Source organism: Anolis carolinensis, chromosome 5 (genome assembly GCF_035594765.1).
Source record: "Anolis carolinensis isolate JA03-04 chromosome 5, rAnoCar3.1.pri, whole genome shotgun sequence".
Lineage (NCBI taxonomy): Eukaryota > Metazoa > Chordata > Lepidosauria > Squamata > Dactyloidae > Anolis > Anolis carolinensis.
The window spans coordinates 19,099,396-19,243,574 of NC_085845.1; the positions used below are offsets into that span (position 1 = coordinate 19,099,396).

A 144,179-nucleotide genomic window follows, 5' to 3' on the forward strand; every position below is an offset into this window, starting at 1 on the left:
AACAGTCCTTTTAATTTATTAGAAATAATATGAGGTAAAATCACTGAAATTATACAGAAATAAAACTATATTGATTGAGAATGAAAGCTATAGAGACTATAAAGGATAAACACACAAGCTATGAGGAAACTATAAGGTAAGGACTATAGGGTATGTACAAGGCTATGATAAGCACTATCTATAATGACTTTAGTGGTAAATACCAGCTATAGTGAACTATCTATAATAACTCTGAGGTAAACTATAAGGTGATAAGCTATAAGGTAAGTACATAAGGTAAGTACATGAGGTAAATATGAGACTATGAGGTGAACTATAAGTTCTAACTATGAAGAAACTATAAGCTCTATCTATAATGGTTATGAGGTAAACTACGAGGTGGTAAGTACACAAAGCTATGGTGGTAAGTACAAGGTGAACTATAAGCTTTGCTATCTTTGAGGTAAATACATAAGCTGTAAGGTAAGTACGTGGCTATGATGAGCTCTATCTGTAATGGTAAGTATGAGGCTATGAGGTAATTACATAAGCTAAGGTGGTAAGTACGAGGTGAACTATAAGCTTTGCTATCTTTGAGGTAAATACCTAAAGCTATGATGTGACTATAAGGTAAGTACGTGATTTATGTTGCCTGTTTGAATTTGCCAGGTCAAAGAACCCAGACCAAATTCCAAGACCTATCTCTAAGAGGTTTTTCTCTGGAATCCCAAAAGGAGGGGAAAAGCCTCTAGAGCCTAGCTCACAGGCTGAACCAACTCATAAAACCTAAAGGGGAGTCCCAAGCTCCACCCCCAAAACAGGAGCCAATGGAACATTTCTCCCAAGAACAGCAACCAGGAAATAAGCAAGGGAGGGAAAGCCAAGTAGGACAGCACATCTAGTTTGATCTGGTAGGTGATGATCATAGAGTCATGGTGGTTAAGCTGAGTATTCTTAAAGAAATTTCTCTCAGGTAAAAAAATAGCAATTTTATAATTTGCATTTTTTCAATTTTGTGGGGGTCCTGTGCCACTAACACCAATAAATATGGAAGACTAGCTGTAACTATGAAATACAAGAGACATTAAACAGGGCTTCCAAAGGTGATGCTGCTCTTTGTTGTGCTTTTTGCTCTGCATCGTTATTTTTCATCCTTCATAAACAATACAAATGTAAGGAAATATATTCAGAAGTAGCTGTCTTAGTCATTCACAGAAAACAAACACAAACCACAAAATAGTGATACTTTAATGGCCAACTAAAATGCACAAAATACATCACGAAAGCTTTCAAAGCTCTGCTGATTTCTTCATTAGACAAAAAATGTTGAAGAATCATAAAGGAAAAGAACAGTGCCGGTGGTGGCCTACATTTCATACCAGATATTGTTTCTGTTGTGCTTCAGTTGTTCTGGAGGGATCTCCATGCAGGCAAAGGGCACTCTCCTGCAATAAAAAGCAGGTAATAAAATTTCAGCTTCATTAGAAATAGAAAAACATTTTGCCTTGAAACCCAGGCTGTTTTTGTCCTGTGTCAAGCTAGCTGTTCCTTTCTTTCTTGCCTTTCATCTCCTTATGAAGAAGTCAGTGGCACTCAAAATATGGTATGATGTATTTTGTGCATAAAAAACTAAAGGTTTCCCCTTGACATTAAGTCTAGTCATGTCTGACTCTGGAGGTTGGTGCTCATCTCCAGAGCCGGTGTTGTCTGTAGACACCGTCAAAATCATGTGGCTGGCATGACTGCATGTAGCGTTGTTAACCTTCCTGCTGGAGTGGTACCTATTGATCTACTCACATTTGCATGTTTTCGAAGTTGGCAAAAGCTGGGGATAACAATGGGAGCTCACCCCATCCATGGATTCGAACCACCGACCTTCCGATCAGCAAGCTAAGCAGCTCAGAGGTTTAACCTGCTACGCTACTGCGGCCTCGGTATTTTGTGTATACTGTATGCCAAACATTTATGTATTTACTTATTTGATTTATATATCACTTTTCTCTCTATGTTGGGCTAAGTATGACTTATAGTATACATTTAAATGAAACAGCTAAAATATATGGAACAAAAGTTCAAAATGCATAAAACGAGCAATCCGATCAAAACATTTATATATGTGTGTATATATATATATATGTATACACACACACACACACACTACACATTCTCTGACCTCAAGCAATGGAAGGCCGAAGGCTTGTTCAAATAAGGTCTTTGCCTTCTGAAGAAAAGAAGGCAGAAGATTTGGTTTATAAAGATACCAAGATTTTAATTTGATGCAGAATTTTATCCACCACAATGAAATTATTTTAAGTGAATACTGATAAAGTAAAGACACTAGCTCTTGTTTGATATTGGAAGCTAAACAGGGTTCATTGGAAAACTGCCGATGGAGAATAGGTGCTATGGGATATATTTCAGAGGAATGAACTGGCAAAAGCATTTCAGATATTTCTTGCCTAAGAATGTATTATTTTTCAAATGCATGGAGTAACCATACGTTGACAGGTAAGTCAAAGATATTTACACACACTTCTCATGACTCTAAACAAGGGTGAATTTATATAGTCAACTGAAGTGCTTTTCTGTGAGTAGGGAGCAGTGGTGATGGCTAGTTTCCATATCAGTGAGGGAGTTAAATTATTTAAGGTTTCAGCCAGAACTTTAATGAGATACCCATGGGGTATCAAAAAGCAAATTCATGACCATGTGTAGCACTTTACAAAAAGCAAATTCATGATCATGGGTAGTACTTTCAATATTTTGTCTCAGATTCACTGGCCAACAGACATGGGAACCCCAACCACTTTGGTCCTCTGTTTTAAATTGAGCATACTCTGTGGCTGAAATACAATCAAATTTGGTTTCTTGTTGTTGTAAAGTTTCTCATCATTAGGCTTTCTTGTCAAAAGATATAAATAATATCTGACAGTGCCTAAGAAATAGACCCTATTAGTCATTCTTCAAGACAAGAAAAGAGATAAAATACAAATACTGACAGCTTTGTGATAGAATATAGAATTGACCACCCTAAAACAAAAAGTGAGAGGATAGAGGAAAAATGACTTCCAAAGTGTAGGAATGGTCCGACCCAATTCCCAAGGGGATAAAAGAAAAGAGACAAACCTTGCCTCACAGAAAAATGAGGTTTCTAATCTGAGTTATGAGAAAAATTAGCCCATAGAAATTAATCAAATCTGTAACTTGACATTTTTTACTGTAAGCAGTTTAATTGATTCAGAAATTCATTTATTGATCACAGTTGTTTAAATGCAATTTATAACACTAATCTGTCATGATGATACTGAATTAATAATACACTAGTTTGCAAGGTTTTAAAAATTAATCAAAATGAATAAAAATGCACTTCAGTCCCACCCATTTCAATTTTATCACAAAAATGGGAAATTTAGAATTTTTAGCAGTTTAAAATTCAATTTAAGTCTCACTTTTGTTTGCTAATATCTGAAAACCTTCCAGTCTGTTATAACCTGTAGAACATCTTCCCAGACATTTAAACCATTTTGGGTTTTTTGGTCAAAATAGTTATTAAAATGGGTTTTAATCACTAAATTTGTTTTAATGAAATTTGTCAGCCCCTTTTAGTGCTATTTTTTAACTGGAATTGTGAGATACAATTTAATAAAAATTAATGCTGCTTTCATTTAACAAATTAAAAATCACAGTTATAAACACTGTGCTTTTTTTTTTTAACAAATTAGGGACAAGAAATTAATTTTGAACAATTTTTCCCAAGCTCTGCAACAACAGCACAGAATGGAAATAAGTGGAGGTAGTCCACATGGATAATTAAAATTGCAAACCCTCCTGAGAACATTAGTCAACTCAGGCTAGGTCTATAGGCAAAATCTTTGCCCAAATCTTGACTGGAAGTGTTTCTTTTCCAATGTGGAACCTTTGAAATAAGTGGCTGAATTGCAAAATGTCACTGCATTGTAGAATGTAAAAGATCTTCCTCCAGGTACTATCTAAAATTAGATCACTGATGCCTGTGAGGCTCACCTTGTTCACCTCAGCTGAGAAGCTAGTCTGAGCTTTATTTTAATCATTTCTGATCACAATGAGACCCAAGACTTTCGATAGAATAACTATCCTGCAAAATAGGATGAAGATTTGGATTTGAAATTTTTGCTATGAGTATAGTAGACCCTCCACTTTCATGTAGGTTAGGGGATCAAGACCCCACACAAATTTTAAAAATCTCAAAAAGGCTATTTTTTTAACATCTAAGAGAATATCTCTCTGGAGTTACAACTATATAAAGCATGGGCAAACCTCGTCCTCCAGGTGTTTTGGATAGAGATCCCAGCCAATTTACCAGCTGTTAGGAATTGTGGCTAAACTTTTTCCATTCAATCCCCTTCTACGTGAGAAATATGCAACCTCTTCTGCCCAATACATTTTTATGTGATCCCACGTACACATATCTATACATATCAAACATTTACTGATAATAAATCAGCATTTGCAAGGCTGGCTAAAGAGGTTGATTTTTGATTTTGTGGAGTACAACTGAAGCATTTTTCTGCAGAGTCCAGTGTAAACACTGCATGGTGTTACTAACAGTGTAAATGTGTGGTGGTCAGAAACCTTTCACTGTTGCAAAAAAAATTGTGACCCTAACATTGGTCTAAGGGGTCCCATTTGGGATTGGGACACATGGTTTAAGAAACAGTGTTCTAGACAATGGTGCAGAAATCCAGGGTGGTTCTGGAGTAGATTTACACAGGACCAAAATACCCAGTGTAGGTGAGCCTTATGTCTACCTCCTGACATTCATACTAATATCCCAGACCAACACAGCTATGCCTTTGAATAGAGATACAATATATTTATACTGGACCCAGTTGTGTCTCTAGAATTTCAGGAGGTTGTATAATCACATGCTTGCCATCCAATAACAAACATCAAATGGATAAATGTGTCTGAAACTATATCCTTTAACACCTTTTTTCCTTTAAAGGAAATCCAGCTTTGTTCCTCAAAATCCTTCATGCAGTGAAGACTAAAACAAAACTCAAAGTTATGAAACTTTCTATGATATAAAAATACTGACTAGGGAGTTTCCTATATAGATCTTCTCATTTCAACAGCTATGACTAAGAGATACACTCCAGCGCTTCCCAGAAATGAATTCACCACCGGGACTCTTCAAGGGGATTACCAGCCCCTCAAAGCTTCCTTTGGGACATTTTAAAAGAAACTTATTTAAAGCTGGTATTGATTCTGTAAGAGATGCTATAGTAAAATACCTGATTTTAAGAACCTCCCAAATGCCAGGAGGATGAAAATCAAAGTGCTTTGATTACCTCCCCAACTCTCCCGTCCGCCTCATAGACCTTTCACTGTAAAGCCTCTAGCCTTTTATTGTTAAGTCTGAGCCATTAAGATTGTATGGTTAAAGGAAAAAACAAACGTGAAGCAGGAGATCGGTGTTTGGTTCTCCAGCCAGCATGTGTCTACTCTTTTCATCCTTCATGGAAGGCAACTTCCAAGCATTGGAACATACCTGCACAGCCATTTATTAGTTGGTAAGGATCATATTTGAGTAGATTTCTGCAGCTGGGAGAAGAAGAAAGGAGACATTGCATTCCAGATCTCCAGTGATATCTTGGATTCCTTACTGGATTTCCAAAGGGATGGTATCTCCTGTCTTTTTTCTTGTTGCTCCCTACTGCAGTGAAATGATTTCTGGGTGTCCTCCATTACTTGGACACTAAATAGCTGTATGTGTAGACTCCCACACTTGAAGAATGCCTTTCATGTGTGTGTGTGTGTGTGTGTGTGTGTGTGTGTGTGTGTGTGTATGTATGTAGTTTCATGAAGAGATATTGAATACATCCATCTACAATATTTCAAAATGATCTCCACCAGTAGGATTCCAGCCAATATGTTGCCCTGTTTCCCAGTATTCAATAACCAGCAAGAACTCAGCATCACATTGATTTTTTAGCGACCACATCACACTATGGTCCACTAAGACTCCTTCTACATTTCCATATACAATCCAGATTATTTGCTTTGTACTGGATTATATGGCAGTGTAGACTCATATAATCCAATTCAAAGTCGATAATGTGGATTATCTGCTTTGATCATCTGGATTATATGGTAGTGTAGAAGGGGCCTAAGACTTTTAAATTGCTTTCATGTGAATTGTTGTTAAGTCAGATGTCACTCATTATGTATCTGCATTTTTTGTAGTAGTATCCGGGAAGGTAATGGCGCTCCATGCAGTCATGCCGGTCACATGACCTTAGTGGTGTCTACGGACAATGCCGTCTCTTTGGCTTAGAAATGGAGATGAGCACCAACCCCCAGAGTCAATCAAGACTGGACTTAACATCAGGGGTAAACCTTTACTTTTTTTAAAAATCATCTTCTAATTCTTCCTGTTGAAATTCTTTTTGTAGTTTTGGCCCAGCTCTCCAATCTGTTAAAGTCATTTTGAATCCTAATCTCATCCCCGAGTATTAGCTACCCGTCCTAATTTGGTGTCACTTGCAATTTGATAAGCGTGTCCTCTATTCCATCATCCAAGTTGTTGATAAAGATGTTCAATAGCATTGAGCCTGGACAGAACCCTGTTGAACTCCCCTAGACACTTCTCTTTTGGATGAAGAGGAGCTGTTGCTGAATATCTTTTGGGTTCAGATGGTCAACTAATTATAAATTCACCTAACAGTACTGTTGTCTAGACCACAGTTTGTATGCACAGCTTCAAAGTGATAATGTGCAATGTGGGTGAGCTTAGCATTGTATAGCTATAGCTTCTGCAACTGAGTAAAGTGACCTACACACCTCTATGAAAACAACTGTTGTCTCCAATCGCCTCCAGTATCATGTTGCCTTTTTATGTTGAAATGCAAGCTGACAGGTCAGAATAAACATTCCAGATCTGGAAATCGGCCAGTGTGGCAGAAAAAGAAAACTGTTAAGAAGGCAGAGTAGTTAATTCTCCTTTTGATGCTAATGATGGTGGTCAGATAGTTATCTTCTACTCAGTACTCATAATCCTACAGTATGTTAACCATGCTTGGACCTCTTTATTTCGTTGGTCTTTAAAAGCATGTAATAGAGAAAGCTTATGTATGTGTTGTTCTTGTTGTTGTTTTTGTTAAAGTCATATCTGACTTACAGAAACCCTAAGGCAAACTTGGCTCAAAACTCCACTGAACGGAATGGGATATACAGCCAAGTTACTCTATATAGGGCTGTAGGCTTACCTGGAAATAAGTCACATTCGATGTTGTGGCTTCTTGCTGAGTAGACATGCACATTAACACATTCTGCTCCTTGGCTAAAATACATTTCTCTCAAAGGATTCAAGACAAAGGCCCCATTTACACTATCACATAATACAGTTTGAAATTATTATATGACCAGTGTAGACACATATCATGTCATTATATGGAATAGAATATGGATATAGTTTTTAAATCTTGATTTTATAGACACCGTGTAAATTGTTTTGATTGGTTTCAAGTGATTTGTTTTATTGTCTAATGTTTTTCATTGTTTATCTGAACTGTTTCATTTATTGTTGTATTTTTATGTCATTGAATATTTGCCATTTTGTGTTGTAAGCTGCCCTGAGTCCCCATGGGGAGATAGGGTGGGATAGAAATAAAGTTTATTATTATTAGTTCAATTAAATTAAAATGAAGTATATGAATATAAATTGATCATGTAATGCAATTCAGTGTAGATGGGGTCCAAAGTCATGGGGCAGAAACAAAGAGGAAGCCAGTCTACGAACTAATCAATTCTAAATGTGTCTTAGCTACAATCTGTTAATCTTCCTCCAAGTAGAAAACGATGTGCCATCCTAATGTGTATGTACTGTATCTACTTTTGATTTTTAGATTATATTTGCCTTATCTTTTTTCAAGGACATATTTATGTTTGCCTTACTCAGATAATTCAAACATTATTTTTTCTCTATTACTGTGTGGAAGGGAGACAGCACAAGTGGCCATACATTCATGATTTAGTAATCTCCCAGAATAGGAATTGAGGTTACAATCATACACCTACCTAGAGGTCATAATCCTGTTGAACTAAATATGACTTACTTTTGAGTATGGGTGGATCATTTTACAGCATATATTATATTACATGGGGATACAATTTCACTGTTGCAAAATATAATTTCATTTCATTGGCTTTCAATTTCATCCCTTTTCTCTCCCTTCTTGGTTTGCCGAGCCTCGAAAAGTTTCTTTTTGGGGCTACAGCACCAGGCAGCATGGACACTGGAGTCAGAATTACAAAATATACTTTTCCAAACCCTATAATAAATAATAATAATAAAACTTTATTTATACCCTGCCACCATCTCCCCGCGGGGACTTGAGGCGGCTTACATGGGGCAGAGGCCCAAACAACATAGGACAAAATATAGGCAACATAATACAAATCACACCATAAAAAGATAAAACAGTAATACAATATATCAATTAAAACAAAAATACAGGATAAAAAATTGCATTTAAAACACATAAATGGTAAAAACATAATAAATACAGGATAGATTATTAAAAACCCTCTGGGGCTGATTAATTAATGACTGTATCTCCAAAGGCCTGCTGGAACATTCAAGTTTTCAGTTGTTTCCTGAAGGAAGGTAGAGAGGGAGCCAACCTAATCTCCCTGGGGAGGGAGTTCCAGAATCGGGGGGCCACGACTGAGAAGGTCCTCTCTCTCGTCCCCACCAAATGCAGTTGTGAGGAGGGTGGAAGTGAGAGAAGGGCCTCCCCGGAAGATCTCAGCGATCGGGTGGGTTCATAGGGGACGACGCGGTCACGAAGATAGGCAGGTCCCGAACCGTTTAGTGCTTTATAGGTAATAACCTGCACCTTAAATTGGCAGCTAGTGGAGCTGCTTGAACAGGGGGGTTGACCGCTCCCTATAAGCAGCTATAGTTAGTAACCTGGCTGCCGACCGTTGTACCAACTGCAATTTCCAGACCGTCTTCAAGGGCAGCCCCACGTAGAGTATGTTACAGCAATCCATCCTTGAGGTAACCAGAGCATGGACCACCATGGTCAAGTCAGACTTCTCGAGGTACGGTTGCAGTTGGCGCACTAGCTTTAGCTGTGCAAAGGCCCTCCCGGCCACCGCCAACACCTGAGCATCAAGTGACAGCGATGAGTCTAGGAGGACCCCCCAAGCTGCGGAACTGCGTATTCAGGGGAGTGTGACCCCGTCAAGCACAGGTAGCCACCCTATGCCCCGATCGGCCTTGCAACTGACCTGGAGGACCTCTGTCTTGTCAGGATTGAGCTTCAGCTTGTTGGCCCTCATCCAACCCATTACAGCGGCCAGGCACTGGTCTAAGATCCGAGGGGCTTCCTTGGAAGTAGGTGGAAAGGAGTAGTGGAGTTGAGTGTCATCTGCATAGAGATGGCACGGAACTCCAAAACCATCTAGAATAGAATGGGGATAGAATGGAACCTTGCGGGACCCCACAGGTCAAAGGCCAGGGGTCCGAGCAGGTGTCCCCCAGCTTCACCATCTGGGATCGGCCCTCCAGGAAGGAGTGGAGCCACTGTAGTACAGTGCCCCCAAGGCCCATTCACGAGAGCCGCCCCAGAAGGATACCATGCTCGATGGTATCGAAAGCCGCTGAGATGTCCAGGAGAACCAACAGGACACACTCCCCCTGTCGAGCTCTCTGTGGAGGTCATCCACCAAGACGACCAAAGCCGTCTCAGTGCCATGACCAGGCCTGAAGCCAGACTGGAATGGGTCAAGATAATCGGTGGCATCCAAGAAACCCTAGTCCTTTGGTCTTTCTGGTGTGTCTGAAATTGCGTTTTGTTCTAGATTCATCAAACAATATCTTTTTTCCAAGTTTAAATCATCAGCAAAAACACGAATCCCTTTTGATTATGTGCCATAAAGCCAGCCTATTGATAGTGAGGCTCAGAGTTTTCAAACTATTGTAAAAAGTAATAACTCCTTTCTTTGAATTTATTGCTCATGCAGACTCATCCTGGCTCTGTTGGCTGCTGTAAATCATTCATTAATTCTAATGCTTTTTAGTTGATTAGATTTTTTATTATGCTGTAAGTCTGATTGATTTAGATCAGTGATTCCCAATCTTTGGGTCTCCAGGTGTTTTGGACTTCAGCTCCCACACTTCCTAACAGCTGGAGAAAGTCTACAGGATGACCTTGGCTGAGTCACACAGTCCCAGAAAATCCTTTGATAGCTTCACCTTATGGCACTCAAGAAGGACAAAAATATATGTTGTGCCATTCGGACTTTTTAATTAAAAATGCATATAACTGTATTGTAATTTTAAAATATTAGACAGGACTGGATGCCTAATATTTTCTTGTTTTGTACAATCTCAATCTTTCTAGGACTGTCACATACCCCCCCACCCACCCACACTTTGTTGTTTGTATCCTATTCATATTGCAGTTTAAAAGTCTAACTGTTGCATAACATCAACAACGGAGGCAAATCCGAAATTAGCGGTACCAGATGATGAGGAAAATGAAAATTCTCTCATTTCAGTTTACATAATGATGATATTTCTGTAATTCATCTTTCTGAGGAATTCGGATGGCTCGTGATTAATAATAATAATAACAACAATAATAACTGTATTTCTATACTGCCCTATCTGCCAAAAGGGACACAGTGCGGTGTACAACAAAAAGATCAGACAACATTTGATGCATATAAAACATAACATAAAAGACACTTCAAATAATAAACTATCACGTGCTGATGCCTCACTCCCAGGATTTCACAGGACTGACCCGCAGCAGTAAAAGTGGTGTCAAACTGCATTAATTCTGTAGTGTAGATGCACCCTATATGAACTAAACCCTGCCCTCATCTCAGATCTAGTGCTCTCTGTCTCCATGATGCACAGCGACTTCCAATGTATATTCCAGGCTTTCTGCTCTTTAGCCAAGTTTGCAATGTTTTAGGCAAAGTCAAGGGAATCTCCAGAGCTTCTGTAGGCTTCTGGGCAGGTGAATCAAGTTCCATTTGGCCTGATCCATTTATTCAGACAGACACCTCTACTATCACTGGTCAACACAGGGAAAAGAAATGGCTTGATCCTATTTCACCACTGCGGCTCCCCACTAGTCAAAGAGCTCACTGAGAGTGACTGGCCATCACAGTCACATTTGCCACCCACTTTTTACAGATTTTTAGTGTAGAGCCGAAATGAAAGGTGGGTAATAAATGATGATGATGATGATGATGATGATGATGATGATGATAATAATAATAATAATAATAATAATGTATGTGCATTTCCTGTCTGCTTTTGATTGCTGCCATTTCCTACATTGTGTGGGTGGGCTGGAAGAGTCATCATTTTTAAAACATGCAACATACACATTTCAAACTGCCTTTGGATACAGTTTGTGCTGCTGCAGACGAAGAAGTGTGATTGATTGGTTTATACAGACTGTTGGTTCTGTTCTGTGGTAATAAATTAGCTGATTGATTAAATTAAAAATAAAGCTATCAATTATCCAAGCAATCAGCTCAAGCTGTTTGATGGATGACCTAAAATCCTGTTTCCATGTCCTTTAAAAAGGTTTTAAGGCATGCATTTTACTCATGTGAAAAACAGTGTCTCCAAAATTTCTTTTTCCTCCTTTTGAGAAATTTACCACACTCCACAAGCATTTTGCAATGAAAAATGCTCTTTTATGTTCATGCAAAAATCTTTTTTCCAGGAAGACATAAATCATAATGGTGTACAGTGAGTACACAACTGGATAATTGATGCAGGCAACCCAATTCCTAATTGCTCCTCATTTGTAAAGTGTAGGCAAGAAACATAAGAGAAAACATCTTGAGATCTTAGAAGCAAGGAGAACAATTCCTGAATGTGACAAATAAGATTGTTCATCATCATTAAGGTAGAGGTAAAGGTTTTCTCCTGACATTAAGTCTAGTCATGTCCGACTCTGGGGGTTGGTGCTCATCTCAATTTCTAAGTCGAAGAGCCAGCGTTGTCCATAGACACCTCTAAGGTCATGTGGCTGGAATGACTGCATGGAGTGTGATTACCTTCCCGCTGTAGCAGTACCTACTGATCTACTCACATTTGCATGTTTTCAAACTGCTAGGTTGCAGAAGCTGGGGCTAACAGCGGGCGCTCACCCCTGCTCCCTGGATTTGAACCACCGACCCTTCGGTCAGCAAATTCAGCAGGTCAGTGGTTTAACCCACTGCACCATTGGGGATTCATCATTAGAATACACAAATATTAACTAATTTTTTTAAATAAAAGGAGTGGAAAGCATTGAATGAATCTGTAATCTATATATATAAAATGTAATGTTCGTTTTACTATGGAGTAAACAACAAAAACATTGAACCAGATCACACCAAATTTGGCCATAAAAGACATAGTCATCCAAAATATGTCTTTCAATAAAAAACCTAGAAAAATAGTCCAAATTACAGAGGATGAGGAAGAGCCAGAGCCTTTCTCCCCAATTGCCAGTTAGAAAGGTATGCTCTGCTGCCTTTAGCCCCCCCTCCCTGCTGCCTTTAGGCCCCACCCCTTTTGTATCCTAGCAATTCCCTCAGCCAAAATGGCGCTCAGGGTAGGGGCAGAGTGCACTTAGGCCTGATTCACACTACCTATAAAATACAGATTATCTGATTTGAACTGGGTTATATGGCAGTGTAGACTCAAGGTCCTTACACACAGCTATATTACCCATTTATAATCTTATATTATCCGCTTTGAACTGGATTATCTTGAGTCCACACTGCCATATAATCCACTTCAGTGTGGAATTTATACAGCTGTGTAGAAGGGGCCTCATATAATCCACTTCTAAGCAGATAATACAAGATTATAAATATAATATGAAATAATTACCGTGGTATAATAATACAGAACAATATAATCTCTAAAACCAGGACAGTAAATAAAGAGCAACACTCTGAAAGCAGGGAAATTGGGAATTCCAGAAAGGAAACAATCCGCCAGCTAAAATTTCCCAACAAAGGATTCCCCCAGGCAGGAAGCAGCCAAGCTTTGAAGCTGCAAGGCCATTAAATGCTAATCAAGGTGCCTAATTGCAGCATTCATACCTGCCACACCAAGACTATTAATTGCTATTCAAACTGGCCAACCAAGGATTCCGCAAGGTAGAAAGCGGCCAGCAAGGCTATTCAATGCTTTTCAACCTGGCCAACCAAAATTTCCCCTAGGTGAAAAATCCCCAGGCTTTGAAGCCATGAGGCTACTCTGTCCCATTCAACCTGGCCTAGCAAGGATGCCCTATGTAGAAAGCAGACAGGCTTTTAAGTTACAAGACTATTCAGTGCAATTCAATCTGGCCAAACAATGATTCCCCTACAAAGGAAGTAGCCAGGCTTCAAAGCAGCTCTTTGATTGAGGTGCTACTCCAGCTACTCCAGAAAACGGCCAGTCTTTGATGCTGCAAGGCTATTCACTGCTATTCCACCTGGCCAACAAATGATTCTCATAAGCCACAGCAACATGTGGCCGAGCAAAGCTAGTATTTTAATAATATTTATGTCTAAAATGGGTTCTTACTTTATAATGCATTTTTTACGGTAAATGCAGAGTATGTTTTTTACTATTAGTGAGTTACTTGATATCAGAGTTCCCCCAATCATTTAAATGAATGCAATTTCCTGCTTCCTGGCAGGGGATTGGACTGGATGGCCCATGAGATCTCTTCCAGCTCTATTATTTTATGATTCTATGAAATAGTGAGGTTTATCTGAAATATGTTGCATGTTCAAGTAGAAGCATGAAATGTGGGCATAACCAACATGGGCTTTTTGGATATGCAAAACATACTCATTGGAAAGTGAGATTGGCCACAATTTGATCAATATACCATAATTCTATTCAAATGTGACTTCCCCATTTTTGCAGTCCATTGGTTCCTTCCAGACCCCGCTTTCAGTTCCTTTCAGTTTCTTCCACTGTGGGAGGGACTTTTTGTTGGCTGGATAAGAAGTGTTCACTTCTGGAAGCCCCTGGAAGTAGTGAATCCCCTTAATAGAAATCAATTGCAGTCATTTTTGTTGGGGAGTTGGGGGGCTGAATGAGTGTTACTTCTCAAAGGTTACTGGGGTTTCCATGGCTCTGTGGATATTTGAACCTTGCTCTCCCAATTTCTCAGTGGTCTCCCAGAATCTTACTGCAGTATTCAAACCACTAAATGATACTGACTCTTAGGATAATCATAGCATGGGAAAAACCAAAATGGAAGAGCACCACTGTGATTCTGAGAAAGATAATTTCAGTTCTCTGTTTAATCTTGCTTTCATCTCAGATGACTTCCACAAACTATTAACACTTCCTGATTTCTTTCTCTCCTTAAGACTCAGGACAGCACATCTTGTAAACTGTTAGGAATATATTCTGTACACTCCGGTTACCATAACAACCTAATGCGGCACATTTCCACTCCTTGATCTCACTTATACTGTTTTTTCAAATCTGATTATCCAGTTTAACTAATAAATGACTAGATCTGAGCTGCTGGCTGCTTTCATGTCTACAACTTTATTCAGCTAGATTGTAAAACATCGTCTTTTCATGTTCTCCTAATTACACTGAAGGCAATACTCAAAGGAGCCAATCCAAATTGGATTGCTAGCCTGGCACAAGGGTATATTTGCAGCCAAGACCATGAACTAGGTTTCTGACGCTGAACAGAAAATAAGCCACATATGAAAGATAGTTTCCTGTGTTATCTGTTGAACCCTTACTAATGAATTAAATATTAAATAGTTTAGAAAATTAGTACTGTACTGTATAACTCATTTCTCCTGGTCCAGGTTGAGCAATTGTTCTAATTCTAAATTTACAGTAAGCACACTACTTTCACTGATTTGTATGGAAATATTTCTGGGTTTGTTTTTTTTTTTTTTTTTTTACAATATATGTTATCTGTTTTAACTTTGCTATTGATTTATTCCCTGTCCAATCATTTGTTATATAACAGATTTATTAACAGAGTTATGCACAGTTCCCAGGTTGTGTGTTGAAACACAGGGCTGGGTCAGGATTAGAGTTGCCAGATCTTAGATACTACCCTGGGACCTATTATGTTTATGAGTTACCTCCAGAAAACAAATGGGTTTGGATTCTCTAGTTCTTGTGTGGTCAGTTTTGAGTGAGACGCAAGGCTGCAGTCAAGCCTCCAATTCAGTTAGGGAGCCTTGTTTGTGCAATCTGCTGTGCTTTGAAAAGGCTAATTGATTTCAATCTACAGACACTTTATTTCTAGCTAGAAAATCTCTTTTTCTCTCCTCCTGCCCCCATTTGAATGACAAGCTGTGAACAAGTGGGTTTGTTGCTTAATTATATTATCAGACACCATCCTCATCACACTCCCAGGGGGTTGCCCCCAGGTCCCAGGGTCTGGCCCGGGATGACCCTGACCTAGAGACTCAAAGCAAAATCTCTCCTAGTCCGAGCAAAGAGACAAAGAGAATAGTAGGGAAACTACAATGTCTTTAAGAAGTGCATCATATTCCTTGGGCCTAAAAACAATCATTTGTGAAGCTCCACCAGGATCTCAATGATTTCTTGTTGTTATTTATATGTTCAATCACTTCCAACTCTTTGTGACCTCACGGACCAGCCCACACCTAAGCTCCCTATCGTCCATTGCCACCCTCAGCTTCTTCAAGGTCAAGCCAGTTACTTCAAGGATATCATCTCTCCTCCTTACCCTTGGTTGGCCCCTCTTCCTTTTCCCTTCCATTTTCCCCAGCATTATTATCTTCTCTAAGTAAGTCTTCTTTCCTGTCTACTCATTATGTGGCCAAAATACTTCAACTTTGGCTCTAATATACTTCCCTCCAATTAGTAGTTGGGCTTTATTTCCTGGAGTATGGACTGGTTGAATCTTCTTGCGGTCCAAGGCACTCTCAGAATTTTCCTCCAACACCATAGTTCAAAAGAGTCTATTTTCCTTCGCTCAGCCTTCCTTATGGTTCAGGTCTTGTATCCATAGGGTACTATAGGGAATACCATTGCTTTAACTATGTGAACCTTCATTGCCAGTGTGATGTCTGTACACTATTTTATCGAGATTGGTCATTGCTCTCCTTCCAAGAAGTAAATGTCTTCTTATTTCCTGGCTGCAGTCTGTGTCTGCAGTAATCTTCACACCTAGAAATACAAAGTCTGTCACTGCCTCCACATTTTCTCCCTCTATTTGCCAGTTATCAATCAGTCTGGTTGCTTTAATCCCGAGCTGGAATAATTTGCTTTCTTGTCACCTCTGCAACTGTAAACTGGACTTGTAAGCACCATACTCTATTAAAACCCACAAATTGCTACACACAATAAAATCTATTGTTTACATTCAAGCACCCCAATACATCCACTAAGTCCAACAAGACAGATACTAAAAATTTACAACAAGCATTTCTCAAACTGCAATATCCACCTAAGCATGTGAAGAACAAATTGTCAAGATTTATACCAAGGAACCATTTCCTACATTATGACAGATCAAAATCCCAAAATGACAGAATACCTCTATTAGTTACCTACAGCTGAGACCACATGAATGCATCATCAATGAGCTATGACCAGTTCTGGAGAATAACAGAGCCAACTCACAAATTCTGGGAGTTGGAACTTTATTGGCCTCAAAACAGCTTCCAAATCTTAAACAACTGCTCACAACAGGATACACATGGTAGTACAAGGACAAGACCCTGCCAAAAATCCAGATGCCAGCCTTGTCCCCATATCTACTCTGGCAATAACATTACAGAGATGAATAGCATCATTCACAACATCAGAAGTATGTTTACTTGCTCTTCCTTAAATGTGAGTTATGCCATCTGATGTCAGCAATGTCCCTCTACATTCGACAGACAGGACAGTCTCTCTGCAAGAGGATTAATGGATAGAAGTCTGTCAGAAATATCAAAATCCAAAAACCAATTGCAGAACATTTGAGCCTTCCTGGACATACAGTAATTGATTTGCAGGTTACAAAGGAATACTAGAAAGAGAAAGTACTGATTTTTTTTTTAAAAAAACAATTATGCAATAGCACAATACTTTTCTCCACTTTTTAACGAAGCCAGAACTGTGTAACGATAACGAATGGTAATTAAAGAAAGCAAAGCTGCACATTAAATCACAATCATAATGCATATTAATTATTGGAAAAATCATTAGTTATGTTGTAATTATTTACTTTTATGCTCTGGGTATATAATGCTGTGGAGCTTATTGATAATATCACTGTTGATGATTTCTTACAACTAAGAAGTTACTTCTAGCCAAGATCTGATTCATTGTAATTTTTTTTCTTACTGGTTCTTAGTCCTGTCATCTGTAGCAAACAAATACCCACAAATGCTCCTTCTTCACATAGTAGTCCTCCTATCCTTAATATCATATCCTCAAAGACAACTTCCACATGCAAAATTTGATTCAAGGAGATAGATAAAAATAGTAGAAATCCAGAAACAAGGAGTTGGCTCATTAAAATAAAATGTGCAGCTCTGATCATTTTCTGGGAAAGAAGGAGTTACCACTCACATATGGCAAACATACCATGTGCTGTGCCTTTGTCTCTAGATTTACTGCAAGAAGTTTAAAAATACCCTGCAAGAAAATCATTAAGATGCTGTTGTCATTAGTTTATCACAGCTCTGAACTTAATCAAGCTCAGGGTTTGTTTGGGGTCTCAGAATAAAATCGATGAAGAGCTTTGTCGGAAATGGAGAACAATTTATTGAGCAAAGGAGGCTGTTTTGCTTGTATTTCGCATTTGGCATTTCATTAAGTTATTTTATTGCAGCATCTCACTTGGCAAATACTAAAGTTTTATTGGACATTGTCCATTAATTTGGAGCATTACAGCTTCTGGCCTAGAGATGACACATGTAGTTCATTCAACAGCCTTTGCTCTTGGCTCCGTATTTTTCAAAAAATCAAATCCTCTTGAGACATAACTCTGGGTCGCTTGTCATGCTATGGTTGCCAAGGAGAGACCAAATGGAAACAACACAAGTCTTTTCTTTGTTCTGTTCACTGCAAAGTTCAGCTAATACCAGATCTTGATCCTAGGGTGTATCTACATTGTAGAATTAATGCATGTTGACACCATTTTCACTGCCTTGACTCATTGTTATGGAATCCTGCATTTTGTAAAGACTTCGTAAAACTACAACTTGGTAGCTTCTCCTAGAATTTAAGACTCTCATAGAAGAATAATATATTGTGTAGTCATTTCAATTTGGCAAGGATAGTCCCAATGTGTCCTTGGTTATTTCACTTTTTCAGCAGCTTTAAAAATGTCCCAGATTTCTCTCCTTCTCTCAGACCCCTTCCACACTGCCCCTATATCCCAGGATCTGATCCCGGATTATTTGTTTACCCCAGGTTATCTGGCAGTGGGGACTCATATAATCCAGTTTAAAACAGATAATCTGGGAAGAGATCTTGGCACATAGGGTAGGGTGGAAGGAGCCTCAGTTCCCTACCTTGTCTTCAGAATAGTTCAACTCCTGCAAACTAAATTCAGACTGAAAAAGTAGTTTGCATTCAATTAACTTAGCAAAGGGGAGATGAAAGGAGGGGGTGAAATCCTACCCATTCCAGTAGACTCGCACAATACAAACTCTTTATTCTTTCCTATCTTAGTGTTCTTCATCATTAGAATTTTTTCCCACCTTGACGACACTCTGGTGTTGCTTGGCTATGTGTCTCTTCATCTGTAAAATGCTGTAAATTATGTGTGCTGTATATGAAATACTTTTATCACAAGGCAAATATATATATATATATATATATATATATATATATATATATATATATAAAATGAGGTTTAGCAATTAATGATATGTTGAAGAATACTTGTAATGGGGTGCTATATTTTATTCTTAATATTATGTTTTGGATACCTTTGGACTATTTTGAATTGGCACTCTTCTTTAATAGGACAGCTGCCTTTAAACTGTTCTTTGTTGTTGTTGTTGTTGTTGTTGTTGTTGTTGTTGTTGTTGTTGAAAAGCTGTATTAATTTATGGGCCCCATACTGTGTGAAATGTCCTGAATTTCTTAGCCAGCATAGCTTTTTATCATAATTCCAAGAACATCCATGGCAGGGGTTGTAGTCTAACACAGGTCTCTTCTACACTTTGAACTGGATAATATGAGATTACACGGCCATATAATCCAGTTCAAAGAAGATAATCTGGATTTTATATGGCAGTGTAGAAGGGGTTTTTGACCAGAAGTCCCAGCCACCTAGGACAACAGGAACCAAAGTCCTAAACATCTAGAGAATTAATGACTGAGAATCATTAATTGTATACATCAGGAAGGTATTAAATTGGCATTTCTGTAATTTATCATGCAACAGGAAAAAGGCAACCTGCTTGATCAACAGCAGCTGTCTTTTCAAGAGAATCAAACTATGAATGCAATCTCATTTATTCTGATTTTCTAATGCCCATAAGGTCGTCCATGCCCTTGATGTAAAGAAATAGAATAGTATACATTGTTATGTACTGATACAATTGTGACTGGGAAGTGTCACAAAGATGAATCTTTGTACTAACATTATCATGACACTCACCAGACACATAAATCATGACCAAAGGGTATGCTGCATAGACTTTGCAAAGTGTCCTATATTACAGCCTTTGCACATCTCAGTATCAGTTGGGCAACGAGGCAATAAAATCAACATTTTTGTCTCCTATGGAACTGTAGTATTTTTTTAATTTTCAAGCTGTGTTGAATCTCACACATTTGAGAGGATGAGTGCCTATGAAGACATTACTGTGTAATGATGAATATCAAAACCAGCCTGAGAAATCTAAATGCTGTGCTTCTGAAAGTTCAAAATGATGAGAAGTAGCAAATTGCTTGTAAGAACATGCTTCCCAGTTCACAGACATTGCATCATTCATGTCTGAAGATTATTAGAAAAAGTTGCCGAGATGGTTTATTTTCTTTATAATTTTCACATTCTACTCTTCCTTTGGGAATCTTAGAACATCTACACTGTAGAATTAATGCAGTTTGACACCACTTTAACTGTCAAGGCTCAATGCTGTGAAATTGTGGAAGTTGTAGATGGGAGAGGTTCCAGTGCTATTTGGTAGAGAATTCTAAAGAACTTGCAAAACTACAGCTGCCGTGCTTTCATAGCCAGGGTGATCAAATTGCATAAATTTTATAATATAGATGGATGCACCCTTATACTGGACTCTCAGTGGTATCCCAGCTCTCACCTGCCTAGTTTCAATAAAGCCACAGTATTGGGTGCTTCTAGATCAGTATTTCTCAAACCAGGTGTTTTGGACTTTAGCTCCCAGAAATCCCATCAAGCTTACCAGCTGTTAGGAATTTTGGGAGCTGAAGTCCAAAACATCTAGAGGAGCACAATTTGAGAAACACTGTTCTAGATTATTCAAGGGATAATCCATAGAATCATAAAAAACATAGTTGGAAGGGCCTCATGAACCAATTAGCCATTGGTGCTAAATCACCAGGTGGTAGCTGTCCGGCCTCTTTCTGAAGCAATCCAGAGAAGGTGATCCCACCACCTCTCCAAACCACTGTCACTATCAAGAAGTTCCTTCTAATGTTTAATCAAAATCTACCCTCCCCTAACTTACAACTATTAGACCTGGTTCTGCCCTCTGGACCAGCAAAGAATAGACCATTTGAAGCCTGGACAATGCAGAATATAGTGAGACCATTGCTTCCATCTACTTAGAAACTATGTGTCTTTTAATGTGGGTTTAAATAGTGTTGATCTCCTTTGCAGCAGCATAACGCTGCTGACTCATGTTTAATAATAATAATCTCAACGTCCCTTGTGTTTGTACTACTGTATCATGTATTGCCCATCATATATTGTGCATGTGGTTTATGTGGCCTAAAAGTAGAATTTTAACATTTGTCTCTACCCTGTTTCCCCTAAAATAAGACATCCTCAGAAAATAAGACCTATTAGAGGTTTTGCTGAAATGCTAAATATAAGGCCTCCCCCAAAAGCAAAGTTTTTGTTTGGAAGCATGCCCGCCAAACAGAAAACCAGAGCATGCAGGATCAGTAAATGTACGTACCATAGTGTTGTACATGGAAATATCGGTAGTAACAAGAAATTCTTGATAGGATTCAGTTTGTCTGGTTATGCTGATTTGTGATGACAACTACTGTACAGTATATAATAAATGTTCATTTTTTTGTTCAACAATAAATGTGCATTTTTCTTCATGGAAAAATAAGACATCCCCTGAAAATAAGACCTAGTGCATCTTTAGGAGCAAAAATTAATATAAGACACTGTCTTATTTTTGGGGAAACACGGTATTATATTTCATTTTATTGATTTTTCTACCAATTTTCTAGTTTATCTAGGTTTTTTGTGTGTTCTGCTCCTATCTTCCAATATGCTAGACTCCCCTCCCATTTTTGTGTCATTTACAAACTTGACAAAGATTCTTTCTATCCCGTCATGATCAAAAGTCATTGAACAAAAGTCAATGTTAAAATTTTTAAAAACGTTGAAGAGCAATGGGCCGATGACAGTTGAGACTTCCTTCCAGCTTGAATTGTAGCCATTGATAACGACTATTTGGGCATGATTTTTCAACCAGTTATGGATTCATCTGAGAGTGTTCACACAGATTCCACATTTCATCTGCTCGCTTTAATGATGACACCCGCAGCATTCCCACCATTTATTAAAATAGTGACTTGTTTGAAAAAAGGATGTACTGAACAACAACAACAAAAACATAAGATAGGTGTTGGTCTAAATTGGTGCAGATGTCGCTAACAAGATACCAAATCATCATAGTATAATATATAGATCTCATGGATGAAGCATGACTAAAGAGATGAAAGAGGAGACCATTTGAAGAAGACATTCCTCTGTGTGGAGGAGTCCTCTCTTAGGTTTGTCCTGCCTGTACCAACAACAACACAGATACTTCAAAGTCCCATCACCTAGAAACCAAATGAATGGAAAACACAGATCATGTAGAATTCATGCAGTTTGACACTACTTTAACTTTGTGGCTTAATGCTATGGAATCATAGGAGCTGTAGTCTGCTGAGACCCCAGTACTATTTGGCAAAGAAGGCTAAAGGCCTTGTAAAACTACAGTTCCCATGATTCCATGGCATCAAGCCATGGCAGTTAAAGTGCATACATTATACAACATAGATGCACTCTGGATTGTCTTTATTACAGTGAAATGCATTGTACTCATATTTAAAATTATAGCAATATTTTCTAAATGTGCATTGTTCATGTAAATTTGCATGTATGAATTTTGTACTAAACTGTATCCTTTTTGTTTCATCTTTCGGTGATGCATTTCCTCTTTTCTAGTAATGCTGGACTAGCATTCGAAACTGGCAAAATATGGAAATCCAAGGAAGGACAAAGTATTGGAGAAAGTGTGAATTTCCTCTGAATGCATCTTAATAGCATAATCATAGTTGAAAAGAGAAGTGAGAAATGCTTCAGTTTGGTTCATGCGGCTGGGAAAATCGTGTATTGCTGAAATCATTGCAACACTCAAAAGATATGACATAGAATTTCTTAAGTCTGTCAAGTTACTGGTTGAGAGAAGTAAAGTTGTGATTTCCGGGATGAAATGGTGCAAGATCCTTAAGTAGATGAATTTTGCGAAATTGTATTTTTAGTCCTACACACAGTGAGGAAAAGAATGAAAAACAGCAATTTCTTCTTGTAGTACAAATTTGGAATAGGTATAAAAAGACACTTACCCACTGTGCATGTCTGTGTGAAAGAGCTCTGTTTCTAGGATGGTGATACACTGGACCTAGTCCAACCAAGTTGGCCCAAAGATCTGCAGTCAGGTTGTCAACTTCAACTGCTGGTCCATTTCCAGGCACAATTTCAAAAGCTGGTTGTGACCAAGGGTGCATCTATACCAGGCATGGGCAAACTTTGGTCCTCCATGTGTTTTGAACTTCAACTCCCACAATTCCCAACAGTCAATAAACTGGCTGGGATTTCTGGGATTTGAAGTCCAAAACACTTGGAGGGCCGAAGTTTGCCCATGCTTGATCTACACTGTAAACTTAATGCAATTTGACACAACTTCCAAAAAGAAACTACAGTACTTTGACTGCTATAGCTCACTGCTATGGAATCATGGGAATTGTAATCACTCATAGTCTTTAGCCTTTTCTGTTAAGTACAACTATGATTCCATAGCATCGAATCATGGCAGTTAAAGTGGTGTCAAACTACAACTCCCCAAAAGGAACTATCCTCTTCTCTGAGTGAACTGGTGAAAAGTGAAAGCTTAGTTATCCTGGGAAAACTTAAAAGATGCACAGATCCTTCTACTCTTCTCACCACAACACCCCTCTGAGGAAAAAAACCTGTGACTTGTTCAAAGACACCCACCCAATGGGTTTCCATAGCCAAGTAAGGATTCAAGCCTTGGTCTCCTAGAGTACTAATCCAACACTCAAACACAACTCTCACTGGGTCTCTGTAGGATATGAGCATTCATGTTATTATGTGCATAGGATGAATGAATGTGCCGCCCACTACCAAGATCAAGATAAACCATTCTTTGGTGCAGGGGCTTAGAAAGGTCAGCATCACGCCGGTGGGGTGGGATTGCAGAGTATCACATTTCCTAAGTATCCCTTCCATAACATCTCTGCCGGTGTGGCCCCAATCTTGACTTTTACTTCTCTCCGGATTGACCCAGATTTGCTGCTAAATCCTTGGTCTCTAAGAGAAGGAAGACTAAGCCTATGATATCTCCTCTCTTTTCTTGGGTAGCATCTTCCACTCTGCCATCTTTAATTAAATTCAGGCCACGATTATTTTCTAATCTTGTTGAAATGTGCCGGGAAAGAAAGGATAATTTATTCTGAACAGGACCATTGATCTACCATCCTAAAACATCAGCATATCTGTCTTAGGTTTTGACTCAGTGATTCTATTAAAGTGCTGAGAAACAGGGAGAGGTGACCTGCTTTTTATATTACCTTCATAGCAATTACCCTTTTGTGGAAGGGTTGTTCAGCCTTGAGAAACCAGAGTGCTTGGCTTTTGAAAGCACACGTAGCAATGTAAACAGGAGGGACCTGGTGTTACAGATGTATTTTAGCACAGCAGCTCCGGCTGGCTAATCTCAGTTGTTTATATCTTATACAGTACTTTTCCTGGTCCCACAGAGTGTTGTTAATGCCATGCTGTCTGCTGCATAGGCTGAGAGGAACATTTCTTCTCACAGCAGATAAATCAGGAGGCCACTTTAGCAGCTGCCCAAGCTGGCTCAGAGGAGATACTTGCCTTTGAGTTACATTTAGTCAATCTCTCCAATGTTTGGCATGTTGCTTGTGGGCATACATACGCAGATAAACCCTACTTTGCTTACATAAATATCTATGCTAGCTTCAGTTTTTTTTTAACATTTCCAATCCTAATCAGCTTCAGGGAATGTGGTGTCCAAAAAGGAAAATCTAAGTAGTGCCAATCTCCATGATGTTGACACACATGCTGGTTCTAAATTCAAATGCTTCTAAGGCCTCTTCCACACAAGCTGTATAAAATGCCATATTACCTGCTTTGAACTTGGTTATATGGCAGTGTGGATGCAGATAACTCAGTTCAAAGCACACATTGTGGATTATCTGCCTTGATATTCTGGGTTATTTGGCTGTGTAAAAGGGCCCTTAATCATAAGACTATTAGATGTTCTTTATTCTTATGTCCATTGGTGTATTAATATGTTAGGTAGTTTAACTTTTTATCACCAGACTTTTAGCTTTATCTTGTTTTAACCTTGCTGGGACCTTCCTCACAGCCATATAACCCAGAATATCAAGGCAGAAAATCCCAAAATATCTGTGGGATTTTATTCAGCTGTGTGGAAGTGGTCTTTGAGTTCCTTGTACCTAAATTGAACTAATTGATTTTACTTTCATATTGACTCACCATTCAACAATTAATTCAGTGTTTCTACTCTGGTTGGAAGTTATCAATGTGATTCAGACCAATGGCCAATTGGGAATTCAGCATTTATACACCATCCATAGATTCAAAGGATCTACTCTAACTGGGGCTAGCAATTGGAATGAGGACCGGATCTCACATCAATTATTGGAGCATGCAACAAATTTCTGTTGGATTTATTGTGACATTATTCATGATTAAACTGATGTATAGCTGTAATAAGTGAATTCATCTTTGGAACTGGTTAATATTCATTTCCAATAATAAGAAAAACCCACTTTGGAGGATGCAATATGTGCCACAATCCTGCTAGACATGATCTGATATGTATTGATTTGAAAACAACACTCTGATGATAATTTGGAATACTCAGAAAAGTCTGAAAGCGATACTCTTGAAACACCAACCAGTGTAGTCATGCTTTAATTTAATCTATAAGGAATGTTCACACATCTTAAAAAATCATGGGTTTTATTTGTTTAAAATCTAAATTGCAGGAAAAAAATAGAAAACATGGTTGGCCTTCTTGCTTCTGGTCAGTTTCTTCTCTGTCTTCAGAATGGCCAGTTGGGAGGGAAAGGCCAGTGAAAAACTGATATTGAGGATTCACATATCACTATAAGCCAGTGGATCTCAACCTGGGGTCCCCACCCAGATGTTTTGGCCTTCAATTCCCAGAAATCCTAACAGCTGGTAAACTGGCTGGGATTTCTGGGAGTTGTAGGCCAAAACACCTGGGGACCCACAGGTTGAGAATCACTGCTATAAGTCATAGTTTAAATTAGAATCCATTAGCCAACAATTGAGCATCTGGTCTGCAACTGGTTAACCAACCATAGCTTATTAGCAGAGTTGGATAGGCTCATAACTTGCAAGATTCAGCACACCATGGCTTCTCATGATGTATAACATGTCCCACACTGTCAAAGGATATAATAGGATGGAACAGTTGTTTCATACAGCACAGAGGAAACATTTCATCAACATGAATAGGACCAAATCAAAAGAAGACAGAAGTAGCAGAAGAGAAAGCAGAAACCCTGTGGCATGAAATAGCATAAGAAAAACGTGTAATGCTATGTAAGCAGGGCTGTAGCCAGATCACTGTGTGGTAGTGATAACAGACACATAACAACAAAAAGATGACACATTAATTGTACATAGTCCTCAGGCACATGGGATATGGGGATTTAAACTTTATGACATGATCCAATTTCAAATGGTACAGTTGAGGTCTCTCACGTTCTGTTGCTGGTTGATGTGAAAGGGAAGTTACTCAGCAATTCTTCTGCCCCACCCATCCCCTTTCAATTTTTTTTTTACTAACGGCTTGTTTCCATGTTCATATTGTGCTTTTATTCCTCATCCCATAGCTCCCACAAAGACAATCTTTGTAGTCTTTTCCTAAGGGTTGCTTGTTCCATAGCTCCAAGAGGTCACAGGTTACAGAGGAATCCAAAGAAACAGGAAATGGAGCTTCCCCGCTCCACTTTCAAATGCTAAAAACCTGTTTCCTTTCTGCACCACAAACAAAATTCCCCAGATGGGCCATTCTCTGCAGGTTCATTGTGAAAGCAACAACTTGAAGGGGAAGAGGCAGGAGAAGCCAGCTACAAAAACTTACTGAGGGACTCTGTGAAATTCAAACAAGCCGAGAGAATGAAGGAGGTATTCTTGATCTTGGTTTTATTGTGCCTAAAATGGAGCAGCACAGGGGCCAATTCAACTGGCATGGCCCTTATCACATCTGTGGATAGTGAAATGGAAACAAGTCGCCCTGACTTGACTTTGACCAAAATAAAGGAATTCGTATTGACAACACCCTTGCCTCCTGCCACAGAGAAGTCGACTGTTTTACAAAACACAACTCAGGTGGTGGATGAGAAACATGGTTCTCCTTTGCTCGTGGAAGAAATCCAAAGATTGCAAATGCCAGAAGCAACACTGCAGAAGACATCATTAAATCGTACAAATCCTAATGGAGGCAACATTAACAGTGATTCTTCAAATGGAAAATCATCAGTTTTATCTAATAGCACAAAAATTCAAGCACAAATCATCCCTAGAAAAGGTCCTCTTGAAAGGGACGTTTTGAAAGGAGCAACGGTGAGCAGATCTTCTAGACAATCAGGTTACAACAGCATCAGCAGCAAGTCCAATGCGGACTTGAAAAAACCTAGCTTTGAAACCACCCGAGGAAAGTAAGCAAAATATATATTGTTTTTCCCTTTTATCTGTTCAGCATTGCTAAACAAAGCATGGAAAAGCTAACTGTTGGGGACTTGCATCTAATTGCTAATCCTAGCTAGAGATGAGCCAATGAATCGTTTATTGCATGGTAAACCAACACTTGTGTAATCTCATTTATTCAGTGGTTCTCCTTTAGTTGAAAATGGTGATTGGATTTAGACCTTAGACTACTACTTGGGTTACAGTAGTTGTAGTAAACATGTAAAGCTGTGCAACTGTTTTACACTTCATAGAACAGTGGGTTTATTGGCAATTAAACCAAGAATGATGATGGTAGTATTATTGAAAAAAATCCTTTTGATTTTTTTTAGAAGGCAGGATTCACATGATAAATAGTAATTTAATGAGGAATGATCCATATGTTCACTGCAGTAGTAAGATAAGTGCACTGAATGGCTTGGCATGGTGGAAACAATTGCAATAGTGTTGCAAAAAGCTAGGCTGCAGAAATATTATAAGGCTTTAAACAGGTTCTACAGTGCAACATGTTCCGTTTTTATTTTCAATAGAAATTTAGAATAAGAGAAGGTGTATACAGCAATTGAATTGTATGTGCAAAACATCTTTGTGGATATCTTTATCATTGTTGACAAGGTGTTGTTGGTTTGTTTTTTGTTTTTGTTTTTGTCCCACTGGCAATAATAGAGAGAACACAGCAATTCAGTGTTCATAGAACAAAGCCATTATTTGAAATTTTAGACTGCAACTAGTGAAGCTTAACTGGCCAGGACATTTCCATTTTCAGTCATGGATTGCAGCCATATATTCAGAGATCATTACCATCATAAATAGATAGGGAGACCAAATACTAATTACTAATATAAGAATATTAGTAATTGTTTCCTGGCTATAGAGTACCTAAGAATTTTCTAAAAATTTCATAACAATGTAAGAGTCTTTCAGGTTAGATTTAAATGAGACCAGAATCATGATAGCCCTGGTCCCTCTCCCCTCTTCTGTATTTGTCTTCTGGACTGACCTTCTCTTCTGTTGGCCAGCAAGATTTCAGGTGTGTCACATGTGGGGTAGAGGAGACTATTGGACAGAACCTGGGAGGAGATTGGTACTAAAACTATACTCACTGCTTTGCTTTTTGTTGTAGTATCCTGAAATCTAAAGGACTGTGCTTGCTATCTAGGTTGTAAGTGGCAAGTTTGCGTCATATCCACCAGTTCTTCTGTTTGTCTTCCCTTCAGCGACCAAGCAATAGTCGAAATGGTGAAGGAGACACACAACCAGACTTACAACCAGTTGCAACTGTTGGTAGTCACTGTAGTGGTGAATCTTCTCCTGGCTAAACTTTAAATGAACTCTCTCATTTCAGCACTTTGGAGAGCCCTTTTCTAGTTCATATGAAGACCTGGAGTTGCTACACCATCCCATTGACATAGGAGCCACAAACTGCACCTGCTCCCAATGTTCAACATGTTTTCAATGTTTAAAGATGGCTGGGGGGAGAATTGAGTGGTAGTAATGCAGGTGAAGGTGTAATAATTTCCCCTGATGTAATTTACTTATAGGAAATTATTTGCATTGTGTCTGTCTTTTCCTGTTGTCTTGATCACTGGCAACTTCGGAGGAAGGGTTATACTCAGAGCTTTCAAAAGTTACTTTTTAGATTATGATCTCCAGAATCTCTCAGCCAGTTAGTGTGGTAAAATGTAGTGAAGTGTATTTTCCAATAAGAAAATACACATCACTACATTTTACCACACTAACCACTTTATCACATTGGCTGGCAGTAGTGCAAATTTGAGTTATCTAACTTTTCTCTCACCAGGGCTCTAATTTTATTTGCAATTTACCAGGAAGTAAGCCTGACTGGATACAGTGAAACCTATTTCAGAGTAAACATTCCTAGGACTGTGCTGTGTAGCACATACTCCACCCCCCAAAGATGTACACAACTCATTCAAATAACCCAGATTTTTATTTCTTATTTTTTGGATTTATTTCCTAGAATAATATAAATAAGGACTGTGACAGAATTAGGCTCTTTGTTCATATGGTGTTTGCAGGGACAAATTGTACAAATCACCAAAGTACTGAAATTCTGTTCCTCCGTCGTGCCTTTTTCATGCTGAAATAATAGCAATTGGCTAATGCTATATTGCAGAGATAAATTTAACATTGTGGACCAGAATGAGCTTTAGAGAACTTTTACAATACAGCCTAGAGATAAATCCAGCAATAAAAAGAGGTCTTAAAATGTTCCAAGAAGCAGCATAAACAAACTATATTTGGAATATAGCTACTCATGACATTGTCCATTTTGTAAATGTAGAATATAAAATAGGGAAAATGATGAAGTCCTTCAAAATGCCAGGCTATTAAGTGGGGGGTGGAGGGGGTGGGGTGTAGACTACCATCATCTAGGCAGAAATATCACATCTGGGAGAAATCATGGTTGGAACAGAATTATTGAAGTGCAGGAACATAACATGCTCAATAGACAGAATTTCAGAGCTGGGGAATGGCAACATTTCTCTCCAGAGCTGCCCAGACTCCCCAAGCCCCTTGCCCTGAGGGGGCTTCGGAACAAATCATTGTTGATTAGTTGTTTATGCCCCCACAATGCCATTAATTTCTCAGCATACTCGCCTCACCATGGCTGGCTCTGAAAAAGGATCCTTCAGAACTAGAAATTTGGAGCTGATCAGCTTTCTGGAGAAGAGATAGAAAAAGTGGCTAGTGGGGTGGGACCAGTAGCAGATGATCTCTGTAGGAGAAAAATTAATCTTATAATATTCATTGGTGAAGTCAGTTCATGTACATCTCCTAAGCTGGCCAGTGGGAAATCTTGAGCCACCATTGGCATGGAGGCAACTTCCTAATCCACTAAGCTCAGTCCCAATACACAACAAGAGCAGGCACTGCCAGCCCAGAGGATGCCACAATCAATGTACCTTTTGGGGGCTCTGCTCTCCTATCCTGTCCTCCTTACATAATCGCTGTTCTATCCCTTACTGATCCAACATAATCCTGCCTGCTAGCATCACAACTTACAGCATTTGCCTCCTCTTCTGGGGCTTGTCCTACATCTTAGGGCCTCAAAAACATAGGCCCTGAGTTTACACCCTCTGGTCCAGTCCTAGTAATGCCATTGGACCAGAGCAGTCCTTACAGGTGTCTGCCCAGCCGCTGCTGGAAGGCCTTCAGCTTAGATCCCATAGCAGCAAGTCTGGCAGAAGTGCATTAGAGGAGGCATGATGCATTACCCCAATGGCCTACTCAGTCCAGTATTCTGTTGACACCTAGTCAACAAGTTGCTTATTGAGAAGTTACAAGCAGGAAAATTAGCACAACTGAACCTTCTCTCTTGTGTTCTCTGGACAGAAACACAGAGGGAGAATGCCTTGAGTACAAGGGTTTATATCTATCTTGCCTAAAAGACACTGATAGTTCCATCTACCAGAACTATTAGTTTCTTTTTAAAGTTGTCCAAGGTGGTGACCATTATCTGTCTTGTAGCAAATCTCACAATTAAACTTTGATTTGTGTGAAGACATCCTTCTTCTTATCACTCCTGAATCTCCCAACATTCTGCTTCCATAGATTACCATTAGTTCTTCCATACTATGGTCAGTTTTATACATCCGGGCTGTGGCGCAGGCTGGTGAGCAGCCTGCTGCAATAAATCACTCTGACCATGAGGTCATGAGTTCGAGGCCAGCCCGTGGAGGGGTGAGCACCCGTCAATTAAAAAATTAAAAAATAGCCCTGCTCGTTGCTGACCTAGCAACCCGAAAGATAGTTGCATCTATCAAGTCGGAAATAAGGTACCACTTATAAAGTGGGGAGGCAAATTTAACTAATTTACGACATTGGAATGAGGAAGTGCTGTCACAGTAGAAGATGAAGCAGCTGCTCCCCCCTGTGGCCAGAATCGAACATCCCCTCAGGAGAAGGTTAAATTGCCTCTGCGTCTGTCTCTGTCTCGGTTCTATGTGTATATGGGCATTGAATGTTAGCCCTATATGTATATAATGTGATCCACCCTGAGTCCCCTTCGGGGTGAGAAGGGCGGAATATAAATACTGCAAATAAATAAATAAATAAATAAATAAAGCTTCTCCTTATGTACTATTTGAGAAGCTGAGCAGCTGCAAATGTATGCATAGGGGAGCTGACCCGAACCCATAATCTTTTTTACAGAGGAAATTTTGTTGAGTATTTGAGTATAGTTCAAAATATGTGTCCCTTCCATCATGAAATAACAGTAACAAAAATTAAGCATTCAAAGAGTGCCATAGGAACCCTTAAAGTGATTTGGTGAGAAGTAGTCTAGGTAATATAGTAAATCTCCTAGGATTTGCTTCCAAGACCCCCATGAATTCTATAATCTGTGAATGCTCAAGTCCCATTATGTACAATGACATAATTAAATGGCAAAATCAAGGTTTGGGTGGGGGGTTGGATTTTTTAGGGAATATTTTCAAATTGTGGATGCAGAACCTGTGGATACAGAGGGCTGACTGAATAACATTCAACCTACACTCTAGTTACCACCCTATGCCACTCAGTGAGCAGAAAGAAAGCACAGTTATATAACCTGCAGCTGTTAAGTCTGAGCTTTAAATAAAGATGTTAATTACTGAAAACATACACAGTAGCTTTCAACACCCCTCCTGTGACAACCAGATCTAAGTACAGGTTTTCCAAACCCCTCGTCCAAGGAAGATTATTGGGTTTCATCTGAGCATTATGTTCTTGTTCAACAGTGTGGGAAATGGCACCCAAGAATCTAATTTTTCTCAGGTCTCATTTGATTGCTCAGGTGAAGCTGTTATGAGATTATAATCATTGAGGGTGGAGGAACTGTGTTGCCCTTATTTGAGCCACTGGTAGAAAGCCTGGTTAGGATTTTTCCATTAGGCTTCAAAGTGTGTCTATTCTATATGATAATGTAAAATGCTCCTGTCTGAAGTGTAGGTCAAAAGTATGCATCAATTATTTTGTTATTATTGACAATTCTCTGCATTCTTTCAGTTTGTCTCACTTAACAGTGAAGCATGTGACTATCTCTGACTGTTTCTATTTGCAATGTTATGCATTTTCATTTGCGTTAATTAACTTGATCTAATAAAAGTGGGGCTATTCAGACCAGGGATGTGGCATAAGCCCTCTTAGCCCCCTCTCCCCTCAAAAAAAGTGGAACTCTGATTAATACTCCAAGAAATTATTGAAAAAAATCCATCTGGGATATAATGCAGTCAGTAAACCAGAAAATTCTGCAAGGTAGATCTTTGCATTTTTCAAGGTAGTTTCTTAGTTTGCCACCTTTGGAGAGTTGAGGGCATTCAAGATAGTCATTTTCATTCCAATCAACAGGTTGTGATAGCTCACTTCATCAAGAGTGGCAGGTGAGAGAGTGGAGATGAATGTTTCATTAAAGAAAATTATTGGCATAGAAGGGGATGGTGGGGAGAGGAAGCAATTTTTTTTCTCATAGGGTGCCCATTTCCTCTATTGTGGTCATGCTAAGTTATATTTGCTGCTAGAAGATATATTTAAAACATGCATTATGTATGAAAAACTATCAGGCAAGAAACACTGACTCGCTGACAACACTGACAAGCTGGAACAGGTTCAGAGAAGGGCAACAATAATGATAGGAGTTATGGAGAACAAAACATACAAGGAGTGGTTGAAGGACTTGGGCTTGTTTAGTTTATTTAGTTTAGAAATTATTAAGGATGACATGACTGAACTCTTTAAATACCTCAAGAGCTATCACTTCAAAGAAAGAGCAAGTATGTTCACTGTTGCCCCAGAAGGTAGGACCAGTTCTCATGGTTTTAAGCCATAGGATGGGAGATTTCAATTGAACATTAGAAGGAACTTCTTGATAATAAGAGCAGTTTAGCAATGGAAGCATTGCCTAGAGAGGTGATGGGATGTTCTTCTCTGGACAACTTTTAAAAGATGATGGATGGTTACCTGCTTTTGTGTGTGTGTGTCAGGAGTGACTTGAGAAACTGAAAGTCGCCTCTGGTTGCATCTGGTCTGAGAGAATTGGCCATCTGGGGATGCTTGAACTTTGGTCTCCTCAAGCAATATTTTCAAGCTGTGCCTTGTGATGGCACCTGAAGTCAAGTCACAATGGGGTAGTGTTTTCTGTTGTTAATCATGAGTCATGGTGAGGGGGGCTCAGAGTGAACCTTGCAACAGAAAGGGAGATAATGATACATACTAGGTAGTGTTACTAGCCTTCAAAACGGAGAGGAATTCAGTGCCTTTAATAATTATATAGAAGAGAGAATTTTAGAAGGTGTTGCTTATCATTTAATAACTAGCATGGAAGAGGATCTTCTTGCTAGCTCTTGAGGATATGGAATTTCCTTCCATCGTAGGCTAAGTTGTCTCTATCTCTCTTTCCTTCACTGGAAGGTAAACCCCCTTTTGTTTAAACAGGTATTTGATGATTAATTAGCTATGTGGTGAGATCAGTTGGCTGAAACCCAAGTTATTCCAGATCTGTGATAAAGGAAATGGACAATGACAGAGGGACAAATGTTTGCAGCTGTTGCAGAACAAAGTGTCAGGGCCTCAAATCCTGGTTAAAACAAGTATTAATTTCCCCTGTTAGTCATGTAGCACAATCTGTTTTGGAGAACATGCGTCTATGTTCTTGGCATGCATTCATCAGAAGTGGTACCTTAGTCAGAACTAAATTTTCAGGCTTTTAAAAAAAGGTATTTCCCATATGTGTGTGTGTTTTTTGTCTTTTCCAGAACAAAACATTTAAAACAAAGCTCATTTGAAACAAAGCTCATTGTGGGACCAGTGGTGAGTGAGAGGGCTCTCTTAACACACTAACACATATTTTGGAACAGAAATAGCTACAACTTTATGGATTATTAGCTGCAGAGGTATGGCATAAGACAGCCCAATTGTCAACTAATGAAAAGAGGCTGTTAGGAATTGTGGGAGTTGAAGACCAAAACACGTGGAGTGCCCAAGTTTGCTATAGACGATGGCTGGCTAATAGAAAGCACTGCAACTTAGAGAATAAGGGCCACCCTGCATTAGGGGGCTGCTGAGCCCAGAAAATGTAACAGTTGATGTTATTATAGACAAAGGACCTCCTATGGGAAAAAACAAGTGCCAACATAATCTTTTAAATATATGAGGCAAGAAACACCGATTGCTGACAACACAACACAAATATAGTTGTATTCAACACAAATATAGTTGAATACAAAGGGATTTATACCAAGGTCCATTTCACATCACACAGATATAGCACTATGATTGCACTTTGATTGCCATGGTTCCAGCCTACAGATACCTGGGATTTGTAGTTTAAATAGAGACATTTAGAATTCCTTGACTGTGAACTGTAGTGCTTCTTTAAACTATGAACCTCTGGATTCCATAACCTGAAGCTATGGCAATTAAAGTGGAATCAAACTGCTGGAACTGTGTAGTGTAACTGGGTATAAAACTTTCAGGAGTTAAATTCTTTTCATCTTAATCTTCAAGACATTTATGAATTTTGGAAAAAATCTTATTTCAGACCCAGCTAAAATGACATTTCCCCCCATCCCTACCAAGTGCATATTTTCATGTATATGAGGGTTTAGGATGTGTTTTAATACACAAACTGTCGGGATTATGTGGAATAGGTATGAAATGAGAAATTCTATATTGAGATGATCAAACTCTTTTTTAGGCTGGAGCAAATTTTTCGTTAGTTCGTTAAATTCGTTTAAAATTCGTTTCGTAATTAATTTTGAATTGATATTGAAACATCTGCTCACTGCCTTACAAATGTTACGAATTTGAATAATAAAAGTACCTTTTTTTCGTTTGTTTCTGATGTCTTCGGATCGCCCCCCCCCCCCCCCACCACACCGGCTCAGTAGAAGCCTTCCGCGAAGCAGGAAGAGAAGAGAGAAGAGCCATGCCTGCCTGCGCTTGGCCTCCCTGCCTCGCCCTGGAGCCGCGGTTTGGTTTTGCTTCTTCAGCCAGGCTTAAAGGGGAATACCAAAACCACTGGCTTGCCTTCCTAAACGGAATCCTTAGAGCCAGAGGATATCCCTTTAAGAGATATCTCCACTGAGGAGATCTCCCGGAAAGGATTCTGGCACCAGCTCAATTGCAACAGATTCAGTGCCATGTCATGTGAGCTGTAGTTTTACAAAGTCCCTAGCCTTCCCTGCAGAAGAGAGCCAGTACCATGCCAAACTACAACTCCCAGTTTTCTGTCAAATTGTTTTGGATTTCAACTCCTACAATTCCTAACTCCAGACATGGGCAAAGTTTGCCCTTGCCTGGTATAGAAGCATTCTATTCTTCTCCAGACATGCCAACAGTATTAAGTGATAAAATCTTGGGCATTTTTTCCTTTAATGCTAAAAGTTCATAGGTTGTTCAGCAACAGCCTACTGGCTGGGTTGCTATGAGTTTTCCGGGCTCTATGGCCATGTGCCAGAAGCATTCTCTCCTGACGTTTCACCCACATCTGTGGCAGACATACTCAGAGGTTTTGACGTCTGTGCGAAGCTAGGCAAGTGGGGTTTATATCTGTGGAAGGTCCAGGGTGGGAGAAAGAACTCTTGTCTGTGGGAGGCAAGTGTGAATGTTGCAATTGGTCACCTTGATTAGCATTGAATAGCCTTGCAGCTTCAAAGCCTGGCTGCTTCCTACCTGGGGGAATCCTTTGTTGGGAGGTATTAGCTGGCCCTGATTGTTTCCTGTCTGGAATTCCCATTTTCTGGGTGTTGTTCTTTTACTGTCCTGATTTTAGCTTTTCTGTAGCTAAAAAATGCATATAAAATTGATTCTATAGGGAGGATAAATGATTGGATTTCAACTCCTACAGCTTAGCTTTCTCTGCCAATAATGGTACCATACCAAACTAAAGCTCCCAAGATTCTGTAGCAGTGAGCCATCTTGGATATTGTAAGGGATTTATTATTATTATTATTATTATTATTATTATTATTATTATTATTATTATTAGACCTTGCTCCCAGGAAGGTGCCTTCGCTGTGGCTCCCAACTTATCTATCTACCTTTCCACATATTCTCCACATTGTGTGTATGTGTATGTATATTATATATACATGAGCCCCGATGGCGAAGTGTGTTAAAGCACTGAGCTGCTGAACTTGCAGACCGAAAGGTCCCAGGTTCAAATCCCGGGAGCAGAGTGAGTGCCCGCTGTTAGCTCCAGCTTCTGCCAACCTAGCAGCTTGAAAACATGCCAATGTGAGTAGATCAATAGGTACCGCTCTGGCGCGAAGGTAATGGCACTCCATGTAGTCATGCCGGCCACATGACCTTGGAGGTGTCTATGGACAACACTGGCTCTTGGGCTTAGAAAAGGAGATGAGCACCAACCCCCAGAGTCAGACATGACTGAACTTAACGTCAAGGGATACCTTTACCTTTACCTATATACACACACACACACACACACACACATATGCAGGGACTATATACAGTATATATCACACACACACCAATTTAACAAAGTTTCAGCCACAAAAACAAAGTTTCTGAAGTAGAACAATGACTTTCACAGTAAAGACAACCCAATTTAACAGGAAATAAGACTTTCAAACCAGGAACAGATTTCTGCAATTATTAAAAAATGGTTTATTATAAAAGCTATGAAAATTCGCCAAAAATCAGAGGATAAGGGAAACGTTCCAAATTTTGGTGAGCTATCAGTGTTAAATGTGTTCTACCACTGTACCAAGTTTGAAGAAGATCACTCAAAAAATGAGGGCGGGAGAGTCCTGTAAAATCTCCCCTCGTGCTATTTTTTTTGGCCACTGCGCATGCGCGTCCGCCATTAACGAATTAATTTTGAAACTAACGAATTTTCGTTAATTTTGATTTTTTTGGGGGGCAAAATTCGGAAATGACTTCAGAAACGAAACGCTGGCGCCCCCTACTTTTGAAACGAGTTTAGAATCAATTTTTTCATGGATCGCTCAAGCCTACTCTTTTTCAAGAGAATATAAAGTTGGAAACACTTGTGTTGGGCAAGGTTGCCATCTGCTGGTTCATAACAGAATCATGAACCTTCCTCGCACACATTCCCTACAGTGTGCCCTCTTACTATTGTTATTTGAATGCTTTTCTCTTATGCCTTTAATAGTAGTTCAACACATGGGAATTAAACTAGATAAAAAAAATTCTACCAATTACATTTAGAAAATGTGACAGCTTGAAAAATTTTGTGGCAGTTTTAAAGCTACTGGTGTATTGTAGCTGTTGTGTATTTATGTGTCTTAAAGGCATTTTAGGATTATGACAATCCTAAAATTAATTTGTTATGGGATTTCATTGGCAAGACTTGTTCAGAGGGGTTTTGCTTTAGCCATTCTCTGAGACTGAGAGAGTGTAAATTGTCCAAAGTCACCCAGTGGGTTTCCATGGTCACATGAGGGTCTAAAAGGCCTGTTCTACAAGACCATAGTCTAATAATAATAAACTTTATTTTTATATCCCGCCCCATCTCCCCGAAGGGACTCGGGGCGGCTTACAACAGGGACAAGCCTGAAAACAACAACACAAGACATTTGACCAAAAACATTCCAACGATTCACAAAATAAATAATAAGGGTGTTGTGTGGTTTCTGGGATGTATGGCTATGTTCTAGCAGCATTTTATCCTGAAGATCTGAAGCTACAGGTGCGGGCAAAACATCAGGAGAAAATGCTGCTAGAACACGGCCATACAGCCTAGAAACCACTCAACACCCCAGTGATTCCAGCCATGAAAGCCTTCAACAATTCATAGTCTAATACTCCATTGCACCATTCTGGCTCACATTTTAGATATACTTTCTTTTAATCTAGAGGTGCAGACCTTGATTATTTTATCTTCACAGCTCTCACTGTTAGCCCAAGCTTCTGCCAACCTAGCTGTTCGAAAACATGCAAATGTGAGTAGATCAATAGGTACTGGCAGGAAAGTAACGGTGCTCCATGCAGCATGCCGGCCACATGACCTTGGAGGTGTCTATGGACAATGCCGGCTTTTAGGCTTAGAAATGGAGATGAACACCAACCCCCCAGAGTCGGACACAACTAGACTTAATATCAGGGGAAAACCTTTACCTTTACCCTTGAATCTGAATTTTTGCATTTGTCAAAGCTCTAATTTTTTTTTTAAAAAAAGTATAACCCTGAACCCTGAAGTCTTCCAACTACTGTATGTATAGGCTTAGTATTTGTTTGGGGAAAGTAGTGTCATACTTGTGTATATCGGAGTCAGCTTGAAGGCACACAAAAACAGCAGCAACAATATGGAGACAAAGGAAAAGCAATAAACTAAGGAAAAATAGATATGTTATATAAAGAGCACATCTCACTTACGTATACATATACATATGCTTGTACCTATCTGCCTTTGAATGGAATTTTACCTTAGATTTTAAGGATTCATTTGTTTCACCATTCAAATTCTTTTGCTTGCTGAATTTTCTGAGCATAGCACCTCCATTCAGTTAACATTTTGCTGCAAAACCTGGGTTGCAGTGTTTTATTCCACCACACAAACAAAAAGAAAGCTGTGTGTTGAAGATAGTCCTTCTTTCCACCCTGCCTCGCAGATACAGAAGGGAACCTAGCCCAATCCAGAGCATTTGCTCTTGGCCAAAGAAAAACTGGCAAACGATGTCCTCATTTCATATGCATAAATCTTCACATGACTGGCACAGCGATGGGGAAAATGAACAGAAGGGAGGCGTCTTGCCAGGTTCAGCCAGGGTGGTCCAAAGAATGCCATGCTGAGAATGGCTGCTCCAAAACACATCAGTGTATAACCAATTAGTGCTTGGGCTGCCAACTGCACCATATGCACAGAAGATACAGAAGTCTAGCCAACCTCTTAAGCCAATAGATGACACTCCCTTTGGATTCCATTACCGTTGCCAAGGCACCTAATACTCTCTTGTTAATGAATGTTCAATGTATTTCATTTGTCTCCTTCTGCAAGGATGCTACTGTCTTTTATGGGCTGTAATTCTTCCATGCCTTGCTTGCTTCTCCACATTATCATTACTAACCATCAGGACAGGCTCTGGAGGATAATGAAATCAAGGCATTTGCCAAGATCACAAGACTGCTGCTCCAAAAAACATCAGTGTCATTGTATAACTGATGAGGGTTTGTGCTGCCAACTTTGACATATGTTTAGAAGTCTAGCCAACCTGAAGAACCTGCCATTGCATCAGAGCTACCATTTTTGTATATCACAGAGCTGAAAGATAGACAACGCAAGCTGCCTGCCCTCCTACTTCCAGGATAGAGTATCAGACTGGGGTGAAAAACATGGGTTGCTATCCATGCTCAGCCACTTAACTCATGGAGTCATCTTCTCCATAGGATTATTTTGAAGACACAATGGTGATGATGGGTCAATTGCAATACTAGATTTTGGAAATGTCCTCTTTTGAGGGACATGTTATGATGTGCAGAATAGGACACGGAAACAGGATAAAGTAGCCATATGGCAAAATGTGTGTAAAACTGCAGTGGAATGGAAATAAACAGTTATATCTCAATTACAGGAGGTCTATTGAAACCAATGGGACATATAAATAGTGACCAATAGCCCCATTTATTTAATATTGGGACTAATACCAGATTTAGTAGAGAGTAGATCTTTATCTAGAATAGTCTAGCAAAACTTTTAAATTTATTTGACTATGTGCTCTTTTTTGCTTCTTTCCCCCTAAAAATTCCAAAGGAGAGAATATTATTTCAAACAAAAGAAATAAGCTACTGTGTATGAGAAGAATTTGTCTACTTCAGTGAGGGAACTTTGTCTTAAATACAAATCCAATGGAGCCATCATTAAACATCATTATCATCTCATCTTCAGTTCAAAAGGGAGCTTGAATTGCTTCTTTTTAATATCTTTACACTGCAACGAAGACTAATATCTAATCAGGTCTGCAGCTTTATTGCAGGAAAAGAACCTTAAATAAAGTTTCATCTGAAATGTCACTATATTAAAAATGATTGTCCCTCTGTAAATTCCCCTGAGCTTTTGTTTCTATGTGTGTGTGTACGTGCGCGCACATTTATTCTCTCTATCACATGCACAGTTTGTAAAAATGTGCCTTCAAGTTGCTTTCATAGGATTTTGTGGACAAGGGATACTTGGAAATGATTCTGCTGGTTCCTTCCTCTGAAATGTAACCTATAGCACTTGGTATGCATTGGTGGTCTTCCATCCAAGTACTAACTAGGATTGGCCCTTCTTAGCTTTCAATATCAACAATCATCTGGTTATTTTAGGGTATTATCCTCAGAAAAAGGGTCGCAGAAGGAAGAAAGGACAGCAAAGAAATTCAGCAAGAAATATCTTGCATTTCAAATTCATTCTTCAATGGATAAGTAGCAAGATGTTCAGAAAGTAAAAGTCTTACAGAGGAATCTTTGCCTCCCAGAGGCAAATGAAAATGATAAATTGAATGGAAATACTCTGGAGCCCACTAGCACACACCTGATACCTATCACATGCAGTACCTGCTGTATATCAGGGTCATCACATGGTGATCCAGTATTTTCTTGACTAGACAGTCTCCTTCTCATTACTGCAAGAGAATAGAAAGGAAAATGGCTTCATTAGGGTGCAGTTACTGATATATGAATGGACCTGTCTTCCTTGGTCAGGCAATTACTTCTTTTTGTAGTTTTGGGGATCAGAAACAGCAAATCAGTGAATGCTAATCATTGCCCAGGTCACCAGAAGTCATGTAAAGAATATTTAGGAGATACAAACTAGATCTTTGCTATCCCCACATTTCTGCAACACTTTATGATTTTTTATAAAGGGATTGAAAGAACAGTTACAATTGTTTGTTTCCAGGGGTCTATTTACACTCCATAATTACATAACTATAATTCCACTTTAATCATTGTGGTTCTATCCTATGGATTCCTGAAACTGGTCATGTGGTGAGACATGAGGACACTCTTGCTGATAATCCTGAATCCACCTTCCTAAACTACAAATCACAGGAGAAGAAAAATCTCTCCAGATTATCTTAACTGACAAGTGACACCTGAAACAAAATGTATGCCTATGACTCTAGAATTGGATGGTTCTGTAACATCTGTATCCAGTGGTTGCATTATTATATAGAGAAGCCAGTGAAATGACATTGAGACCAGTGCACATGGGACCAATACAGAATGAGGTCAATGTGTATCAGTCCCATTGTGCCACCTAGGGAATGCCAATGGGCACTAGGACTCTGTTTCCAGAGTCTTGTAATGCATTTTCACAATACACTAGCAGGGTTTCTACATACTTCTGCTACATATTTAAGTGTTAAGCTGTATAGTGTATATCATGATGGATAATTCCAGCAAACATTTTTGGTGGCAAACCAATCAAGATAATTCTTCCTTTCTTTTATTCACACAGGAACTGGTGTGCCTATGTTCACACAAGACTCCAGCCCACCATCGTAGTTGACAATGTACAAAGCTATGCATCAGGCAGATCCAAGCAATGCAGTTGGATAACAGGACCTTGTGGATCAAGGTATGTAATGTACTTTAGATTGCATAGCTGTATGTTAATGATGACTGCTTAAATGAATGAAAAAGAGCATGTAGAAAGCCCTATAACATCCCAAAAAGTCTGAATCCTTCTCCAATATTCTTTCCTTGTTTTATAAATCACAATATCACTATTTAATTTACTGGGGGAGAGGAACTGTATAGAGATATCATTGTGAGTTCAAGCAGTTGGCAACTTCCCTGGCACCATTATTCTTACATAGCAGGATTCCTGAAAAAAAGGAAACAGAAATATATAGACGTACTTGTAGTCGTGGCCAAACAAAGAAGTCTTCTGACTGCTATGCAAGACAAGTGATGCCAATCAGTAAAACCTATAATGCTCAGATGCAATGTGGATCAGGTACCACTTCCTTGAAATATTTTTACTTGGCTTGAAATTGTAACTTTGCTTTGGGAATTGAAGCAATGGTTTCTTTTTTTTATGACAAGGGTATAACAAAGGTATATTTCTTTTTAAAATGCAACAAGTGGACATGCAGCTTTTAAAATGGCGTATTGAGCAACACAGACACTTTAAAAGTTACCTTTAAATGAAATTTTAATATTTATAATTTATAAATGAATTTTGAGAAATGGTTTTCAAGTTTAACACTTTTTTTCTATCAATCCTGAGGGTGTTTTTTATTTTTTGTTTTAAAGAAAGAAACAAGTAACTGAATGAATAATGCAGTGGGCCCTTGGTCTCCATTGGGGTTTTGGTTCGAGGACCTCTAATGGGTACCAGCTGGCCCTCTGTGTCCATGGACTCTGTATCCTAGAGTCAATCATTCTCAGTTTGAAAATACTTTTAAAAAAAGGCAAGTCTGTTTTTTGTTATTTGATATAACCATTTTACTAGGGCATTGTATATAATCAGTAGGCTTGTGCATAGAATCAGGTTGGTCAGTTCCCTTCAGCCAAACTGACTTGTTCGTCTTGTTCTGGTGGCCGTAATGACAAGGGCTCAGCCTCCATGTTTTTTCACCCAAAATGGCCACGTGGTTGCCGGGTGTGGCTTTTTCTCTCCCTTAACCCCATTGCTGAAACCCAGACTCCCTTTAACACAAGAAAGGAAAGGGTCCCAGGAAGGGTGCTTCTTTAACACTGTTGCTCAAACCCAGACTCCCTTGAAAGGAAGAAAGAAAAAGATCCCAAGAATTGAAAAGGGAGTCTTGTAAGTTCTCCATTGCCACCAATTGGCTGGATTTTCCTGGATCTTTCAGCTACCTAGCTGTAAACTGATATTTCCATTAGCCAATTTTCAGGAAGCCCCTGAAAACAAATCTGGGTGCCCAATGAAATTTGGATACCAAAAATGGATCACCCTCCAGCCGAATTGCACAAGCCTAATAATGAGTCTTGAGCATCACTGTGTGTGGTTGCCCCAAAACCAAACTCTAGTGAATACCAAGGGCCCACTGTACATCTATCTGTTTCCTCTTCTCTCTCTCTGTCCATATTTATACACATACAAACACTTTGTGAGAGAAAAAATGTTTTTGAGAAAGAAATGCATTTAAAAATACTTTTTAAACATACTTAGATGGGAATTTTCATACATGTCATGTGTGAGAATGACATGGCATGGGAATAAAAATATTTGTCCATCCCTACTAATGTGTTGGTGTGCAGTAACTTTATGTCTTCAAAAGTAGAGATTGTTTAATCATGTTTCACAATTATTTGAAGCACAGAAGCTTTGATCTAATACATAGCCAAATTTCAAGAGATAAACGCTGTTATCTTCACTTTAAATTCTATGGTAGCATGGTCAGATTTGTCAAAGACAGCCAAACCTGTCCATTCAGCTTACTATTTTCCACTAGGTGGCATGTTTGCATACCTATAAGACACAGCCCTTCTCCTCTTGTAAAACTCAAAACCTTTTCAATTTCCAAGTCTCTTTTGCTCTGGGTGAGATTAAGCGAAGAAATTTGATTCCAGAGCCAATTGGTATTTGAAATGTGCAAAGATTTGTTTCCTGGAACTTCTTCCTCTATAAGTCAGGCCAGGTTGGAGTATTAGGGTTAGCTACAATTTTAATTAAAAGAGAGCTTAGAGTACAATAGATCACCAAACTCGGCAGTGCTTTGTGCAATGTATTGTTACTGAACTGAATTTCTGTTAAAGGTTTTTAAATAGTGAGAAAGAAAGACCTGAAATACTTTTATGGTGAAGGACGTCACAGGTAGCATGCTATTTTTGCTCATTCAATAATATACTGCAGCAATTTTTTTTTCAGAACAAGAATAGTAATATCAAGGTAAACATTGAATTAATTGAGTTATTTTTTGCTCCAGAAGTATCTCAAAATAGGAAAACTATCATCCACATCATATTCTTATATAGTTGGCAGTCCACATTTGCAGCTTTAATTTTTCCTATTTGATTATTTGTGGATTTGATTAGTATGTTCCCTCCAGGTATCTTTAATCTTCCACTGTGACTCTATATTCAATTTCTGCAAGAGTCACACTAAAAGACCTATACATTCCTAGAGAGAATATGTAAAAAGGTGTTTTTTATTTTGTTTTCCAACTATGATAAACGTTGAGGGCTTACCATATATGTTGCATCATGATTTCACCTTACTTTAATGTGAATAATTTGAATTCTTTAAAAATTGTGTCAAATCCTCTATTATGCATTTACATATAGCTAGCTACATAGCAGAGGAATCAAGAAATTTGGTTTGTGAACTATGAAGCTGCAATGCACATTGGAGTTCCCTACTTGGTGATCTGGTGTACAGTTGGTTCTGTTGTGTATTGGTCCAAATGTATATCACTCACTTTGCTCTGTTCCCTATGTAGTAATGTTAAAGAAACATTTTACCAGATACCAACATTGTGGAACTGTTTAATTCTAATTCCCACAGATGTAAGTTTCCAGCAAAGTTTGGGACATTGGCCAGAATTCAGTCTCATGACCAAAGTTAAGAATGTGGCAACATTGCTTTTGCTTTTCTTTCTTACTGCAACTCCCAGATATGCCTAACTAGGTAGGCAATAAACAGGTTAGCTGAATGATTTGGGGAACTGTTGCCTAAAGGGTAATGTTTCAAGATTCTGTTCCTCTTAACCTCACATTATATACAGTTCTGATCCAATTGCACTCCAGAATCAGAACTTGGAAAGCCAATATATGCATTGTACATACTAACTAGTACCTGATTGTATAAACCGTTTTAAACACCTCTGTCAAACATGTAAATTTTGTACCAAATATGCATTCACTGTTATTGCTTCACTGTGGCTGCATCTACACTGTAGAATTGGTGCAGTTTGATACCACTTTCATTGACACAGCGCAATGCAGAGAAGTCTAAAAACCTTGCAAAACTTCAACTCCCAGGATTCCATAGCCTTGAGCCATCTGCACACAGCCTGTGACATCCAGAGTCATTTTGAACAGGCATCATTAATAAGAAGTAAGACTAGAAAGTTGCAAACTGTTGAAATCCATGTTGACAACTGAATGTCTTTCACTCTGCCAGTCGAAGAAAGTTTTTGGACAGGTTTGTGTAAAAGCTTTGAGTGGATGTGAATATTCTGAAATCAAGTTTCAAGCTCTTCATGACACATATTTACAGATATTCATAGTCATGCTGAATCTAGAGGCATGAGTCAAGCTACTTAGAAATAAATATTTACCCAGAGCAGTAAACTGTCATGTACTCTACTGCTGCTATGTTGAGAATAAAAATTCAACCAGAAACCTCAACTGCAAAGTCTCCAAATAATGATGTTTTACAAGATTTGTTTTTCAAGTTTAAGTATCATTTTCTCTTCGTGAGTTTTAATGAGATTTTTACCATAAGTCAGAAAGGATTTGAAAGCATGTGACAACAATATTTTGTAAAACATTGGCTTCTAGTATTTACAAATTCTGGATTTCAGTTTGGTTTCTATAGTTTTTGTCCTTTCCTATGTAAGTCTATTTAGGAACTAAGATCAGCCTCGCTTTGGATCATTCTATTCTTCCAAGTGAGGTGCATTTCTATTGTGGCATGGCATCCTATCTTTAAAATCCTCTCTGTAGAGAACTACTTTGTTTTATTCCAAGAACCAATTAAAATCAATTTTACTTGACCAGGTCCTTTAATATGCAGATAGCATTTTTGAAGTTTTCCACTCATATTTTATTTTACTTCTCTGTTTTGTATTGTCACCTCTTATAAATTGTAAAGTACAATAATCTGAGTGCATAAACTTTTGCTGGAGAGAAACCAATTACTATTTTAAACAAATAAATAATATGAATGTCCCCTCGACCACCATTTAATTTCTGCTGTGCACCTGAAGTCTTTATTTTCACTAGCTTTGACATGAGGGTATTCTGTAAAAAGCATTCGCTTGTGGTCTTTCACAGGATGCAATCAATAGACTTCAAAAATAATCCCTCTGTGGCCTATTACTGATGTATCATCCTGTATCATGTCCATTCATCTGAGACAGACCCCTGCTAACATTTGCTTTCCAAATCACCTTGCAGCTCCCAGTCAAGGACTCAACAAGCTTACCGGATCAAACATATGATAGTGACATCACTGGAATGGAAGTGCTGTCCTGGATATAGCGGTGGAACGTGCCAGCCCAAAGGTATGGAAAATGATGAAGAGATTAACCCCTTCTGATGAACAATCTAATCTGGCTCAAACTTCTGCAAGAAGAAAATGGTGTGTGTCTGTGCCGGAATGGGAGAAACCATCTGTGGCAGATAGGCATGGAAGTCTTTTCAAATGAGAGTTAGGCAGACATCAGGCTTATAAAATATACTTTACTCTAACTAGGTAGGGCCCCTAAGGTCCACCAACCAGTCATGCAAATATGTGTCTAAGGAAGACAAATAGAGAATGGAAGAACAAGGAAATTCTGAGCACATGCTACCATGTTCTCTTTTCCATGGTAATAGATTCCATGTTATTTTCAGGCAAGAGGTTAAACTCAGATGGAGTTTTATTGAGGAGCTAGAATAAAGCAGCAACAGTAGTATACGTGTGTTTTGACATGGGTAGAAGATTTCTCAGGCCCCATCTACAGTGCCATATAATTCCGTTTCAGAATGCAGATGAACTACATTATACTGAATTATATGGCAGTGTAGACTCATATAAGGATCCCCTGGTGGGGGAGCAGATTAAACTGCTGAGCTGCTCAATTTACTGACTGACAGGTCAGTGGTTCAAATCCAGAGAGCAGGGTGAGCTCCTGCTGTTAGCCCCAGCGTCTGCCAACCTAGCAGTTCGAAAACATATAAATGTGAGTAGATCAATAGGTACGGCTCTGGCGGGAAGGTAATGGCTCTCCATGCAGTCATGCCGGCCACATGACCTTGGAGGTGTCTACAATGTCGGCTCTTTGCATTATATGAATCTACAATGACTGTTATAATGCAGTAGAAACTGGATTATATGGCAGCGTGGAAGAGGCCTCAGAGACAATGGCAATCACATCAGAGATGACATTTATTAGTAGTTCACAAAGGGAGGCATGGTAAGCCCCAGCCCTTCAGATCTCAATTAAAAAACAGGACAAAGAAAACAACCTAAAATGGCTTCAAAACACTATCTCAATCCCTTGTTCAGACATACATACTCCAGAAATCCCACCTGCCCCCACTGTCCCTCAACCTAGGACACAACACAGGGAAATGAGCATAGAGGGTTGGTTTTGATTTGATTATCGGCTGAAAACCTGACAGTGCAGCCCACACAGGAGCAGAAAATTGTTTCAAAAACTGTCTCTCCTCAATTCCAAATTCCCTGTTGTCAAGGAGCAGCAGGGAGTAGAGAGTGAAAGCAGCTGACAATGTTAGGTAGCAAGTTAGGAGCTAAATATAAGCAGATAAATAAAATCTTTCTGAAGCAGATATTGGCCTGGTTGCTGAATATGCCAGCTTCCAAGTCAGTGGTTATTGAAGGCGTAATCTCCAGTTCTATGGTATCTGTCGTCTTTCCTCTCAAACTCCAACTGACCTCTTCTCTGGAGCCCTGGTGAATTGCAAAGCTTCAGTGAAGCAGTGAAGAAAGAGGTCCTTATCACCTCTAATATGCCTATGTTTTGGGAGCTGAAGTTGAAGTAATGCCAGTACAGTAGAGCCTCACTTATCCAAAATAAAAGGGTTGGCAGAATGTTGGATAAGCAAAAATGTTGGATAATAAGAAGAGATTAAAGAAAAGCCTATTAAACATCAAATTACGTTATGGTTTTATAAATTAAGCACCAAAACATCATGTTTTACAATAAATCGACAGAAAAAGCAGTCCAAAACATGGTAACGTTATGTAGTAATTACTGTATTTATGAATTTAGCACCAAAACATCGCAATATATTGAAAACATCGACTACAAAAACATTGGCTACTAACAAATTCACTACAAATAAAGATAGAATTAAATAAAGTGAACTTCCAGTAGCATCGTTGTCGGAAATTAAATCCATTAAAAGTTCAATCCTTGCTGCCTAGAGAAACAGCTGTGGATCGGTGTGGGAGGCAAACTGTGTTGGATAATCCAGAACACTGGAGAAGCGAATGTTGGATAAGTGAGACTACTGTATTTCATAAGATCTTCAGCAATTTAGTACCAGGCAACCAGTGCTTCTATGTCAGTGAGACGACATAGGGCTTTGGTATGAACTTTTATGGTGCTTTACCTGTGTTCAACACTTTTAATAACTCACTGAATAGTGCAAACTAAAACTGAAGTGGATTTGCTACATCGCTGATGTGGAAATTATCCACTATAGTCCAGATTAATCCTCTGCCATCCCACTTTTCAGCTATTTTTTAAAATGCTTCAGTTTTTCCCTCCTCCTCCTCCTCCTCCTCCTCCTCCTCCTCCTCCTCCTCCTCCTCGTTTGTCCTCAGGTTAATTTGGTTGCTGCAAACTGAGTTCAGAATCCAGAAGTAGTTTAGACTCAATTAACTGAATGGGATGAGAAGACAGAGCAGAATCTTGCCTTTCCCAATAGGCTCAGGAAAAAGCAAACCACCGCAGCCTCTCCTAGCTTGTGTTTTCTTCCTCATCAGTAACTTCTGTCATAATGACCATACTCTAATCTTGCTTGGCCACATAGGCTTCAGTTTTCATATTGGGTGGGATGGTGATGAGTAAAGGGATCCAAAGAAGTAATTTATAATTATTTATAGCAGGCGCCATGGGGACTTTACTGGAAATTGGACTGATATTGTTTCAGAATGAAAATCTTTGTCATATAATAAATATGGATTTGCTGCAAAAAAGGATAACAGAGAGCAGAGGACCGTGCCTGAAGCATTTCCCCATTTGTCTGCCAGTCTACAGCCCCAAGCAGCTTACATTTGGGACACTATTGTACAAAGTATGAAGCCTTTGGCTTGAATCCTGACTCATCCTGAAAATTATCCTCCGATAATTCAGCCACAGCAAGAGAATAAATCTGGTGGGGTCCTCATCTTCAGCATAGTCAGCATAGTGGTTAATTCAACCCTGACAGAGAAAACTGTCCGGTTCAAGGCATCATTTCATAAAGTAATTACTATGAGATATTAAATCATGGCCTCCTGAATGCCTCTTGTTTAAAAATTAATTCACCTATTGCTGCTTGACCTGCCCGACTTCTTGAAGTACGCTGTCTCTGAATATATTCCAGCCAGAGGGCATCCATTTAGACACTCAATCCTACTCCCATTGAAGTCAAAGGAAATTTATATCCCGGGCTTCATTTGGATTAAGATTGAGGCAGATGGCAAAATGCCACCCAGTGATTGTACTGACTTTGTGTAAAACATCGCTTCTTTGAGACAAGGAGTCCTGTCTTTTGACGATTGCCCGAGTGATCAAACGCATGGCAAAGGCATTGTAGTTTAACAGGCTGTATGACTGCTATCACTTGTTCTTGGCCTCACACAAGCTCCCCTTGAAAAATAAGATATGGCACCCGCATACATATTTTAAATGGATGAATATTACAAGAAATGCCATTAGCTGCGGTAGGGAACTCAATCACCAGCGGTAGGGAAGAGGCTGTGATTAAAAATTTATGTGAAGAAATGTTGAGAAGTCGCTGCTGTTCGCATCCAAGAGCGTAAAGTCTTAATACTGGCAGGGCTGGAATCCCCATGGATACAAAAGTCTTTCTTATAGCACTACTGACAGGAGGGAGATTTTTTGGATGAACCAGAATGTGCTCGATCATTCACTGAGTTTTTACATCTATATCCCAACCACTAGAGATCTGAAAAGTCTTTAATGTTTATTATTGCTGCTCTTTTACTGCAAAAGTAAAATTGGTGAGTGTTCCTTTTCAGGTCCTAAAGCAGAAGTGATATCATATTAGTTCCCGCTTCAATTTATATCTGTTTGGACCATAAAGGGAGGTTCTGAGCTTTGAGGGGCCATGAGAGCCAAACATATTGTAGGTAGTGTAGGTTTTTTCAATTGTAAGATGCTATTGATTGTAAAACACACCCAAATTTCAGTATCATCACCAACAAAGACACATAAAATACAAGTGCAGTTCTAAGATGCACCCCCTTTATATATATATATATATATATATATATATATATATATATATATATAATAAAGAAGTGTGTCTTAGAATTGAAGAAATAAAGAAATTGTATTTTAAAATTGTAGACAAACCACTTCATAAAGAAAGCAAAGTTTTTTAAAAATCTAGTCATATCAGGGTCAGCAGAGGGCCAATTCACAATCTCTCAGATTGTGGGGAGGCAGACTATAGTTTGAAAAAAAAATTCCTATGCACACTGTACATGTCTTATTTGTTGTGCAAAATAGCATAAAAGAACAATACGATATTTAAAACAAGGAGCAATTTTAGCCAACATAAACTTGCCAGTATTTCAATGGCAACTGTGGGACTGCTTTTGGCTAATGAGAGAGTCAGGTTAATTAGGATTGTTGTTGTTGTCTGCCTTCAAGTCATTTCATGCCTAAAGTTTAGGGTGGCACCACATCCTGCCCATGGGTCTTAGTTTGGGGACCCCTGTCATAGAGGGTAAAAATTTCAAGTTTCTGTAAAGAGAAACTTGCAGTGAATTTCATGAGCAGGAAACAAAGACTTCAAACAATACTAGCAACATTTCCCAGCAGGGTGAACGTTCACATTTTGAGTGGATTCCCTTAATGACATAACCCAAACTACAGATACTAAATTAATGGAAATTTCATACTCCCTTCTCATTCACAATCATCACAAGCTTTTCAACTGTGCTGGCAAAAGTTATTCTGGTAGAGGGAACGGAACTGACGTAAATGAGAGATGAAAGGTACATTATAGCAGTTTAATTTTTTGACAGCATGTTATAAAAACCTCAAACACTATGGCCAGAATTGTGTCAATATCACACTAATTCATACATTTCTTTACAAATGCAGAGGTACTTTCTTGGCTGTTGTGCAATGACTATATTCAATTCATGGTTGAATTAGCAGAATTCCACAATGCTATCCATTTCACATGGGTCAAAATCCCATTGTTTGTTCCTGACTATAGTAGAACTACTAAATCATTCAGATTTACCTGCATGTTGATTTAGCATTCAACAATGGATTCAACAGAAATGGTCTATTGTAGTCAGGACTAGCCAATGGGATTCCAACCAAACAGTTGTGTGTCTTTGGATAGTGTGTAATTATTCATAAGTGCCTTATTCAATGGAATTGCAGAAACAGCTTCTGTATATTCTCCATTGTGCAAAGCAGGCACATTGGTAGATACAGATTCATTCACCTAATGATGGTGTAGCACATCTGCCATGAAACTGTATGATTTATATGACACAAGCACAGTGCATGGTTTCAGCCTGCAATTAGGAAGAGTATGACGCTTTATTAAGCCCTGTTCACTCTTTAGGTGCATAAAAATCACATCCAGAGTGGAAGTGTGTTAGCTGTGCTCTCTCTATGCCTATTTCTTTGTTCTCCCATTTCTGTACTGTTTTGCTATGAGCCCTAGTGATATCCACTGTTTGGGGTATCTATGGGGGATAGGGTAATGGAACTTATCCCTTGTGGCTATGCGGGAGGGAGGATCATATTGCCTATAAGGGAGAGAGAGTGCTAATCCTGCCTGTTCATTTTTATTTCTCTCTTAAATTTGGAGAGAACAGGAGTTTATCGAACTGTATTAAAGTGAAAAAAGATAAAAAGGAATACTGTAGCATCTATGACACTAACTGGAAGGATTTGCTTTATGAATTCTGAATACACAATTAGGTGGCCCTACAATGTCTTCAGTTTTTGTGCCTGGATGACAAAGGCCCTTTCTATCCTGCCATATAATCCAGATAATCAAAGCAAATAATCCACACTATCGGCTTTGATATGGATTATAGGTGTCTACACTGCCATATAATCTGGTTCAAAGGAGATAATTTGGATTTTATATGGCAGTGTAGAAGGGGCCAAAGTATTCTCAAGGCTAACTGTAATGTCAGAGAGAAATCAGAGAAAATTGTCAGTGGATCTGCTGTAATTGAGAATCACATTGGATTTGGACCACAGTCTTTTTTGTTATTGTTGTGTGTGTGTGTATATTGTTACGTGTCATGTGCATGTGCATGCCTTTAGGCATGTGCCTTTGTCACCTGCTGACTTTTGGCAACACCATGATTTTCACATATTTATCTTAGGGAAAAACATCAAGAGGTAATTTTGCCAGTTCTTTCCTCTGAAACCTTTTGCACATGGTATTCATTGGTAGGATTCCATTCAAGTGCTAAACAGGGCTGATCCTGCTTAGCTTCCAGGATCAGAAGGGATCTGGTGCCTACAGGGTATTTAGGTATGCTGTTGATATGAAGTAGGGATAAAAAAGACTCTACAGTTATAGACTTTTCCCAGTAGATGGTGTGTAGTGTTCACAATAAAGGGATAACAACTACCATACAGAGAAGCAGACAAAGGAGTTAGACTAAGCACTTGTATTCATTTCAGCGGAGATGTATTACACTACTGTTAGGAATCAATATGCTGATGCCATTGAATAATATTTGTCTATTTTGGTGTCCATTCTCCATTATCAGTTACTGAATTGGTGATTTCTGTAACATTATTTTGATGCACAATCTAGATGGCGTGCTTTAAAAACTTATGGGTTTATATCCCGAAATTAATCGAACTCAGACATGCATAAATTTGGATTGTGACCAAGCTTGGCTGCAGTAGGCAGATGCTGAGGAAAGTCTTTCTGCTCCAGGGCAGTAAACAAGTATTAATAGTGTATTTTCATGGAGAAAAGTGATGTATGCTCTACATGGATTGTCTTTCACCCTCTAAAGTAGCCCATTATCATCAGGAATCATAGAATCATAGAGTTGGAAGAGACCTCATGAGCCATCCAGTCCAACCCCCTGCAAGAAGCAGGAAAATCTCATTCAAAGCACCCCTGGAAGATGGCCATCCAGCCTCTGCTTAAAAGTCTCCAGAGAAGGAGCTTCCACCACACTCTGGGGCAGAGAGTTCCACTGCTGAACAGCTCTCACAGTGAGCAAGTTTTTCCTAATGTTCAGGTGGAATCTCCTTTCCTGTAGTTTGAAGCCATTGTTCTGCGTCCTAGTCTCCAGGGCAGCAGAAAAAAAGCTTGCTCCCTCCTCGCTATGACTTCCCCTCACATATTTATACATGGCTATCATGAATCCTCTCAGCCTTCTCTTCTGCAGGCTAAACCTGCCCAGCTCTTTAAGCTGCTCCTCATAAGAATGATGAATAATGTTCTCCCATTGATAGTGATGAGGTGAGACCTAGCTTGGCGTCACAGAATAACAGAAAAAGTGCCGTCTTGTTATTTGTCTCAGGCAGCTAAATGTCTTCAGTTTTTGCAATACAGTTGTTTTTATTGCTTTTCACTTGCTAACACAAACCATTATGGAATTCACATTGAAGAGCAGAGTATGAAGGTATTAAATGAAATAATTGCTGATCTTTACATGCAATGTGCAGCCATGAAAAAAGATTGAATAGGTGTATCTTCTAGGAAATGCTTAATTGCATAAACAGAAATTAGAAATGCTATATATGTGTGTGTGTGTGTGTGTGTGTGACATTTGGCAGAGGAAAAGGCTCTACTGCTCTAAGCCATGCTGGGCAGCAGGAGGCTCTAGAGCTATGTGAGAATCTGTCTCCCAGGAGAGAAACATTTGATGTGAGGATGAAGTTTATTTCAGTGGTGCCCATAAATTCCCAAGATGCGCTCAATCTGGCACTGCATTATTCTGTTAGCATGTTGTCAGTTGGTTTTCTTCACATTGTTTTGTATTATTTGTTGATGCTGGCCATAAGACAAAAGTATGCTTATTGCTTGATTTGCATAGAAAATATTTAACCCACTTTTCAGGACATGCTGTCTTTGCAAGGGCATTTAGAAGAGTACCAAAACCTGAATATGTAATTACAGTAAAGAACACAGAATCAGAAGCAGAGCCAGCTAACTTTTACAGACTTTTAGCAGCAGTTTCCCTGCCAATGTTTCTAACTTTCCACCATTGTCTTGAGTAGTGCAGCCTTGTGAGATGCTTTCTCTGTTGTTGTGAAGGGCTCTGTAGTTCAGAAGGATACCCTGGCAATGTCTTACAGGAGAGATGGGCCACCACATTTGGTCCTGGAGCCAACTTTCTGCCCCTGGGATCCTTTTTGGGCTACACTGACTTCCAAAAAAATGACAAAACCCAGAAATAAACAAACTATAAAAAACTGAAGTAGTTGGAACTTTAATTCTGCCTTTGAAAATGGGAATTATTGATATCAAACAGTATAGTATCTTGAGTGGGACAGTGAACTGCCACCAACTCCTACAAGATTCCAGGAAAGTTCACTTTTGAGGGACATTCTGGGCCGTTTGAAGATATTAGCACTTGGCAATACATGTGATCCTAGAGCTACACTGTCTAGTCGTCATGTGCCTTGAAGTAATTTCCAGCTTATGAACCTGTTGCAGTGTTTTCTTGGCAAGATTTGTTCAGAAAAGTTTACCATTGCTGTTCTTTCAGCCTGTGGGAGTGTTACCAGCCCAATGTTCTCCATTGGCTTTTATGGTCAAACTGTGATTCAAACCCTAGTCTTCAGCATTGTAGTCCAACATTCAAACCATTGCATTGAACTGGCTCTCTGTCTTTATCCTATTTCTATATATGGTTGGGAAAGCTAGGCAGTAAGCAAGGCCAATAAGAAGAGGAACAATTAATTTAAAATGCAGTTCTGGAGGATAGTATTATAAGTACAATGGACCGTCAAAAAGACAGATAAATGAATTTGAAAGCTAATGAAGCCTGAATTCTCATCAGAAGGCAAACGGACTAAATTAAGGCTATCATACCTTGGGCATATTATGAAAAGATATGACTAATTGGATTATAAGGATTATAATGCTGGTGAAATAGATAGCAGTAAAAAATGAAGACTCAATTTATGAAGCCAAAGCCTTGAGTTTCTAGCTCTTGAGTTGGACTGTTAATAGCTAAATGTTGAAGGCTTTTTATTTATAGGATTACTCTAAATCAAAACTGACTTGATGGAATTAACAACATCCTTCACCACTGTAGATGATGCCAAAATTCAGTGAAGGAATTACAGTCATGGAAGAACATAGTCCTATGATCTTCTGCATGCAAAACATGGACTCCATCACATAAGAAACACGGGGCATGAAAGCAACAAACATGAGTTTATGATACATGTTTATCAAGGAGCGGTGATGGGCCACAAGTCTTGACCAGAGGTGAACTTAAGTTTCTCTCTGAATTTTGTGTGACATAGCACACGTTTAACTACTGAACGTAATTCCTGCAAAGACATATATATTGTTACATAAGAGTTGAAAGCAAGATTGGAGGATTATACAATCTGTAGCATACTTCAAAGAAGAGCAGCTAGCTGATTTAATAAAAGGAGGGTGTTGCCTGTGATTGACTGTTTGGAGAGGAAAATGCCATCACATTGGCAGCAAATATATTTGCGAACAAAAGAATAGTAAGTGAAAGGATAAAAGGACATCCATCAGGTTGCCCCTTATCACAGGAAAGGAACTGATCCCCCCCCCCCTCCTCATCAGAGATTATATCGTCAAACTTCCACCTGATAAATCCTATGTAATTAATTGGGATGAATGCAGGTATTTAACTCCTGTTGACAGCTACAGCCATGTGAAGATAACAGCAGCCATTGAGAATGTGAACAGAGATTTCAGCTTATATTGCAGTCTTGGCTGCTGCGAGGATAAGCTGCAAGGACAGCTAGACCTCACAGCCCCATGCAGAGCACTTAATTGTTGCTTTCCATAATTACAGCATGTACAATTTATTTGTGCCATCTTTCAGTACAACCTCTTGTTCATCATGATGTGGTTTAGATAGTGTCATCCCATCTGTCAGAAGGGAGGGATGTATGACCTAGAAGAAGAGCAGGCAAATTGTTGCCTCTCCCAGCTGCTTTTGTAGCCCAAATCATTCTGTTCCTGAACAATACAAAAATGAATTAAGGTACCTCTCCCAGCAAGAGAGGCATTCACCTTTTTGAAAGTCTGCAACCCCTCCCCAGCCTCCTGCATTGTTAATATTAACAAAGATTCCACAGTTTAAAAAACCAAAAATTTTGTCTGTTTTTCATTATTATTTTTTGTCAGTCCATGAAAACTACCACATCTGTCCACCTCCAGATTAGATGATTGGCTTGAGAAAAAACTCCACACTCACCTTCCCACACTTCCCCTCCTAATTATCCCTTCATATTGCAGAAATCCTTCAAATTCCCCAGTTCAGCCAGCCTTTGGTTAACCCAGGAAGATGAAGATAATCTTAAAAGAAGATACAGATTGACACTCAGCCATGTGGTGCATTTGTTGTTGTTGTATGCCTTCAAATTGTTTTCGGGGTGGGGCGTAGGTGCCCTGTCCCCATTAGATGAGTGAAGGGATGGCACCACGAGTTGCCCCATTGCCTTTCCCCCATCATATGGGGAAAAGGAGAAGCAACCCTATCACAGGATTTTCTGGGCAAGATTTATTCAAACCAATTTGCCATTGCCTTCCTCTGAGGCTGAAAGTGTGTGACTTGCTCAAGGTCATCCAGGGGGTTTCATGGCTGATCAGGGATTCAAACCCTCATCTCCAGAGTCCTTGTCCAATGCTCAAACCACATCATCATGCTGATTCCCCTTATGATGCATTGCTCACTAGCATTACGCATAAGGATTTTGTATCGCCTTTGATACTGAGAGGAAGAAACCCTTCACACACTGTTTTGTTTCACCAACAGTTGCTGGCAAAATGGCAAGGGTGCGGGGTGCCTCATGGAGCCCAGCACACAGGGCCATAGCCGGGGGGGGGGGGATTAAAAGTTTACCCCCTAAATGCGTCAGGTAAAAAAACTGGTTTTACTCATAAATTAGCTTACCAGTTAAATTCATGAATAAACCAGATTGTTTGGAAGAGGAGGGGAGTTGAACCCTTTTGGCGGGGGGGGGGGGGTTGAACCCTTAAACACCCCCCCCCCAGCTTTCCTCTCAGTCATGGCAAAGGAAGCAACTTTTGAAGCTTCCCCTGCATTTCAGGAGAAATATGGGTGGGGTCAAGGCAGCAGCGTCTCATGATGCTCTGCAGGCCTCATCCAAAAGATGAAAAAGCAGTCCAAAAACCTGCATGTGAAGAGGTCCAAAGAGGTTGGTAGCATAAACTTTCATAGACTTCTGTTGTGAATGAGTCTTCTGAGGCTGTGAGTGATAATGGTAGGATCAGGAGGGGAAGGAAGAATCCTCGTGAGGAGGGCTCACTGGAAGATTTACATAGGAAGAGAGTCAGGGAGATAGATGAGGAATCCTCAGGTGAGGAGTCATTTGGGGAGTTGGAAGGGAATCCTGAGGTGGAAATGACTGTTGAGAACCCGGTGGTGGCGGAAGGGGTTGGCATAGACTGGGCAGGGGCTTCGGAGGATCTTGGGGAGAAAACTGGGCCCATGGATGCTGAGGACACAGGAGAGGCTTGGGTTTCTTCAGAAGAAGACCACACATGGTCTGCCTGGAGGAATTAGGGTGATTCCGCAGGTGTGGACAGAGTTGGGCATAGGCAGAGTGATTTTGACTCTGAAGAGGAACTTGGGACGCCTGATCCTAAGGCGTTGGCTGTTTGGAGCTCGGATTCTGATGAGGAGCTTGGGACACCTGATCCTAATGTGATGCCTCATGGGCCTTGTAGTCCTGTTCCTAGTACTATCGTGGCAGATGAAGATGAAAACATGGGGTTTTCGCCGGTTCAACAAGAGCCGGAGTCCCTTCACCTGCCGGATGTTGATGTTTGCCCTCAAGAATTCAGTAAAACAGGCCTTGGGCATTACTCCCCTCCGTTTCCCAGGAAGGAATCTTACTCTAGAGACAGAGGAGTTAGAGAAGCAAATCGGAGGAGTTTACGGATCGCTGCCAAACAACAGCCTGATTAGGCCTGCTTCCCTTGGGAAATTCTAAGGAGTCATGCATCTGGACAGAGTTGGGTTTCACTTCTCGTTCTCTAGGGAAAGAGATTGTTGGCGGGAAAACGAGACCCAATATAGGTGTTTGGCGCGGGAGATTCTTTGCGGAGTCAACAGATTCAGCTTCAGGAGTGAGATCGTGTGTGGACTTCGTAACCCCAGTTCCTTGCCTCCCGGATCAAGAATCCAAGCGCTGCCTTGCCTTGCTGTTTAACCACGGACCTTGTTCTAAGATTCACTGTTTGCCTCGTTCCTAGTCTCGGATCCTGTTCCACGCTTCGCGTTTTGCCTTGTTTCTAGTCACGGACCTAGTCAAGAACCAAGTTTATTTCCAGCCTTGTTGTTAAGCTTCATTGGACTTCCAAGACTCTGACATTTCCCCACACTATTGCTTGGCAAAGTGTGTGTTTCGGTCAAGTGGATTAAAACTTTGAACTCTAATATCATTTATTGGACAATACATTTTTGGACTATATTTGACCTCATTTGAAAGGTCTGCTTCTGAACTATATTCTTCACTTGTTTTATTTGCTTTTATATATTTCCTTAATAAAGATATTAGATAGAGATTGGCCTCCGTGTAAGGTTATTGGTGCCCAGCAGCCAGGGGTCTGACACCTAAGGCGTTGGTTGTTTGGACGGCCAAGGAAACCTAAATAAATTGGGGGTTTTTTGGCCATTGTTCCTTGCGTATGGCAAGGTGTTGTTGGGCGCCATTAGGTTTCCTGTATTTGACTCCGAAGACTGGCTTGGGATTTTGCAACCAATCTGCTGCTCGCCTCCGTTGTCTTGGCTCTTTGTGTTATCCCGCGACATGGACCTTGCTGTGACGACTTCACCCTCTGGACCTTGGACTGGAACTCAACTTGGCATATCTCTTCGCTCTTAAACTCGGCTTGGCACCATTCCCGTGTTTGTGGCTGACTTCTGTTGCTGACCGCTGGCTTCACCTTAGACTCCGACGCTGTTCTCCAATCCTGACTCTGGACCGGTTTGACTTCGCTACGACGTTTTGTTCCCCTGACATCTGGCTTGGCTTTCAACTCCACAGCGGCTCGTCGCCATTGCCTCAGTGTTTTCCAACATTGTTTGCCTGCACCACTTTTGGCGAAGAACTTTAGCCCGGTTTGGGCTTTCTCTTTAGTTTTGGGCTTTTTGCTGTACTTTTGGGTTTTGGGAGGTTTTGAGCCTTTGGGAATTCTTGCCCTTGTTTGTTTTGCTGTTTTGACTTTGCCTTGCAATTTTGAGCTGTTTTCAAGCACTTTGGTTGTAATCTGGATTATATCCACGGATAATCCGGATTATATTCCGGTTTGTGTTTTTGAGGTTTCTTGCTCTGAACTGTTTAATCACACTGAAGTTAAAGTGTTGTGAGCTCTCTGGACTTTGTGCTGAGCTTTTTGAGTTATTTTTGAATAAACTATATTTATCTAACTGGCTGGCATCTGACCTTTGACAACTTCAGTCTACAACTATAGATCCCACTCCAGGGTTGGGGGAATAATATAACAATCATCTTACTTTCATTTTCTATTTGTTGAGCAGGGGAAGATGTGGCCTGTAAAATAGAGCTATTATAGAATTTGATCTTGGTCATGTGTCCTGGGATATAGGCAGGGGTCCTGAAAGTGCACCGGAGGGTGTGTGTGTGTCCTGTTTTTGGAACACATTTGGGGTCTTGGAGAAGTTTCAAACACAGAATAGCAGTCACCTAAATGTAGCCCCTGCTGAGAGAGATCTCTGCCTCAAGCTACTCGGCTAGATGGATCAAATGGTAAAAGCTTCATTTATTTGAAATAAGAGTTTGAGAAGAGGTGGAAATAAGCTGGTGTCTAATTCTTAGTGCCAGGTTGTGCAAAGGTTGCTGGATGGTGCAGATCCTCTAACTCCTGCCCACCTCCTCCCCATGAGGTCTACCTACTTCATTGAGTTGGCTGCCTTCATCATCTTTCTTCACTATTTTTTTTTTGCCTTTGACCTCCCAGTCTGTGATATAAATAAAGTACAACTTCTGTATCCAAAGAAGATACATTCCAAGACAGATAGACACACACATACACACACACACACACTGCCTGTGGATATCTGAAACCATGAATAATAGTGAACCCTATATTTTGGGTATACTTGGATCAGAAGCATACCATAGGATTGCACTGGAGGACCTAAGAGGCCCAAAAACACTTTGAAGAGGGCAATAGTTTGGAGAGCATGGGTAAATGAAACCATGGATTTAGAATCTGTGAATAAGGGGATTATACTGTACACTTGTGAAACTTTACATTCTACCAGAGTCCAAAAGGATTTTGACCAGAGAAAGCAAATCCAGGTTGAGCTGAGGACAATCAAATGCTAAGTCCACATTTACTCTAAATATACAAAGCCCGACTATTGAATGAAAGGTTTGTATATCATATTCAGTGCTGCTTGATCCTTCTGGATAGAGACTAGATTTTAGAACTGTGCTCAGATATTACTGCCTTCTCTATACAAAATTACTTTAGGAGTTAAAAATCATGTCAACTAAGCAACAAACCTCAGCTCCTGCTTTTCTTTCTTCTTGGCAACCCATCTGACCCTGGACGCATTTATCTGCAAATAGCAGCAAGCCCAGTGAATCTGCAGAAACTAAGATAAGCAGAAGGGAAATGGAGAGTCAAACTGTTTTTCTTAATCCTTTTGTACCCAAAGAAAGGTTTTTCATTTAAATTCAGTTTAAGGTCATAGCTGAGATCCACACTATTTTTTCCGATTCTCTCTCCAGACTCCAATAAACAGCTTCACTTGATTTTCATATTTAGTCATATTGAAAAGTGTTGCTATGTAAGCCGGGCTTTCACACATTCCTGTATGACTTGCCAGCCTGAACGCAGCTGCCTCAGTTTAAACATTATGGGAAACATTATGTTTCAACTGTTGCCCACGACTACAAAAAGAGTGAGGAAAAAACACCTAGCACATGTGATGGGAAATATTTGTCTTGGTCGTCACAAGTTGTGCAAACTGGCTACCATATGTACTTGCACATAAGTCACCCTCATGTATAAGTTGAGGGCCTGTTTTGGATTATGGATTTTGATATGATTTGTAGATAACTCAAGGGTCATTCTGTGCCACTTCAGAAGGCCAGCCACCCATGGCCACCATCATTGCCATTTTTCATTTCATCCCTTTATGCAGACAAAGTGATGGTTTCTTTTTAAAGAAAAGTTAAGATACAGTATTAAGTCTTATCATAAGAAGACCCACCCCCTTCTCTGGGTAGAGTGGCAAAAGGCAAAAGCTTAGTCCATCCCAGGAGAACCTAAAAGAGGCAGCAAGTTTCTCTACTCTCTCAGCACTCTTTTGAGAGGAAGCTCCAAAGAGGTATATGCTGAATTCAGTAAGACCAGATGTGGGGCTGTGGAATAAACAAGGGCTGGTACTTCTTTTAGGGACTTCCGAGACAGACAAACTCTTGCCTTTCTTCTATTTATTAGAAAAGGGGAGTTAATATATAGTATTTATAATAATTCATAGATCAGTTGACCCAGGTTTTTTTTGGATAAATGTTTTAACTAGAATTTCTTGACATATAAAGTAGTAAACAACAATATTCCTATGAAAGAGTGAAACTAGTAGAACTGCTGATGTGGTAGTTCCTCTGATGGTTGCTGATGGAACTTCTGCTTTGGTTATCTTGGAAGGCAAGACCATAGTAGCATGATTCTACTCATGGTGGCTGGCTGGTTCTTTTAATTCCCTTGAACTCAGAGAGATTGTTGCCTATCTGTGGTAAATGAGTGGTCTGATTTTCTTGCATCTGCCTTATGTATCATTAAAATGCCATTTCTGGCTGAAATCAATATAATAATAGTTTGGTCTTTGGAAGCCACCTTAGGATGTTTTGGTACTGTAGTGGGAGTTCTGGGAGTTGTAATCTACAAGCCCTTTAGCCTTTTCTGGCAAAGAAAGAGTGGCTCACCAAACTACCACTACCTACACAGTTCCCAACACTATATATAAGAACAAGAAGTGCTTTAAAATATTCAGCACACAAAATAGAAATATTAATTAAATATGATTTATTGTGGCATCCCTACACTCTTTGTAGTGAGCTTCAGTAGGGTACACAAGTACAGTGGGAATGTCTGGGAAACCATTTCTATGAATCAGAAAACGCACTCCAAATGGTAATTCACTGTCGAATTCCTGCTGCTCACACTTACTGGAAAGTGCTTCTCTTATCTGTTCAGAGTATTCTCAAGTATCTGGAGTGCAATTTTGTTCCTTCGTTATTAAAAATGATATGGTTCTCTTGTATGTCCCTTGGGTAACCTCTCAATATAGATTTAATTATTCCTCATTCTTATCCAGAGTACAGTGCGATATTATTAGTGATAGGCAACCCCCACCCCCTCCCCTGGCCGATTCAGAATGGGCTCGACTTAAGTGATATATTTTCAAGATTGTTGGGCAAATTATCTGACATATTAATCACTTTAATTTGATTTTATTCTGAATTCAGCCCATCCTGGTGGCATTGGCTTCCTACTTTCTTTCAGTACAGTGGGAGATTTTCACTGTGAGAGATGCATTGTAACTGATCTTCACCTAAGGTCAGCAGAGAGACATAAACTGGATGTTTTCAACTCCTTTTAGTGTATAACAAAGCAGGCACTCAATAGGAGCATAAGAGCTTGGAAATACTTTACAATGGACGATTCTCTATCTAGATCTCTACATTCACAATGTAGAGGGAATTGCCATGCATGGTCATATTCTTGGTGATATACAGTGATCCCTTTGCACTTGTGCATTAAGCTTTTGTGGATTTGATTATTTGCAGATTTGATCAATGTGGTCTCTAGGAATTTCCAGGTTCTCCAGTACAATTCTGTAATTAGCTTCTACTAGAGGACCGAGAAATTTCACGAAGGAATACTTTTGACAGAAGTTGCTGATAGATTCACACTGGAGGACCTTGAGATTCCTAGGGAGATGTTCTCTCAGATAAAAAAATTCTGTACTGAGAGATTTTAATAGTCTATTTTAATGTATTTAATGTATTATCCTGTGTGTTCAAGGATTTTTTTTTTCACATTAGACATTTCTTGTACTTTAACTGCCCCCGCTCTGCCTTCAAAATCCTGGTATCTGTAGTTTCACGAGATATTTTCAATCCTCAGCAATAGAGTTCAAATGTCTCACCGAACTACAAAGCCCAGGATTCCTTGGAATTAAGCCATAGCAGTTAAAGTGCCATAATTCTGTAATGTGAAGGGGCTCCAAGAAAAAGCACGCACCTGTATTATATGCAAACCTATTAGTCTCTCACTCCTCCTTCCTACAAAAAAATCTCAGCAAAGTTTTCCAAATGTTCTGCAGATTTTCAATAAGTTGCTCTGAATAACCCTTTGAGCTTTACAAAAGGGCAAAGTTGCAATTTAGATCAAAACCTTCCAGACTTCCCCAGCATCCCTAATACCAGCCCATTACCTGGATTACTATTCCCTATGATCACTGGAGTTGAGCAATGGGCATGATATCATTATTATGCCGGGCTTGCCTGATGCCCTTCTTTAAGCCTCCACTCCAGCATTAATCTTGTAGCTCTCCAAGTGTTCTTAATGATAAGGGAGGGTGAACCTTGCATTAGCACAAGCTTCTGCAAATCACCATCAATTGCAACCTGAAGGAGACACTTATAATCCTCTCTGGTTAAGAATTAAAGCCATTTGCTATCCCCTGCCAATATGGTGGCATAGCATGGGGTCCAGATGGGCAGAGTAGCTCAGGAATCTCCACGATGATTCAGATTTAGCAGAATAAGAGATGCAGAGGGCTCTGAAGGGCAAGGGCAGTGGGATGGCTATGCACTGGATGGATACGTTGTGCTGAATGTTTTGCTCATCCTTATTCTTTTTCCCTATTTAGCTCAACAGGATCAATTGCCTACGCATAACAACCAGGTGGAGAGCAACGCAGCTGTCAATGGAGGGGCACCAGGAAACCCACCGCAGCAACGGGAACAGCAGGATCCCAGCGACCCAGGTCAGCGGTTGTAATTACTACAGTCCCTTACACAATCATTGTCAACACTATTTATTAAAACCAGAACAAAATAAATCCCCCCGGCCATCCAACGTGATGTGATGAAGCATGGGAGTATCTTGCAATCTTGTTTCCTTTGTGGGGCCTGCTCAGAAAGGTTAAGGGGCAAAGCAGGATATTGGTCTAGAGCAGCGCAGTGTTAGATAGAGGAATTCAAGAGGAGGGAAGGTGGAAAGAATTGTATTGAAGGCAGTGGCCTCCTAAGGAACAACAAAACTCAGGAGAGTAATATACAGAGCTAATGCAGTCTTTAAGACCAGCCAATTTATTTTAACACGAGCTTTCATGGATTATAGCTCCCTAGTTTAGAAGCAGGTAGTAGCACATGAAAATGTATTTTGAAATACATTGAGTCATTAAAATAGCCTGAATGTGGAGTGGTCTGTGTGTTGTACTACAGCTCTGGAGACCAAGATTTGACATCCCCACTCAGCTGTGGAAACCCAGTGAGTAACCTGGGTTAAGTCACACACTCTTAGCCTTGGGTGAAGGCAAAAATAGTCTCTGAAATAATCTGTGACATGGATCACCACTGGTGTGTGTGAAACTATTATTCATGCCTGATATTACTCACAGTGGATTCTTTTCAGGAACATCTAGGAGTGAGCATATCACACCTATCCTAAAGTCACTCCACTGGCTGCCGATTAGTTTCTGGGCAAAGTACAAGGTGTTGATTTTGACATTTAAAGCCTTATATGGTTTGGATCCAGGTTACCTACAGGATTGCTTTCTCCTGTACAATGTGCCCCGAACACTGAGGTCCTCTGGGGGGCAGTTACTCCAATCAGCCAGAACTCGATTGACAACTGTCACCCACAGTACCTTTTCATCGGCTGCACCAAGTCTGTGGAACGACCTGCCAGAAGAGCTCTGACGGCTAAATGAGTTGTTGGAATTTTAAAACCCATTGAAGACCTATCTCTTCTAGCAGGCCTACCCAACCAGTTTTAAGCATGAATTTTAAATTCATGCCCTTTATTTAATCTCCATTTTGTATATTTTAACATGTATTTTATCGAAATGCATTTTAATATGTGTATTTGTGGTATTTTTACAATGTTTATGTGTTTCAATTATTCTTTAACCCTCCTTGAGCCACAAGAGAGATGAGTAAGAAATAAAATTATCATTATTATCATTATTGTTATAGTTTGCAGCAAATGAAGTGAGTTGAGCACAAAAGGAGAAATTGAAACATTTCAAAAGCAGCTGGAAAAGTGGAACAACAGAGTAGCAATCAGGACTGTTTGTGCCAAATTGGGACAGTTGGAGGGCATGAGGACAACTACTAATAATGAACATTTTAACTATTCACTCATAAGGCTTAATAGTCCTGCAAACTGTGGCAGTATCCCAGGTTACCATCCTTCTATTTCCTGCTGCCTTATTGGGGGAATAATGAAAGGACAGGCAATGAAAGAGTGGCAGCAGCAGTTCAAAGATTTTCTTCCAGCTCCTGTGTATTTTAAGAAAACTTGGAGGGAGAGAGTGTTTGTTTATCCATGTGCGTGACTATGAAAACTGAACAAGAAAATGTGCCCTTGAACTGAAAAAGAAAATGCGTGCTTGGGTGTATTTGTATTAAAGAGGAGAGGAAGTTGTCTGTGAGAAGAATATGTGTTGAGTGTGTGTGAGAGAGGGGATATTAAAGCCTGCTTTCTACAGAGCAAATAGTTCATTTGCATGCCCCTCTGGGTTCAGTATGGTTTGTTGTTGTGTGCCTTATGATGGTGCTAAGATGTACCTATCGCAGGGATTTCTTGGCAAGATCTGTTCAGAAGAGGTTTTTCATTGCTGAAGCTGAGAAGTTGTGACTTGCCCAGGGTCACCGAATGGGTTTCCATTGCTGAGCAGGGATTCAAAACTTGCTCTCCAGAATTCATACTACAACACCACATTGACTCTCTCTTCCAATAAAAATGTCTACAAGATTATAAACTGTATAGGTTCCTCAAAAGTAACTGGAATTGCATGAAATTCTTCATGATAACCACACCCCCCAACCCCCCCAATATATATCTGCTCCATTTATCTCCTTTAACTGAATGCAGGGCCGTAGCCAGAAAAAAAATTCGGGGGGGGGGGGGTTGGAGGGGTTTCACCCCTAGCACACACCCCTCCCCGCTACAAACCTGTCAATATCTGCTTGAGATAGTGCCTGGAGGGGCTCTTAATGTTTTGTGTCTCATAGACTTAGCATGGGGATTTGGCTAACCAGTTAAAATTCATGAGTAAACCAGGTTTTTTTTATAACCTGAAAAATTTCGGGGGGGGGGATTTGAACCCCTAAAACCGCCCCCTCGCTACAGGCCTGACTGAATGTGTTGTACATCATTTTCACCCACCTCCATTTTTATCCTAACAATCCTGTAAAGTAGGTTAGACTGAGAAGCTGTGATTATGTCAAGGTAACCCCATGAGCTTTATGAGGAAGCTGCAATATGAATCTGATATTTAAGGTGTGTCGAGCAGATGGGGTGGGTGGGAACAAAGAACTTGTACAGTGTTTGTAAGCCTGATAGAAAGCAATTGGATTTTTTTCATTAATGTATGGTATAATATTTATAATTCTACTATATCACCAATGTTATATTTACTGATTTAGGGACTTTATTTTTTCCCCTTAAGTTGATACATACATCTAGCAGTTTCTCTACATAAAATACTACTCTTTTGTGTTTTTTCTTATTAATAATTTTTGTGCTTGAGTACACTCTTTGGATCTCACCATCATGCCACTCAGCCACTTGTCTTACAAATTCACACAAGTGTCCTTATCTTCATCTGTGAAATGCTGCAGATTATGCTCATTGATCCTTGAGCAAGACATGTTTCTTGTACAAGGGGGGTTTCAAAAGGCAGGCAACATTGAATTGAAATACCAGCTAATAAATCTCACCCTAAAGAACGTTTGGAGATGAATTAGACAGTTTGTGTCCATGTGTATCATCCAATGAATTAGAGAAAGTAACACATGGCTTTCAGAAGGGTAATGGCATTTTTTGAGGAAAGGGGCTACATTTTTTACTTTTAGCAACACAAAGACAACTCTATCATGGAATCTCAGCAAAATTTGTTCAGAAGCCCAGAGAGTACACTTGCTAGAGGTGCGCAAAACAGCAGAAATCAATTTTGGATTTCGTTTCAAAATTCATAACCCCCCCTCCCCCCCAGTTTTGTTTCAGGAAGATTCCCCGGGGGGGGGGGGGCATTTCGAATTGTAATCTGAATTCCGAAGTTGCATTTTTGCTTTAGTAAGATTTGTTCCATTAGCAGCAATGGGAAAACTTTCGGGGCACATTTCTCTGTCATTTTTACAGCTATCAGGATGAGATTTGCAACACTTGTAGGCAACATGTTCAAGTACAACAGCATAAAATAGACTAACCTGGTGATTCATTGATATTTTTCATTACAAATCCTATAAACTATAGGCAGCATTGACAGTTATTAATGATGATAGGAGGAGGGGAAATAGTAATTTAAAACATCTGGAGAACAGAAGGAGGTTGGAAGAAGCTAGAATAGGGTACTGCTGAAGTAATGCTGTGGGTGAAGTGCTCCTGGTTTGCAACAGATGAACTTCCCCAAGCAAATTTCGAAATTAGGTCAGTGGTTATGAGCATTATTGGAAAATGCTTGTGCAAAAGAATGGCATTCTTTTTTTTCTTAGAGTGTTCTAATAATGTTAGGATTCACAATCTGGTGCCTTCCAGATGTTTTGAGCTATAACTCAGCTACCTGGGGAGATGCCATCCAAAAAAATCAGGTGACACACCCCTGAGTTAATTGGATCTTGTCATTTTTAACATTCCCTCACTTGTTTATCAGCAGGAAACTAGACCCTAGGCAAATTCCCAATCTGAACTAGGTAATTGTGATGTTTGGCAGTTTTATTAAATTGTACATCCTATTGCGAATTTGGAGCTAGGCAAGAAATCCTCCTTGCAGTGGGCACAGAGAGTTGATGTTGCTGAATTTCTTCTGAAGCAGAATTTGAGGCAGCCTCTGAGATTCTTGCTTGTAAAAAAAACCACATGAGGAATTCTGAGCAAAATTAGATACAGTTCATTTAGGTGGGCTACATATCTCTAAGGGAGAACAATTGATCTCTTTTTGTGCTTGTCAGCATTGAGATATAACTTAACTTTTGCATGAACTACACCTGTTTGCAGAATAGCAGCTAAACCAATTGTTAAAATCAATCTGTGGGAGTATAATTAATTTATTTGAGCAGTAAAACTGAATGCTGCACATGAAACCAGCATGATAGGAGAAGACTCTACTTATGCTCATTAAATCTCTGATAACTATTCAATATACTATCCTGGAATTATAACTACTCCATAATGAATATGGATTATTCAGCAATTATTTGCTGCTGTTCCTGTATGAATGTCACTCATAACTCAAGATACATGACAAAAATCAAAATAGCCTATTCTTATTCATGCAGAAAGTTTTCACTCCACTTCTGGCAGTTTTTCATAGATGTTGTTTTGGCACTTTCTGCTTTTCACATTGTGGTTTAATTCAATCTCTTTCTTCTTTTGTTTCCCACTTTTTTCTCCTTGCTTAGCAGTTGCACAAAAAATGAATGAACAGATTAGCAGCCAGGAGATGAAACTGACTTTACTACAGAAGAAGGTTGACAACATTTCGGTCGTCATGAGCGATGTGAGCAAGACACTCTCCTCTCTGGAAGGCAAAATCAATGAAGATAAGGGCAGAGACTTCCAGGCTTTTCTGAAAGGTAAAAGAAAGAAATTAATGCAATCACTCACCCAGTTAAAAGTGCCAGCGGGGAAAAAAGCAAAAAACACCACACGAGAGAATAGAAAACCAGAGAATCCATTAGAAAAGGATTTAGACTGTCCTGTTCCATTATTACACATTCTGTAAAAGATCTATACTTTGCATTTCTGTTTTTTTTATATAAAGAAAACCAATAATAGAGTCCAAAATCCTGTTGATATCTTTTGCATGCTTAAGTTGCACCTCTGTGGGTTGCATGTTTTTGTCCGATGTAGATTGCCAGTGTTCAGTTCTAGGTCATAAAGTTAGGGACATCTTCTCCAACCCCATGCCATGCAAGAATACACATCTAAAGCACTCTTGAGATGTGGCCATCCAATTTCTGTTTAAAGACTTCCAAAGGAGGAGAGTCCACTAGCTTCCTATGGAATCCATTCCACTGTTGATCAACTCTTGCAGTCAAAATGTTATCTCTAATCTATTTTGGATTGAATTTCTATTCTTATAATTTGAATACACCAGCTTGTGTTGTGTCTGCAGCAGCGAAAAACCAGCTTGCTCCATCTTTCATGTGATACCCCTTCAGATATTTTAAAAGACCTATTGTTAACACCTTTCGGTTTACTGTTTTCCAATCTAAGCATACCCAGCTCTATAAGCCATTCCTCATAGGTCTTGGTTTCCAGGCTTTTTACATCTTGGTTGCCCTTCTCTGAATACATCTCAGTTTGCATTGAGATCAACTGTGGTTCTCAGAAAATTCTGCAATCCAGTTGCTAGTTCAATCTTGAAAAGAATGTATTACCCAATAGTAACAGTTGTATATGTGATAAAGGGTAACAAAGAACATTAAAACAAAAAATGAAGTAAACTGCAAATATAAAGGTTATTAGTCCCAGTTAGAGTAGACATGTTGGACTGGCAATTGGATTGCAGTGAATATCTAAAACAGTATAGGCAAGATCATCTGAAGATGCCAGCCACAGATGCAGGTGAAACATCAGGAGAAAATGCTGCTAGAACATGGCAATGCATCCCAGAAACCAAACAACATTTCCATGATTCTGGTTGTGAAAGCCTTTGCCAATACAGTATAATCAAGTTTTGACTCTTTTCCTGATGAGGAGTCAAGACATCCTTCCTCCACTTGGACAAATAAAATTGTAACACAAAGGATAGAAACATAATATGTTTGAACTTGTAAAAGCCATTAGAGGATATTTCCATTTGAATCATTCTGGGTTTGCCTCTGGACTTTTAAAGTTCTACATGCTGTTCTTGTAACCTCATCAGACAGGGCTTATTTTGGCGGGAATACTTTGGTTCAGCCCTAGTTGACCCATGGAGCCCACCGGCTCCCATCTCACAATGCAGAGGAACTTCTGGCAGGATTCAATGGGTCAACTAGTATGGAGCCAATGTATCCTGCCACAGCAGCAACATAGGAGGCTTCCCGTGTTGCACAGGAAGCTATACTCCTCTCGTGGGATCAGTTTCCTGGTAAACCGGTCGATGTGGGGTGTGGGCTGACAAGTTCCACATAAAGAGAGTGATGAGGAATGAGAGCAAAGAGGAGGAGCTAGGAAGACAGTTCCATCTTATCTCCTGTGCCATCAGTTGGAGGCCCTTCCCCTCAATAACATGCTATGCATGTGTGTGTGTGTATAGCTATTATGCTCTATATATATATATATATATATATATATATATATATATATATATATTGTAGGAGCCCCGGTGGCGAAGTGGGTTAAAGCACTGAGCTGGAGACCAAAAGGTCCCAGGTTCAAACCCCGGGAGTGGTGTGAGCAGCCACTCTTAGCTCCAGATCCTGCCAACCTAGCAGTTCGAAAACTTGCCAATGTGAGTAGATCAATAGGTACCACTCCGGTGGGAAGGAAACTGCGCTCCATGCAGTCATGCTGGCCACATGACCTTGGAGGTGTCTATGGACAATGTCGGCTCTTCGGCTTAGAAATGGAGATGAGCACCAACCCCCAGAGTCAGACATGACTGGACTTAACATCAGGGGAAACCTTTACCTTATATATAATATTGTATGTGCATATAATATTGATAATATTGTAATGTAATACAATATAATACTAATAATAATACAATAAAATAATATTAATTACATATTATATATTACATGTTACATTACTAATATTACAGTATAGTGGTATAGTACAATATTGTAATATATAATGCTAATATTGTGCTATGCTAATAATATAATTTTGTATGTACATATAATTTGAGTCCCCTTTGGGGTGAGAAGGGTGGGATATAAATGTAGTAAATAAATAAATAAATAATGTCAGTTGCCAGATTGCTATGATGTGTGGTGATTTCGGTAGCCCATGTGAAGAGGCTGTAAAAAAGCTTAGTTTTGATTGCAATCATATTTATACTTTCTTTTCCATCCATTCTGTCCATCCCCCCTTCCTCCAACAACCAGTACATTTTATTGCTATGAGGCACTCTTTACCCTCAGCTGTACATTCAATACGTCTTGGAACATTCTCCATTTCCTGACTGCTACCTTTCCATCCATTTCTGTATTCTCTCTAAGTTAATCTCTTCCTTGCACATTTGTATAGAATGTGCTTGGATAGAACCATTTTTGGACAATGTTATTCCCTACCTCTGTACTTGTAGTTTGGATTAAGTCACAGATCAGATGCCAATACAGAAAAGAAAATAGCCATGATCGTGTGAAATTTAATCCATTTTTTTCTCTGTGTTTATAAAAATAGTTTGAAAATTAAAGTAAATGTTTAAATGCATATGAAACATGAAGGAAAGACCTGTATAGGCACCTCTCCTGGGAAGACTGGTGGACAAATGTCAGTATTCTGGAAGAAGCAAAGACCACCAGCATTGAAGCGATGATCCTCCACCACCAATTTCTCTGGACTGGCCACATTGTCCGAATGCCTGATCACCATCTCTCAAAGCAGTTACTATACTCTCAACTTAAGAACAAAAGCCGAAAGGTTAGTGGACAGGAAAAGAAATTTAAAGATGGGTTTAAAGCTAACCTTAAAAACTGTGGCATAGATAACAAGAACCCGGAATCTCTAGCCCTTAAGCGTTTTAACTGGAGGTCAGCTATTACCAACAGTGCTGTGGAATTTGAAGAGGCACGAATGGAGGAGGAAAGGGAAAAATTTGTCAAGAGGAAGATGTGTCAAGAGAAACCTTGTCAGAACCACCTTCCATCTGGAAATTTATGTCCTCACTGTGAAAGAACATGCAGTCACCTACGGGCCCACTGCCAAGACCCTACACTTGGAAGGCAATCAAACTCAGCTGCAAGTGATAGCCTATGACGATGTTCAGAAGATTTCACCTAACTTTTTGTCCCTGTGATAATTCTGTTTTGAAAAATATAGATAGTTGTGCCCAAAATATAGACTCCCAGAAGTATCTGGCAGACAAGAAACTGATGAAGATATTTCTGATCTTTCCGCTTTCATCTCTCCAGCTGGGGTTCCATGAAAATTTGGTGGGAACAATGCAGCATTGCACTATAGTTAGGCCTTGGTAGAATTAGTTTTGAACTACTCCTCAGATATTCTGGGAGTTGTAGTTCAGTCATCTGCATTTGTCAGGCTCTACAATCATGGCTAGCATAACTAGGGGATAAACACAGACCTTACTGAAATTTGGAAATGTTAAAGCAGTAGACTGATTTAATTGATTAATAATCTATATCCTGCTTTCCTTTCTCCTTCTCAACCTCTGCATAATTAAAATACAGGAGCAAGTAAAATGGAAAAAATGTCAATCACCAAGGAATTCATTCCGTACATGCACACACAGCCATTTTATGTATGTGGATTTATATCTAGATGTGTGTTTGTCTCTGCCATAGTTCCAAATCTGTGAAATTTAGACATCTGAAAAGATACTAAAAGGTTGTTTTGCTTTTAAAAGAGATTAATTAATTTTAGTTAATTAAAATGCCCCTGCAGGAATGTGTTTATTCATTAGGTGGTCTGCATATGTGCCTTCAAGTTGCCTGTCGACTTGTGGCAACCTTTGAATTTAATTGGGTTTTCTTATACAAGGAATACTCAGAGGTGGTTTTGCCACTGAAATATAGCCTGCAGCACCTGGGATTAAGTGGTGGCCACCCATCTAAGTACCAACCAGGGCTTCCTCTGCTGTGCTTCCATGATCAGATCCATGATGAGATCTGGTGCCTTGTGGGTATTTAGGCAGCTTCATTAGGTGGTAGCTTTCCTTAATTACCTTCCCTAATTTTTCATAACCATCAGAGACAAAGCTGTAGGCAGGCAAGGATATTTATTTCTCCAGAGGGCTATTAGGCAGCCCCGTGTTCTGGTCCCACTGCAGGGCCCCCATATTCTTCCAAATGAGAAAAATATTGAATGAGCACAAGGGTGGATTGCAGGAGAAAGACAAAGCAAGATTGAGCAGGTGGAGGGGGGTAAAGTATTGCCTCTCTCCTGTGAGTAGGCTGCATTTATAAAATTGACCTCTTGAAGACAGTTTTGTTTTGATTCTTTAAATTGAATTTTCCTCCCATGCAACATCAGATGTGTCTTAGACAAAGCTCAAATCCACTCACTCTCTGTCAGATTTCTCTTTAATTTATGTTAGTTGTTTACAAATTGGATTATCCCTCTGACCATATTGTCTTATGAAAGTGCTACTCTTTGCTTCTTTCATTAGCGTTTCATCACAAGACTGCAGACTGAACAGGACTTGACCCTTCCATAAGAGTGTGTTGTACGATTCCGGCTTGTGAGGTGACACTGGCCACTGAAGAAGTGTTATGCTGACGACTTGATCCGCTCTTTCTGCCTTGTATCTGAGTTTTCTCATAAGAACTTGGAGAGAACATTTCATTCTCTGGAGTGTCTGTCTGGGCACAATTTCTTCTGCATTGTTCTGACAGCAGGGCAAAGAACTCGTCTATCAAAACAAGAATGATTCCCAACTCAACATCCATTTCTGTCCAGCTTGCTTATTCCCCTGAAGGAAGATTATTTCTACTTTCATGTACCTGTCTTCTATTTCCTCCTCCCACTTTAATCCAGTATTTTATATATATTTTTTCTCTGGGGGCCCTGGGAAGTTACTGTAATATTGCTGCAGAATAAAATCTTATGAAAGGGAGTAGAAGGAGAAATAAGAATGCCAGCTTTTAAAACAAGCTGTAGGGTAAGACTAAAGCACAGAGGGAAGATATTTTTATTAATTACTAGCACAAAGCTTATCACAATGCACAATGGAAATGTGCATGACAGGGGCAGACAATCTAGATATTTTGGTTTGAATGAAAATTTCCTACTTCTTGGCAGGAGGTTGGACTGGATGGCCCACGAGGTCTCTTCCAACTCTATGATTTTATGATTCTATAGTTTCAGATCCCATTGTTCACAACCAGCATGATTTATGGCTAGAGATGAGTACTATAACCCAAAACATACTTTCTCAACTGCGGGCATCTATCTTATTTTGTCTACATTTCCCCCCTTTGATTGTCTTATTCCTTATGTATTATTTCCAGATTCATTTCCTGGGCAAACTCCTTCCTGTTTCAAATCATGTGGCTTAAACAGGACCCAGCAATTTTGTATATGCAACTGCTTGGAAAGCCGGCCTAAGCCAAGTACAACCAGGTCTTGATGTCTTACTTGGCTGCTGATTGCTTGTACTGCCCCTCTGCTTCCTGCTTTTTGTCTATATTAGATTTATGTCATCCATCCTCCCACTGGATCTGTCATGCTTGCTGCATTTGTATTGCGTAAGCAAACCTTCCACCCTCTTTTCAGATGACCTTTGCATAGCCTAACAGGACCTCTGAACTCGCCTCATCCCTCTTCTCTCCCCACCCTGTATTAAAAGTCAATGTTCTGCAAACATTGTTTGCGGGAGGGAGGTTTAAAGGATGACTGTCTAGCCATGACATTACTCCATTCAACTCAATGAAGATGCATAGCTGAGCAACATGATTGGTGGATCACCACTGAATAAAGGAGACGTGTAAGGTTTATCTTAGTTTTCATGGGGAGGAGGGGGAATGATCCCATAATTTATTTACTCTGAAGTAAATCCTAGGTCAGTGTACATAGGATAAAACATTTATTTACATTTATTTTTGGAAAGCTAAAGAATTTTTTCTTAATTTTTAAAAGAGAAGAAAATGAAAGCATCTATGATCCATAGTATCTTTTAAATGAATAAGTGCACAGCCAAGTGATCTTTGTTTGAAAAAAATGGCATCTTTGCACAGTCTCCTTCTACATTTATTTCTTCTTATACTATTCAGTGTGAAAGCTTCCTGGTTAAACCACCAAAGCCCTGCTCATTTCACCAACAGATGAAGCATACTGAATTTGTTTATTAGATGTGGGAACTTTTCTTACCAGATGGAAGTCTTTTTCTTTTCGATTTTCTTAAAAAGTCTCATTTTGACTAGCTGCTTTTTCACACCAAAAGGCAAGTGTGGAAAATTCAGTTTCTTCTGAAATTCTTTCATACGTTTGCAATATGATAGCTAGAGCCTCCCCCCACCCCCAAATTAAGTTGGACATCTGTTTTTTCTTGCTCTATATGATAAAAAGTCTTTGTTGTAGAATATTGAGCATTACTTTGCATGCATGGGAAATTGATGCAATGATCCTGAGGGTACTGCAATCCCTGGTGCCCCCTTTCTTGAAGATTGGAATGTATTTTGAATGTTTCCAGTCTGTGGGCCATTCTTTTGTTTCCCATATTTGTTGACAGATTGTGGTTCGACCTAGAGTAGATTCTGTTTGTAGCTCGAAGCTACTGTATTAGTAAGCCATCCATTCTGTGATTTATTTCCTCAAAGAGCTTTGACTACATCTTCCACTTTTCTTTCTAAAATTGGAGGTTCATTTTCAAATGATTCTTCATTGAGTGAATTTGTCATCTTCTCCCTTCTTTTATATAATAGATCCTTGTATTGTTTCCATCGTATTTTTATTTCTACATGGTCATATAACCTGTTTTCCTGCTAGTGGTAGAGCATGCCCAGTCTTGGTTTAAGTTTCCCTTTGATTTCTCAGATCTTATGAAAGAGGTCTATTTTCTTCCCTTTTTCTTGTCATCTTTTGTTTCTCGGTAATTATCAGAGTTCTCTTTGTCCCTGAGCACAAGCCACTAAACATGTGGGTTTTGACCCTATTCATGTCATCTTTTGCTTCTTGTGTGACCTTGAAGAGTTTCATCTGTCATCTATTCAAACTTCTCTCTACTTTTAGCTACAAACAATATTTTTCTGCATTCCTCCCTGACCACGTCCCCTGCTTTAGTCCAGAGTATTTCTGGCTCCTGGTCAGTTAGACTTAATAGTGCAAATCTATTTTTACATTTTTAAACATTCTACATGGATCTTTTTTCAGATTGTATTTTGGCGTGATGGTTGGTTTAGTGTTTTTTTTTTAGCATTATTCTAGTTTTTTGATATCAGAAGTCTGTGCCACTCCTGATCTTGTTTTTGTAGAGAGAATGGCATCTCAGCATCTTTTGTTTCTGATTTTGATTTTTAAATTGGGCATCAGGTGATCTTACAGTTAGCTATTTGGCTTCTTGAAGAATATGTTTGCAATGAAAGAACTGCTGGCCTTGCAAAGATTCTTATGTGTTGTGCAGTTTAGGATTTTCCTTTCTCTTCTGAGCACCTAAACAGTTGAATGGCCTATTAATTTTCTGGAACTACCCATGTAGCATACAATGTACAAAAGAAAACATACATTCCTCCCTGTCTTTTTTTACTATAGGTTACTGCCAGTGTGTTTGCCCTGGTAAGTAGATGCTGAGTTGTGGGGTTAATGATGGGAGAGAAAATGAGAAATGTTGATCTACTCATATTTGCATGTTTTCAAGCTGGGGCTAACAGTGGGAGCTCATCTTGCTCCCCAGATTTGAACCGCCGACCTTTTGATCAGCAAGTTCAGCAGATCAGCGGTTTAATCCACTGCACCATCAGGGGCTCCTATGTGAAGATTCTTTCTGATATTTTTGGAAATAGTTTAAGCTTATTTCCAGGTTTATCTATCCTGAATCAGAAGTAATGATGTGTGATGAAAAGTATGAGGTGGAAGGAGGCTGTCCGATTATCAGGAGGCAACTGTCTTAGGTAGAAGATGTTGAGGAGAAGGCATTGGCAAAAGCCACTGAGTTCTTTCTACTGCTTCCTTCAATGTGTTGTTTATGGGAAGACTGGGCTGCATTTATTAGCCTGTCCTAGAATTCCTAAACTACCTATTGTCTTTGGTATGGTGGAGACCATTAGTCAAACTAGCCAATTTTTGTACATTGAATGGGGATGATACACTGTCTTTCTCCTTGCCGTTCTTAGGTCAAGCCTGACTTGCGAAAATCTAATTTCAAATTTGTTCTCTGTGACAAACTCCACTTTAAGTGGCGCTCAGAGCCGGCCCTAGGTATTTTTCAAGTGTAGGCGAACAGAATTTTGGCGCCCCCCCAAACCAATCACTGAAAAATAAAAGCGTTGGATAAGCGAAAATGTTGGATAATAAGGAAGTATAAAGGAAAAGCCTATAAAATATCAAATTACATTATGATTTTAAAAATTAAGCACCAAAACATCATGTTTTACAACAAATCAATAGAAAAAGCAGTTCAATACATGGTAATGTTATGTAGGAATTACTATATTTGCAAATTTAGCACTAAACATTGAACAGGGATATAGGGCAGTGTGGACTTAGATAACCCAAATAGCCCTCAGTATTAAAAAAAAACCCTCTAAAATCAGGACAATAAATAAAGAACAACACTCTGAAAACAGAAGAAATCCAGACAGTAAACAATCAGGGACAGCTAACTCCTCCCAAAAAAAGATTCTCCCAGGCAAGAAGAAGCCAGGCCTTGAAGCCACAGGGCCATTAAATGCTAATCAAGGTGATTAATTACAACATTCACACCTGCTTCAAAGAAAAGTTCTTTCTCCCACCCTGGACCTTCTACAGATATATAAACCCCACATACCTAGCTTCCAAGTTCCTACAGACCTCACAATCTCTGAAGGCCCCAAAGGTGGGCTTGCGTGGTGCGAAGGTGGGTCTGCGCTGGCCGGAAGGCCCAGCGCGGCCGCTGGAAGGCCCGAAAGAGAAGGAGGTGGAGAGTGGTGCCCTCCTCCCAGGACGATGGTGGCCCCGGGACGATGGCGCCACAGGCAAATGCCTATTTCGCCTTATGGTTGGACCGCCTCTGGTGGCGCTCGACAAGTTGTTTTTCTCCACAACCTTTTTTTTGTAACAAGTGGGCCATAACATCAGCCTACCTTAGAGGTAGCTACTGTATAAGAATCAGAAGTGCTTAAAAGAACTTCAAAGGTTGCAAAGCTTCTGTGCCAGACATTTCCCTAGTTTATGCTTTCTTTTGTGCTCTTTGTCCTGCTTGCCAACTGAAATATTTGCTGCACTTGTATCTGGGTTAATCTTTTTGGAATGAGGGGATTTAGGCCAAAGGTGTTACGATGGGTGCCTGAACATTGCATACTTTTTAAAGAAAAGCAGGATAAGTAAACAAGGATCACTTTATGGATTTTAATGCCATACTTCTCATCCATGGGCTTTCTGGAGCCTCTCAGGCACCTAATCTATGAAGGTGATTATTTCATTTTCCTTCAGGGTGGCCTTTACTGCATTAAACAATTAGTGATTGTCTAAGTTTCTTTAGCCAATTAGCCTTGGTTTAGGATTTGGCAAGAGATGAGGGAATTCTTTAATTGACCCCCATAAGACAAGGCTTTGTACACATGCAATTTTTATTTCAACATTCTCTTCTTTCTCCATCCTTCTTTTTCTTTAAGAATAGATTGAAGTTTCTTTGCATTATTCTCATCCTAATTAAAATTTAAATTTCTGTTTAATATGGTCTCTTGAAGTGAGTGTGGATGTTCATAATTATTAATGTCTATATGGAGGTTATATTGTTTCATATTTTCTCTTTCACATGACAGGTCAATATAAAACTGTCATTCCTGTATATAGTCGCTTTAATCCATAATGATCAATATTAAAGATGCAGCATAATAGATTGAACTCAGGTGCCTTCTTTAATTAAAGCCAATTCATCCAAATTATACCTCCATATTGCGCACACTAATTCCCTATTGTGCTGTTACAATGGAAGGAGGTTTTACATAGGATGTGAATGAAAGTCGAAAGAAAGGAAAGAGCTTACAATGCTTATTTTGTCTTTACCTGCAGTTTAACTAACATTCATATGCTATAGTACTCGAGATAGATTTAGTTAAGTTGCCTATTTCAGTATAGAAAATCTAAATTGAAAATGCTATGATATTTTCAACGAGTTCTATGTTGAAATATAGCTCATTACTAATGCGTTTTAATTTGATTTTTATATCTCTTCAGAATAGATGGTGTTGGTTGATAAAAGGTTGGGATTAGTTCTTCCTTCTGTTGGTTCATTGTTTTTTTCCTGTGGAAAGATAGAGGGTATTGTAAGGATGGAGAATATAGCTGTCTTCAACTGGCTCCAAACCTGTTTGTTTTTACCTATTAGAAAGGTATTCAATTCTTTGTAAATTTGCATTGCAAAGTTAGAAAAAACACAAATACTGACATCTAGATGAACAGTCAGGTTTTGGAAACATTTATTTGGTGAATACATAGTGAACAAAACTCCATTCTGCATGTGAGTGTATGTGCACATATCTAATATGGAAGATCTCAATAGGGGCAGGTAAAGTGCAGCCATGGATTGCATGATCATTTTCTCCAACCAAGGACCCCTCCCCAGATCTCTCCAATGTCCTTGTCTCCTCCCAAAAAAGATGTAATTGTCCATCAATAGAAAGAGCAAGCCCCTTCTAAAAGTGAATGTTCTAGCAACTTCCAGTTTGGAATCCTTCCCTGAATTTTGGGGTTTAGCACATCCTGTGGTGGATTATGGGGTAAAAAACTAGTCCAAAACATCACTGTGGGATTTCATTGATTTCTACTCTCCAGTTTTTTTCAAAAAGATCTCTCACACTAGACAATGAAGTTCTGTTTTACCTTTTCACTATGAAAAAAAATCTGGTGTCCCTCTCATGCTAATTACATGATAATTAAAATATTTTCAGTACCTTTATTGCCTTTTGGCAGTCCATCATTTTCAAAGAAATTCAACTATATATCTGATAGAGTGAGAGGTCCTTTATACCTTTGGTCTGATATGCTAGAAACCGTGGTTACATTTCACCTTGTCATAGTTGTCTATAACTGCAAGAAGCAGCACATTATGAGTCCTCCCTAAGGACAGTAAAACTGATTAAAAGGATGAGAGCAACTAGCAAAAGTGCTATTCAAATATATAATTCTCCCGAGGTTTAGCAAAGGCAATAATCTACAATCCAAGAGATATAAGGAATGTGATTGCAATATGATCTTCTTTTCTCTAAGTAAGGCCTAAAGAATGGGATCTAGATAGAAAAACCAAATATCTCTGTCACTATTATATATATATTAAGATGTTTGTTGTGTTGGGGTTAATTAGTATTTTTTACTCTGTTTTTATTTATGGGGCATCTGTGTCTTTTCCCTTTCAGGTCTCAAATCCAAAAGCATTACTGAACTAGTCCAAGAAATTGTAAAAGAACAGTTTAAATTCCATCAAAATGACATGCAAGAAACAGTGGCCCAGATTTTCAAGATTGTTTCTGGTCTGTCTGACGATATTGAAAACACTAAAGAGCTGATCAAGAGTTTGAATGTTTCTCAGCAGAAAATTGTCACAGACATAGCACATAGGCCTACGAGGGTAGAAATCCAAGAGATAAGGAGTGAGATCCTACATATTGAACAAGACATCAGCTTTACATGTGACAAGCCAATCAAAGTCTTGCAGGAAAAGCAGAGGTCTATGGAAGTCGCCTTGGAGCATCAAAGTTCAAAGAGCAATCTTTATTATGAATCTCTGAACAAAAGTCTAACTCAAATGAAAGAAGTGCATGAACAACTCTTATCAGCTGAACAGAGGTCAGACCAAAACATCCCCACAGCAGGTAAATCAGTGAGTGATAACCTCACAGATTACATGATCAGTTTACATGAGAAAGTGAAAAAGCAGAGTCTGATGGTTCTACAGCTGCATGATGACCTCAGAGTCCAAGACAGCAAAATTAGCAACCTCACAGTAACATTAGAGATTCAGAAAGACACATTGGAAAAGGAATGCAATGGTATGTTGTCCAAATGCAGGAGGGATTTTGAAATGCAACTGAAGGGCACGGAAGAGAATATGCATTTTTTAAATAAAACACTGGAGAATCTCGTGTTTCTCTTGGATGAGAAAATTGACAAAATGAATGAACAAATTAATGACCTCTGTTATGATATGGAGATTCTCCAACCTTTGATTGAGCAGGGGGTTCCTTTCAGCTCTAACTCAGAGGATGAGCAGCAGATTGAAACAGAAGCTATAAAAAGAAAGCTGGAAAACATAACTAGTATTGTGACAGGACTAAATTCGACCATTCAAGAACTCACTAAAAATCAGAAGCAGTTTAAAACTGATGCTCAGGCTCACAATGAAATCTCGGAAAGACAAATTAATGAATGTTTCGTTTTAGTTGAGGATGGCATAAATAAAACGTTGATGGTAATAAATGATGCCATTGATTCAATCCGGGATAACTATGTCCTAAAAGAAACACTGAGTACTTTTAGAAATGAGACAGAAGCCTGCTGCAGTTGGGTTGAGACAGTGGAAAGTGTATCAGCATTGGTACCTCAATTCCGACAGATGAATGAATCCCTTCAGATACTAATCAATGGAAACCACAAACCTGACTTTACTTCAAAAATAATTAGAAACCCTTCAGAGGCTTCACCTGATGAAAACATCATTCCTCATGCCAGCCCAGCTCACCATGATCAAAGCAAAATATCATTAACTTTGCAAGGGCATCAACAAGAAATAGGGCACCTTGATGAGAAACAAGTGCATCCCATGCAGGAACACAAGGATTACGAAGTTCGCCTGCAGGTAGTGGAGGCAAAAATAAACAAGTTTTTGGCAAACAATTGTGTCTCGGTAAGAAATGTCAAAGCTGCTGCAACAGAAAATGAGAAAGTAGTCTCAGGACAGCTTCAGATGTTGAGTTCAAGAATCAGGGCACTTGAAGCCAAATCCATACGGTTGTCTCTGAGCATGCCTCTGTTAAATAAGACTGCCTATGAAGCTTGGGGCTTGTGTAAGGATGTCTCTGGAAGCATTCAAGCCTTGAATGCCAGCATTCCCAGAATGATGAAACTTGCTCATCCAGATACTTTGCTGTTTCAGAAAGGCATAGAAGAACTTACTGAATCTATGCTGGAGGTCAAAGCTGGAGTGATCCTGTCCAATCTGACTTGGTATGTAGACAGGTCCCTAGCTGATGTAGCAGACAGAATTACCAAACGTCTGAAGGCAGTTCCTGCAGTTTCTAAGAAACCACCACCAGCAAAAAAGATGCCAGTGAACACTACTGCAAACCAAGCTGGACGGAGTCAGAGAAACACAGATAATACTCTAGAAACAGGTAATGCATTTTAATATTTCTACTGCTAGCGATAGTGCCTGAAATTTATCATTAACATGGTTCTGGGGTGTCTGGTCTATAATGCCACGATGTAATAAATCCGAATGCCCTTTTCTTTACATGCTTTTTCTTTACTCAGGAAAGAAAGAGAGATGCTGAATGCAAGTCAAAAAGTTGATACCTATTTTTTGTTCAGGTCTTTGACACTACTGTGAATTGGATACCAAATGATCTTGCCTTCGGGTCTTGTTGAAAGGGGGCTTTTTAGTCACCTTGGTCTGACTTAAACCAAAGGAGTAATAAAAATGTAAAGTAGGAACATACCTAGTAAAGCCTTCAAGAAAGGCTATTATTTTGCTGCTTGGGTCAGAAAGCTTGTCCAAATATTTTCCCAAGAGGAGGCTGCTTGGTTCGAACACAGAGAACCATGTGGGCAATTGAATGGAATGGAACGGAGGGGATAATGGGACTTGCAGTTCATAATACGGGAGGGAATGCATGTTATAATGGTGAAGTTCATCCAGGTGAGTTTGCACACCTGTTACGCACCTGGATTGCAAATGCTGGATGATGTGTGTTGCAGTCTAGCAGCATCCGGAGGGAGGGCTATGGTTGGAAAGGATGGCTATTGGTGTGCAAATGGCTGTGTTCCAGCACTTTGGGACTGCAACTTCCATCATCCTGTATTTGCAAGAGATAATAGGAGCTGTAGCACCTGGAGGTTCAAGAGGAGAACGCTTTGATGGCAATTGCTATGGAAAAGGACTGCCTATATTCTTGAGGGCATTTCCTTCACTAAGAAAAAGAAATATGGACAAAAATCCCAGCCAATATATATGATGCAACCAGCAATATATGTGTAACCTATGGGGTTGAACCAGTACTTTTGGGAATGATGCCACCAGTGGCAGATCTGATGCTTCATATGTAAATAAGGTCAGTTTCAAATACCTAGCAAAACTAGCCCAAGGAATCCTTGGTAGTGAGCATCTTTCCTGGGTAGTCTGTTGAATTTTGACTAGGGAAGTTGGTAACCCAACTAGTATAATCAGGGTTTTATGCAATTAATATGAATCTGCAACAGGAAAAATACAAACCTACAGCATGAAGGGAGCAGAGAGTCTGAGGAATCTGGAGATGGCTGAGTTAATTCACCCTTCGTTCACTATTTCATTGGGCTGTGAGATTGTTAAATCAGATTGTTATAGTGAATAATCATAAGATTGGCACTCATGTCCCATATTTATGACAAGAACTGGGAAAAGTGGGACTGTGGTCAATCCAAACCAAACTGACACTGTTATATTGAACTGGCAGTTTGAAATCCTATTTAAAATTATGTTTTTTAAATAAATGGCTTTGACGAAACAACATTGTTTGGTGCACAATAAGGTAAATTGGTGAACAGCAAAGGCATTTTCATTCTTTTATGTCCCCCATCATCTTTTTTCCCTCTTTATTTCCATTCCTTCCAGCTCAGTGCACACGCTTGAGGCATGCCTAAAGTCAAGTGCTTGCAGTTCATCTGATAATCAAGCACGCAAGAAGTTTAAAGTGGATTCAGGCTTCAATAATATTTCCACTTTATTTCATAAATGGCTGCTTATTCGTTCTCCCTTAAACCCCTGAAAGCATCCTTCGTGCAGCAGCAAAACTGCAGAAGTCAGCAGCTCTATTGGATAAAGTGCCTTGGCCTTTTGACAGACTAGATTCGATTCTCCATGTGAAACTGACTATAGTTCAGTAAAGGGTCCTCATTTACTGGGTGGCTTTGCAAGCAACATTTACTATATGTACTTAACTAAAGGTTGAGACATTTTGTTCTAAAAAAATTAGTCCAAAAACCTGAGTTGACTTATCAGTGAGTCACTGCTAAAAACAAGTGACAAAGACATTGCCTCAACAAGCTCTGTTTCCCCTGCCATGTTGGAGCTGTGGAGTGGAGCAGCAGCTGCTAGAGCAACAAGGACCAGCCAGTTGCCTTGACCTTCCTCCCTTTCCACCTCTTTCATCCTGGTCCAGGCAAAGAGCCTCTCTAGATTAAACACATAATATTCACAGGCTCAAGATCCATGTGCTCAACACACTGTGGATTCAAATGTACACAATACTCTTCAATTGAATCTGTGGTGGGAACATGCCAACCACCTCTTGCCACTGCCTTTGAATATTCTTTAAGCAAAGAAGACTCAGAGATGGCTTTGGCAGTATCTTTCTCTGAAATGTAGCTTACAGTGGCTGGTATTTTTCATCTAAGTAGTGACTAGGGCTGACCCTACTTAGATCAGTTGGTGTCTGATCATATTAAGATATTTAGGCAGGGACTTTTAAACAAGTCAGCATAGCTAGATTGTCTAATTTGGGATATCTATAAAAATCCCATGAGGATTTTCTGCTGTGGAGTTGGAACTCTTGAATGGAGACAGTGAAATGGAAAGTAGATAGAGTGTTCCCTCACTTATTGCTGGGGTTAGGTTCCAGGACCACCCACAATAAGTGAAAATCTGCGAAGTAGGGTCACTATATTTATTTTAATATTTATACATTATTTTAGTAGTTATACGCTATTTTAAGTCTTTATCAACCAATCGTGTGTTGATAAATCACCTTCTCCTCTTGTTGCCGCTTGGGCTCCTTTTCTCTTCATTTGGCTTCACTTTCCTCCCTTACTTAGGCTGTAAATTGTATTTTTTGATGATTTATAATAGTCTTTTAGAGTTTATTGAAAAAACGCAAAACAGAGAATCCGCGAAAAGTGAACCACGAAGTAGTGAGGGAACACAAACATCATACTTTAATGTCAGAGACCTTGTGCTCACATTGCAAAGCCACAGTGCTAGAGATTTTTGCTGTCATATTGCCACCCACTTCCAGTATACTCTCCTCAAAAGAGGGAAATACTCCTCTGATCAGGACAGAAATGGAAAATTGTAGCAGGTCCAGAGACAAATTTACTTCCTCTCAAATTGCTCAGAGGTCTCATGGATGACCAAAAATGTCCCAAACCAAACCAAACCAAAAAAAACAAACAAACCCCAAACCAAACATACAACCCCACTTTGCTTGCCCATTGACTATAGAGCAAAGTTCATGGTACTTTTCTTTTATCTCCCCCTTAATAGGGATGGGACAATCTGCTAAGTCTGTTTTCTCCCATATTTACGCAAAATACTTCCTGAAGTGTTTTCTTGTCTGAAGTATAAAAAATATATTAGTTTTAGTAAATTCTTATCAAAAAAAGAGCTGTCCTGGAATTATCACCTCTGCTAATTATTACCCACTCTCACATCTAAATTAGTCAATTTTCCCAGATGTGCTTCCAGTTTCAATATCAATCTGTCTCTCAGAAAGACAAGTCTGTAATAAATATGTTTGAAAGCAAAAGGGAAAGAAGATAATTTAGGTCCCTCTCCTCCATAGTTGCAGCCTGAGCTTTGAGCTGGGGGATGTGAAGACCACGGAATCCCATGCAGCTTGAAACATAATTTCTGACACGTGGCATCTGAGGCACCAAGCCTTTCAGTGTTGCTTTGTTGTTCAGTGCCAAAAGCACCTCGGTGAACGTTGGTTGCACTTTGGGTTTTAATTGCTAAGATTGATTATTATCCTAATTCAGTTTGACTCTCCATGCTTCAACTTTGCATATTCAGTGCAATAGGGCAGAAGACAGATGAAAGGGGTTTTTGTTGTTGTTTGTAATTTAGAATAGCGGAAAGCACCAGAGACGAATACAATATTCTCTGTCTAGGAGGAAAGGAAGCAGCTATAGTAGTTCCTTATTGCCCACTGTACTAAAAGGATTCAAAAACTGAGCTTTTGTTAGTGGGAGAGAGAACAGTACATGCCCTTCAGCTCATTTAGTCTTCAGGTCCTTTTATGGACAAAAATGCAAAGTTCAGCCATCCTTGAAGCACAGGCAGACTAAAATATCTTTCACCATTATTGTTTTGGCTCTGAATCAGGCTATTGAGACAGAGGCAGTGAATATCCTTTGTTTATAACACACTGAGCTGGGCTATGGAACATCAAGCTAAGGGCAGACACCTGATGTGGTACACACACACAACACACACATGAAAACATACCGTATTTTTTGCTTTATAAGATGCACTCCCCCCCCCCCCCCAAATAGAGGGAAAAAGTCAGTGCTTCTTATAAACGCGACACAAAAGCTGGGGCGATGGGTCCAGCATGAAAGGCGCGCCGGGCGGCCCGAAAGAGCGGCCCGGAGGAGGAGAAGGACAAGGCAGGAGGGCCAGAGGAGCCCGAGGAGGAGGAGGAGGAGGAGGCGCCGTGCCCGCCGTCAGGCCCGCCCGGAGCCTGCTCTCCCAGGCGGCGGCGGTGAGGAGAAGGAGGAGGAGGAATAGGTGGGCGCCCTCTGCACGGCCAAGATGATGGTGCACTGCGCCGGCTGCAAGCGGCCCATCCTCGACCGCTTCCTCCTCAACGTCCTCGACCGGGCCTGGCACATCAAGTGCGTCCAGTGCTGCGAGTGCAAGTGCAACCTCACCGAGAAGTGCTTCTCCCGCGAAGGGAAGCTCTACTGCAAGAATGACTTCTTCAAATTATTTTTCCCCATTTTCCTCCTCTGAAAACTAGGTGCATCTTATCATCAGGTGCGTCTTATAAAGCGAAAAATACGGTATATCAAACGCAGCTACAGAATTGACATATGGTGGTAATAGAATGTAAATCAAAACTCATGATTGAAAGTTGACTGGGCAGGCCTGCCAGAAGAGAGAGGTCTTCAATTGCATTTTAAATTCTGACACCTTGTTTAGTTGTTGAATCTCTTCCAGCAGATCATTCCACAGTCTTCTCGGGGTAGTTGATGAAAAGGTCCTCTGAGTGACCGTTGCCACTTGGATTCTGGCTGGTTGGAGTAACCGCCCACCAGAGGACCTAAGTGTCCTAAAGTGCAGATTGCATAATAGGCGATCCTGTAGGTAACCTGGACCCAGCCCATATAAGGATTTAAAGGTCAAAACCAACATTTTTTAATTGGCCTGGAAACGAATTGGCAGCCAGTAGAGTTACTTTAATATGGGTGTTAATATGCTCACTCCTAGACATTCCTGTAACCAATCTGGCTGCCATGTTTTGAACTAATTGGAGTGTCTGAACTTGGTACAGAGATAAGCCAATGTACAGCACATTGCAGAAGTGCAACCTTGAGATTATCATTTCATGCACCACCATCTTTAGATCCTCAAATTTTAAGAAGGGTCACAGCTGGTTTATCAGCCAAAGCTAGTAGTAAGCACCTCTGATTGTCACATCTACCTGGGCTGACATTTGGAGAGACAAATCCAGGAGCCCCCCCCCCCCCCCCCCCAGCTGCAAACACAGTCTTTCAGAGTAGTGTTGACATACATTCCTAGGTGAGGACTCTTGATGGCATGTCTTGTCTGGATTTAGTTTCAATTTATTTTTTCTCATCCAGCCCATTATCTCTTCCAGGCATTCATTCAGAGCAGACACACTATCCTTAGCTGAGACTGTTTTTGAAGGCATGTAGCTGACATAGCAAGTGATGCTTACAGTTCATATGCAGACCATGGAAAAGTTGTGGGGTTTTTTGGATAACACATCATTGAATTTCCTTGCTATACTTCCCCTTAGAATTTTAGCTCAAAAAAGTAATCTTCCAATAGCTCCAGCACTAATATTAATAGATTTCAACATTGCAGTTTGAAGTGCTTCTGCCCATTGTTCTCACCCCTCCCATCATACACTATCACAGCCCATAGGACTCTGAACATGCTAATTTTGAGTTTCCATGCTCATCTACACATTTTAGAAATATGAAGCATGATATGATAGTTGCAACCCAACTATGTTGAAATGGTTCAGGCTACCAAAAGTGGTTGAGTCAACAGAGGAAGCAGAATATTTGAATTGCATACCACATGGAGTCTATTGGCAAAGATCATCATCATCACTCCTGCTGTTTGCCAGCTTGATTTATGTTAGGCTCAATCCTAGGATGTGTGCATCCTAGGATTGTATGTGTAAGGAGATTTGGGGTGAGAAGTCCATTCCATGTGATTTGAACTTCTCATCCTGTTTCTGTATACAGAGCTCATGCAGATGAATAGAGCATTGTGAGCACCCTGATTTGTTGTTTGCGATATTCTCTAGGATGACAACATTTGCCTGAACATTGCTTCCTTTTTCCTTCTTGAAAAGTTTGGGTGGCATGTACAAACTTTAGAATAGACTTACTTTGGAGAACTCTTTCGAAGAGGCCTTTAGATTGAAATCTGTCCATTGCCAGTCCTTCAACTAGAGGATAGCTTTGTGTAAAACAGAACCAGAATTTGAAAAAAAAAATACTGTTTTGATCTACACCTTCCAGAATTCCCCAGCCAGCTTGGATACTCAGACTAAAAGATCTTGTTCTATGATAGAGTTTCAGTGGAGTTGTGCCAATGGCTGTTTTGGTTGGCATGGAGGGACAGAGTGTCCACATGCTAATTGGCCTTTCAGGCAATCCACTGTGTCGAGGAAAACCACTTGCATAATGAGGTATAATGGGATACCTTTGTACACAAGCATGCAAATAGCACAACCAGCCAGGTAGGTATGTATGCTATCGTAAGTCCCTAACAGGATTCTGGTTTTAATTTTCCAAACTCTGAGTATGACAGATTGTGTTAATAGATACTGAGTCCTTGGACTTGGGACCCTCAAGCAATAGAAGCTTGGAAGAGAGAGAACCCACTCCTTCACCCATCCCACATATACTTAGGATGTGCTACTCTTGGTACTCTTGGACACTTAGACCCACAATCCTAAAGATCTAATTTGTTAGTTGCATCTGAGCAATTGTCTCTAGCCCTGTGGATTATCCTTACACCAGGTCCAAAGGCCTGCCGACTAAAATAAACCCACAGCTGTACCAAAGGAAAATGGCCCTTTTAGCTAGCGAAGACTCAATATCTGGCAAGCCTAGGATTTCAGTAAAGCTTTCCCTCATAGTGTCCACTGAAGATTTTTGATAATAATTGTGGTTTATAGGCTGGTAGAAGCTGCAATTCAAAATACTTAAGAACGGCAGCATTGCTCCCCCCCCCCCCTTTAATGACTTTTGAACTGTACTCATACCCTGCTTTGTTCCAGGCTTTATTGTTGTGATAGATGGCACCAAGTGTGTCAGGGATGGGAGAAGAAAATCATTACTTGAGTCCATAAGCTTCATCTGTCTATCATTGGGGAGGGGAGGGGAACACTTTGGACAAAGCATACAGAGCTTTGCATTCAGCCTGGCAAACTCAAATTCATCACCCTCGTAGTGCTGTGACGGAAGGCAATGGCATCTGAAATGGCTGGACTGGAAATTAAAGATAGCTCAGAGTGTCGATGAAGTGCCTGTGAAAAGAGGCAATTCCACACATCTGCTGGCAATCAGCACTTATTCTGAAACACCCTTTTCATCACCCGTACCTACCTACCCCTTGAGCGCTCTTGGGCTATTCTTTCAAAGACTCCGAGAGGCTGGCCTGCTTGGCAATCTTGTCGCATGAACACACACACTCCTATTGCTACTTGCTTGGAAGTCTGAAGAGTGGAGCGTGTTGAATAGTCCCTAGTAATTCAATTTGTCTAATCCTTAGATGATAGAGAACAGTGATTTGCAGAGGACAGTTCAAGGAGTAGGGGGAGAAGGGTGGGAGGCACTGATGCCTCTGATTCTTAAACCCAGTTTATGCATGCAGAGGAATCAAGTGATAATAACACTGTACCTTTCTTTTCTACTTCAGGATGGAAGTGGTTACAGTTTGTTTGCATACACATGTACACATGTTCATCCCTTTGTCTTCCTAACATAGGCTTGCCAGCTCAGGACCACCAGAGCTCTGAGGTTTCTGGGCTAAAACAAGAGATCTAGGGATGGTACCTGATGATGCCATTAGGCATTATACATTAAGAACTAAGGTCATTTGCTCACAGCTCATCATTGAAACATATACACATCACAAGAGAAAACTAATTTTTGGTTTGGAAACTAATACATAAATTTTAACTAAAGAAGCTATTCCCAGATTAAGATGAAAGCAGGGGAATATTCCTTCTCATATACTTACAGAAACAGAATAAGGAACATTTTATTTAGTCTAGTCAAAAAGTGGATGCAGAGTAGAAGTGAAGCCCTGGAACTATAATGGCAAGAAAAATTAATTAAATTCATAGACCTCTTGAATGGTCTATGTCTTTGCAAATTGCAGCAACAAATCAATTAAAGTTTCCAATGTGTATCAAACTGGTCCTGTACTGTTGGAAATTTGCAAACGCCCCTTTTCTCTTGAACACAGAGGAACCCAGCAAAACTGGAGAATTAGCACCCTCATCTTTCACCTGGAGATGATTCACAAAAACTGGAGTTTCAGGGACAGATCCTGAGATCTAGCAATTCTATAAAGATGGGAACAGGAGTGAAAGGAAAGAGAGAGAAAGGGAGATTGAAAGTATCTAGAATCCTAGTGGCCAGTATGGCTATATGATCCAGTAGTCCAGACTTTGCTCAAACCTTTCTAGGTTTTGTAAAAATAAATAAATGTTTTTTAAAATGAGATAGTTTCTGCTACCATATTTTTATTGTAAAACCTAGTGCAAAATGAAGAACATGTGGAGATAACAGAGGGAAATAAATAAACTCAGATGCTCCAATTTCCCCCATTATATAAGTAGGCAAATGTGAGCAGGCAGTTTCAGAGCAGGGAGGGTCAAGTGGCCATTATGGCCAAACCATTAGGGTGGGATGTGTTACTTTACTTCAGCATCAACAAAATGGAATGTTTTACAATTGGTAATTTATAATGTTCCCCCATGCAAAGCTGAATAGCCATAGAAAAACTGTACTGCAAGAGAAATTCAAGGTTGGATCAGTCCATAAAGGATTTTAATTTTTCTTGGTCCTTAGCTTATTAGTCCTTACCTTCAGTCTTGCAGTGGCATAGCCCAGAAAAGCTGCAACATGGGTGTATCTGAATTTACCAGATGTTTGCTGGACTGATGTACCCATCTTTTGGAGGAGAAACACAAGAAAAACTTGAAATATTTTGGCATATAAGAATCCACAGCCTGTGGTGGGGTGACTATGAAAAATGTATCCCTGCATAACTGCCCTTTTCTTTATACCTTCAATTGGATTAGCAAAAATAAAATATAATTAGCCAGTTGGAAATTGATACAGTCACTGCCTTCAGACAGTGTGCAGCTCAATTGCCCATAACTTTATAGAGACAAATAATTTTAGAAAAACTAGTCTTTTACACACTACACAGTTATAGCACTTTGGTATCACTTTGATTGCCACGATTCCATCCCATAGAAGTATTAGATAAGGCAATCTGGTGGGAAATTTTCAATCTTCCATAAATCTCAACTTCCTATAATTCTGTTGGATGTAGCCCTGGCAGTTAAAGTGAGGTCAAAGTTTTGTAACTGTACAGTGAAAAGAGACCCACAAATACACCACAAACTCTCTTGTCAGAAGGTGTGCCATATCTTTTGTCACAGGATAGTATGGTGGCTGCCATTTAAGTGGTCTGGATCTTGAGAGCTGACACATTTGCAAAGAGTTACCGACACATACCTGGCTTGGCCGTTCATGTCAGTCTTTTTTTTTTATTATTCCAGGTGACTATCTGAGCTGCAGTAGCTCTCCATGCAATAATGGGGGGACCTGTGTCAATGAAAGGAGGGGCTTTGTCTGTGCTTGCCGCTATCCCTTTGGTGGAGTCAATTGTAGCACAAAGATGACGGAGGAAAATGCTCCAGCCATAGGTAAGTATAATGAAATCTAACCAACTTTTCATCTCTCTTTTTTTGGTGCAAATCAGAGATTAAGGGGCAAAGACATGCTATCACCACTGGTTTCCTTTACAAAGGTTTCTCAGAGAAGAATCTTTCTTTTTTAAAATTATTCCCATAACTCTTTGTTTTCACGTATCTCACATGAAAAATAACCAATTAGATTTCTTTCACAGGCCAAGCCATTAAGAAAGGTAGGCCTACGGTGGATTGGGTAAAAGGGTTGTTAGCCAATGAATTGTCATAAGTAGAGCAAAACAAGATGGCAGTTTTGTTATAAAAGCTGTGAAATTGTGTTATTGAAAAACTACATGTGCAGCAACATTGTGCTTTCTATTATATATTTTTTAAAAATAGACTGAAGAATGATGCATATGGTATAATCCCTTTTCATGGATTCAGATTGCACCTATTACCCCTGCTCTCAATCTCCATGTATATGATCTCCAAAGATATGAACTGTGCCTACACATTATCAAGTGAGATGCATGGAGGCTCCATCACAAGAACACAAATGGCCAAAAAAGACACACTTGTGATCATACACACAGATCCAGTGTAGTAGCTGTTCAAACTTTAGTATGGAAACCCAAAGGTCAGCAGACAAACTAACTGGCACAATCCCTTTCTGTCTTCTAGAGTTTGGAAAAGTGCCTTTTGTGGACTACACCTGATATTGTCTCCCAGCTAGCATGGCCATTGTAATCTCCAAATGTAACCTTTCTGTGGTCATTTTTTCAACTACATGTACCCTACTAGCAGCCCAAAGATTATGGACATTAACTTTTATTAATGTCATTTTTTGCATGAAAGAACAAAAAAGTTTCAAAAGTTTTTTCCCAGATAGGTGACATCTTTGTTCCAAAAAAAAAAAAATCAGCACAGCATAAGCATACTTCTGCAATCTTGAACTGGATGCAAATGTCACACCTCATATAAAAGTGTCCTTCCCATATACTTTACTCATGTATAAGAGAGTCAGTGTGGTGTAATGATTTGAGCTTTGGACTATGACCCTGAAGATCAGGGTTCCAATCCTACTCAGCCATAGAAATACTCTTGGACAAGAAGGCTCTCTCAGCCTCAGAGGATGTAAACACAAAACTACTCCTGAACAAAATTTGCCAAGAAATCCCTGTGATAGGTCTTAGGGTTGCCATAAGTTGGAAATGGCTTGAAGGCACACAACAATAAAAGATACAAAGAGGATATCAGCTATAGATTTCTTCTCAAAAATATGATTTTTGCATAAAATAAAAGCCAAAAAAGCAAGGAGGGTTTTATGCAAATGAGTTGTTCTCCCCATTTGTTTTCTGAAATGTGAAAGGTGTGCATCAGTTGACCACCTTCTTGTTAATATATCTTGATACGTTCAAATCCCTTTCTCACTGAAGATTAGAAGATCTTGAAGTCATTCTTTACATTCCTCCTAAAGTTCCAACATGTGAGCATGGAACCTGCAGGAGTACAGCCATCAGAAATTAATAATGATAAAAATTAATAACCCTGATTGACAGATATCACACTTCTATCTTACATTTTAAGGCAAACACTTCAAAAAACCTGGGTGAACATAAGTACTTTTAAGGGGGAGAGCTCTTTTATTAATTGCACATTGCAATGTTTGTAAACATTGGAGAGGAAGTTGCATTGTATCTCTAAAATCTGCACTGAATATATTCTGCTGAGAATTTTCCTTTTGGCAGTGACACTCTCTGAGTCACTTGCTGTAATAATTAAATAAAACTGGGATTCACATTTAGAATACATGAGCAGTATGTATTATGCCTCTTTGACTTATTTAGTCATTTATCAATAATGTGTTACAGTGGTGAAGATAATAAAGACTTGAAGTTACACAAAAACAACAACAAATGCTGCTGAAGTGAAACAAAGAATGTTTTTAACCTCCTCAATTATTATTGTTGTTATTAAGGATTCTGCATCTTTCCAATATTGGTAGAGAGCCTGAGAGCAAATTTTAGGATGCACATCACATCCAAACATGTTACATTTGTAGAAAGGTGTGACACAGAGAGAGAAAATCATGAGAGAGAAAATCATTTCTTGCTAATAATGTGGCACAGTCAAGACTGAAATTTCCATGCTGGTTCTGATAAAAAGAACCTTTTTTGTTGCTGCATTTGACATTAATTGTGGAGAAAATTGCTTTCTATACAGTACTTAAGAATTCATTCTGCTTTTCTTGTTCGGCTTCTTGAGAAGTTGACAGGAGGCCTGGGGGAAAGTTTACAACTACCCCATGTCTGCTATACAGATTTGATCCCATTTAAATCAGCAATTCCGCATGAGGAGAAGACAACAAAAGGCAGATCTGGATGTTATGGCAGACATGGGGTGAATGCCAAAAATAGCAGCACCACGTACAGATCTTTATGCGCCCTTCCAGTTAAATTCACTTGGTGACATGACAGCATTATACTGATTTCCTCACTTTCATTTCACACCACCAGCTGGTGGAGGGTGAGCAAACTCACGGTGAGATCACAGCATACAAATAGAAAGATGGGAGGCCCAAAACATTTATTTGTTTGATTGATTAATATACCTCCTTTGTCTCAAGGAACTCAAGGCAGCTCACAGCATAAATTTTAAAAACAAGTAGAGAAAAATTATACATACAATGATAAAATAGTGTTTAAAATGTGGTCAAACTATCCAATTAAAACACCATGAATTTTAAAGTTACATATGTATGACATACATATTCTGTGAAATTTCCCCAATCTGCACTTACCAGGAAGCAGCCATTGCAATTGATGGGGGTCTCTTCCCCTGTCACTGAGGAACAGCTGGCTGATGTTTCCACTTCCCTCCTTGTGCAAGCAATCTTTGGGCAAAAGGGATTTGCAGTGATCCTATTTCTGCCTGTACCCCTGGAAATCACGTACAGGAAGGATGGAAATGACAATCTGCTGTTTCTTGAATGATCAAGGAACAGACCCCTTGTCAATTACATTGGCTGCTTCATGGTAAGCGCAGAACGGGGGAGTCAGGCTGGGATTTATTGCTAGCACCATAATTATGATGTGCATGTATCTCCCATGCCATTTACTTGGAGATCCAGTTGGATACAAATAGGACTTGAAATAATTACTTTTGGATGACTAAATCCATAATTCCCCTAACAGCATGGCCAATGTATTCTTGAAGCTGCTGTCCAGAAAAGTATTTTGTTCGGGGCATACAATTAACAACCACATCTATGTTTTTTTTTAAATTAAAAAACAAGACACCAAGATTTTTTGTTGTTGTTAGGTTGTGTGATCTTTAAGAACTATATGCTAAATGACTACAGTATGATCCTATCCATGCTTGGGGGAGCTCCATTTATTCAACCTGGCCTGCTCATGTTCTTAAGAATTGTGTGTGATTTATTTGGTATAAGAACTATCCCAAATCTGTATATTCAGAACAAAGACTTTGAGATTTTTTTTAAAAAATTTGAGAGTATTTTAGAGCAGGAATCACAAAACTTTAATATGAAAGGTTCCTTCTCTCCTTTCTTTCTGAGCTTTATTACAGGAAAGAATATAAGATTTAGACCTGTGTCTACTATCTGCAATAACAGACTATGGCTACTGTGATATCTAGATTTGTGGACTAACAGGCATATATATCTTTCCATTTTTCCCCCTTTACAGATTTTTCAAAAGGTTCTTACCGGTATGCACCAATGGTAGCCTTTTTTGCTTCACACACCTATGGGATGAATACTCCAGGTCCTATTCGGTTCAACAATCTGGATGTCAACTATGGGTCCTCCTATGTCCCAGCAAATGGAAGATTCCGTGTGCCATATCTTGGTGTTTATGTCTTTGAATACACCGTTGAATCAAGTAGCCCACTCCTCTCAGGATATTTGGTGGTTGATGGAATAGATAAGCTGGCTTTCCGTTCTGAAAATGCAAACGATAACAAGTATGTTGAGAGGGTCATTACTGGTGATGCCTTACTGGAATTGAACTATGGACAAGAAGTTTGGCTCAGGCTGGCAACAGGTTCTATCCCAGCCAAATATCCACCCATAACTACATTTACTGGTTATTTATTGTACCGTACATAAACCAGTTACATGCAAAAGCTTATATTCTGTGAAGGAAACACTTTGTTTCTTCTTTGCTTGAATCTTGTTCCATGCAGTGAAATGAATCACATTTAAGGTTACCACCTTTCTTTTGTAGGTCTCTTGTATATTTGACTTGTGTAAAAGAAAGAAATTAGATGTAAAAATCTTTCCTATCTCTCTTTCCACGTAGGAAAAAAAGATTTGACTTAAATCATATTGTTAGTCCAACTAAAATAGATCAATTGGATTTACTAATGGATCTCCTCTTGCTGGGTCTAATCCAAAGGATTATGGCATATATTGGTTGCATTTCCACCCATCAATCAGTTTCTTTATTTTTCATTGCAACTTCTTTCTCAGAATCCCCAGCAGAAAACAAGTGGCAACTGTAATCTCATTAGATTATTATCTGAAATCCCTCCCATGTGTGCTATCCCAATTTACCTTGTATTTGGTCAGTTTGTAAATAGCTCTCCCAGGCAACTTGTTATAAAAATGTTTTCTATATACTGCTATACTCAGCTATTTGTTGCTATACTCAGATACAAAATTGGGACTTGGCTCAGAAAACTAAGAATTAAGGGGCAACATCACATCCTCCACTCATTTATGTTTGATTTCAGACTCACAACTGAGCTTACTGTTTTCACACAAAAATGCACTCCTAGAAATGTCTTCTTTTCTTCCCCCCTCCTTATCCTTCCTTGTCTCTTCTACCACCAAAGCATGTGTCAATCTACTGAAAATCCCAAATTCTATTACTGGCTTCTGATCCACCTTTTGTCCTGTTTCCATCTGCTTTATAAACTAGTCAGATAACAATTGCCTCCATTTTGGAAACAACTCCTGCAAAAGTGTATCAAGTTTTATCAATCCAATGGGATTGATGGGTATAGTCTGTCTTGTACAGAATACTCAATATTAAAACCTCCATTCTTATTTGCTTGTATTATATTCTGTAATTAGTAAGACACTTTACTGTGAAAAATCTCTGTTTAAATCATAGAATTCTAGAAGGCATGACCTCTCAATGATGGTGTATATCCTTTTAAAAACCCACAAATTGACCAACACTCATTTAACAGAGTAATAAATTCATCCAATTGTTGGAGCAAAGGTGATATATTGAAGAGAGAAGAAATATCAGCAGACTGGAGGAGGGTAAATGTTGTCCCTGTCTTCAAGAAGGGAAAATAGAAGACCCAAATAATTGCTATGCAGTCAGCCTGACATCAATACCTGGAAAGATTCTGGAGGAGATCATTCAGGAGGCAGTCTGCAATCATTTAGAAAAGAATGCTGTGATTACTAAAAGACAACATGGTTTCTTCAAAAACAAGTCATGCCAGACTAATCAGCTCTTTTTTTCGATAGAGTTACAAGCTTGGTAGATGCAGGGAATGTTGTGGATGTAGCATAGTCTGAATTCAGTAAGGCCTTTGACAAGATCTCCCATGATCTTCTTGCAAACAAACTAGTAAAACGTGGGCTATATAATACTACTGTTAGGTGGATTTGTAATTGGTTAAGCGACCGAACACAAAGGGTTCTAAGTAATGGTTCATCTTCATCCTGGAAAGAAGTGACTAGTGGAGTGCTGCAGGATTCTGTCCTAGGCCCAGTGCTGTTCAACATCTTTATTAATGACTTAGAGCAGTGTAGTCCTTTAGTTACCCGAGGGTTAATCAAATTTTAGTATAGGAATGTGAGGCTTCAATATGGCAGTTATATGGCCATTTCTTAAAAACTTAAAGCAGTAAGAAGGTAAACAATTTTTTTTCCAAATGTTAAATTAAAATATTTTTCCAGTAAGAAGGGCAAGGGCCAACAAAAATGAATTGGTGGGCTGCATGAGGCCCGCAGACTGTGGATTGGACCACACTGACTTAGAGGAAGGTTTTTAGGGAATGATTATTAAGTTTGCAGATGACACCAAATTAGGAGGGATAGCTAATAGTCCAGAAGATAGGAGCAGAATCGCAATGACCTCAACAGATTAGAGAGCTGATCCACAACTAACAAAATGAATTTAAACAACGAGAAGTATAAGACACTTCACCTAGGCAGAAAAATAAAATAAAATGTACTGTTAGAGGATGGGTGACACCTGACTCGACAATAGTACATGTGAAAAAAGATACTAGAGTCTTAGTGTACAGCAAGTTGAACATGAGCCAACATACAGCAGCTAAAAAAGCCAATCAACAGGGGTATAATGCCTAGATCAAAGGAAGTCTTGGTGCCTCTCTATCCTGCTTTGGTCAGATCTCACCTGGAATACTGTGTCCAAATTTGGATGCCACAATTTAAAAGAGATATTGACAAGCTGGAATGTGTCCAGAGGAGGGTGACTAAAATGATCAAAGTGCTGGAGGCCATGATTCCATATGAGGAGCAGTTTCAAGAGCTGGGGATGTTCAGCCTGCAGAAGTGAAGGTTGATAAGAGACATGATAACCATGTTTAAATATTTGAAAGGGTGTCATAAGGAAGAAAGAGTAGGCTTCTTTTTCTGCTGTCCTGGAGACTAGGACTTGGAGCAATGGGTACAAATTACAGGAAAAGAGATTCCACTCGAACATTAAGAACTTCCTGACCACAAGAGCTGTTCAGCTATGGAACTCTCTGCCTCAGAGGTGGTGAAAACTCCTTACTTGGAGGCTTTTAAACAGAGGCTGGATGGCCATCTGTCGGGGGTGCTTTGAATATGATTTTCCTGCACTGCAGGGGGTGGGATGAAATGGTCTACATGGTCTCTTCGAACTATATGATTCTATCAAGATACTGAAAGATGGTCATTTCTCTTACCTAAAAGAATTTTGAGAAAAACTATCCTTACTCCATTGCCTAATTCAAAATTAATATATTGTTTCTGTCACACTAATCACAAAGGAAATTTGTGATAAAAATCTGATTAAAATCCATATATTTAAACTGGGTTTAGTAAATTAGTCAATTAATAGCATCGGTTAAGGGATTAATCAATTTCACTTCTTAAAGACCAGCTTCATGGCTGTCTGATAAAAATCCACAATGTTTAAAATGTCAAACAAAGAGGGTGTATTTTAGTGTATATTCCTAGCCTCTACTGAAAAATTCAACCCACTTTGCATTTTTCTTTTTTTAAACCCTGTTTTGTGCTTATAAAACACATCACAAAGCCTAAAACTATATTTTTCAGCCCCCTTCCTCCAATAATGCAGCATATCTTTTGGTAACTACTTAAAATCCTGATCTTTCACTAACCTATCCTAGCGTATCATTGAATTTTATCAAATATCTTGCCCACATGGCTAAGTCCCTCCCCACCCCTTGTATGACTTTGTCAGTTTAATAACCTGTTTAGTCCTCTTTATCCATGCTATGGATATGGCTAAATGGCGTGGAAATTACTCTGCAAATGAAATTCAAATGACCCACCAGAGACTGCATCTCTCTCTTTAAATACGACTTTCTTTGCCCTTCCTGCCCTTCCTACTAAATCCTTCAAGCCAGGTCCTCGATCTGCAGAGATGCTAATTGTTTTCTTCCAAACTCAGATTTCTGATAGGGTCTGGTTGTTTCTCTCCCCCCACTACCCCTCTTTACTAATAAATTTCATTTCCACTGGTCTTACTCCAGACAGTACCAACAAGCATATATGTGTTGTTAGGGTGGGGATGGGGATTTATAGTAAGATGTATATACCAATGGTGTACCAGTAATAATAATTAAACATTATACCTGACTTGCCTATTTATAGTCTCACACTTCTTCCTTTGTGGCTTATTGCTTCAATACAATCACTCCTATATGGATTTGTTTAAACTTGATATTTTGTTTTTTAAAATATATAATTTTTATTTACATACATTAACAACTTACAGTGTAAACAGAACACATAACACTAAACATTTTACAAACACATAATCCCACCACCAAAGTCTGAACAAGTATCATTTCCTTTGCCATAATTTGATGAGTCAACAAGTAAACAAATGTCATATCCAAAATTCCTGAACAACAACGTTTGTATTGTTTTCCCTTATCACTCTCTAAAATATATTTAATGAAAACCGACCTATATGAGTCAAATTCTGATCTATTAATTTTCCCTCCTAACACCTCATTTCCATTGATAGTTTATCATTTAAGGCCACGTTCCAACCTCCCCATAGCATGCTTCCAGCGTGAGCTTGGTTACTATCTTCCAATTCCTTGCAATGATAAGTCTTGGTGTTTAGGGAGGAATACTGAGAATTATCTACAAGAAAGTTCTATTGTATCCCTAAACTACTAACCCTGGTATTCCGTAGGATGAGCCATGGCATGTATAATATCAGGCGGGGTGAATTTAGCATCCTAGGGCCTTTCACCTCATCTAATGGACAGAGCTCCATGCCAGACATCACACAATGTTGCTTGACTTCTAGCAGAGGCCCTGTCCCAAACCAGCTTCGTCGGACGCTTTCTCCACAAACACGTGTGGCTTCCTGTGTTGTGCTAGCTCCAATAGAGCCATTACAAGGCCTCGTGTGGGGGCACTTTCCCCGTGTGGTTGGAGAAGTGTTGTGGAGAGGGAGCCCCACTGTCCCTCTCTTTTCTCCCAGATACAAGGTGAAACTTGCCTTTATGATGAGGCCCTCAGAGTGAAAACAAAGGGATATAACTATATAGTGTGGATAGGCTCTATGGTTTTAAGAGTATGATGATGAATTTGGGGCATTGGAAGGGGAGATTGTGTGGTTTTGGAAGGAAGATTTTTAGCAAAATTTGGGCATAATCCTCACCTAAGATATAAATGGTTAAAAATATGATTGAAAAATTAAATTTGCATCAGTGGAGTCTTTTCATTAGGAAAATGTATAATTTCCTCTAGAAAATAACTGACAAAAATGTTTTCCAAAATGTGGGGTCATTCATTGGCAACAAAAGTGGGCAACAAAAGTGAAGTCTGTGGGCTACAATTTACATTGCAATGTACAAGCAACACATGAATTTTGGCAGCGGGCTTGGCAGCATTTTGAATAACCCGATTCTAAATATCACACACCATGCTAACCTAAGCACCTAGAATCATAGAATCATAGAATAGTAGAGTTGGAAGAGACCTCATGGGCCATCCAGTCCAACCCCCCGCTAAGAAGCAGGAAATCGCATTCAAAGCACCCCCGACAGATGGCCATCCAGCCTCTGCTTAAAAGCTTCCAAAGAAGGAGCCTCCACCACAGTCCGGGGGAGAGAGTTCCACTGTCGAACAGCTCTCACAGTGAGGAAGTTCTTCCTGATGTTCAGGTGGAATCTCCTTTCCTGTAGTTTGAAGCCATTGTTCCGTGTCCTAGTCTGCAGGGCAGCAGAAAACAAGCTTGCTCCCTCCTCCCTATGACTTCCCTTCACGTATTTGTACACGGCCATCATGTCTCCTCTCAGCCTTCTCTTCTGCAGGCTAAACATGCCCAGCTCTTTAAGCCGCTCCTCATAGGGCTTGTTCTCCAGACCCTTAATCATTTTAGTTTCCCTCCTCTGGACGCTTTCCAGCTTGTCAACATCTCCCTTCATCTGCGGTGCCCAAAATTGGACACAGTATTCCAGGTGTGGTCTGACCAAGGCAGAATAGAGGGGGAGCTCATGACATGCAGCTATGGATGTCTTCCTGTTCTCCCTTTGCTGATGGTTCTATCAGTACATTAGGACTGGAACCAGCATGACACAAGATGAAGGATGGAAAAGTATTTTTGTTTGATTGAATAGCATGGATAAAAGTAGACTTTTCACATATCCTAGTACTGGTGAGAAAAAACACATCTCTCCTTGAGAATTCATACATTTATGAGTCTTACTGGGTGTGGAGAAGCAAGTTAAGAGCCTATATTGCTATAGCGTAGTCTAATTGTTCTAACAGCAGAGTTACATTATGGAACTTCTACACTGAATACCAATGTACAGCAACATATGTGGATCAATAAAATGTGACTGACAACCCACTGTGTAATTGCAATGCAAAATGCACAAAGGCCATGTGGAGAAGCAATATCCATTTACACCCGACTTTGTATACTTTCACATGCTGCCATGTGTACAATGGTTCCAAATTTGCAATTCTACTTATTTCACCCTCAGTGAGATACAGACATTATACACTGTTAAAAAATAAACAAAATAAAAATCACTCCATGTGCATAGTGCAATTGCACATTGTCATGCCCCTAACAGAATGCCAGATACAATATACACAGAGCGATATACACATTGAAAAATGTAAAAGACTAAAAACATGTACAACTAAAAAATTGACAGTATATATTTTCTTACTTGAGGGATGTGATCATATTAGGAAAATGTGTTTAGGAATTATATTCATATTTCAGTGTATAGCCTTTACTGTTTCATAGCTGATAAGTGGGAAATACATGGTCAAGTAACACCAGATAGTGGTCAGGTCTGTGGGCTCCTTTTTCATCACCCTTGGTATGTACAAGCAACACATACATTTTGAGTAAGCAAAACTTACAAGCCTTGAATGAAAAGTAATGCCTCCACCTTCGTTACTTGGGTTTGTATGGGAATATTTTAATAAATCAAACACAGAAATAATCCTTAGAATGTGCTCTTTAACTACCACTATTCAATTTTCCACATAATCACCAGACAATTGGATACATTTCTACCTATGATGAACAAGTTTTCTGGAGCCGTCACAGAAGAAGTTGACACTCTGTTTCCGCAACCAGCATCTCACAGTTCTCTCAACGTCTTCATAAGAAGCATAATGATGTCCCCGCAGATCTTCTTTCATTATCGGGAAGAGATGGAAGTCAGACGCTGCTAAATCTGGACTGTATGGAGGATGCCTTATGGTGGTGAGATCCAGTCTCTGACGTTTTCATTTCAGGCGTCAGCATCCTGGGTACCCATCGTGCACAGATCTTCCGATAGCCAAGCAAAGCAATAATGTGACCCACACGTTCTTGTGAAATGCCGATTATGCTTGAAATTTCTCTCTGAGTGATACGACAATCATCCTGAGTCAATCAGTCAACCTTTTGTTTGTTAAACTCGGTGGTTGCTGTCACAGGATGTCCAACTCTTTGTTTGTCACGCAAGTCAGATGTTCCCACCTCAACATTTTTAAACCTACTCGCTCAACAACGCACAGTACTCACATCAACACAATCACCATAAACAGCTTGCATTCTCCGATGAACCTCCTTTGGGGTGACACTTTCTGCTGACAAGAATTCAGTGACTGCACATTGTTTAAGTCGCATTGACCAACAGTCTCCGCAGGGTTCCATATTTCACAGTTTAACAACACAACCATTCAATGCTAAGGCTTCCCGCCAAATGGAACTGTAGAGGAGAGTCTACTGAACAAGCCAGTACCTGCTACATACCAGTACTGCCATCTGTTGAGTTACAAAGGTGGAGGCATTACTTTTCATTCAACCCTTGTAGTAATGAGGAAGAATACACAAGCTAGGAGTTGAGGCAGCAGTATCCTTTTGCCTGAGCCTAATGGGAAGGTTGGGATTCCGTTCCCTCCTGTCCTTTGCTCCTTCCCACACTGAGTTAAGATAAACCACTTTTGCACCTTGAACTTGACAGCCACTGAAATAAACTGAAAACAAAGGAACTGGGAGGAGGAACAAAGTAACATAACTCAGTACAAAATAGGATTAGGCACAAAATGCAGGGAGCGTACAGATGAAATTCAAAGAAATGTTGAGCAGAGAAATATTTCACAAAAACCTAATAAAATTGAGGTGATGGGTTTTTCCACACTCTGCTACTATCAAATCAATGTATAGCAAGTCAGGCTAACACTTTTTTCTTCCTGCCTGTTGCTTTTCTTATAAGCACTAACATCCAACTTTGGCTATCACCTCTGTGAAATGAAGCAATGGCAGAAGGACACATTAATTAAAAAAAAGAATTAACCCAGGATTATGGCTATTTTAATGTAGGTTATATGCATTTTTGTTGGTTTTGCCTCCAACCGAATCCTGTACTGGTATGCAGCTGGCAACTCCATTCATACAGCAGAGATATTGCAAGGTTCCCCATCTATTGTCTACTTGTGTTTCCTTATCTAAACACTTAAAGGAACTAATTGGACATCATAAATTCTTGACAGAGAGGCAAATCCATCCTGATGTGTCACCTGCCAATTACAATCCCATTAATACCACTTATATTGCACTAGATCAGGTGCACAGGGACATACTGGCAAGGCTCTTTCTGTGCTGAAGGGAAGAAATATATACATTGTCTTCAGTCTGCTTCTCTTCCTGCTTCTTTTCAACATTCTATTGATGTGGTTTTGGGACATCCTTACAGCCCTGCTTATTACTACTAAACCACATTTAACCATGGGGTTATGCCACCTTGAATGTGTGCTGTCCCTTCATATTTGTCAGCACGCCAACCCTGGGTTCTCTCCCAAATGCCAGAAGCTGAGTACAGATATACCCAGAATCCACCACACCCCATTTGCATTATAGAGAGTCTCAGAAGGGGCTGTGAGGTTATCGGCCGCTTAATCTAAGGAAGCATTTGCCATTGAATATAACTGCAGATCAATACAATCAGTAGAGCCAACCATTATGCATAAGAGACTGAAATCAATCACTCCAGGTTCCCATGGATCTTTTTCTCCTCCCTCCCTAACCCTCCATCACTCCCTTCTTTAAGAATAAGTGCAAATAGCATCTCCTGCAGCACATTCATTTTACGTTTTCTCCGATAATCCAAGTGTGAGTGCTTATCTTTCCCCAAAGCTCAAAAAGGTATCCAAGTCCCCCACTGAACACAGAGCAAGCAACCTCCTTGGTATATTTGGATAGCCCAATTACCATGGAAACATTTTTATCTGCTTTGGCTTTGACAAGCCCATCCAATTTCTCCTGGCGCTTTACACTATTATTTCCTCACTTATGCCAAGCGAGCCATCCTTGAATGCCTTGGTCAGCACTTCACCTTTTAACAAATTCTCTTGCAAGCTGCAGGTTTAGCAGCAAAAGCAGACTTCCCTTTCTCCTTTACAAAACAGTACCAGTTGCATTATGCATGCCATCCTTGCAAATCACTGTTTGGGAAAATGAAAAGGGAGGACTGAGCTTGATCAGCCCACACTTCATTTAGGTTCTTAATTTAGGACATTCACAATGGGAAGATTGCTCATAATACTCTCCACACAGGTATGTAAGTACATGCACACAGAGTATGAATGCCTGCCCCCATCACACAAACTGCCTGTTCAGAAGAATATATGGGAAAGAGTATATGGGATGAGGATAAATATGTTTCTTGTGACAGATGTATATTTGTTTTCCAGTTCTGCATTATGTTTCATATTCCAAAGTGAAATTCTATTCTGTTTCAGTAAGGTGTACACATACACACACACACACACACATGGGTGTGTGTATGTGTGTGTGTGTGTGTGTGTGTGTATATATATATATTAGGCTTGCTCAAATAATTCGTTTTCCCCGTTTACCGTTATTGATTCGTTTTTTTCGATTGTTTTGAAGCAATATCGAACCTTGGTTGTCCACACGTCTGGATATCGCAGTTTCGAATCGCGAGAGGCCGTTTTTTCTTATTTCTTCGTTTTTTTCGAAAAGAAAAAAAAGCTTTTGCAAAGCACCCAAACTCCTTTCCTTTTGCCCCTCAGCCAATGGGAGGCTCAGCCAATGGGAGGGGGCGAGGGGGAAGGAGGCCGAGGAGGAGGAGGAAGACGGAGGGGGGAAATGGCCGCCGCCGCCTCGCCTCAGCTCAGTGCATTAATTAATTGGGCCTTAATGAGCCCCCTTCCAAGCCAAACCCACCAGAGAAACACCCTCAATGCAAACCTTGCAACGTCCTTCTCTCCTTCTTGGACACAAAGGCAAAGGGAGGAGGCACTTCGGGTTCCCAAGCGACCTGAAAAGAGCCATAGAGAAAGGGAGAGCCAGTGCGCATGCTCCACCCTCCAAGGCACACAAGGGGGAGTTCGCATGGGAGCCGGAAGTGTTGGGGCCTCCGTCCCTCCCTTGCTTTTCCTCTTTGGTCTCCCTATCTTGAACACAGAACACGCATGAAAAAAAACACACCATAATTTCACAATATATAGTTTAAATAACAAAAGGAAGAGGAAGGAAGAGGCCCGGGATGCGAGGGGGTGTGGGCCAGGCCCGTCCTCGGCTGCTCCCAGGGGCCCAGATTCGCACCCTCCCTCCCCCCAATACAGGTCTCCATTCCATACTACGCTACATGAACTTGAATGGATACTGTGGTTGTGTTGTCGAAAGCTTTCATGGCCGGGATCACACTGTTGTGGTATGTATTCCGGGCTCTATGGCCATGTGCCAGAAGCATTCTCTCCTGACGTTTCACCCACATCTGTGGCAGACATAGAGGTTTTGACGTCTGTGCGAAGCTAGGCAAGTGGGGTTTATATATCTGTGGAAGGTCCAGAGTGGGAGAAAGAACTCTTGTCTGTGGGAGGCAAGTGTGAATGTTGCAATTGGTCACCTTGATTAGCATTGAATAGCCTTGCAGCTTCAAAGCCTGGCTGCTTCCTACCTGGGGGAATCCTTTGTTGGGAGGTATTAGCTGGCCCTGATTGTTTCCTGTCTGGAATTCCCATTTTCTGGGTGTTTCTGGGAAGGTAATGGCACTCCATGTAGTCATGCCGGCCACATGACCTTGGAGGTGTCTATGGACAACACTGGCTCTTGGGCTTAGAAATGGAGATGAGCACCAACCCCCAGAGTCAGACATGACTGAACTTAACGTCAAGGGATACCTTTACCTTTACCTACACACACACACACACACACACACACACACACACACACACACACAAGCAGGGACTATATATATATATATACACAATATATATCACACACACACCAATTTAACAAACTTTCAGCCACAAAAACAAAGTTTCTGAAGTAGAACAATGACTTTCACAGTAAAGACAACCCAATTTAACAGGAAATAAGACTTTCAAACCAGGAACAGATTACTGCAATTATTAAAAAAAGGTTTATTATAAAAGCTATGAAAATTTGCCAAAAATCAGAGGATAAGGGAAACGTTCCACATTTTGGTGAGCTATCAATGTTAAATGTGTTCTACCACTGTACCAAGTTTGAAGAAGATCACTCAAAAAATGAGGGCGGGAGAGCCCCCTAAGTCCCCCCCCCTTCGGGCTGTTTTTGGGCCACCGCGCATGCGCGTCCGCCATTAACGAATTAATTTAGAAAATAACGAATTTTCATTAATTTCGAAAAATTTTGGGGGCCAAATTCGTTATTAGCAACAAAAACGAAAAAACTGCCCCCTCTAGTATTGAAACGAGTTTAGAATCAAATTTTTCATGGATCGATCAAGCCTAATATATATATATATATATCTGGATTGCACCATAATTGCTATACCTATTTACATACCTATTTTGATCTTCCCTTTTTTGCATCCTCATTCTTAAATATAATTTGGTTTCCTCCTTGCATGTTGTTATTCTTGCTGTTGTTGTGTGCTTCAAATTGTTTCCAATGTATCACAACCTTGAGGTCACCTTTTGGGTTTCCTTTGACAAGCAAGCAGGCAAACCTTGGTCCTTTGAGTTGTAGTTCTATGCTCAATTACTCTCAACCCTTTACATCTATCTTTGATATCAGCTTTAAGTCCCTTTACTAATGTCCTGTGTCTCCAATTTGCTCATCATTTAAACTGGCCAGCCAAGGAAGTCACTTTTCTCTGGTCTAATCTGAGCAACGTAAATACAATATCTCTGTGAACATAACTAAGACTTTTCAGATGGAATTATTATTCTCAGAAACTTCTTGATATTTTAGAAGGCAAAGTATGATGCCTTAAATCAGAGATACACTTTGAGGGCTTTGCAGAGGTCAGAATTTGCTCATGACAGTACAATGGTCAAAATCTCCACCAAGCCGTTTTCTCACCCATAGTTCTCCAAATTTGGCCATTTCCTAGTCAATGAGTGGGAAGAGCAACAGACTATCATCCAATTAAGTCTTTGTAGTGAGACTCAGGAGGAGAGAAAGCCTAACATTTCTGTCAGTTAATAAATTCATGTTTGATTCAACTATATAGTCTCCAGTCTGTTTCCTGCGCATCCAGTTCACCTTCCAAGTAGTTAAGATAGCAATGGGCGCAGAACAGATCCCATCGTCCTCAGCTGGAGCCAGGTGATGCAGGGCATGGGACGCTGGGTTCCCCATGCCCCTCAATGAAGCGGAGCACCTCTGGCGACTTGTGTGACAAGGTCATTATTCTGCTTGTGACTAAGAGAACCAGTCCTTGTCTAAGGCTAAGGTCAAGAGCTGCCACCACCACTGCCATAATATGCATAGGAGTCAGCTGGACTGACAGCTGAACCTGACATGGACACTGATGAAATGACAACATCCTCCACTGCAGTGGAAGCAACCTTAGGGACACAGGTCTGGAACACACCTCTTAGTCTTCTAGAAAAGTGAAATAGCCAAGGAACTGTCTCCTTACCCAAACCAGCCAGCACTTGCCATTTGTGGGCAATTTTTTCATTCTGCTTTTTGCATATCTTCCAGCTGTCCCGATTTGTCAGGGATGGCCTCAGTTAATTGTCTGCTGCCCCAGTTTCTCAAATGTTTTTAAAATGTCTTGGTTTCTTGTTTCTCCTCCCACTTTCCTGCTTTGTCCTCACCTTACTTGAACTGGGGGTAAATGGACTTCAATATGGAAAAGAAGAGTACAGTCATTTGGTTCCCCTTCCTTTTTAAAAAGGACTTTCCTATATTCAGTACATACATCCCAAAGTTTCTTAAAATAATTGTTTGGAGTCCTCTTTCAACTTTTATCCTCTACTTGCCTGGCCAAAAACAATGATGTTGCTTGGCTACATGAATCCCAGTTTTCAACTGTGAAATATTGGAAGGAGAATAATGATAGTGCTGGCCCAAAGATATGTCTGTTCATGTGGACAGGCCCCTTTGATTTCCAGGCTACCATTATAAATTTGGTTCCTGTCCTATTAAGGAAACATTTCAAAAGAAATATTTAGGTTCCACCTGTGAAAGCTAGAATCTCTGCAAGCTTGGAGTCTCTTTGATATACAACAAAGCTCTAATGGGAGAAATAAAAAAGGTAGCAAGTATTATATTAGCATTGTTAATTATGTGCTGACAGGGTATTTTGCATTTTACAAGACTAAGATAAAGATGCAGTTCCTGGCCTGATGAGCTTGTAATGTAAAAATCAAACTCTCATCGACTGATCATACTATGAATGTATCACCCAGTTACCTAGCAACTTCCGAGACCTGATTAACCCTTTTTTAAGGGTGTACAGCACTTGGGAGGGAGAATTCCCAAATGATTTTTATCTAATCGTACACATGTCGGATTCATGCTTCCTCGTCTTCGGCCAGTTGTTACCAGAAACTCTTCTTGACTATTAAGCAGGTTGGAATATTAACACCTCTGATGCTGATAAAATCAGGAGAATTTAAAGCCAGTTTGCCTTTGTTTAAGACTTATATATCATTTCTTTTTGTGTGTGCTAGTTTCATTGTTTAATCAGCCTCTGACACTATACTTTGAAGTTTGGTTTAAACATTAATTTTTGAGGACAAACCAAAATACACCTTCAGAAATGGCTAAAGGAAAGTTGAGACAAAATTTGTCAGAAGATAAATTTATTAGAGAGATTTCCCCTCTCATAGTTTATTTATTTCGTGTCAAAAGCATTGCATAATAAATAAGTTTAAAAGTGATAAAATAAAAAAATCACAACAGCTAAATAGTTTTGGACCAAAAGCGGGCAACAGCAATCGCATTGTCCATAGCTTTAAACAACTCCTCCTCCGTGCATGAGGCAGGGCATTGTGGGGCAAGAATACATATGAGGGGTTGTTTGTTCAGCTCCAAAGTCACACAAGGTGGAAGATTCCTCCAGGTAGTGCCATCTTACCCGGTTGTCTTTTGATCTGCCCACTCCGCTTCTCAGTCTGTTTAGGGACTTCCAAGTTGCCCATTCTTGGTTTGCCCCTGGAGGAGGACCCTCATGGAGGGGCCATCCAGTTGGGATTGTTTGGTTTAGTTGCCTAGAGGGATACTCTTGCTGTTGCTGGGGGAACATTAAGAGGAGGGTTGTTCTCATGAAGCCCTTCCTTGTTTTTAGTCTCGTGGGAGGAGGCTGATAGTTACAACGTGCTTTACATGGTGTTGCCTTTGAAGACTGTTTGGAAGCTTCAAGTAGTCCAATGGGCAGTGGCCAGGTTTCTAACTGGAGTGACTCACAGGGAGCATACACCCCCCTTCACTGGCTGCCTGTTTACTACCAAGCACAATTCAAAGTGTTGGCTTTGGCCTATAAATCTCTAAATGGTTCTGGTCCAGCTTACCTATCCGAACGTATCTCCCTTTATGAGCCATCTAGAGCATTAAGATGGACTGAGGAAGTCCTGCTCTTGGTCCCACCACCCCCGCAGGTGCGACTGGTGGGAACGAGAGACACAGCCTTCTTGGTGGTGGCACCTTGGCTGTGGAATTCACTCCCCAGCAAGATCAGATCGTCCCCCTCCCTCTTGACATTTAGGAAATTACTAAAAATGTGGCTTTTTAAGCAAGCATTTGGAGAATAAGATAAAGCAGCCATGTTAACTTCGAGACTGGTGCAGTGTCCAATGTCTTATGTTTGATATTGCTTGTGTTTGATGTTTTATAGTTTACATGTATTAATCTATTATTATATGCCATTTTAGTTATGTGTTGTATTTTATATTTTGTGAGGCATTGAATTTTGCCATTTACTTTGTTGTGAACCACTTTGAGTCCCCCAGGGGTTGAGAAAAGCAGTAAATAAATAAATAAACAAACAAATAAATGACACATTCTTGTAACTTAATATGTATTTACTGTCAGGGGATGATGGATAGCAGAGTGTAATCCAAAAATTCACCATCCCGGTCTTCACCTCCTTCTCCAGACTGTCTCCCCGTGTGGAAATACAGCACTGGACAAACACACTCCAGCAGACGAGGGTTCGGTTGGAAATCCAACGGCAATCAATCTTTATTTAGATGACTATATACAAACAGAGCAAATCAGTCCTTTCCTCCATGAGTGCTCTTGCCGAAGCGACTCATGCACACACACAGCTCACTGCACTCTCTGGAAAACTCCTCTGCATTCCACAGGAACAAGAAAGAAAGTCCCGGTCAAAACAAACTTGACCCCATTAGTCCTGTGATACGTCAATCATAGCAGACTCTCATTAACTCCATAACTGCTGAAATGCCTTGCTGAAAAACTAACACATAAGGCATTTCTAATAACCCAGATTGATTTTAACATTTCACAATACACAATACCCTGACATTTACAAACAGCAATAAGCCAGAAGTCCTTAAAATGTTTCCCTTATTCCTTTTGGTCTGAGTGGCTAAAGAAATCAATAACTTTTTGTATGTGTTTTATTTATCCTCCAGATGTGGCAGCTTAATTTAGTTGGGATATAATTAACATCCAAATTTGACACTCTGGCATGTATTTCTCTTCTAACAAGGCAAAAAATAATCATGGGCAATTTTTGGCTCCTCCAGTTTTGAGTATCACAATAAACAAACCACAGACAGAAATTACTGATTTGTTTAGCTGCTCCTGCTTGCTGCAGGAATAAACAAGCAATATGTACTAGCATGCTGCCTCTATTGCCAAAAATTAGAATAGTCTGGTTGAGCTAGGTATCTGCATTGCGTGGTGGAAATAAAAAATAGACACAACATAAAAAGATCCATACTGATCTAGGACCTGCACCTACAATTTACAGAAGCTTCCAGCTGCTTCTCCTCCCAACTGGAGGAGCTCCCTTAAAGCCACCTAAATGCTTGTGAGACTCTGGGGTTGGTTCTACATTAACCCACTGGTGCCTGATCCTTTGTATTTCAGTGAAAAATGAGTTAATATACATTCAGAGGTTGTTAAAGTCCAAGAGTTATTTATGTGAAGAGGACCTGGGGTTAATGCTCTGCCGACCCATGTAAACACACATGAGGCTTACTCAACTATATTTTGAGGGCATAATGATGACCTGGGTCCAGGAGTCCTCAGATACCTGTCACACAGGGCAGTTCCTTTCAAGAAAGGTTTGGCACAATGAAGGTTCAATTTGTCTAGAAAGCCACAACAGAGCTGGGAAGAAATCTTTGTCAGGTAGCAGCCGCCTCCCACCTTGTTATCTGGAGGCAAAGCCAGAAGAGAGAGCAATTAAAAACTCCCACGACAAAATTGATAGACGGCCAGAGGGAGAGAGAGAGAATCATTCTCTGATTTATCTAAACAATCTGACCTCTGCAAATTGCCTTCCAAGAGGAAAAAAGAATTCACCAACCCATTACTGTAGTTCTTATCACTATAATATTTATCAAGTAGAAGGATTTGTGCACGAAGGAAGATTGCTTATGGTTATTATTGTTAGGGGTAGCCCTCTTGCCTGCTTTATATATTACCCAAGGGGATTAACACCTGTTAAGAGCCCAGATATGTGTGTGTATGTGCCTCAAGTCATCTGTCGACTTATGGCTACCCCATGTATTTGTTACTGCATCTGGTATTCATTGGCAGTCTCCCATCCAAGCAGGGGTCAACTTACTTAGTTTCCAATATCAGACAGGATCCGGTGTGTTTAGGATTTTAGGCTTCTAAGATTCAAGGTGCAGGGCTAAATTCTTAATCAATATGGGAGTTGAAAACAACCCATCCTTGAAAATAAGTATCTTGCAAACAGGAGAACAAATAACTACTATTATCATGATATACCTTAGAATCATATAAAGCTTTACTATTGGCATCCCTTTGTGTAGTAACAGATGTAAATTCTATTTTAGAGTTTAATGCTCTGCCAAAACTACCTGTCATGGGCAAGATCAATATGGATCTGCACTCTAAGACATAGCCAAGTCCCTGATTCTTTGGCAAGAGGCAGATTCCTGGAAACTGAAATATTTTAGTGAAGATAATAATATCATAATAATACATTTATTACCCACCTCTCCCTGTGGCTTGAGGCGGGATACAACATCATTAAAACCAGAGATAAAACACTATTAAAAGATATACAACAAGATACACAGAGTTAAAATACAAGTTAAAATCCATTGATAAATTGCAGATTAAAATTCAAAACTTAAAATTGACTGGATAGCCTGCCAGAAGAGATGAGACTTCAATTGTGTCTTAAATTCCAACAGCTGATCTAGCTTTTGGAGCTCTTCCAGCATTTCATTCAACAGCCTTGGGGCAGCTGATGAAAATGTGAAGTATGCCTAGGTATTTTTTATGCACTTCCTCAACTTCCTGTATAACTGGCCATATGGGATTCTAACAACCCGGAAAGGGGAGAGGGGACTCAGTCAGCAACTAGCTGCGTTTCTGCAATCTTGAGAGGAAACCAATGTTGCTCTTCCAGATCTTAAATGATTCTCTGGACTGTTGGAAGGTCTGAAGGGAAATTTCCATCTTCAGACATTCCGAGAGAAATTAGGAGACTATGCTGGTGAAGCAAATATCCAAATGCATTGGAGGCAGTGAATTTCTGTTCCACGCTCCATTAGACTAGAATTCGATAACAATGGGAGCAATAAATTCAGCACCCATATGGAAGATGTGAGATCATCTAACATTGTGAATATTCTGTACAGATTTTCCATTTCTGAGATGTTTATATTTTCTTACAAGTTAGTAATCAAAATGGACCTTCCACAGATTTTTTTCCAGACTTCTTGGTATCAAGAGGCCATTAATTCATATGTGCCAGCAAAGAGCACATATATTGGGTGTGTCCGTTTATTTTTCTGAAGAATGGGCTCTGAAACAAAGAAAACAACATCTCAAGAAAAATAAGATGTGCAAGCAAAGCAACCTTGATGTCTCCTATCCTTCAGGAGACACCGTCGCTCTTTATCTAGCTGTGCCTCAGGAAATCTGGCCCTACATTTCAGTCAGTAAGAGGCTAAGACAGCTTGGAAGCTACCTTTCATAGTCAGAAGTGAGGCAGACCTGGGCAGTGCATTATGCACCCTGTGCACAAAGTAGATTTCTGGTGGATGATTCCCATTTTCCAGTTCTATTGAAATCAACATACCATCTTGCAATTCAGAATTCACTATTATGGTACTAGTATGTGGTAGATGGCCAAACGAAAACCCTGTCTAAGTGTGGAAAAAAATTCCAAGAACCTCATCCTTGGTGGAATCACCTTCTTACTCTAGCATTTCATGCCTTTTCATTTTTACAAAAAAAAACCTGATAATTTATTCACCACCATCACATGTGATGGACTCTGTATCTAGACCAATCCTCCATTTATTGAAAAATCACATGGGGTAATGTGGTCTCTGCTAGAGGTGTGCAATTCAGTTAAACCCTGTTCTATTTTCAGTATCCAGATATTGGTGGACCTGCAGATTCGTTTTTCAGGGCCCTCCCGAATTTGGTTGGGAAAAAAATTATTTTCCGATCTGGCAACCAAAAGATCTGGGAAGATCCAGCCCATTGCCAACAATGGGGAATTTATGATGCTCCCCTTTCTGACATTTTTGGGATTCAGGCTTAAGAAATGACTATTTCTGGGATTGTTTTTCCTTATATCCTTCAATAAGACCTGGATTAAAGGCAACAGGCTTAAGAAACCATGCTTTCTGGGATTGTTTCTCCTTATATCATTCAATAAGACCTGAATCAAAGGCATCAGACTTAAGAAACCACCCTTTTTGGGATTGTTTGCATTAGTCATTTAAAAAAAAGATATAAGTGAAATTATCTCCTCATTTTACAGCGGCTTTAGAAATTGTAAGAAACCTCTACCCACATTTGATGCTTGCCTCGTGTTAAAGGCACAATGCTGACAGTTTCTTAAGTGTGTAAAAAATAAACTGGTTATTTATTGCTATTTGAGTTGAAAAGCAAGCCAAGCCATACAAAGCTTTGAGCAGCACTGAGAATTTAAATAATTGATCTGTCTCTCTCAGAAGCTTGCTCGCAACAGAAAAATGGAAGCGCAGCTTAGCTAAAAGACACGTCATGGCTTTCTTCCGTTCTGATTGGCTCAACAGCAGGGCTCACAGGGATACCCCATGTGCACATGGCTGCTTCTCCATGCTCCACATGTAGCTGAAAAAAACCAAAAGCAGTAATTTTCTGCAGCCTGTGTCATTATGGCTGGCCGAAACTGCTGAAGCTCATTTTGAAAAATGGATCCCTGCACAACCCTAGTCTCTACACATATTGCATTTTCTCTTTTTATATATATAAGAAAGGGAACCTTTATTGTAGCTATATAAAGATATATTGAAATTGTGAATTTTCTTAAGATTTTTTAAAATTATTGTTAAAGTTGCTGGAACATGCAAGATGATTAGTGGTGACAAAAGGAGTATCGAGACACATTTAAAGACTCTCCACAAGAATGCTCACATTTTCATATCACTAAAATGATCTAAAACAAAGAAATCTGACAGTTCCCATCCCCCCTTAAATGAGCACCTTCATCCATTTCTACACGAATGGGGAGCTCTGGAGTCGGTTGCTCTATAAATCCAAAAAGCTCAGTTTCTACACATTTTAGAAATGCAGTCCCATGGGCAATCAATGGAAGCACTCTTGCATCATTTGATGGGTTCCATGAGACTCTATCTTTAAAATATCTTTTAAGTGTTTAGAAATGGGTGAAAGCCATGATGAGGTCCTAAGACAAAACAGCTAATATTTCGGCTTCATGGGTTTACAATCAGAGCTAGTATAAGATTGCTTCTGAGATAGTATTGCCCATCAAGCAGTTCTGCAAATGAGTCATCACAGCACAAACTGCACAGATAGAACTTTCATCATACCCAATAACAACTCTGTCAAAATGCCTATGGACTGAGACAGTTCACATGGTCAGCTGCCAGTTGTCAAATAATGAGCATCAAGTGATGTGCACTCATGTGCGAACCAGCCTTCACATTTCTTGGTTGAATCACAGAGCATCCTATTCCACAAATACCTACAACCCTCTCTCTCTCTCTCTCTCTCTCTCTCTCTCTTTTTGGTGCTCTACTGTTTCATGTGTGAAAGATTCCACTGAAAAATTCCACATCTCCAGAAGGTGGTCATTAAGGTAGATGACTTTATGGCTTTCTTATTCTATAAAATACATTTGCTTTCTTATTCTAAAATATACATCTTAAGGTCGTTTTTACAAAGAATTGAATACACATTCCTCTAACCACTCAAGACACTTAAAAGGGGATGCTTCACTAGATTGTGCCCATTTGAGCAAAATATTTTTGTGACATAAAATTGTAAGTTTAAAAAGATTTATATTCAAGGCCTAGTTACCTTTCACAAAAAAAGAGAAGTAATATGAATAAAGCAAAAACATCAACAGAAGATGCCAAGAGCTGAAAGAAAATAATAGATTAACAAGTGGACAAAACCTTTGTTGAGCAATAAATAAAAATGTTGAATACTTCTGTTTGCAATGTTAGTACAGTAGTGCAGAAAATTGTTATTTTCTCAGTTTCTTTTAAAAATTCTTTTAAAACCTGGATCTTTACCTTCTCCCAACAAGATACAGATGGCTGAGGAGACATGGAATGCTTTTATCAGAAAAAATAGAATATATGAAAGAGGAAAATGTTAACTTCTATTGTAAAAGAAGAAGAAGAAGAAGAAGAAGAAGAAGAAGAAGAAAGAAAGAAAGAAAGAAACAAGCATTTTTGACATCCAGTGACTTGATACAAGAAAGGAAAACACTGTTGTCTGTTTTGGTTGTATATTTGTGGAGGAAAAGCCCATTGCATTGTGGGAAGAAGGAGGCTCCTTTGGTCCTACTGAACAAAAGTAAATGAGCAAAAATTAACTAATTTGTGAAAATCTATTTTTGTGTTTGTGTTTTTGATATCCCATCTGCCTTAAAATTAAAAGAGTACAATCCTTCTGGCAGCACAGCTCCACTGGCTGTCTATAAGTTTCCAGTCCCAATTCAAAGCCCTAAGCTGTTTGGGCCCTGCCTATCTTCATGACTGTATCTTCCCTTATGAACCAGTGTGGGCTCTAAGATCTGCTGGGGAGGCCTTTCTCTCGCTCCCACCACCGTCACAAGCAAGGTTGGTGGGGACGAAAGAGAGGGCCTTCTCGGTGGTGGCCCACCAACTTTGGAACTCCCTCCCCAGAGAAATTAGATTAGACCCCACTCTGTCCACCTTCTGCAAGGACTTGAAAACCTGGATGTTCCAGAGTGCCTTTGAATGCTGGCTTTAGTCTCTGATCAGGTCTTCCCAGCAATAATTTATTGATTAGGTGTTCTCAGCACTTTACCCCCAGCCCCGGCCCTTTAGTCTGCGTTTCGCACAACTCCTTGCCCTGCCCTCTCGAATCTGGTCTGATCATGTCCACCATGTCCTGGTTTACTGGTTGTTGATGTTGCTTGTTGTATTTTTATGATGTTTTTACTCTGCTATTCTTAATGATTTTAATTAGATTGTTTATGTGTTATTATGCTTTTAATTCTCTTTTAGCTTGTAATCTTTGTTTATGCTGGGCTTGGTCTCCATGTAAGCTGCCCCGCGTTCCTTGTCAATTACAGTATCACATTTTCCACCTGTATTTTGTCTCATTTTCACAACCAAGTGAATACAAGTAAAACTTCCACTAAAGTATATTTCTACACTTATTCCTAATAACAGTGCATGCATTTTATACAATTACATTTAAGATTTTATTGCACAATCATGCAATACCATGTGCACTCTGCTGCCAGTCTGCCTCCTCCCCTTTTTCCCTACTACTGATGGGATAAACCCATCAATAGCTTGCAATCCTACAACATTCCTGCTACATATTTTACATGATAAGTCCATTCTACATCTATGCTGGCATGCCAGCAGTAAAGTGATATCAGGCATGGGACTCTACTCCTTTTCCATTCTACCTCTTCCCACTTGCCATTCCCAAGCTGTCTGCTTTGTGTTTATTCAATATTTTACAATAATTTTTGCCCTTTTTTTGAAACTGTGAAATCACTCATTGAAAAGATAAAAAGTTAGAGCAGCAAAGTATGGTAAGTCAAGGTTATGAGGTTATGCAGAAGTACGATTGTGGGATCACAGACTGACAGACTGGTGCAAATGAAGAGAGTTGTGATATTGAAAAGTACGTGGAAGTATGGTCGTATGACCACAGACTGGCATACGGGTACAATTGTGCAAATGAAGAAAGGTGTGATATTGAAGGTGCTCATCCTGGTATGTATCCACTATCTATGATAGCATAATTACTGTGGAATAGCATCTTTGTGTGATAAAGTCCTAAGTCTAATATAGACATTTTATAATATATGCTACATAGACATTTTGCATACATTTTGATATCTAATATGGTAATATAAGGGCTGTCACATTATATCATATGGGCGGAGCTTAATACTCTGCCCACATCCTCACCCTGGAAGTCTGCTTCCAAATGCCTGGTGCATTTTACTATTGTAATTTGGTGTGTGTGTGGTGTGGGAGAGATGCCCAGACAGCACTAAGCTGCCATTCTGTCACTGCAAATCTGGAAGTGTGATGCTAGCTTTCTCCCTCTTAATGTACTGGCCCTGTTGTAATGATCACACAGTGTTTTACTGTTTTAATTGGGTATGATATTGGTTTTGAAGTGTGTTTTTATGATTGTTGGTTTTTACTATATTTTGTAATATATGTGGCAGTAATCTTGCCATTATGTAAGACCGCGCTGGGTCCCCTTGTTGTGGTAATCTCTGAGCGGTTAGACTCAATTTAACCCTCTCTGGGGGAGATTCCATCAAAATGCAGCAGAGTAGCAAAAGCAAAAGCTTTCAAATGCAACAGTTACTTACACGGGGTGAGCAAAGAGAAGCCTTTCAGCTTAGGATGGCAATCGATTGCAGAGTCTCAGTAAAAGTTCAAAAAGTATTTATTCAGGTAAAAAGAACTCCATTGTAGATAGAAAGGCTTGGGAGCTGTCTAGTCTACTCTAGACTGGTTTCTAAGGAAAAATAAGAAAGGAAAAATAACAAACATCTAAATAGTTACATCTTGCCAGGAGAGACAGCAAGATGCTGCTTATTAGCTAGAAGAACAAAGGGAGAAGAGTGAACCAAAATGGTTCCAACCTCATGGTCCAGTTTATTGGGGCCATAAAAGACATTCTGACCAATGAGAAGTTAGTGTCCCTAAAGATTCACATTTCTACTAACTTCAAAGTAAGGGATGTGATGTAAACAGGATAGAGTGAAACACAGTAAAGCCTATCTAGGCATGCTTTGGAAACAGGGAAAGGATTCCCTCAATCTAACTCTATCATCTACCTAACTACACCTAGACTTGAGTAGTCCAGGGTGATTCCCAACACCCCTGGGGGAGAAGAGCAGTATATAAACCAAATAAATAAATAAATAAATAAATAATAAGGCCCAATTGCTGCCTGAAATACCAGATAATGCACCCATATGTCACCAACAGGATCCCAGTCAAAATGTACAATTACCACTAATCTATGCATATTTTGAGATAGCCAGCTTGGTGTAGTGGCTTGGATGATAGAGTCTGGAAATCAGAGTTCGAATTCATGCTCTGCTATGGGAACCTTAGACAATTCACCCTTTCTCTGCCTCAGAGGAAGACAAAAGCAAATTTCATCTGAACAAATCTTGCCAGGAAAACTCTCAGGGTCACCATAAATCGGAAATGATTTGATGGCACACAACAATAAATACATTGTTATTATACTTCTATTTCATTTAAGCACGCCATCGGAAAATTCTGAAATGTACAAATATTGAATTCTAATTTCAGATATTGATCTGTAAAATATGAATTGGATACAGCAGATTGCACTATGCTGGCACACAACAGAAGAATGGTGTTGTGCAATCACTGTGGAACTGTGTTATTATAGATTTATAAGGTAGTATCTCTGTCTGGCAGCAATAGTAAAAAAAGCGACTTTCTCAAGCCCTTTTTGCAAATCCCTCAGGCCTCCTTTAATTCCCTGTCTTCTCTTGTTTTCATTGTTTTTCAACACTACTGGCTCGATGCAGCACAAAACAACAGATTATGAATATGCAAATAGCACTACAACAAGGTATAAATAGCATCCACATTTATCCAAACTTATCCCAGTTTTTTTCTGAATGCTTTCAGGTCTTGGTTGACCCATTTAGAAAGATGTGAACATGTATTACATTATCTAACATGAATAGGAGAATGTGATAAAATATACATACATGTACACACATAATGCAAAGCTACTGGGGGGGGGGGAGTTGCTGATGATTCAAAGCATTTTTTCCCAGCAAAAAGAAAAGAAGATATCTAATTTGCTGCTCTCCTAGTTAAGATGATGAAAAAAAAAGTGCTGACAATGACAGGCCAGATATAAAACTGCTTCTCAACTAACAACCGTAATGAGAAATTTTCTGTCTGGGTTTTGATCTCCCCTCAGCGTGATGGCTGCCCTTTTGCAGACTTGCATTCCGATCATGAGCTCATGTATGCTGATAACAGCATGCAGCCAGCCTCAGCATTATGTTGGGACTGTTTATTGACGGTGACAGTATTGATTGGAGGAATAGTGTCTCCCATATGCCTTGATATTGCCTAAAAGTACTGGAGACAATCTTGTATTTCGTGCAGCAGATGTAGGCACAGAGACTTACATTTAGGAGTCCCTTTGTGCAGCTGAGATCAAGAGTGTTGCTACGATCATTCAGTAGCTGGTGGATTTATTTGTCTGTTTGTTTATTTGACAGTTGTTTTGTGCCTGCAAGTCAGAATTGAATCATATAGACTTCCTAAACCATCCACAGATGGCAAGATTTTCAGTGGCAGCATGGGATGATTTGCAGAGTGAATATTCAAGTTAAAAATTCAGGTTAGACTTCCTTTTCCCCAGAATAATCTTCTCCAAGCTTTCCTGTCTTTTCATTATGTGGCCAAAGTACTTCATCTAGGCTGACTGTAAGTTATTGTAATTATTGGTTGCAGACTGTTTTTTGAATTATCCAAATACAACTATAGGAGAAGGGGAGAATGCCCAGGTGTTAGAGGTTTAGGTCAACAGAAGCCTGTGTGGACTGAATGTTGGACATGGACTCTGGGAAACACAGCTATGGAGATCTACTAGGTGATCTTGGGCAAATCCTCAGCATGATTTATTTATTTATTTATTTACATCATTTCTACCCCGCCCTTCTCACCCGTAGGGACTCTGGGCGGCTTACAACAGTCGGCAATTCCATTGCCCCAAAAACACATTCAATAAACAACGGCAGTTCAATAAAACAATAACAATACCAAAATCAATTAAAAGTTATATTAATTCTATTAAAACATGAATTATAAAAAATATTAAAATGCATGAGTAATTAGATTCATTCGCTGACGCCTTTCGCGTACGCCTTGATTCGGCCATATCATCTCAGATATTTATTCCTCAAATGCTTGAGTACACAGCCATGTCTTGACTGCTTTCCTAAAACTTAGGAGTGTCAGGGCTTGTCGAATACTACTGGGGAGAGCATTCCATAGCCGGGGAGCCACTACTGAAAAGGCCCTGTCCCTTGTGCCCACCAGCTGAGCCTGCAAGGCAGGTGGGACTGAGAGCAGGGCCTCTCCAGATGATCTCAACAACCTAGTTCGTTCATAGGAGGAGATACGTTCGGACAAGTAGTTTGGGCCAGAACCGTTTAGGGCTTTATAGGTCAAAACTAGCACTTTGAATTGGGCTCGGCAGCATATCAGCAGCCAGTGGATCTGGCTTAGCAGGGGGGTGGTGCACTCCCTGTATGCCGCCCCAGTTATTAATCTGGCTGCCGCCTGTTGTACTAACTGGAGCTTCCGGGACATCTTCAGAGGCAACCCCACATAGAGAGCATTGCAGTAATCCAGGCGGGATGTAACCAGAGCGTGGACCACCGTGGCCAAGTCCGGCTTCTCAAGGTACGGGCACAGCTGGCGCACAAGTCTGAGTTGTGTAAAGGCTTCCCTGGCCACCGCCAAGACCTGGGGTTCCAGGCTCAGCGATGAGTCCAGGATCACCCCCAGACTGCGAACCTGTGTCTTCAGGGGGAGTGTAACCCCATCCAACACAGGTTGCAACCACTGGCATTACAGAAAACCAATGACAAACCTTCTTTGTGTACATCTTGCCAAGAAAATTTTAGGATACAGTCACCATGACCATCTGAACAAAGCTTGCCAGGAACACCCCATCTTTGGGTTGCCAAAAGTCAGAAACTACTTGAAGGCACACAACCATAACAAAAAATACAAAAACAAAAAACACCATGTCACCTGCAGGACCTTGGTGGGTTTCACAACCTTCCTAGGCAATTTTCCTTTCAGATCTTTTTAAAAATATCCCACCCCGGCAGAGGGCTTAGGGAACAGTTTTTGCACATAATGACTTCGGGTTTACTTTCTGGTTAAAATTCACTTCTACTTTACTTTTTCATGACATAAAGACTTCTCCTGGGTGAGGGACATTTCAAGTAAAATGAGAAAATCCCATACCTTTCAAAGCTATATGTAGTTGGGCTGCTATATGTGGGCTGCACTTTATGAACTAAAGCGACTCAAATAGGTGTCCTATGTTACTAAACTCACCTAGGTAACGATGCCAACAACAGCCTGTTTTTATAAAGGTAACTCGAAAGCGTTAGCAGGATGCTGCAAAAGGAACGATGGTATTCACTGTTATGTTACAGTTACACACTAATTTAATGATGCCCTAATTACTGAAAAATAATAATGTCAAAAATGATGGTGGCAATTATTCCAATAAGGTATTATTTGTAAATAAATAGGCATTTACAAGATCTGGTGTACATGCATTCATGTGCATACACACACACACTCCCAGGGAAGCAAATATTTATTACCTAGACATATGAAACTATAATTGTGTGATGACCCATGGGCCTTGTAGTCCTGCTCAGGACATTGTAATTCCTGATGAAGATGAAAACTTGGGTTTTTTACCTTCCCAGTCTGAACTGGATTCCTCTCAGCCAGATCTTTCCCAGGCAGATCTGGGAACCTTGCACCTGCAAGAAAGTTGTCTCCCAGAAGTATGTCAAACAAGCCCAGAGCCTACTTCTCCCGTATTCTTGCGCCGGGAGTTTTGTAAACAACAGAGAAGTTTGGATTCAGCTTCGCGCAGGAGTGCGAGGATTGCAGCTAAGAATGTGGCCAATTAAGACTGCTTCTCGTGAGAATCTTTGGGGAGTCTCACATCTGGTCTCAGAGTTAGCTTTCGGTTCTGATTCCCAGAGAACTGCTTCGGCGGGAAGCTAGACTCTATTTAGGTGTTTTACCCGCGTAGTAACTTCGCGGAGTCAATTCGTCAGCCTACGGAGCGAGTTGTGTCTGGACAGCGCGCTCCGGTTCAAGCCTCGCTCCTGCTCAAGCCTTGCCTTGCTATCCAGCCTTCGCCTTGCTTCCCAGCCTTTGTTTATCTACGGACTTTGCCTTGTTTCCCAGGATCAATCCTTGCCTTGTTCCACGGATTTATCAAGTTATTCCACGGACCTTGTTCTTGTTCTTAGTTACCTTGTTCCACGTTCAAGCCTTGTTTCAAGTATCAAGTTATTTCCTAGCCTCGCTCAAGTTTCATGGACTAAAGGACCTTGTCATCTCCCCTCACTTTGCTTGGCAAAGTGAGTGTTTCGGTTATTGGATTACAACTTTGGACCTTAATATTTCTTATTGGACATTGCTTTTTTGGACTAATTCTGACCTTTCCTGAAAGGTCTAATTCTGGACTATTTTCTACACTTGTTTTTATTAACTTTATATATTCCTACAATAAAGATATTAGATAGATTCTGGCCTCTGTGTATGGTTATTGGTGCTCTGCAGCCTGGGTCGTGACAGTTTGACTCCGCCGCCCTAAGCACCAATTAACCTCGGCCAGAATGTCTACCGGAGTCGTACCTGGGCCGAGCGGCCAGCCGATTACCTACACCATCGACAAGGAAGAGGTGGACCGAATCCGTGATAAGCTCAATGCACAGGATGGAGAAATAAGGGGTTTGAAGGAACGCGGAGTTCGTCTTCCGGCCATGCCGTTGCCAACCAAGTTTACTGGAGAAGCTTCTAAGGTTCATGTCTTCCGTCGCCAATGTCAAGCTTATCTGGAGGCCCGTGCTGCCGAGTTTCCCCAAGAAGACATCAAAGTGGCATGGGTTTACAGTCTTCTAGACGGGCCAGCGGCCAGCTGGGCGACGGCACTGTTCGACCAAGCCTCTCCACACCTAAGATCAGCGCAACACTTCTTGGACCACCTCAAGGAGACTTGGGGAATCGAGGACAATTTGGAGGCAGCCGGTCACAAACTCCGTCGCCTTTTCCAAGGAGACAGACCTATGTCTCAGTATATAGCCGAGTTCCGAGTGCTGGCCCACAACACCGGCTGGAACGATGTAGCCCTCAGGGGACAATTCCGGGAGGGTCTCAACATTGAAATGCTGGAAGAAATCTCCAAGGTGGATCCTCCCCAGACCCTCGAGGCACTCATTGATCAATGTTTACGGGCTGAAGTCATGATTGCCAACAGGAAACAGTGGGTTCGAGGCCAGGGCAGTAGAGCCGGGGCAAAACCCCCCGCTCCCGCCAGCGTTCAGCCACGTCCGGTGTGGAGACCCCCACCGCCAACCCCATACCCCAGAGGAGGCGAGGAGGTGCCGATGCAGTTGGGCAATGTGCGTCCCAGACTAGATGCCGCCGAGAAGGCCCGTCGTCAACGCTTAAACCTCTGCTGGTACTGCGGGAACGGGGGCCACTTCGCCAGAGAGTGCCCAGCCAAAGGGAAGCCTGCCGCCCGTCTTGCGGCGGCGTCCTCCACGGAGACGAAGGCGTCTGAGCCGACTGGCACACAGCCGGCGGGGGAAGCCAACGACCGGGTGTAGAGGGGCTCGCCAACCCGGTCAAAAAATCCATCCAAGAGCCGCCAACCGGGGTCCTGTTCCTTCTCGTGGTCACATTATGGTCAGCAAAAAGGGGACCCGTCATGATCCACGCCATGATAGACTCTGGAGCTACCAACAATTTCATCGATAGAGAGTATGCCGACTCTCTGGGATTACAATATCATGATTTCAAGAATGCCCGTGTGGTGCAAGCCATAGACGGCCGTCCCCTCAAGACGGGCCCCGTAAGTCAGTGGTCGGAACCCACCAGGATGTGGATAAGGGAACATATGGAAGAGATTTCCTTCTTTGTTACCGAGGTCCCCCATTTCCCTGTGATTTTGGGAATTCCATGGCTGACTCTCCACGACCCTAACATCTCCTGGTCCAACAGAGAACTGCAGTTTGCTTCACCGTACTGCCAAAACCATTGCCTCGTAGCCAAGGTATGCCATGCCACAGACACCGAGCCCATCATCACCTTGCCAAAGAAGTACTCCGAGTATTGGGATGTATTCAATGAGAAAGAAGCCGAAAAATTACCCCCACATAGACCTTATGACTGTGCCATTGACTTGGTGGAGGGGGCCCCGATCCCGCGAGGGCATCTCTACTCCCTGACTGAACCAGAGCAAGAAGCTCTCAGGGAATTCCTAGAGACAAACCTTCGCAAGGGATTCATCAGACCCTCTCAATCCCCAGCCGCCTCCCCAGTGATGTTTGTGAAGAAGAAGTCAGGGGAACTACGCTTGGTGGTGGACTACAGAGCATTGAACAATATCACCAAGCGGAACAGCTATCCCCTGCCTTTAATCTCGGATCTACTGGATCGGCTTCGAGGAGCCAAGGTTTACACCAAGCTGGATCTTCGGGGGGCTTACAACTTAGTTCGCATCAGGGAAGGGGACGAGTGGAAGACCGCCTTCCAGACCAAATTCGGATTATTTGAGTCCCGAGTTATGAATTTCGGTTTATGCGGAGCCCCCGCAACGTTCCAGCATTTTGTCAATGACATTTTTCAGGACTATCTAGACAGGTTCTTGATAATCTACCTGGACGATTTTTTGGTGTTTTCCAGATCACAATCAGAACATGAGAACCACGTCAAAATGGTGTTACAACGATTGCGGGATCATGGACTTTATGCCAAGCTGGAAAAATGCGCTTTTGATCTACAAGAGGTAGATTTCCTTGGTTACCGCATCTCGCCTCTAGGGCTTTCCATGGATCCAGCCAAAGTTTCAGCAGTATTGGAATGGCGGGCGCCAACTAACAAGAAAGAGGTGCAGCGTTTCTTGGGGTTCGCGAACTACTACCGCAAGTTCATTCCAGATTTTGCCCGCTGGTCCGACCCCATCACTAGCTGCATCCGTGGAAAGCAGCCTTTCCGCTGGACTGATCAAGCAGAGAAAGGGTTCCAGCAACTAAAGAAACTATTCACCTCCCAGCCAATTCTACAGCACCCAAATCCTGGAACCCCTTTTGTGGTGCAAGCGGACGCCTCTGATGTGGCAATTGGGGCTGTACTCTTACAACCGGTGGGAGATCACCTCCACCCCTGTGCCTTTTATTCTCGTCAACTAACCACACCAGAGAGGAATTACACCATTTGGGAAAAAGAACTACTGGCCATAAAGGCAGCCTTTGAAACTTGGAGACATTGGCTAGAAGGGGCCAAATTTCCCATTGAAGTCCACACTGATCATCGTAATCTAGAACATCTAAGAACTGCCCGCAAACTAAATCAGAGGCAGCAACGTTGGGCTTTATTCTTTGAACGTTTCAACTTCCAGATCCATTATGTGACCCCAGCCCAAACCAAGCAAGCAGACGCCCTGTCACGTAAACCGGAATACGCTGCAGGACGCAAGGAGACCTTTGAATCCCAACTGCTACAACCTGAGAACTTTGCCACGCTCACGGTGGGGAACACCAAATCCATTCCCATTGGTTCAACTTCCCCTACTCCAGGACCCATCTGTGCTCAAGAAATCAGGGCTAGTCAGCAAGCAGATGCCTGGGCGCAGGACCAACTTCGCCAAGGTCTGCATTTCCCCTTTTCGCTTAAAGATGGGCTGCTCTGCTATAGAAATCATGTTTATATCCCACCCGGACCGGGCAGGGAAAAAGCGCTTCGTCTGTGTCATGACTGCAAACCAGCAGGACACTTCGGACTATTTAAAACTATGCATTTGATCCTAAGGGATTTTTGGTGGCCCAAGATCCGCAAGGATGTGGAAAAATATGTCAACACCTGCCCAGTATGCCAGCGCTCCAAGATACGAAGGGAGAAGCCCTCAGGGCTTTTACACCCCCTTCCTACCCCATCTCGCCCATGGGAAATAATTTCCGCGGATTTCATCACTGACCTACCACCTTCCTGTGGATTCACCACGATCTTAGTGGTGGTGGACCTATTCACCAAGTTAGCCCATTTCATTCCCTGCGAAGGCCTCCCCACGGCCAAGGAAACTGCGGATCTATTTCTTCAACATGTTTTCAGACTACATGGATTGCCCAAGAGTTTAGTCACAGACCGTGGATCTCAATTCACCTCTCGTTTTTGGAAGGCACTACAAAAACTATTGGGCATAGACTCTCGCTTATCTTCAGCTCATCATCCCCAAACAGATGGGCAAACGGAGCGCACCAATGCCACTTTGGAGCAGTATCTTCGCTGTTATGTAAACTATCAACAGGACAATTGGGCTTCTCTGTTACCACTGTCTGAGTTTGCCTACAACAATGGAGTTCAAGCTTCTACAAAAGAAACGCCGTTCTTTGCAAACTACGGCTTCCATCCACGTTTCTTTCCCCCTGTCATTGAAACTTCAGAGGTTCCCGCAGCAGAGGATTGGCTGCAGGAACTCACAGCGGTGCAACAACTTTTGCTCCAGCAACTGGACCAAGCCAAGGAGGACTATAAACGCCACGCTGACAAACATCGCCAGCCGGGCCCTGAAATCAAGGTAGGAGATCGGGTTTTCCTGTCCACTCGCTTTCTGCCCTCCCACCGCCCTTGCCGGAAGTTAGATGCCCGTTTCATTGGTCCCTATCCAGTGGTGGCGCAATTAAACCCCGTGACTTTCAAACTCCAACTTCCGCGTTCAATGCGCATTCACCCAGTGTTTCACCGTTCCCTGCTCCTTCCGGCGGATGGTGTGCGACCTGATACAGACCAACCGGCCCCCCCTCCTGTTTTGATGAATGGGGAGGAGGAGTTCGAGGTTGAGGACATTTTGGATTCTCGCTTTCACCGCCGCCGCCTACAATATCTCATTGACTGGGTGGGTTTTGGCCCTGAGGAACGCTCTTGGGAAGACGCCTCCACAGTCCATGCTCCTGATCTAACCCGTCGCTTTCATCAGACCTATCCCACCAAACCGCGACCTCGCGCCTCGGGGAGAGGGCCCCAGTTTGGGAGGGGCCTTGAGGAGGGGGATAGTGTGATGACCCATGGGCCTTGTAGTCCTGCTCAGGACATTGTAATTCCTGATGAAGATGAAAACTTGGGTTTTTTACCTTCCCAGTCTGAACTGGATTCCTCTCAGCCAGATCTTTCCCAGGCAGATCTGGGAACCTTGCACCTGCAAGAAAGTTGTCTCCCAGAAGTATGTCAAACAAGCCCAGAGCCTACTTCTCCCGTATTCTTGCGCCGGGAGTTTTGTAAACAACAGAGAAGTTTGGATTCAGCTTCGCGCAGGAGTGCGAGGATTGCAGCTAAGAATGTGGCCAATTAAGACTGCTTCTCGTGAGAATCTTTGGGGAGTCTCACATCTGGTCTCAGAGTTAGCTTTCGGTTCTGATTCCCAGAGAACTGCTTCGGCGGGAAGCTAGACTCTATTTAGGTGTTTTACCCGCGTAGTAACTTCGCGGAGTCAATTCGTCAGCCTACGGAGCGAGTTGTGTCTGGACAGCGCGCTCCGGTTCAAGCCTCGCTCCTGCTCAAGCCTTGCCTTGCTATCCAGCCTTCGCCTTGCTTCCCAGCCTTTGTTTATCTACGGACTTTGCCTTGTTTCCCAGGATCAATCCTTGCCTTGTTCCACGGATTTATCAAGTTATTCCACGGACCTTGTTCTTGTTCTTAGTTACCTTGTTCCACGTTCAAGCCTTGTTTCAAGTATCAAGTTATTTCCTAGCCTCGCTCAAGTTTCATGGACTAAAGGACCTTGTCATCTCCCCTCACTTTGCTTGGCAAAGTGAGTGTTTCGGTTATTGGATTACAACTTTGGACCTTAATATTTCTTATTGGACATTGCTTTTTTGGACTAATTCTGACCTTTCCTGAAAGGTCTAATTCTGGACTATTTTCTACACTTGTTTTTATTAACTTTATATATTCCTACAATAAAGATATTAGATAGATTCTGGCCTCTGTGTATGGTTATTGGTGCTCTGCAGCCTGGGTCGTGACAAATTGCTACCTCCAGACTGCTACCTCTTTCATTCTAAGCAGGTCTCTGAGGTTTAGCACCCCATCCATTTTCTCTCCTGACAAGCTCCATTCACCTCAGAATGCCTCCAGATCATGTCTCTTGCTTGCCCAGAACTGCCTGCTAACTACAGCACATTACAAAACATGCCACTGCAGCACAGAATTACAATCAGAAATACAACTGTCACAATAGATTACCACACTAGTCTCACCAAAGTCGTATTTTTCTGTTCAATAAGCAATGACCCTGAACAATCATATTCTCATTAGTGAAGAGTGAAAAATGGGGAGACTCAGACTGCAATATTATAACTGCCTACATGGGCTGAAGCCTTTCCCAAGTCAGTGGGGTTAGATGTGAAATACATAGTCCTGTTAGCTTAGAATATCAATATATAAGGGGATTTTGATGCACCTTAGACATTAGCTGAGTTATTAGCATTTCATAGTCTATGAAAGCTTATGCTACCAACTTCATTCTTTCAGTTTGTCTCTAAGGTGCTACAAGGTTTCTTTGCATATTGCTCAATGGGACTTGCTTATGAGTAGTCATATAAAGAATTATAGAAATCAAGACAGTTCCATTTCCTACAGTTTCCCAAATCTTGCAGTACATATAGCTAGTGGGTAACTTGAAAAAAGTAGCCTTTCCAAAATTTAAGATTATTCTGAAAGTATCATATCCATCTGAAGGTGTGACTGAGGGTGCTTCCAGACAGCGGTAAATTGTATATATTTAGGGGGCAAAGAAACCCGGGACCTGCGAGCAGGTCCACACACAGACCTGTTGATCCCAGGATGTCTGACTCGGTAGTCCTGCTTTGTCTCAGAACTTTGCAGCCCCCAAAATGGCCACTGCAGGGCATCTGCCAGAACTGATCAATCAGGAACAGACATTTGAAACTTGAGAAAAAACCAAGATTTTAAATCCCATGCTTTCTGAGTGCAGGGACAGACAGGTATTGGGAGATGCGGATTTTCAGCTCAAACCGGGATATTCCTGCATCTGCAAATCTTGCATTTTTTGCTGTTTGCAGCAACTGCTTCTGCATTTACAGGGAATGGCGTCTGGCAACCCTCCTGTTTGCCATGGGAGGTCTTGGGATAAAGGTAATGTCTGATCAGGCCCTGTGACACCTGCCGTATTAGGGCAGGGCCTTTTGAATTCTCAGTTACAGAAGTCCTTGCCTTCCCAAACTACATTTCCCAGTATTCTACAGGCAGCCCTGGTGTGATAACGTAGCCAGTCACATTTCAATAGCAGTTCTTACGCCTCTTCCAGTTCTTGTCTACCAGTTTCTTATGCCAGCTTTAGACATTCTCCAACTTATACGGTTGCACCACTTCTCTTGGTTTTGTTTAGCCTGTGCAAACACTTAATATGCATAGAGAATCCTGATTGTTCGCCTCATGATCACCAACTTCTTCCAAACTTATTCTAGAGCAAGTGTGGGAAAAGAGCAGGCTGGAACCACACATAGCCCCTGAATTCTATGTTTGCTCTACCTGGAACCAATCCTCCAAAGGCCCTAACCTGCCAATTCATTTAAATTGGAAATGTTCAGGCAATTTCCCCTCAGACATTCTGGATGTCCCCCAATGGCGTGAAAATGAATGGAAATGCCCTCTCTCTAGAACTTCCCACCCCCAAACCCAAATACCTGATTCAAATGGTGACTGGAAGTGACACAACATAAAGGTTATTTAAAGCCCGATGTAGTCTGATTCCAGGCTATCTGAAAAGAAGTATATCTCTCTATGAGACTGCACACATTTTAAGATCTTCTGGAGAAGGTTTTATCTCTGACTCATCACCATCATAGGCACAACTGATGAGGAGGAGGAAGACAGCTTTCTCAATTACTACTTTTGTTCAACCAATAAAGACTTTTTTATTTAGGCAGAACCCTGGCCTTTAAATTTAAAGTAATGGAACAGAGGAAACTTTTTAATGGCCTTGATTTTTTGCTTGGGATCAGTAGTAGCTGTTGCTGGGTTGGGTGCTACCCAAGGTGATGAATCTGCTCTATTGGGGGATAGTGTTCAACACCATAGATAGCTCCCTTAACACTGATTTTAAGAGCCAAATTCAATTAACTATCCTGCCAACATAAAATACAAACCAGCAGCCACCACTAACAAAGAGCACAGAACGACTGGCTTGAGGTTTGTCACTATTGCTCCCCAGCATTTTCCACATTCCATTCAACACAAAGGTATTGTGGCACATTATGTCACTCCACATGTTGAGGTCTACTCTAGGAAACCCTGATATAAACTCTTAGCCAAGGTTTTCTATACTTTAACCACTGTGCTGTGCTTTCTCTGGTGTACTAAGAGACATAGGTTCCTTCTGTCCATTATATGACTGTGTGGATGAGATGAAATTGGATCCAAGGGTTTTCCAGCTCCTGCTCTTAGCCACAATACTATACTATACTGGCTCTCAGCTTTCTATTTGCACTGTGATCAGTTACACACAGCCTGCCAACAATTGTAAATGATCACCGACTAGACGAATCTGACAGACGCTTCCCCAGAGATTCATGAACTCTGCTTTATAGCAGGTGGATGTGCGGCACCATCAAAGTCAAAGAATGTAAACGGAAAAATTACAGCTGGGAGAGGGGAAGGGCAGCAGGTGAAAGGAGTGCTGAAGGAGAAAGAAGCTGGAATAGTGTTTATACCCGTTTAATTTACGTGCTTTTCAAAAATAATTTTTCGATAAAATAATGTGTTGAGTAATTTTGGTGAAACTTTGACAAATGTATTTCCTGCGTTCTATGTGCTTTTGACAATGGATATTCTGCTGGTATCTCCAGCCAGTTGTTTTGCCACAATCCAACCGGAAATGTCGTATGATATATAAGCAGCTGGATATTACTTCCTTTGAGAATGTTCTCATTACACATTTTTGGTCTGAGAAAATTTCAGGCATTTTAATCTTTCTTGTCTTAATGCCCCTTACATTAAAAATGAAAAGGAAAAGAAATTAAAGGGGGGAAAAACTTTGCTCCTCCAGACCATTGATTTCCAAACTTTGCAACTCCCAGACACTCTAGCTGACTTTGCAAGTAGTCAGGAATTCTGGATCCTGAAGTCTAACATGAAAGACCAAATTTTGGGAACTACTTTTCTAAAGATATATCAGGTCTGGATAATTTAAAATGGTAGCCAGGTGGCCAATACAGATATTGCAATTGCTGGGATTTGCAATAGGAACAGCAGCCCAGGAGATGCCTTATGAAGAAAAGGATGATGTTATACTGCACTGATAAGTGTGGTCCCCTCATGAGGAAACTACTGGAGATTTTCTACTCTAAGTAGAAAAGCCAGGTGAAATAGTTATGCAGATCTGAAAGCCTGTATTGACTTGTTTTATATGAGGAGATACTCATTTTCAAGAATTTTCAAGAACAGTTCCAGGTGCCCACCAATATTTGGAGGTGGGGAATCACAGCTGTATTCAGATCTCCACCCCCAGTTTTAGCCCCAGGTTTACCCAGGGAAACTCCAGAATATGGCTGCTGTGTCATTACCTACTTTTACTTTAGGCATCTGTCCCCAAGGAAACCTCTTTCATATGATAAGATCCTTTCCCTTCCAGAAAAATGGGAGATGCTGCAATCCCATCCATTAACTGCAACAAATGAGCCCCCAAACAATTAATAAAGGGAAACAGGTGCTGGAGGAGAGAGCCAACAACTGAATGAGAAAAAGTCACTGGAATTGTGCAAAGTCAACTGAATTGCACTAGAAAAACAGGAAATTACAAAGAGAAGATATTGTTTGGCAGGTCTCCTTCAACAAGATGAGAAACAAAAAGTGGAATGTGGGGGAAAATGAGAAAGAAGAAAACAGGAAACATAAAGAAAGCTGGCTGCTAAAACAGCAAGGATATATCCTCTAAAAACTTCTAAAATGACCAGCATTAAACTTGATGTTTATATTGTATGCCTAAGTAAGCCAGCCCAATGGTGCTTTAGTTAAGTATCCTGTTTCATGGCTCCAGGTGCTCCACAGGAAACATACAGCCAGCTGTTAAATGCTTCAAGTACATTTCCAGTTGTTCACTCCTAATTTTGAACCATTTTAGGCTTAAATAATTATAAATCATCAAGGTGTTGTCAGATCTACCCCAATAATGTGCTAAACAGGTTTGTATTGGCTAGCCTCTCCATTTTTGATTTCCTCCTCCTTTTCACACCCTGCAAGAGAAAAAGGGAAGAAAAGTAACATGTGGAGAAAGGAAACAAAGAGGGAATGAAAAAAGGAAAGGAAACAAGAAAAGAGAAATCCAGTTAAATGGCAAAGGCACACAATAGTATTACTAGAAGTGCATCCACACAGCAGAATTAATGCAGCTTGACATTACTTCTACTGCCATGGTTAAATGCTATGGAATCATAGGAGTTGTAGTTTTACAAGTTCTTTAGCCTTTCTGCCCCAAGAGTGCTTTAGTAAAGGTTAGGTAAAGGTTTTCCCATGACTTTAAGTCCAGTCATGCCCTGCTCTGGGGGTTGATGCTCATCTCCATTTCTAAGCCGAAGAGCCAGCATTGTCCATAGACACCTCCAAGGTCATGTGGCCAGCATGACTGCATGGAATACAGTTACCTTCCTGCTGGAGCAGTACCTATTGATCTACTCACATTTGCATGTTTTCGAACTGCTAGGTTGGCAGAAGCTGGGGTTAACAGCAGGTGCTCACTCTGCTCCCTGGATTCGAACCTGCAACCTTTTAGTCTGCAAGTTCAGCAGCTTAGCGCTTTAACACACTGTGCCACCAAGGAACCAAGAGTGCTTTACCAAACTATAAATCCCAGGATTCCATAGCATTGAGCCATGGCAGTTAAAGTGATGTCAAACTGCATTTATTCTACAGTCTAGATGAGCCCACAGTGTCAGCAACCGCAGAATTGCGACAAAAACATCTCATTTCTACCCCACACCAATTTTTGAATGCTTCTCTTCTAATGGACAATTCCAGTCCTTCATGAAATGAACTAGTTACATTTGGCTCACAGGGGCCTGTAAATTCAACATATAGTTCTTTTAGGGCACAGTAAATAAAAACAACAATCTGGGACCATTTTTAGACCAAAAATGGGTCTTGCATTGCAAACCCATTTCAGGTTTCAGCAAGAGTATGCCAGGATAGCCACTCTTTTTTTTATAATAGCAATCAGTTCTACAAATGCTTAGGAGATTAGCAATCACATTCAGCTTGTTTCAGTTCCTGAGACTTGTCTCCTTCTAATCTTTGCATTGCATGCTTGTTCATCTATGTCCGTTTTTCCCCAGAGGAATTGGGCAACCCCAAAAGTTCATAATCTCACAATACTGGGGATTTGCAATGAAATACTTCTGCGAGTTGGCAAATTAATAATAATAATAATGAAAGAAAATATGCATTTTGCATTTGCTATTTGTTCCGTTTCGCATATTGTGCCAGTTAGAGGGCTATTTCTCATTGACAAACCTGCCTAGGCTGCTTCTTTGCAGTGCTTCCTTGTATTGCAAAATGGATTATTTCAATTAACAAAAAGAAAAGATATGCTCTGCAGTTAGAAGCCTTTCCCTCATTTATGTATGTTGCAATGGAGATTACTATTTCCCATTGCCAGAGCAGCAGTCCAGTTCCAACACTTTGATTTTTGCAAAGCAATAAAGGAAAGTTAGCAAACAACACAAAAATGCCTCATCAAGAGGGATAAATTTCTATAAATGCTTGGAAGAAACTTCAAAATTGCACGATTTCAAAAAAGAATTAAGGAAGCAAATGGGGTTAAAGTGGATACAGCTTTTCAGCCAGAGTTGCTCCTGTTCTGATGACCAGAAGTAAAATGACTAGCAATATAGCTATGGGGAAGTGAGGCAGTTCAAAGCAACACATCATCATCATCATCATTTAATTACTTATTAATCGCCCTCCATCCACGATGCTCTAGGTGATTTACAAGATAAAATTGTAAAGGATAAACATACATACATACAAATAGTGATAAAATTAACATAGATTAAAAGCTCTAGTAAAGAGCCCATAATGACACATCACAGTCCTCAAGCTCTCTACTGAAGTGCTTTTGGATTTACTGCATGACTGAAAACACTCTGAACACAGATTCAAAGTTCTTTCAGCTGCCTCAAATGGGAGTTTCCCATTTTTGAAAAAAGTACGGGACACAGTTGAGCTGCAGACTGGTTTGGAATGAATACATGTTTTGTGATTGTAAACAATTCCATTCATGGTAGGGAAGGCTACAGTTTGTGATAGGAGCATTGTGTGGTAATACTGTATCTATAAAGTACATTTCTTGCCAAACTGACATAGAAGCCACCAGCCACCATTATCCCCATCTTCTTCCAAAATTAAATGCCTTTAAACTCAATGTAGCTTATTTCTTAGCAGGTATGCATATGATCCTTCTGTAAAGAGTATATACGTCCCACTGGGAATTAAATTGTAAGAGGGATGTCTGCTTGAGGCACATGATGCAACCTCTTTCCCCATGTAAAACAACATTCCCACAGGCAAATATCATTTCTAGTGATGTAATATGCAAGCATATACAGTAGAGTCTCACTTATCCAAGCCTCGCTTATCCAAGCTTCTGGATTATCCAAGCCATTTTTGTAGTCAATGTTTTCAATATATCATGATATTTTGGTGCTAAATTTGTAAATACAGTAATTACAACATAACATTACTGCGTTTTGAACTACTTTTTCTGTCAAATTTGTTGTATAACATGATGTTTTGGCACTTAATTTGTAAAATCATAACCTAATTTGATGTTTAATAGGCTTTTCCTTAATCCCTCCTTATTATCCAAGATATTCGCTTATCCAAGCTTCTGCCGGCCCGTTTAGCTTGGATAAGTGAGACTCTACTGTATTTCTATTTATATACAATGATTGTTTAATAGATGGAACATTTGCCTCCAAAACTGTATTATTTAATTGCATTATGTTATGGTTATATTGTATTGTCCTGGGCATGGCCCCATGTAAGCTGCCCCGAGTCCCCATTGGGGAGATGGTGGCGGGGTATAAATAAAGTTTTATTATTATTATTATTATTATTATTATTATTATTATTATTATTATTTCCTATTTAGGTCTGGCATTCAACAGACCAAGAAATGGGAGAAAGAGATTTTTACCTGCACCATCATAAATAATGGAAACCACTTCCATACTATATGAGAGCTGCATAATCATCAGTCTCATGGAAAGGCAGAAAAATACAAAACAAGATTTAAGAGTCCCTTGTGAAGGCAACCTCAGAAATAGAAATATATAATATGTATCATTTTAGGAAGGGGCAGTGCTAAAAAGTGATTTATAAATTGTATAAAACCATACACAAGTCTGACTCCGATTGAAAGCCCAAAGTGGGTAACCAACAAATAAAAAATGTAATACAAAAAAGCCTATTAAATATGAAATATACAATCAACTTCAAATAATGCCATATAGTCTTCGGCTGTAATGAGAAATGCATGCTTCCTTCCCACCATACCCACAAAAGAAGAGGGCAGGGGGAGGCTATTCTTAGATACCTCTCAGAACCCAGCAACCAGGCTGGCTGGGGGATTTGGGGAGCTACTATCCAAAAAGTATATTTTCCAAACTCTGAAAATAAGGAGGTACATATTATTCCCTGGTAATATTTAGCAAAGCAAAACAGAGAACATGCTAGAATTGTTTTCAAACTCCCCTGTACTCTAAGCAACTAAGTGAGATAAATTTATGATAAGATGGTGTCCTGTTTTAAAACACAGATTTCTAAAAAAACAAGAGAGAGAAATGGATGTCTAGTTTCAACCTTAGACCTGTTGTTAGCTGTAGGCCTTAGCTGTCTCCAAAATAAGTCCAACCTGAAGATAGAAGAGCTTTACTACACCATCCTCCCATGTTCTTAATTCACATGAAAATGGCCTTGGCTCCCAGGGCATTCCTTCTCCCAAGTGAAAACCCAGTGCCCTTCTCCTCCAGGTGCCTTATTTTTGCGATAAGCTGTACCCACCTCTTACTAATCCCAAAATGCTGCTAGTCAGTAGCTAACAGTGCTCCAATTTCCATCGGCTGTAAATCTTTAAGAATACTGTAACCTAGTTTTTGCTGTAAATGCATAATAAGCCATAACATTAATAAGGTCTAGCAATAAAAAACATATAATCACATCAAAGACATGTCCTTAACTTAGAATCCTGACACCTACTTAGTGGAATCCAACTCAAGAAGTGATTCTTTGACTTCCTGGTTGCCCCATCCAATGCTATAGCAGATCTGGGATTTCCAGTGTAAAAGTGCAAGGATTTTTTTTAAACAGCAGGACAATAGCCATTGAGTTTTGGTTGCATTCCACATAGCAAATAGGAAGAAATAATTCTCCAGAAATAATCTGTTGTACAGAGGTATTTCTTTATTATGCTAAGTCTGGTTTGTTGTCTTGAATGGGGTACTAAGACCTATTAACTTTGCAAAAGATTTATTTTAAGAGTAGGTCTTTTGCATAGCTAGTGGGTATTAACTGCCCATTCCAGATAAACTACTGTTCAAAGAGATGAAAACTGTTAGAACTAGTTTGATGATATGGGCCAATATAGCTGTGTACACTTTTAAAATGTTCTTGGGGACGTGGTTGGAGGACATGGTCATTACTATGCAAAACTTACTATTATACCACTAGTACTGAGAAATGAATGGCCACAAAATGAAACTGTGATAAAGTTTCTCTGCACATTTTCATATAGACATGAAGTATATAGAAAATAATCATAACATAACAGATCTAAAGAAATAAAGATGGGCTGACAAACAAGAGGAGGCAGCTTTCAAGGATGCCTCAAGATGGAAGAGCCAAACTACTTAATTACTTTGAATCAATACAGTTTATAGACCCCAAAATGACATAGGGATGTAACTGCTAGAAATTTTATTTCCTTTAATTCTGCTTTAACACTGTGGTCACCGAGAGAAGAAGCCATCTATAGGAAGCCAGGCTGAAATTGTCCAGGACTTAATAATTTTAAACCAGTACTTTAATTTATGCCCAGAAAAGCTAAGGGAGACAATGCTCATGACTGGTTGCCACATGCTTCCACTGATAGAAATGCTCTTCTAAATGGAAATCATAGCTGGAGACACACATTAAAATAGAAGAAAAAATAAATGGCATTAGCCATATACTGTCATTTATCTTTTGTCAGGCTGAGAGAAGCACAAACCAATGACAATTAACAAGCTGCGGCTTTAACACTGCCTTTTGAACTGCTTGAATTAACAAAATCAATCCTCATAAATTAAAGCATCATTGATCTATGATACAATTAAGTGCTATAATCCCCCCTCCCACACAAACAAAAATGGGATGCATGTATGTAGTCACCAATGGAGTTTGACACGAAATTTTAACTACTTTTGGCTAACTTGCCCAATGTACTGTGCAAAACTCTCATCCAGCACGGGAGCTGTTCATATTAGGATACGTCTCTCCCTTCTCCTTTCTCTTTTCTCCACTTTTTGATTCAATTTTTCAATTTAGGCTGACATCTGCTGGCCTAAGCTAATGGTTAAGCAAACAATACTGAGTATAACCCCATTTTGGGTCCCTCCCCCACCTTTTGTCATTTCTACAGTGCTTAGAAAGCACAACCAAACCACTTAATTACGGAGGAAATTCACGCGGAATAATAATTTGGGAGGAGCGGAGAAGGCAAGAGGATGAACAATGCCGGCAGATGAAAATTACTTGGCTATAATACACTCCATGCATTGCAAATACAGTGTACAGAATTGTTAATACAAAGGGTAAATAGGAGTTGTTCTATATTGGCCAATTAAGCCTTTACAGAAAAGGAAACCATTTAATGGTACCACACTGGGTCATAATGGGAAGGCAGCATACATGCCCCTTCCTTTAACCTTGCAGCAAAGACCAAGATTAGTGGGAGTGGACTTGGCAGCTAGCAATGACCTGTAGAGGTTTGATTCAACAGAAGGTAATTTAGGATACAATGAATTCTTCCAGCAGAATTTATAGGATACTTCAAGTAATTAGTCTGAATGTAGAAGAATGAGCGATCTGCCCCCAAAAGATTGACAGACAGACAATGTTTAAAAAAGCATTCTAAACAAATGCAGTGTGCACCATTTCAAGGTAAAAGCTGAAGATTTTAGTAGCAAGAACATTCAGTCCAGTTCAGATGATAATGTTTGTATTCCCCATATTAAAAGCATGTTGCCTAGAGAATTCTGGAGTTGTAACTTAACAATCTCTGCAAAATATCAAAGAGTAATTATAAAAAAAACCCACATTGCCAAAACAATCATATCAGCTTTTGACAGATCTCTAACAATCATAACATATCACCTGTCCAAAACTCTGTGCCGGACTGTGGCGCAGCTGGTTAGTAACAATAAATCACTACTGACCGAGAGGTCATGAGTTCGAAGCCAGCCCGGGTCGGATTGAGCGCTCGACCATTTAAAAAGTCCAGCTCGTTGTTGACTTAAGCAATCCAAAAGATAGTTGCATCTATCAAGTAGGAAATGTAGGTACCCCTTATGCAGGGAGGCTAATTTAACTAATTTATGACACCATAAAAATCATCCAGCAGTGTGCGGAATGATGAAGTAATCCATCAAGGACTCGGTGTCACAGACTGGCAAACTGGAATGTGTCTTGAAGAGGAAAACCAAAATAATAAAAGATCTGGAAACCACGCCATTTGATGAGTAGCTTGGGGAGCTGGATTTGTTTTGCCCAGAGAACAGAAGGTTAAAAGATGAAATGATAGCAGTATTTAAGAATTTGAAAGGATGTCATATTTAAGATGGAGCCAGAATTTGAACATTAGACTATGACTTTGAAGACCAGGACTGGAATCTGGGATCACCTGTGGAAACCCACTGAGCACCTTTGGGCAAGTCATGCTCTCTCAGTCTCAGAGGAAGGCAAAGTTTGCAACAACCCTGAAATTTATTTGCCATAGGGCCACCGTGAGTCACAAATTAAGGTATACAACAACAATGTTGTGCAAAAAGGGATCATGTGTCCAATCACAAAGCTAATATATTCCAGAGCTGTATGGAGGGGAGAGTGGAAATGAATAGGTTCAGTTTCAATGGATAGTGAAACCACTTACTCCAAACTTTAAGACGGGCATCTTTAAACATTGTCCTCCCTGTTCCATCATGCTCACTGGTATATTTGGAGGAAATTTAAGAAGCATAGACTGGATCCCTATGGTGGCTTTCTGATGCAGGTGAAGATTTTTGACAGGCTTTCTTGATTTGTGGAACTAACAGTTCATTGGGAAAGGGCTTTTAAATAGATATATTTTTAATTCACTTTTGATAGTGTAATTATATTTTGAACTTCTGTATCCTTTTATCGATGGGAGCTTTTATTTTTATTTCTTAATTTTTGTAAATTGCAATAAGTCAAAGTGTTTGAAAGCAGGAGAAGATAAGTTCAAACTTTGGATAACTATTTTATTCATTAATTCAAAAAAGTAACATTTAATAACATACAAATTCTAAAAGTTAATACTGTTTCCTCATACAATCAAATAAAAAATCTGCATGTCCAACATTATCATCGTCTTCTCTTCCTCTTCCTCTGTCATGAATTTCATCATCAGCATCAAGATAACTAGAGATTGAAAAAGGGATTAATGCAGTTTGACACCACATGGCTCAATGCTATGGAATCATTGGAGTTATAGTTTTACAAGGTCTTTAGCCATCTTTGCCAAGGATTGCCGGTGCATTGCCAAACTACAAGTCTCAGGATCTCATAGCATTGACCTGTGGAAGTTAAAGTAGTGTCAGACTACATTAATTCTACAGTGTAGAGCAGGATAGCTCAATTAACAGTTCTGAGTAATGTCAAAGCTTCACCGCTCCCTTTTCATTCCCACTGCATCTAACTGCATGATCGTTGTAGAGACAGAACATGTCTGTTGAGCAGACTATTGAACAGAGGCAGAGCTAAAGAGATTAAGAAAGGCAGGATCCAGACTGCCAGACTTTTGTGCCTGGCCCTCAAAGTCTCCCAAAGCTGTGGACTCCTGCCAGAGAGTTACATTGACGGTAGGAACCAGATGTCTGAATTTGCCCCTTCACCTGCTAAAAATGCGCAGATTGTTTGTTACAAAGATTTATCTGGTGTCAGCAGGTGAAGCTACCTATTCAAACAGAATATTTGCAAGCAGTTGGGGGATGCCAAAGGAATGTTGCTGCAATAAATGATATTTCCTGGGCAGAGGGTCTCATGCAGCTCTAAAATATGTTCTCAGTTGCACTTGCTGTCACTTAAACAATACTGATCCACAGCAGTTGGTATGGAGCAGCTAGTAAGATGATTCATGGTTATATTGCTACAAGTTAAAGACTTTCCTATTATCTATGAATTAAAGTCCAATCAATCTTCAGAGTCACTTTATGCAAATGGTTCTGTTTGCAGCTTAGAAGTTGTCATCTTTCTTCACTGGTTTTCATTCCAATTTCCTTAGATGTCTCCTTTCTGTCACAGGTTTTAATATTAACTCTAAATGCTGACACAGTAAGATACTTGGGCTTAACAATGACCAGAATTAATAGGAAAATGGAACCGGGCTGTGCTAATATTACTAGTATTTTATAGTTTTTTTCTGTAGCTGCTATGGGCACTTCTGGATTCAGTCCTGGTATGTCCATCTTCAGTGTTTTTCCCCTGATCAAGGGCAAACTCCCTCTGCATAAATCTTGCTGAGAGAACCCAATGATAGGTTCACTTTAGCAGCTGTCCAAATTGGCCAAGAATGGAACCAGAATACTCCTTGGTTGTATGTTGGTGTTCCTTATGGAAAGAGCAACACTATGTAGCCACAATTGTAAGACTATTGCCATGATCATAAATGCCCTTTCCACACCTCACCCTAACAGCTAGCTGCTGTATTGAGGAAATGAAGGCTGTTCATCTGTTAATCAGGATACAGAACAATAATGTTTCCAGCTCTTTCCCTCCAACAACCTCATCACAATTTTTCATCACAGCCTTATTTATTGGTGGAAGGAAATTAGAAACATTGTCTTTGCTTAATATAGCTGCTGTTAAAGTGGGTTTTTAGGATTAAACCAGAAGATCTTATTTAGTTAGATATTCATAACTGTGTGCCAATGTAATATATCATTGAATGCTTTTAATTCATACACTGAAATATATATGATTTTTGTCCACGTCTATCCCACCCCACCCCATCATTAAAGCATATTGATATGTATTTTCCAATTAGGCACATTTTAACCACTTGCATTTTGTAAGATCTATGATGCTCTTGTATGTATTTCTTTTTAATGACACTTTCATCCTCTCAAGTCATCAAGACACATTTCAGTTACAGCACTGAAAAACCAGCTATACCTCCATCCCTTTGCATTTTATATTACTCTTTTAGAATTCACTTAATAGAGTATAAAACAAGAGGATCAAATTAACTCAAGCCATGAAGGAGAAAATGTTTAAAATGTCTTTTAAATGTTATCTCACCAGCCATTTTATTTTATTTGTATGACAGTTTTGAAGCACGGCTCATTAAGCTCACTGGACAATATTGGTTCTCTTTCTTGTTCTTTTAAAGTATTTATTAGCTATGGCTTTGACCCGGCATTGGAAGCTATGGTGCATAGCTTTATGGTGATGGAAGTATGTTGCTGATGTGATAACAAACAGTACTAATGAATTGTGATGCAGGGCACCATGCAAGTTCATGAAATAGGGGCTCCCATTGTGCAACCTATCCCAAAGGCACAATGTTTCCTATAGCACATTGAGATCATGGTACAACAGCCATGCTGCTTGTACCAATTCTGCAATGGTTCCAGAACCTTAGCTACTCTGTTCCTTCCCTCTAGAGAATAGAAATATTTTATAACATTGGCAATCCACTTTTAGATAGGAAGATGGAAAGTCTAACAGATGCCAGACTATTGTATATACTTCGGTAGGCATTGACTTCATGTATAAGTTGAATATAGATTTCAGGGCCACAATGATGGATTTTAATATAATCCATGGATAAGTTGGAGATGGGAAAGTGCTAGTCTCATCTCAGAGGACCACCCACAACTGGCCAATGTTGCCATTTCTTCATCCAGGCATTTGAAAAGATCAGAAATTGTTCCAATCTGGAGAGAATAAAGAGTGTCAGAACTTATTTTAGATTTCTGAAGATGGACTAAATAC

At 40.1% G+C, this 144,179-nt stretch overlaps 1 protein-coding gene across 3 annotated transcripts; it reads left to right on the plus strand.

Moving 5' to 3' along the window:
* The first annotated feature begins 815 nt into the window (after positions 1–815).
* On the plus strand, positions 816–100,294 carry mmrn1 (multimerin 1). Of its 3 annotated transcripts, none has more exons than XM_062981980.1 (8): positions 816–890; positions 41,638–41,757; positions 46,272–46,378; positions 64,159–64,275; positions 68,918–69,091; positions 80,681–82,654; positions 92,297–92,443; positions 96,136–100,294. In XM_062981980.1, the coding sequence occupies exons 3-8, from the start codon at positions 46,312–46,314 to the stop codon at positions 96,555–96,557; spliced, it is 2,901 nt and encodes a 966-aa protein (XP_062838050.1). In that variant the 5' UTR covers positions 816–890; positions 41,638–41,757; positions 46,272–46,311; the 3' UTR covers positions 96,558–100,294. The 3 variants fall into 3 exon arrangements, with proteins under 3 accessions (XP_062838050.1, XP_008109255.2, XP_008109256.2); XM_008111048.3 differs by lacking the exon at positions 816–890 and adding an exon at positions 26,341–27,187; XM_008111049.3 differs by lacking the exon at positions 816–890 and adding an exon at positions 26,341–27,187 and having other exon boundaries at positions 68,921–69,091.
* Positions 100,295–144,179: the final 43,885 nt, after the last annotated feature.

Bases quoted from the DNA above. Each gene is read 5' to 3' on its own strand.
- mmrn1 (XM_008111048.3), top strand. From the start codon at position 26,646: ATGAAGGAGGTATTCTTGATCTTGGTTTTATTGTGCCTAAAATGGAGC. The intron at 27,188-41,637 runs GTAAGCAAAATA...TTATTCACACAG, and splicing joins TTTGAAACCACCCGAGGAAA to GAACTGGTGTGCCTATGTTC. The intron at 69,092-80,680 runs GTAAAAGAAAGA...TTTCCCTTTCAG, and splicing joins CTTCCAGGCTTTTCTGAAAG to GTCTCAAATCCAAAAGCATT.